Source organism: Mustelus asterias, chromosome 8 (assembly GCF_964213995.1).
Source record: "Mustelus asterias chromosome 8, sMusAst1.hap1.1, whole genome shotgun sequence".
Classification (NCBI taxonomy): domain Eukaryota; kingdom Metazoa; phylum Chordata; class Chondrichthyes; order Carcharhiniformes; family Triakidae; genus Mustelus; species Mustelus asterias.
Window position 1 is genome coordinate 97,337,510 of NC_135808.1, and position 144,179 is coordinate 97,481,688.

At 42.1% G+C, this 144,179-nt stretch overlaps 1 protein-coding gene and 1 pseudogene across 6 annotated transcripts; one reads left to right on the plus strand and one right to left on the minus strand.

Annotated features, from left to right (window-relative positions):
• Positions 1 to 15,319: 15,319 nt before the first annotated feature.
• On the plus strand, positions 15,320 to 90,840 carry elavl4 (ELAV like neuron-specific RNA binding protein 4). Of its 6 annotated transcripts, XM_078219393.1 has the most exons (8): positions 15,320 to 15,367; positions 24,037 to 24,277; positions 57,676 to 57,779; positions 59,107 to 59,260; positions 64,693 to 64,695; positions 66,210 to 66,435; positions 89,410 to 89,448; positions 90,513 to 90,840. In XM_078219393.1, exons 1-8 carry the CDS (start codon positions 15,320 to 15,322, stop codon positions 90,838 to 90,840), a joined length of 1,143 nt encoding a protein of 380 aa, XP_078075519.1. The 6 variants fall into 6 exon arrangements, with proteins under 6 accessions (XP_078075519.1, XP_078075517.1, XP_078075521.1 ...); XM_078219391.1 differs by lacking the exon at positions 64,693 to 64,695; XM_078219395.1 differs by lacking the exons at positions 15,320 to 15,367; positions 64,693 to 64,695 and adding an exon at positions 17,216 to 17,224.
• Positions 90,841 to 108,860: 18,020 nt separating this feature from the next.
• Positions 108,861 to 109,080, minus strand: LOC144498113 (U2 spliceosomal RNA; annotated as a pseudogene).
• Positions 109,081 to 144,179: the final 35,099 nt, after the last annotated feature.

Here is a 144,179-nt window from a genome sequence, read left to right on the forward strand (position 1 = left end):
TCTGGTCACCACATTATCAGAAGGATGTGATTGCACTGGACGGGGTGCAGAGAAGGTTCACCAGGATGCTGCCTGGGATGGAACATTTAACAAAACAAACAAAGAACAATACAGCACAGGAACAGGCCGTTCGGCCCTCCAAGCCCGCGCCGCTCCCTGGTCCAAACTAGACCATTCTTTTGAATCCCTCCATTCCCACTCCGTTCATGTGGCTATTGAGATAAGTCTTAAACGTTCCCAGTGTGTCTGTCTCCACCACCTTGCCCGGCAGCGCATTCCAGGCCCCCACCACCCTCTGTGTAAAATACGTCCTTGTGATATCCGTGTTAAACCTCCCCCCCCCCCCCCTCACCTTGAACCTATGACCCCTCGTGAACGTCACCACCGACCTGGGAAAAAGCTTCCCACCGTTCACCCTATCTATGCCTTTCATAATTTTATACACCTCTATTAGGTCACCCCTCATCCTCCGTCTTTCCAGTGAGAACAACCCCAGTTTACCCAATCTCTCCTCATAACTAAGCCCTTCCATACCAGGCAACATCCTGGTAAACCTCCTCTGCACTCTCTCTAAAGCCTCCACGTCCTTCTGGTAGTGTGGCGACCAGAACTGGGCACAGTATTCCAAATGCGGCCAAACCAACCTTCTATACAACTGCAACATCAGACCCCAACTTTTATACTCTATGCCCCATCCTATAAAGGCAAGCATGCCATATGCCTTCTTCACTACCTTCTCCACCTGTGCCGTCACCTTCAAGGATCTGTGGACTTGCACACCCAGGTCCCTCTGCGTATCTACACCCTTTATGGTTCTGTCATTTATCGTATGGCTCCCCCCCCCCCTACGTTAGTTCTGCCAAAATGCATCACTTCGCATTTATCTGGATTGAACTCCATCTGCCATTTCTTTGCCCAAATTTCCAGCCTATCTGTATCCTTCTGTAGCCTCTGACAATGTTCCGCACTATCTGCAAGTCCAGCCATTTTCGTGTCATCCGCAAACTTACTGATCACCCCAGTTACACCTTCTTCCAGATCGTTTATATAAATCACAAACAGCAGAGGTCCCAATACAGAGCCCTGCAGAACACCACTAGTCACAGGCATCCAGCCGGAAAAAGACCCTTCCAGTACCACCCTCTGTCTTCTGTGACCAAGCCAGTTCTCCACCCATCTAGCCACCTCCCCCTTTATCCCATGAGATCCAACCTTTTGCACCAACCTACCATGAGGGACTTTGTCAAACGCTTTACTAAAGTCCATTTAAGTTATGAAGAAAGGTTACGTAGGCTTGGGTTGTTTTCATTGGAGCAGAGAAGACTGAGGGGGGACCTGATCGAGGTGTACAAGATTATGAGAGACATGGACAGTGTGAATAAGGAACAACTGTTCCTCTTAGTTGAAGGGTCAGTCACGAGGGGACATAGGTCCAAGGTGAGTGGCAGGAGGTTTAGAGGGGGTGCGAGGAAAAACCTTTTACCCAGAGGGTGGTGACGGCCTGGAAAGCGCTGCCTGGGAGAGTAGTAGAGACTGGTTGCCTCACATCCTTTAAAAAGTATCTGGATGAGCACTTGATAAATCATAGCATTCAGGGTTATGGGCCAAGTGCTGGCAGATGGGATTAGGTGGGAGTTTAGGTGTTTTTAATGTGTCGATGTGGACTCAATGAGCTGAATGGCTTCTTCTGCACTCTATGATTCTAACTCACCAAAGCTTCTTAGGCAGCATCTTCTAAACCCACAACCACTACTATCTAGAAGGACAAGTGCACTGGATATCTGGGCATACCACCAACTAAGGTTCCCCTTCCAAGTCACCATCCTGACTTGGCAATATATCACCATTCCTTCACTGTCACTAGCTCAAAATCCTGGAACTCCCTCCCTAACAGCATAGTGGCTGTGTCTGCACCTCAGAGACTGCAGCGGTTCAAGAAAGCAGCTCACCACAACCTTCTCAAGGGCAACTAGAGATGGGCAGTAAATGCTGGCTTAGCCAGTTACGCACCCATCCATCCCATTAACGAATTTGAAAAAACTTCTTCAAGAGTACATTTCTCTCCCAACCACTCTTATGCCTTATTTTCCAATAATTTTTCCACACTGCCTTGACCACCTCCACACTTGCCATGATAATTCAATTTTGGGTATTATAACTATTTTATAACAGTGCTGGCTCTAATTAGGCATACAAGGGCAGCAATTCTTGCATCATAGTGTTTTAATTTGTTGCCAGTGGAAAAATAAAACACACCATCAGAAGATAATGTCCACCCCTCAAATTTACTATCCTAATGAACTCTTCATTTATTCTAATAAACACATTTTTTGTTAGTGCAGTTGCGATGCAAAATGGAATTGAAAAAGAGACAATTGCTTCACAGTTCTTCAGGGTAATGTCATTTCTTATTTGTTTGCAAAGTATCAAAATTCATCTTTTGAAACATCTGCGTTACGTGGAACACCAAAAAGTATAACAATCTTCTGAGTTTCATAAACTATTATTGAAAAAGTATTAATGGCCTGAAAAGACTTGGGGAAATGCTATCTGAGCTATAATGCTCATAATTCAGAAAGACACCATTGAACTATTGTTCTGAAGAAAAATCAACGAGCAAATAAAATTCCAAACATTTTGAAAATAGTTTGTATATTTACTGTAGGGTCCCAAGTATCTAAAAGTTTGCATTGTAATCTACTTTTACGCAGTCTCTCAAAACAGTAATGACACAGAGATTGGATGGGTGGTTATCAGTGAGGTGGACTGTCTTGGGTTACACGAAGATATAGACGGAATGGTCAAATGGGCAGATAAGTGTCCGATTAAATTTAAATTGGGCTACGCGAAGATATAGAAGGACTGTCATGAATAATTTTCACACTCAAGTAGAGTGTGAAAATAATGTTTAAGGATTCTAATATGCATTGAGAAAATTATTTGTACAGTATTTAAACTTCACCTGCTTTTATAAGCTACTATCAAAATGGCATCAGCTGCTGATGGCCTTGAACTCCACTGCGTGTTTGGATATTGTCTGTTTTTTTTACAATTAACAATTGTCTTCTAGTTGCACTCTATTTTTGAGGGCATAAAAGGGTGAAGAATCCACTCTAGTGGATTCTTCACCCCTTCAGAAACTGAAGTGCGTCGTCATGCCCAGAGTAGGCAGGGAGGAAGTCACTACTCATGTCTTCCCGTATCAAATGTTTTACTTTCTATATTGTTGGTTAGCCCTCAGTGTGAGGGAGTTGGGAGTCAGTGTCAGCTTCCTTAAGGGAGCATGATTGATCCTGATGTTCAGCTTGATGAAAGGAAGACCCAGAAGTGTGACACTCTTGTCTTGTGGGAGCAAGATTTGAAGATGTTCATCAGAAAGGACAGTTGGGCATTTTCTACCTGCCATCATTCCCACTTGGCATAGCCCGCACCTGGGTATGCATGATAGTGCTAATCTGGACGGATGCCCTGAGTGAGAAATGTCATCAAGCAATGTCAGTAACTGTGCCGATAAAAGTACTGGATCGTCATACAAATCCATTGCTAATCCTTTAGGAAGGAAATTTACCTCCTTACCTAGTTTGACCTATATACTGTGAGTCTGGAGTCAATGTGAACTGGCCTTGTAAAAAACTCTGTTGTGCGGTGAGGGATGGACAATAAATGTTGTCAGCAATGCCCACTTCCCATAAAAGAGTGAGGAAAATAGGTGGAAATTGCTAGCAGGGCACCGAAAGAGCTCCACCACTTCCCATGCTACCATTCAGAAACTATGGCAAAGTTTCTGCACGTACAGAATAGCTGAAGTTCTGGTCTCTGGCAGTAGCATTCCCTTTATAAGCACCAATTTTCAGACCTTCATGCTTTCCAATGAAATCAAACATTAGGACAGCACCCTATCGCCTGTTATCGAATGGCTTGCCTGAACTGGCAGTGCAGACTTTTAAGCTCGGCAAGAAGAAGAATCCACAGTGTCCATTGAGATCAAACTGGAGCAATTTTTATTCAAAAATAGGACTGCCCCTCATGCAATGACAGGAATTGCCCCAGCGGAATTGTTAAAGGGATGGAGGCTTCAGACAAGATTAAGCCATCTGGTTCACTCATGCTCTTCAGGGAAGGAAATCTGCTATCCTTATCTGGTCTGGCCGACATATGAATCCAGAGCAACAGCAATGTGGTTAACTCTCAACTGCTCTCTGAACAAGGGCAACTAGGGATGGGAAATAAATTCTGGCCAGCCAGCGATGCCCATGTCCCACGAATGAATAAAAAAACATTCTACTATTCCCAGCAATAGTTTATGATCAGTTACTATGATGGCGTGTCTTCCGTAGACGTACTGAAGAAATATTTTAACGCTGAAGACAACTGTCAACCCCTCTTTTCTCAATTGGTGAATACCTCCGGTCAGCGCCCAAGAGATTCCCTGATGTTCCATCTGTCCAGTGATGTGACAGTACCGCCCCAATCTCGTAAAGAGAGGTATCGCATGTCAGGTGTAGATCCTTTTTGGAGTCAAAATGGGTCAATAAATGAGAGGGAAAAAGTTACTGTTTAATGTTGTTGAAAGCCTCCAGCTGTGGTGCCTCGCAAGACAACCTTTGATGTTTCCATAGTAGGGCATGCAAAGGGGCCAATAAAGAAGCAAAATTCAGAATAAACTTCTCATAGTAAGCTTTCAATTCTGCGGGGTTCTTTGGAGTTGGCATCTCCTCAATGGCCCTCACCTTGTTCTCCACCAGATGAAGGCCCTTGCCATCCACTCAATAGCCCTAATAGGTCATGGCACTTGCTTGGAAGCCACATTTTCCCTGTTCAGGTGCACGCTGACCTCCAAGAATCACCATAAGACCTCTTCCACGTTTGCTAGGTGTTTGCATTCTAAAGTTCTTGGCGGGGAGGGTGGAGTCCCAACAAAATAACCAGAAGAAGAACTATGATTCTGCAAGGACAGAAAGAATATTAAAAACCGGTGACCCAGTCCACATGAGGAACTTTGGGGACCGCCTCACTTTGAGGTCCGTGTCTTATAAGGTCCAAGTGCAGGGCAAATTGTCAGGAAGCACTTGGGCCATCTCCGGAGGAGGGAGCCCGTGCCAGTGCAGGCCGCATTACCAGCCATGGGGACCACCACTGCCTGTATCGAGCCATGTCTAGAAGTCAACTCTGTACCTGCCCCCCCGGGTGCTGAGGACACGGATTCTGAGATAGAAGCAGAAGAGATCAGCACCCAACTGATACAAGAGCACAGGAAGAACCAGTGGTCAGTGTTTTTACATTTCCTTTGGAGGCGAAGATCTCAGATCCATTTCATACCCCTTATACGGTTCTGCCGCCAATCAACCCCAGGTCGATTGCTAAGTGGTGAAAAAGGCCCTCCCATGACGGGAGTATTGGGGAGAGATGGACTTGTGGAAGGAGGAATTTTATGATGGGGTTCATCAATAGCTCTGACCTCCTGTGGGCCTCGTAGAATACAAGCTCCTCTATTAGGCAAGTGGAGGCTTGCTCAATAGGAAAGGAACAACGGGGGATTTAAAACCAGCTGGCGTCACTCAGGTTGATAGTCAAAAGACTCTGGAGTTGCCCTGCTCACCGTAGCCACTGAATGGCACTTTGAGCACGTTGTAAATAAGTTTAAGTTTATTTATTAGTGTCACAAGTCGGCTTACATTAACATTGCAATGAAGTTACTGTGAAAATTCCCTAGTCACCACACTCCGGCACCTGTTCGGGTACACTGAGGGAGAATTTAGCATGGCCAATGCTCCTAACCAGCACGTCTTTTGGACTGTGGGAGGAAACCGGAGGAAACCCATGCAGACATGGGGAGAACATGCAGACTCCGCACAGACAGTGACCCAAGCCAGGAATTGAACCTGGGTCCTTGATGCTGTGAGGCAGTAGTGCTAACCACTGTGCAACCATGCTGCCCATAAAGGGTGATGGTGACAGAAAACTGACCTCGGTAAGATTAGTACAGGTACAACAGTAACCAATTTAGTTGGGCAGAAGCCTGTGTATGATCTACATAGGTGTTAAGGCTGTTTTTGTGGGTGGATCTTGTAACACCCTGCAGGCTCCTGTGTTCATTTCAGACCAGACTCCTAAAGTTGTTTTGTCATACATACCCATTTAGTATTCCTTAAGTTTTGAGCAGCTGAAACTGTTGGAGATCACTCAAAAATAGCCCCAAAACTTCCATAAGTTTCTTTTTCTGGAAACTGAAGGATCAGGAGTGCTGCTCCTTCCTGATTCCACAAAATAATTGTAGCCGCTACTGATCTGCTGTTGCCTCTGTACAACCTCCTGCTTGACTTTGGACCCCAGCATGAGCCAAAATTCATAAGGCCATTGCATGCAGGATGTGATTGGGTGCCTAATTTCCATTTGCAACTCAGCTGATTTATGCGGATGAGAACAAAGATTTAAGTTACTTCATTCTTCCAGCCTCTCTCTTCCAGTGTATGTGATTCTGAAATTACAGCTGGTATGGGACAATATGGAATTTAAACTCAACAGTTTCATCATTTAAGTTATATCAGAGCTGAGCAGAAACTGAGCAATGTTATGAAGCCCAACTGGACCCCAACAGTTTTTTTATTTTGGCATTAGTGTGAGGACAAGGTGTTTCACTCCAGGTGTGATTCTATTGACACACAAGGAAGCTTTTATCAAAACAAATTTTATTTATAATACAGTTTAAATATCATGGATGAATTAGCTTAACTTTTACCAATTGAAATACTTAAACATGACAAGATACAATTCTTAACTGCTAAGCTATCTCTATTAGCTCCAATTTAAGCAATATTCCTCATAAACTTAAATTTCTCTTCAAAATCAGCTAGCAAACAACACAGGCTTACGCTTTTTTTACTTCTACACAGTCCTACAACACTTCTAAAGAGTGACAGGGAGAGACCTATTTTTCATAAGCAGGTCCCAAACAGCAGTCTCCAGAGAGGCAGATACACCTCCTGCTTCTTTCAGTAGCAAGCAGAAACTGCTTGTGTTTCCCTGGAAGCTTAGCTGCTCCCCTTCATGTGTCTTTGTAGCTGAGTTGCCGTTTGGATAACTAGTGCAGCAGCATCAGTGTAGACAGTTCCCTGATCAGAACCTAATGTGTTTTGTCTTCACCTTCAGTCTTGATTGATTGTAGAGCTTGTTGTCTGACCTAGTATGCAAGTAAACTTCTTCTGTATCTACAGGGAAGGCAAAGACCAGGAGCATGAAAAATAAGATACTAAACACAATTGAGGCTAAGCCTTTTTCACTACATTCTTCATTTTGAAACTGGAATCAAAAAACTGTACAGTATAGTGCATGTTGTTATGGAAGGAGATTGACGTACATTCGCCCCATGTCTGCATGGGTTTCCTCCGCGTACTCCGGTTTTTCCCACAGTCCAAAGATGTTAGGTTAAGTTGATTGGCCATGCTAAATTGCCCCTTAGTGCCCAAGATGTGGTTTTTTTATTCATTCATGGAACATAGGCATTGCTGGCTGGCCAGCATTTATTGTCAGAGGGCAATTGAGAATCAATGTGGCTCTGGAGTCACATATAGGCCAGACTAGCTAAGGACAATAGATTTCCTTCCTTAAAGGACATTAGTGAACTAGATGGGTTGTTTCGACAATAGTTTCATGGTCATCAGATTCTTAATTCCATTTTTTTTATTGAATTCAAATTCCATCATCTGCCATGGTGAGATTCGAACTGAGGTCCCCAGAACATTAACTGAGTTTCTGGATTAATAGTCTAGCAATAATACCACTAGGCCATTGCCTCTCCCATTAGGGGAATTGGCGGGTGAATGCGGGGGTTACGGGGATAGAACCTGGGTGGGATTGTTGTCAGAGAGTCGTACAGGCTCACTGGGCCAAATGGCCTCCTTCTGCACTGGAGGGATTCTATGATATTAAGACATGATTAGGCCAGGTAAATCCAAATCTTGCGTCTAAATTTGCGTATAAATTACTACTTAAATTGGATTCACCCACAAATAACTGACTCATAACTATTAACGCACTGACATTACTGCTGCGCAGCTGCAGTTTTATGCCTAGGTGGACAGTAGTCACATGGCTTTAGGTGTCGGTTAAAGCAACTCAGCCCTATTTCTAATTAAAGCTACAAAGACAATGAATAGCTACCTCATCTGTCTACATAATTGGGCATTGTAGCACTCGTAGTTTCAGTGTTACAGATGCTGCCTTAGTTCCAAAATGGCATCTATGCAGCATGCACAATGCCAATCTGGTGAGGGCATAGCACATACTTTAGGAGCGTGTGCTGAAGAATGCAGAGTGGGCAAATCATGATGCCGGTCAGCATGTAAAGATGATTTGACACTAACAATGCCACTTTTGACTTTGTCTTGCTAACAAGAAGGTAGTGGTGAGCCACTGCAGTACATGTGTTGTTGGAATGCCCAGACTACAACAGTTCAAGTACGAAGCTCACCACCATTTCTCAAAGGTGATTCGGGATGGGCAATAAATGCTGGTCTAACCAGTGACGCTGACATCCCATGAATAAATACATTTTTTAAAAGTTGAGAAACTGGGGATGGCCTTCTGGGATGCCTTTGGACAGCACTGGGTCTAAAAGACCTGGCTTTGTACTGGAGCACTTCAGCATGGGCAACAGTAGTCTGGTCTGGCCGACAGCCAACAACCGGAGCCTGAGCAGAATGGCAGCAATGGGTGCATGAATGCCGTCATCCTGACGGTGACAGTAGTTTTTCTAACAGGCCTGCCAAAGCATTAGGCTTTGAACAGTTGGACAATGATTTCAGGAGTCCTCTCCAAAAAAAGACAAACGTTTGATAAGGATTGGAACCAGTGGAAGGTACTGCAAAGATGTATGCCAAATTGCAGCAGTGTGCACTTCCACGATTAGAGAGAACGTCTGTATAATCCAGTGGCTCTTGAAGTGGGTGGAACCTTTGCAGTTGTTGCAGGGCCATCATCTCACCACTGTAGAAATTCCTCAGGGCAGCATCCTAATCCGGACTTACTCAGTGAACTTTCAAATGGGATTGTTGGTTGATGATTGCACAGTGATCAGCTCCATTCGCAGTTCTTCAGATAATGAAATCCATGCCCATATGCATCAGATCCTGGACGACAGTCAAACTTGGGTTGATAATTGTCAAGAAACATTTGTGCCACGAATAACAACAGTGAGTGTAACAATCTCCCTTCACATTCAATGGTATTGCCATCACCAATTTCCTCAGTATCATCTACCTTAGGGTTACCTTTAATCAGAATTGAACTGGCCCAGCTAGACAAATGCCAGTGCTACTGGACACACTGTGATTTCTAGGATTTGTCGGCTTCTGTGGCGAGTGACTTACTTCCTAATTCTTAAAAGCCCCTCTGTCACCCGCAACAGAGAAGTCAGGAGTGTGTTGAATACTCTCCAGCTGCCTGGATGGATGCAGCTCCAACAACACTCATCTCAGTGCTATTCAGCTTAAAGCAATCTGACTGATTGGCACCCCATTCACTAGTTTAAATATCTATCATTGGTGAACTGAGCTGCATGGAAACCATCACCAATTCAATAATTCTAATTCTGCAATCTCCACCACCTCGAAGGGCAAGGGAAACAAGGACACCATCAGCTCTAAGTCACACACCATGCTGAGTTGGACATGTATCAGAATGCCTTCATGGTAGCTGGGTCAAAATCCTGGATTTTCCTATCTAGCATTATGTTCAGACCACATTCATCACATGAGCTGCAAAGTTTCAGGAAGAAGGTCCACCAACACAACCTCAGTAGGAACTAGATATGGCCAATAAACATTGATGATCTCAGAATCCCAAGAATTAAATTTTAAATATTTCCCTGTGGAATATAGATCACCTAACACATAATTCTCTGGATTATATTGAAGAATGATTTTTTGGGGGCTGTTCGCCTACAGGCTGGCTATTTGTAGGAGAATAGCAATCTCTCATGGCTGTGCCTTATGATCCTGACTTCACATGTTGTCTGCTGTTGCTCTCTTCCAACAAATATACCTTAACAAGGGGAATGTCCAAGCAAATAACCATTCTGCAGTTTTCCCTGCATTGTAGCTAAACCCCACTTGCATGAAATAATCTCAAGAGAAACTTCTAAATGAAATCAGCAGTTTAAATTGATGCACAATAATTTTCCAAAAACATTGCTTTATGGTAAAATAATGATATTCTTTATAACATCACAGTGAAACATAGCAATTTCCCTTATAAGATTCTATCATCATCCTTGTTCATTTGCTGTTCCAACTTGCCACTGTCTCATAGAGGTATAAATTAGATTGATAAATCCAAGGACGGAAATGATGGAGTGAGGACTCTCTATTAAACCCATCACTTGCATGGCTGCATTCTTGCTAGGGCAGATGCGCCTACACCATCTCTCACTTTTGCTGCAAGTTGCAGTGGAATCGAAATGAAACATAAAACTGTTGAGTCTTCTTTCCATCCCCGATATAACCTCTGACTTTACAACTTACCAGTCCATCAGAACTTCAGGGCTGTATATGTACTTGCATAGAGGGAAATGTCAAGAAGGGAGCTGTCAGGAATTGCAGATCATGGTTAAAGAAGAGAGAAGCTAAAACTATTGATCACTTTCTTTACAGAATGTTTGCTTGCTTTGCTGAGCATGAAATAGGAAATGCAGCACCGTTAAGAAACTAGTATGAAGACTGTTTTAGGGGGATTTCATAACACACCCTTGCACATGAAAGCTCTAGTGATTCTCTAATATACTGCAAATAACACTACCACTACTACTGTTTACTATACTATGCTAAGCATTGTTCAACGGCACAGCAGATAGTGATGCACCAATAGGTCAGCATTGATTGGATAAATTTGCTTCAGGACAGCACCACATTAGGTAGGCGTTTTAACTACTTTTTTCTGTTTTCCATTTCCCCATAAATAAGATAAAACACTGACTGAATTCTTGTATCTGATTCTAAACAGAACATTTCAGGATTTTCTTTTACTCACATAAATAACTTAATATTTGTTTTGTAATGTACTGTACTTTTACTTCAGTACAATAGTATACAAATTTGAAGACCAATCTTTTCTATTAGATATTCTTTGACCAATATTTGTTTAGCACTGTACATTTCTCAAGGCAAAAATGTTGAAATGGTTATGTGGGCTGTAGATTGAAATTAAGGCTCTATTCCAACGATTTATTACTCTCTGAAGTTCAGTCTCTAGAGCTGACAGAACATAAATTCTGGGCTGCAATTTGGTGTGCAAGCAAAATTAGAATTTCTACTGCAAATAATCAATTTATTCTATTAAATTAGCAAAATAAATTAAAACTGTTACTGAACAAATTTGTGACCCTCGGGTTTCAATGCTCTAAGTTGCAGCTTTTTACTTTAACCTCACTTTGAGTTCATTCTTTTCAAAAGGTAGTTTTATTTGTTTTCAGTCACTGTGAATCAAGTCCTATTCTATGTACTAGGACTGGAACATGTACTTCATATTTTGATTTTGAGTCAGGTATCGGGCAAAAGGGTCAATACATTTGAACATCATTACTGGGTTTGAGGCCAGATGCTGCAGCCACCCAATATGTTCCTTCAATCCAACCACCACCACCCATCCCCCAAAGCTGGAAGTCCGGCAGTTGCCTATTTTTCCTGGTCCTGATAATCGGGGACCAGATACCATGGACTCCGAGATGGGAGGCAAGGAAGTAAGTAAGTACTGCCTCTAATTGTACCCATAGGCTCTTCTGATTCTGTCAGGTGGCATAAGGGGGACTTCATGGAACCTGGGTATTAGGGGTGTCAGGCTGGAGTGAAGGGGTTGACTTCGGGGCTCCCATGCTGGACTTCTCCTTGTTGCCCTAAATGATTTCAGACATTGTTTGCAAAAAATTATCATCTGTATTCTATAAAATCTTTGAAGTGGCCTTGTGATGATACTGTGCCTTTAAGGAATATATTTGTGTCATGTTTCTTGTAAAGGGACTGTTTTAAACTTGAGCTCTGATTACTGTGCTGCTTTGTCTGCTCCAGGCAGCCCACCTACTGAGAATGCAGAAGAATAGTTGCTCCTAGTTATTGGGGTGTTTATTTTAGTCTGAGTTAATGCAGTTTTGCTATTTTATGGGTTGTTCTCTGGTTTCGGAGTAGGGTTTAATTAGGTTGATGAATAAGAGAGCATCATGTGCTAATGGTAGGAGCTAGGCTTACAGAGAGACAAGCAGGCAGTTGTCTGTTCAGATTTGCAAGGAGCAGCAGCTCTTTCCTCTCCCTCTCTGGAGATTGATGTCTGGGACCTGCTGGAAATTAGGTATCTCTCTCCAGAGATGTTGAAAGGCTTGAAGGCTGGCAACCCATGTAAGCCTGTATGTTTTGCCCACTGATTCTGACAAGGAATTTAAGGCTATGAGGAATATTGATTAAGTTGGAACTAACAAAGATAGCCTAGCAGTTAAGAGTTGTATTTTCTCATGTTTAAGTCTTTTAATTGGTAAAAGTTACACTAGTTATTTTTGTTATAGTTAATTGTTTTGTTTAAAAAGGTTTGTTTTAATAAAAGCTTCGTAGTGGGTCAGTAAAATCACACCTGGAGTGAAACATCTTATGCTCACACTAATGCCAAAATCAAAAACAGTTGGAGTCCAGTCTAACTTCATAATATACCTTTGAGTTCCTGATCTGGTCCTTAACAGCCTGGTTTCATTTGAATCTATGCATGCCCCCAAGCACTGGAAGCCTTCAAAATCAAAAGAGCATGCTATTCTGCGGTCAGGATTGCCCTTGGTTGATTTCAGAAGCCCAATGTGTGACCAGACCTCTTTGAAGTGCTTTGAGTTTCAGAGGTTGTCAGTTTTACCAGAGAGATTCTCTTGCTTTCTCTCATAAGCCCCAGCTGCTCTCAAACCTCTTTGAAGTGCTTTGATTGATAGAAACATTCAATTTCACCAGGGAAATCCCCCTTTCTAGCTTGAATGAGCCCCAGGAGCTCTGAAAGCTCTTCTGAATGCTTTGATTGGCAGCGCCAGAGCAGATCAAAGGGATCAGTCAGGTTTGTTTACAAAAGGAACTGATGGTCCTTTAGCTGCTAAAAGCTTTTCTGACCTACAGCTCCAGGGCAGATCAAATAGTTCATTCTGGGTACAATCAGTTCATGCTCCATTAAGCCTGAAGTACTTCCTCTTTTCACACCTGTTCTGTCTGGCCCCATTTTTTTAACTGCATTTTTTTCCAAGTCTCTGACCCTTCCTAGAAAGCAGAAATGCTTTCTAATACTTTTTTCTTGCATTGGCTTTTTTTCTTGCCTGCAAAACTTCTCACTGAACCCTTAAACTTCATATTATTGCTATTTTCTCTTACTTTTTACTAAACTGTGCCAAGCTTCAAGATTCAATAGGCTGGGCTTTTATCTTTGAGGTGAAAGAGGCTGAGGGAAGATTTAATTGAAGTACATAAAATATGGAGGGGGGCTTGACGGAATGGAAATGGAAGACCTATTTGAAAAAGCAGAGGAATCACCAGGAACATAAATTATAAGTGATAGACTGAAGGATTAAAGGGCTGGTTGAGGAGAAATGAGTGACAGGGGAGTAGAGGCAGAAAACTTCTAAAACATACAGCACATGGTTATCCATTAGAAGTACTGAATAAGATGCTCCATCAGAGATTCAGTGGTTCTATGATAAGGTGCAATGCAAGAATGCAAGTCTTTTTTCATGGTTTTTTCATCATATTCACCATCTATGAATAAGATAGTGGGCAGCTAGTCAATAGGAGATATGCAAGGGCTGCTATTGGGGTAACTCTCCTTCCCTGTGTGCGGAGTGTTCGCCTTCCAAGAGTAAACTAAGATTGGTAACTCATGAAGCATTAGATGTGCTAATCTATATCTCTCTGCTTTATTGTATACAAACTCAAACCCTAGTTCATTGTGCCTCGTGCCTGCTCCTGTACTAGGTACAATTTTAGAACTACTCCTCATTTTAATATCATGGGTCTGTGTGAAAGAGAATAATTGAGAAACAATTCTGATGGGGAAAACGACATGTTTGATTCAGTGATATCACATATTTTAAATGTACATTGTGTATAATAGCTACTTAGTCTTCTCATGAACTAAATGTTTGGGGTGTAGTTAATTCAGTTACAGGTTTCAATTAGTTTTTTTGGGCGCTTGCTGCAGTTGAGACTGTTAGAAGTAATTCCATAGTACAAATCACAAAAATTGGTTTCATAAAAGGTCTAAGATCAAATGCTTGCCCCATTAATGTGAAATTGTCACCGAAAATCTCCATCTGCATTCGCGGCTGGGATTCTCCAGTACTGCTGATAGTAAATGAAGTTTTGACTAGAACGCCAAATTCTCCATTCTCACTTGCAGCAGGGCGGTCACAGACGAGATCCCACCTGTGTTATTTCTCCATCAGTTATTCTTAAAGACGGAAGAGATGCAACTGTTCTTGAATGTCAGCTCTGAACAGCTGATTGCTGATTCAGGAACCTCACATGCCTGGTGAGTTTGGCCTGGCATGATTCATGTGGGGGCAGGTTTTTCACTTTTAAAGTGGTTGAATCCCACCTCTGCCAGCACCAGCAGGAAACACACCAATTTTCCTGCTGGCGACAGAACTTAGATTCAGGAGAATCGCAGCCAAACTCTTTACTTTCATTTCACCTAATGAAAGGGGATAAAATTACACAACGATTTGTGATATTACTGCTTTTATCAGGTTTTTGAGAATTTTTGAATATTGTTAACTGTTACTATTACATTGGTCTGAACCTTCAATTTCAGTATCTGCATTTCTTGGTACCTTTGTTTTTCAAGTTTCATGTTAAAAATTAGTGTATGGTATTGCTATAACTGTAGAAATTTATGAAATCTTTAATGAAGCTCTAAATGTTCAAGTTGCTTTTTTGTATCGTGACTCTAAGTACATGTATTTGAAAAGAGTTTGCTTTCGAAAATGCAGAAAAAAGAAATAAACTTTAGTTTGTGCACACTGCCCACCTTGTGGTAATTCAGAGAACTGTAACTAGAGAGGAACACTTGCTCATCAGCCATGTTGGAGTAACATAATCTGCCTGAGCAATACGTCTAACACAGTCTTAATGTGAATTTGATAAGGGAAAAATTGTATTGCTGTCTGTTGGAGTAGTGCAGATTAGGACAAGGAAGACTTGACCAATCTATCGCATGGTATAATCTGGAAAAAAGAAAAGCCCCTTGTGTAATATTTTGCTAAACGTGCATCAAAAGAATTATTTTGATTGCGTAATACTGAACTATCAGTAAAATGTTTGAAATTAGCAGGACAGTAAATGCTGATTTATTGAATAATGAGGTAAGGTGTTTGTTTTTTTGGCAAGCATTTTAACATATTGTACATAGCTCTTTTGAATTAAAGAAAATTGTTATACTGTTTGGATAATATAGTTAAGAAGCCTCAGATTAATCTGATACTTTACATTTTTGTTCAATAGATTCAATACAGTTGTCGTATTCTATAGGCTGGTGTTGGAAGATTTTGTTTAAGGCTTTAAAATGCTATGAATCGGTGGTACTTAATGCTGAATTAGCTGAAATGAGGTTCATGTGAGCTTGATGGCAATTGATGCCGAGATACTTAGGGACAAATTTCATGTTGATCAGAACTGCTAAAAGATCATGCTGATCGCAGATAACTCAACTGCGGGATCTCTGTATAGTTTATCATTAACTGATCACTTTTTTAAGAAAATGGGCCGTTGCAACTTCATATGTGGAGATGTAATCTGGCTGATCATAAAAATTATTGTTTTGCAAAGGTAGAGAAAAGCTTATAATGGAAAAACAATGTTCCATCAACTGCTGTAAAGTACCAAAAGAATATTGACAAGAAATGCACTCGACACAAACTAAAATTGTTCTTTGCTTCTCTGTATTGTTGCAAAACATTTGGCTCGTACTCCTGGAACTGTTTCACTGGGTTGACTTCTTGAATTATGGCATGCTGGTGCACAGGATCATGAATTTGTCACAGGGTTCTGCTCCTTACTTAACAGCTGAAAAGATATTATTTTGATTTCAGGAATTTATGCCAAGTATTTATTTGTATCCAGTAAGTGCTTTTTTTTAATTGTATCTTCAACTGTTAAGCTATTAGACATACATCCCGCATTGCTGGTATGATTGTTAAATTTATTTGTATTCTTATAAGCAGTAGCTGCTACTGATTTACGTTAATTCTAATTTATTTTGTATTGGCTTTTCTTGAGAAGATTTGTTGTCGACTGTTAGCAGTTCATCTGGCTATTGTTTTGAAGGATAGAGTTAACATGCTGTTTTGCATGTATGATAAATAACCAATGTAAGTTGACATAATAGGATTTGAAAGATACTACAGTATAGAAATGTGTTTCAAGTTGGACATAAGCATCATGTGGGGACAGTTTTGAATAGCATATCAAACATGTTCAGTTTGGAAAAATAAAGACTACAAAATAATAGTTTAAGGGAAAAGAGTTACCGATACCAGAAATAAATTTGGTTTCTTTCTGTAATTCTTTTTATATACAAAGTAGTCTGTGAACCCCAAGGCTTTGCATTAATTATGTACGTCTTGAGAAAGCAACTGTCAGAGTAGATAAGGTAGTTGAAACATTTTAATTTTAAAGCTCAGTTTGCTTGACAATGGATGTGAGATGCAAGCATTGATGCATGGCTGAGATATGACATCTTGTCTTCTGCAGATTGCATATTGAAGATGTGACTTGCAAATTTATAGTAAACAAAATTCAGTGAAAATTTGTGTGTGTGTTGGTTTCTTAATCTCGGTCTAATTACCAGGGACATGGTGCGGTTCAAAAGCTTTTCTCTGTTGTGGATAGAGGTCACCGCATCATTAACATCGTCAATCTGGTAAAAGCTAATTTCAATAGTGGTTGATGTCATGACAGCCTTTTATTTTTCCAGCCAATCAGAAACAAGCAGTAGTGACAGATGGTCCCATAAATGGGAGTAAAAGGGTAAAGCAGCCAGCCAATTCTCTGAGCTGATTTGTTGTTTCCTGTAGCATAGACTCAGTACTGCTTTATTCTTTTGTTTTACACAAACACTTTCACTGTGCTTTTGGATCTTAACAGAGGAATTGAAATATTATAAGTCTTCTGGAGATTTCAAGTACGATAAGATCTAATCCTGTGCAATAAGAATGGTTATGGTATGTACTAGGACTTGGTATATTTTAATCTACTTGGGAAATGTACCAAAATGGTTCAGTTTATTGTACATTTTATTGGTGCATTAATGAAAGTCTATTTGTGAGGAAACAAACAAAATTAAAAACCGATTTAATATTCAGGCTTCAGAGTGAGAGGGCCAAAAATACTGTTCAGTGGTTGATTTCAAGGATGTGATTTATGTAAGCACCCATACAAACACATATTGTATTTCAAAGAGTTTTCAATCGTGACCTCATCAGAGAGGAGGAGGCTTGTGTGCTGTACTATGTAGAATATGTTGAATTGTTGTAACTCGAAAGATCAGTGTTGTAGAGAAGGCATGCCTGCTTTTTACATAACGCCCTTTCGGTTTTGATTCACTGAAGACTACAGATTTCTTGCTAATCAAAAATGGAGTGGGGTGGTTTAAAAATGGTAGGTGTTTAAAAGATTTGCTATTTGCCTCAGCATCGGTAACATTTTCTTTGTTTTGTACAGTATTTGAAAACAGAGACTCTGTGTTAGTAGAGGAATGTAGTTTATCTGTTTAAGCATATTTATTTTGCAGATACATGAACATCAAGCCTGTCGTGTTCGCGAGCATTTATAGGGAGGTGAACAGAATAGAATTATTCATATTTTTCTCTCCATTCAGTGTGTTCTGTGGGCTTTTTCCATCAGATACTTGTTTTGATGGGTGTAATATAAATAAGATTAGACTGAACAGCTGAAATGAAAGTGATAGCTAGAAAGAAAAGCCTGTGAAAGGTTGCCAGGGAAACAAGCTAAAGGAAGCTGAACTGAGAGCAGGTGGCAGTCATATGGGAATACCATGAAGCGAAAGTAGAACAGGCACTGTGATTGTCTCGCCCATTCTGAGAGTCACAACTTTAATTGTTTCAAAAGGTGTTAATTATATTCCAGACTGGAGGCTAGCTCAGTTAAAGCTATTATTTGACATCTGTGTCTTAAGAGTGAATGCCATTTCATTGGATTTTCTTTCTATATGGATGTACCTGTCACTGTGGAAGAAATTGTATAAGCCAATAAGAGAAAATTGGTCAAATAAAACCTGTATCAGTAAATGGTGAGCACTACACTGCTGGTGGTTGTTACAGTCATCACTGCAATTTTTCACCAGGCTATCCTGTTATGTCTGCTAATAGGATTATTTGAACCTGGTGAAGATACTAATGTTGAGACCAATTTTACCACTGTAGTGGGTGGGTTTTGCTTTAGCAAAGAGGAATAATTAATTCTTCAGTTGAAATGAATATGTATGAAGCATTTGATCTGAGGGATTGGGGAAAGCAAAAATGACCAATTACAATTAAAGCAGGGCGACACTGCAAACTCGTTTTAGAATGTTTGTGGAATTAGTTATTTTTATCCTTGTTAAATTTGGAGATTGGTTTTAAAAATGACTTTGTGTCCTGAAAAGAATATGGGACGTGCATTATAGTGTTAGCGTAGATTGTGGAAAATTTCTTCAGGCCTAAAGATTAGAAAGCATGTCAAACAACAAATCTTGTTTGTGTAGAACATTACTCTAAGATAAATAATACACCAAATAAAGATAGGCATTGATTTTTCTCATGTATTTATTCTCCTTTGAAATAATGGCAAGATTATTTCTGCATCTATTATGAAGAGCATTTTTTACAGTATGTTCTTGATTAAATAGCAAGTTTAATTAAAAAATTCAATGCTAGTTAATTTCTAGTTAAGCCATCCTAAATAAACAAATAATCCTGAGATCTGGAGAAATATTTTATTGCTCAATGAAAAAGGTTTCAAAAAGCCATGAAGAACAGTTGGAATTGGTGTTAATTTCAGTTTCAAAAATCGCTGACTTGGTCTAGTAACCATCAAGATCTAATGGTGATCTTGTTTCAAAAATACTATTCAAAGCATATAAGTTTTATTTTAACATTTTTCCATTAATTAGTTTTTTTGCATTGAGAACTTAAAATCAATCAGCCATAGTTTAAAATCTATTAAATTTGTAAGGTTACTGGCAAATTTAATGTATTAATTAAAAGTGTAGCTATGATATTTTGTAAATGTTTGATAGAATTAATACTGTTGTGAAAGGAAATTACAGGAAATGGATCACGAAGCTAAACGAGACACTACATTTATAATTTATTTCCAATGAAGTTGTTTGTTGCAAATGTAATCTAATAGCCATTTTATAACTACTATATGAGCATAGCACAAAATATTATTTCCTTCAGAAATAAGTAAGTTAAAGAGTATTAGAGCCCGTTCGTCATCAACTCAAATCAACCTTCTTCCTGCAATTCTAGATATTGCTGAACTTTACTTTTTAATGCCAAATAAATTAAATAAATTCAACTGGTTCTTAAACTTTATTACTCCCTTTCTTTAAATCAGTTGTTCTATGTGGTAATGTAAAGAAGAATTTTTCAAATTGATGTGACGATTTTGAAACATATTTTGGGTATTCATTGCAACATGATAGCGAATTGTGATTTTTTTCATTGCTATTAAACAATAAATTATAACTCACTTTTGAATTTTATTTAACTGTGCTTAATCCAAAGTTGTTTGATTTTATTCATTTCAATCTCTGTTTCCTCTGACGGAATTTATGTTCAATTGATGCAATTCTTACTGTGACAGATTTACTGTGATAGATCACACCATGTTTCAATTATGAGAGCAGTATTTGATGTTGATGGCAGTATCACAACTCTAGAAAAAGGTAAAATTAGAAATACAGATTTGATATATTTCTGACCTCTGAGAATGCTGTCTTTGGCTATGTTAAATATATGACATTTCTGTTTAGTGACCAAAGATAATTGTGTGTCCGAATTAACTTCTCTTTTGAGATAACTGATGGGGTAAAAATATATTTCTCAAAATTATTGAAATGCCACACTGTTCTACACATTGTAAACCAAATTTGTGGATCACTTTTCCATATTCCTCTCTAACCCAACGTTCTTTATGCTGGGGGAGGAAAAGAGCAATTTTAAGCACCACATTTTTGACCAGATCATCCATAGCAACTGTTTTTTTTATATTTTTCTTCCCTTCCACCATTTTTCCTCTGGAGAACTCTGATAGCTCTTGATTCTACACTATACAAGTATTATGCTTTACACTGAAATAGAAACTTGTTTTTAAGGAGAGAGGTTAGTGTGTTTCATCATACATTAACCATTCCTAATTAAGCTGGTTTGAGTAGCTAAATTTACACCATAATTTTTCACAAACTCAAAATATACATGACGTGCAACAAATGATAATTAACGCCATCAGAAGGTTTAGCCTCATTAACAGTTGTGTACTTTTGTTATCAAGAAGGCCTTTTTCGTTAATGCTTTAAACTAACATACATCATATGAAAATAATACCTATTTAAAAATGAGATATACAAGATTATTTATAAACAACAGAAATTTTACTAGATCATTATTTAATGTTTTGGAAATTTTATTTGTTTCGCTTTTTTCTAAAAAGAGGAGAATGAAATGAATGGAAACGAAAGCATTATTTCAAGGCAGTTCCTGATAAGCTGAAAAAAATGACACCAAGGAAGATTTTACTTCAACTATTAACACTAATAGAATATATTCTATTCAGTGATTTAAATTGTCTTTTTTGGCATAAAATGCAGAAATGTTGGAGGGAGAGCTGTAGACTCTGAGCCATAACCTGCTTCACCGATAATCAGATTAAAAAGCAGTGCTGTGTTTGTGATCAACTGAACAGTGATAGCTTTGCAGTGTGTGCTACTGATGCCACAGTCCGCAGCTGCACAATGGTAATTACATCTTGTCTTGGGTTTCATGGAGAAATTATCGAGTTAATTTGAGTGTGTGAGAAAGGGTAGTTAAAAGTGAATCTAAATGAGGACATATTGTAATTTTGGGTGCAATTTTGATGTACAGCCTAAAAAGAAAACGGCAGGTTATTTTTTGACAAATTTGGATTACTGCTGTAGTTTGTTGTCTACTAATTCACTTTAATGTATGTATATGCACAGTCGTCCTAATTAATTGTTGGTACATATATCCTTTCATTTACATTTGAAATCTGTTTATCCAAATGAAAAATGTTAGTTATGAACCTGCATTGAACACATAAGATTTCCCAGTGATGTTTAACATACACTTTTGCAGCAAAATTTCTTTCACTTTGCAAAACTAATGAAAAAATCAAGCAAAGTAATATGAAAAAGACTATAATGAAAATATGTTGCACAGGTTAGCTTATGATGCGTAGCTACTGAGATTTATTATGATCACTGCAGTTTAAGCTGAATTTTTATTATGACAAAACTGAGTATTGGGTTTTTATTTGTTCATTTTTACTAAGATCTTTCATAATGTGTCATTATAATGTTTATGTACCGCTATGTAACAATCTTAATCTCTGATCTCTAACTGAGCAGTTGCAATTTTAGCCAGCATTTCAAATCCAGACTTCATTAAACAAAAACAGTTTTTCATCACCAAAAGTTTGCAAGATGGTAACACTAAGAAAGCTATTCAGATCAGAAGACTCAATCGAAGCAATTTTAATTCCAAGTGATGCTGTAAGTCAGGCACCGTTGGATCATGTGCCCACAGTACAGATCATCCTTTCCACAATAGACAGCAGATCCAAGATCACTTGTTTTACACCATCTCCCAAAGTTAAAATTATTCCCAATGATCTAAAAGACAAATGGACTTACCTTGTGTAGAACTGTGAAGGTTCACAGCACATAGTGAGGCACATTCAGCCCATACTTGCTCTTTGCTAGAACAATTCAGTGCTTAACCTACTGCTCTCATCCCACAATCCTATACCTTTTTGTTTCAAATATTTATTCAATTCTTTTGTAAAACATACAATGTTCTCAACCTAACCATTCAAAGCATTCCTTGTTACAACAACTCTCTGAGCAAAGAAATATTTCCTAACCCCTCTCCTCACTCTCATGGCAACAGTTTTATAATTGATGGCCTACGGTCAGTGACGTTTTTTTGTTTGCTCTTGATATATGGGTGATGCTGGCAAGGCAGTATTTAATTCCAACTCTAGTTGTCCTAAGGGCATTAAGATTCAACCATATGGTGTGGAACTGGAAACAACTGTGGCCTGGACCATGCAGGGGTAGCTTGTTTCACCTTCTAAAGGGCATTAGTCCGTAACTTCCCAACCAGAGGAAATACTTTTTCATTGTTCAACCTATCAAAGCTCTGCATAATTTTGCTTTTAAACTATTGATTTCCTCTTAGTCATCAATGATGCAAAGGTAATAGTGCCAATTCTTCAAGTCTCTTCTCATATCTGTTGTTTCCCATCTCATGCATTATTTTCGTGAATCTAAGTTGTACAATTGCAATGTTCCGAATGTTTTTTTCTATAATGGGATGCTCAAAACTGCATACCATACTGCAATTGTGACCCAACCATTTTGCTTTTGTATACACACTATGTGTGGAATTTTCTTTTGACTATGTGTCAATTCAGGTAGGGAAAATGGTGTGTAACCTGCTGGCTGCACTGCCGGCTTTTCCTGCTACATTTTTTGACAGATAGTCGCAATGGCAGGGCAGGCTCTGAATGAGCCTGCCCCACCAGCAACCTTAAAAGGTGCCCTAATTTGAAAGAGCTACAGATTGAAAACAGACACAGTGAGGGGGGGTGTTCCTTATGTGCTGGGGATGATACAGGGGAGACCAGCTAATTACATTTAAATGTAAACCGTTCATGGCGATAACCCCATTATGTCACTGGCGTGGGGCAGGGACTGGGACTATCTCAACGGGAAATCCCACTAGCATAAATGCCGTATTAGAACTGTTGGATCCTCCGCTCCCTCCAACTTTCCCATCCGTCAAAAATGGGGGCGGAAAGTTCCTCCATGCCTTTATTTAAACCAAGAATGTTGTTGACTTTTTAAGGCTTTGTTTATCTGCACTCGCTCTTGCTAGGAATTATCACTGGGAGTTGCTTCAGGGATTCCAAAACAGTTGTCATAACTTCAGTGGATGGTGCATGTAGATACGTCATTTAATTGAGGATACTGCTTCCTTTTTTTTCCTCATAAAATGCAGAACCCTACACTTAAACATTTGACTAACCTATCTATTTGATTAATTTGGATCTTCCTAAAGTATTTACAATCCTCACTATTTGGTTAATCCTTTACTTCTGTGCTAGCAACAAGTTTAGAAATTCCTGTTCCTTGTGCCCAAATTCATACCATGAGCAAACAACATTGATCGCAGTTTATTGCACTGAACATACAATGTTGCTAACCCTTTTCCAATCTGAGAAACACCCATTTACCCTACCCCTTGGATTCCTGTCCATCAACTAACATTGTGTGTCGCTACGCTTCTTGTACTATGTGCCTAATTTCTTATTTTAAGGGAAATTTGTTTTATATGGCACTCTGTTGAACATCTGAGAATCTACATATAACATATCTGCTTTATCAATCCCACACCCTTCTTCGAAAACAAATTCTTAAATTTGCCAAACACAACTTACATTTAACAAATACATGTTGGTCTTCTTTGGTTCACCCCTGAATTTCCACAGGCACAGTACGTTTACCTCAAATCACAGATTCTAAACTGACAGAATATATAATTGACTATAATTTAAGCAGTGTGACATCTCACATACTCAAATGGAATTACAGTTAGTATCTTTGTAATTTTTAAAGGGGTTGAATCAAAGTTGCATATCTTGTACTGACAGACATATCTGACGATTGGAGGGGTATTTATTCTCTTGTAATTATACATGGAATTCTAACCCCGACTTTGTATTCTCTTAGATAATCAGCACCATGGAACCTCAGGTGTCAAATGGCCCTACGTCCAACACACCCAATGGTCCATCAAGCAACAGTAGAAACTGTCCATCACCTATGCAGACAGGAGTACCTACAGATGACAGCAAAACCAACCTCATCGTCAACTATCTTCCCCAAAACATGACACAGGAAGAATTCAGAAGTTTATTTGGGAGCATCGGTGAAATAGAATCATGCAAACTTGTTCGAGATAAAATAACAGGTTAGTTTGGACTTGAGAATAAAGTGTAAAGATGCAGCAATTCTGTTGAGGCAGATCCAAGCAACATTTTCAACTTGTAAAGTTCAATATGATAGATTGTATAGTTTTGATTTTATTTGTCTGTTTTAAGTTCTAAATGGAAAGGCTTTGAATTTCTCCCAGTCTGCTGTTGTGACTATGGTGGAAGTTATAGTAATGGCATAAATAGCCATTTTTAGCCATTTACATCACTTCACTGAAGATAACAACTGATTTCTCACAATTAAATGTGTGTCAAAATTACAGGCACAAATGTTTAGGTAATGGAAACATATTTAAATATAATGTTATTTATATATATTGTGACTACTGCTATGATGAAAGTGCAAAGATAATAGAATAATTTTCACTTTCAAGGGGGGCAGTAAACTCAATAGTAATAGATCAATTGTCTACACCTGTCAACCTAATCTACCTTTCCTTGAAGTAATTGGAAAGGAAAATTGGCTGCCAAGCATAGCGAGGCAACTGATTCAGTACTACTGATTTTCAACCTCAACTAAAGATCAGAATTTTCCCAAATATGTTCTGGAATTGGAAATTTATATTTGACGTCAATTTCACAATTTGGGGGAGGTTTTATGAAGCCAATAATGTGGCGCTGAGAGACTCACTTTGGCTCCTTTGGCGAAGACCAAAATATGAGCCAATTAGGTACTTAAAGGCCATTGGTGGGCCTTCCAGAGGATCAGGGACCCCAGGGGTGGGACAGCTCTTTTGCTCAGCAGCGCCATTGGGAAGCTGGAGGTTGCTGCTGGAATGGCATCCACCAGAGGCCCAAGATTGTGGAGCAACTCAGGCCAGAGGTAAGTGATGGAGGGAGGGATTTCATGGGATGGGGGTTAGAGAGAGTGAAGTGTAAGGGGTTTGGCAACAAAGGTAGGGAGGTGGCTCTCAGTGCCATCCTCTACCTTCCCATGTTGGGTCCCCCAATTGGACAGAGTGCCTTTGAACGAGGGATCCCCGGAAAACCACAAGCAACTTGCACAAGTTTCCTGCGTGGCGTGTTGTTGTGCCTGCCACTAGGTTAATACCTGTGGTGGCTGGATGAGACTTCAAGTGGGCATTAATAGGCCACCTAAGGGCCTCAATTGATAGCAGGATGGGAAAGGCCATCCATGGATCAGAAAATTAATCATGATGGAGACAGAAAGGTGGTGGGTCTCCATTTGTCACCGTCTCACATGATTAAATGCCCTCCACACTTCCAAACATGGGGACAATATATAAGACCACCCTTTGTTTTGTTTCAAATGACCATTTATTTACTTTAGGCTCCATTCCCACCTACTTTGCCAAGGGATGTCAACAAAAAGTCCTCAATGAAAAATCTGATAAATCTGCATCCTCCGTTAGGGCGCAAGATGCTAATTCACCAACCTGAGACATTACCTCCAACAAAGAATATGCCATTAGAATAGTGACATTACCTCCAACAAAGAGTGTGCAATGAGAAATGGTCAGTTTTTCCATCAAGCTATAAATCATGTACATTCCCCTTCATCATGCATTGATCTGACTGAAGGATCATTCTGCTTAAATATTCCTTATCTCCAAAAGTAATGAAGTATTACCAAAATATTCTTTTGTGTGCACTTCTCTTGCCAACCCTTCATCAGTTCCTCCTTCATACTGTCAGATGAACCACCAGGAAACATTAGACTTCTCAGCAACTGTTCATTATTTCCTGCACACTTTTTTGATCCAGTACAAATTTAGCTTGGCTTTTATGAGTTCTGAACCATTGCATCTTTGCTGATTTGCTAAAACTTTCTGGGGGTGACATTTCGATCCATAGTGCTCTAAGGAAGCTGGAGACCCTACAAGTGGGGCGTGCAATGTCTCCACCATGACCCATATGGCGTCACATGCTGGGAAGGAGACTCGTCCCCTGCATGTACCGGAACCAACCGCCCACCCCTGACTGATGGTATCCTGACATCGAACAAGCCGTACCAGCTGATTTGACACTCAATTTACAAACTTGGACCACACAGGCCCATCAGCATACTCGCTTGTCACTCACCAAAGAATATGTGTTCAGTTGCAAGAGGGGCCGAGCACTAGCAGCATTTAAAGGGTCAGACACTTGCAGGTAAGGTAATGTAGAATAACGTCAGCCAATGCAAAGTCTTTCAAAGTACTGTAAATTGTTTTTCAAGGTGTTGTGGTGAGTTCCTGGATTTGGAGTGTTGCTGCAAGAGTTATGGGGCTGCAGTTGCAGTGCAACACAACAGAGGCTGCAGAAAGGGCAAGCCCTAGATTCCTCCTTGCTCCTTGGCAGGGTCAGGAAGCAACCTGCCAGGTCAGCCAATGCACCGAGCATTATGGTGTGCACCCTCATCAACTTTCTCCTGCAGGCTGCCCTATTGAGGACCTCAACTGAGTTCCCTATAGAAGATTTGTCCGTGACCTCCCCTTCTGATGAACATGCATATCAACTACACTTTTTGCCCCTGACTTGCCTGCGACCCATTTGTTTCCAGTGACTCCCAAGTGCAGATACTAACTCTATACTAGCCCTTAAAGTATGTGCAGTGCTGGCATCTGAGCTGTGGCTGAGCGTAAGATTAAGTGATGGGGCCTCTTTAACAGTGCTGTGCTGCTATTCTAACTCCTTCACCTGGCAGTGCTGTGGTTGAGCAGGCACCTGTTTTCACTGTCTGAAAGAAGGAACTCAGAAAGGAGAAGGCTGAGGTGAGGAAAGAGGATATTGGCTTGGAAATCAAGAAATCCATAATCACACCTCCCACAGTTTGCTCATCATGCCAGATAGCAGGATGAGGGTGAGCTTTCTAGTTAATTACCAGAAACAATAGCATGATGGGCTGGGTTTTATGCATGACATGTTGGGCTATGTTTTGAGCCCCCAACTTTCTGCCAGGCATATTCTTTGTAGGGAGGGCATGTTAAATATGTTGGGTGGCTAACTCAGTGTTTTCCTGCCCACCCCCGATTCGATCCCCGCAAAAGGATAGGCAAGTGGACGTCTAAATTGGTAGCATGCCTGTAATTTCTTTTTAAATAATTAAAATGCAGTTGAGCTTCTTAACAAGCCTATTGATTCGAATATTACATTGTCCACACCACAATATGATTGGTATGGGTGAACTGGCAGGATTGGGAAGGTAAAAGCAAAATACTGTGGATGCTGGAATCTGAAACAAATACCAGCTCTGATGAAGAGTCAACTAGACTGGAAACGTTGGCTCTATTCTCTCCCCATAGATGCTGTCAGACCTGCTGAGATTTTCCAGCTTTTCCAGTGATTTTTTTTAACTCAACTTGTTATAAGGTAGGAAGGAAGTTAGGGGTACATCCTTCAGGGGTGCCCTTTACCCCCATGATGTTACCCCTACTTTGTCGCTTCCCAGCTAACAGCCAAAATTCACGACACAGCCGCCTGTCCCATCCCATCCCTAAAGCTTCCCAACCCCTCCCCATCCAAACCCCAGGCGTACCTGAGTCTGGGTCCTGCAGGATCTATTGATGTCCTCTTCCTGGTCTGCTTGGAGTTCCAGCAGAGCTCACTACTGAGTTCTGATGCTGCTGCAACTGCTAGATCAGCCAGCCAACCTGATTGGCTGGCAACTTTTGAGGTTGGGACTTCCTCCTACTGGGGGGAGGGGGGGGGGCGGAAATCCCACCCTCACAAGTGGCCTGAGGGAGGTGTTATGGCTGCAGGGTGAACTTGTTTAATGTGATTCGTTTTGACAGACATTTCTTCCAGGCTGGACGAGCAATATGCCTCTCCACATAACCCACGGAAAATTCAGCCTATTACATTACAGAGCTCCAGAGACCTGGCTAATGCTCTAGAGATGAGAGTTCACATCCCACCATGGCAGTTTTGCAATTTGAACCAATTAATTAGATATATCTGGAATGGTGACCATGAAACTACTAATATGTCATAAAAACCCATTTGGTTCACGAATGTCATTTAGAGAAGGAAATCTGTTGTCCTTACCTGGTTTGGTATACACGTCATACCATACCCACAGTAATGTGATTGACTCTTAATTGCTCTCTGAAATAGCCTAGCAAGCCACTCGGTTATATTAAACTGCTACAATAAAAGGCGAGAAAGAATAAAACCACAGCAACCTAGGTGCTGGATACACAAAGCCAGCCCATTCAACCTTGCAAAGTTCTCCTTGCTAACGCCTAGGGACATGCCAAAATTGGGAGAGCTGTCCCACAGGCAACAACAGCCTGACATCGGTCATACTCACAGAATCATGCCTTTGAGCCAATGTTCCAGACTCCTCCATCAACATCCCTGGGATGCCATAAACCCATCAGCAGGTCAGACCCACCAGAGTTGGCAGTACAGTGGTATACAATGAGGAGAATGTGGACCTGGGAGTTCTCAGCACTATCTCCAGGCACCATGCTACAGGGACTGATCCCTGTAGCATCAGTCAAAAATGGGCAAGGAAACCTCTTCCTGGTTCGCACTTATCACCATCCCTCAACTTATGAATCATTCTCCTCCATTATGACACCATGTGGAAGAAACAATGAGGATTGCGAGGGAAGTCAATGTATGTCAGTGAAGTCAGGGTTGATGGGTGAACAGGACTTGCTGTGAGAAGAGTTTTGGATGATCTCAAGTTTACAGAGGACAGAATGTGGGAAACTAGCCAGGAGTTCATTAGAACAGTCAGGTATAGAAGTAACAAGCATGAATGAGGGTTTCAGCAGCACATGAACTGAGATGGGTAAAGTTGGGCAACATTACGGTGGTAGAAATAGGTGGTCCTCGAGATGGCATGAATTAGAAGCAGGTGTAGGCCACTCAGACCTTTGAGACTGCACTGCCATTCAGTAAGATAATGGCTTATTTGATTTTAACCTCAACTCCATATTCTTGCCTACCCCCAGTATCTTTAATCCCCCAGCTTACCAGAATCTTTTATCCCCTTGCTTACCAGAATCAATTAACCTCTGCCTTAAAAATGTTCAAGCACTCTGCCTCCACGGCCTTTTCAGGAAGAAAGTTCCAAAGGCTGTCAACTTTGTGAGAGAAAAATATACCCTCATCTCTGTCTTAAATGGGCGACCACTTATTTTTACACAGTGACCCCCTAGTTCTATATTCTCCCTTCCACAACCATCCTGTCAAGTCCCTGCAGGATTTTATATGTTTAGATCAAGTCACACCTTACTCTTCTGAATTCCAGCAGATATACAAGCCTAACCTGTCCAACCTTTCCTCATAAGACAACCCACCTGTTCCATTTACTGGTCAAGTAAACCTTCTCTGAACTGCTTCCAATACATTTACATCCTCCCTTAAATAACGAGACCAAAACTGTACACAGTACTTCAGATGTGGTCGCACCACTGCCCTCTATAACTGAAGTGTAACCTCCCTACACTTGTATTCAATTCCCCTTGCAATAAACAATAACATTTTATTAGTTTGCTAATTACTTGCTGTACCTGCATACTAACTTTTGGTGATTCATGCACTCGGACACCTAGATCCCTCTGCATCTCAGAGCTCTGTATTCTCTCGCTTTTGGACAATATGCTTTTATTATTCTTCCTACCAAAATGGATAATTTCACATTTTCCCACATTATACTCCATTTGCCTGATCTTTGCCTACTCACTTAACCTATCTAAACCCTTTTGTATCTTCCTTATGTCCTCTTCACAACTTCTTTCCTACCTATCTTTGTATCATCAGCAAATTTCACAAACATAACATCAGTCCCTTCATTCAAATTATTGATATAAATTGTAGAGTTGAAGCCCAGCACTGATCCCTGTAGCACAGTCTAATAGCTCAGGAAGCCCAACTGTAAAGAAATGGTATTTATTGTTAAACACAAAATAAAGCCACTACTCCGTTGTGTACATACATTCTCTCTCCCACCTTCTTCCTTCGGGAAAAAGATACAAAAGTCTCAGGTCACGTATCAACCGACACAAGAACAGCTTCTTCCCTTTTGAATTGACCTACCTTGCAGTAAGTAGATCTTTCTCGACACCCTAACTGTAACTGTAACACTACATTCTGCCTCTCTTGTTTCCTTCTCTATGAACGGTATGCTTTGTATAGCATGCAAGAAACAATACTTTTCACTGTATGCTAATACATGTGACAATAATAAATCAAATCGAATCAAAACATACCCAAGTCCGAACCAGGACAACAGTTCTGCAGACACTTCCCGGTGTCTGTATTCAATGAGCCCCACGGAGAGATCAATTCGAGATTCGTCATGGAACTCATGGGAGTTACCACACTCCTCCCACTCCGAGTTCAAGGGTTCCTCCTCGCTCCTATGGTGATGGGGCTCTTTTTGTCATTTGACCCTCATTTCTATTGTTTGCACGATCTGGTGGGGACATATACTGAGTGGGCGAATGCTTCTTCATTGTGGAACAATGAAGGACCATTGCAGGGGGTCAGTCCTCGATGGCAATCTCTGACTGCAATTCTGCTGCCTCCACCTCCATTTGTGAGGCTGCGTCCTTGTAGACCTCTCTTGGGCTATTGCTGGAGTTTCCCATCCGCAAGCCGACGTATAAGGTGCCAATGGTGGCTTGTCCGGTGCAGTAGCTGTCCCTGTGGAGGGTCCCCGACGGCAGAGGTAATCGACATGTTTTCTGTAGTCTTCTCCCCAGTCTTTATCATGTAGACACTGGTCCTGTTTTTGAGAAGACAGCTCCTGAGATCCATAGGGAGCCATCTCCAAAATTCCATATATGGACGGTGTCTCCCAACTTGAAGGTCCTCTCAGGCTTATGTCTATCATGGTCCTTTTTTTTTGGGCTTCTTGTTTTTCTTCAATTTTGGGAAAGTGAGGCTAAGCCTGGTCACGTAGCTCTGCCAGGGCTACTCCCATCGTCACTTGCAGTGTTGTCCTGTAATTGAAAAGGAAATGAGCAAGCTTCATTCCCAAAGAGCCTGTCTTTGATTTGTTGATGTTGTTTTTCAATACTTGGTCTGCTCGCTCAACCAGACCGTTTGAAGACGAGTGATAGGGTGCTGTGCGGATGTGCCTCACTCCATTTGTGTTCACAAAGGTTTAAACATCCCCGCTGGTAACTTGTGTCCTGTTGTCCGTTATGAGAACTTCAGGTATACCTTGTGTGCAGAAAGATTGCCGGGGTTTTTCGATGGTTTTGTAAGCGGTAGTGGAGGTCATCTGGTGCACATCGTCCCAGAACATAGAGCCCATAAGTGGCCCAGCAAAGTCTGCATGTGCTCGCAATCAGGGTTTCCCTGACCATTTCCAGGGGTGCAGTGAGGCTGTTGGTGAGACCTTCTGGTTTTCCTTGCAGGTTTTGCACTGCTTGAGCAAGTTTTCATTGTCCTTGTCTATACCAGATCACTAGACGTAGCTTCTTGCAAACATTTTAATTCTAGAAATCCCTGGGTGGCCGTTATGCAATTCATGCAGTATTGCTTGCTGGCCTGAATGTGGAACAACCACCCGGCTTCCCACAAGATGATACCATCCTCAATGCTCAGTTCTTGATATTTGAAAGTATAAGGTTTTAGATTCTTTGTAGTACACCTTGTGGTCCACCACCTAGGATGATATGACATAGCTTTGCCAACGTGGGGTCATTTTGGGTCCAAGCCTGAATTTGTTTGGTGAAGACTGGTAGAGTGTCCACGAAATTAAAAGTCACGATGACTTTATCCATCTTCGGATGTGAGGGGTGGGTGGTGGGTAGTGGCAGGTGGCTCAAGGCATCTGAGTTGGCGATCTGTCTCCCTGAACGATGTTCTAGGTTGTATTCATAGGCATCAAACAGCAGTGCTCAGTGTTAAATCTGAGCTGATACTATGCGAAGAAGCGCCTTGATTTCTGCAAAGAGACCCAACAGAGGTTTGTGGTGCATCACTCTGGTGAAATACTGACCATAGACATATTGGTGGAATTTTTTCACCGCAAATACCATTGCCAAACCTTCTTTCTCAATTTGAGCGTACCTCCTTTCTGCTTGCACCAGAGTTCATGAAGCATACGCAATTGGACGTTCTGTCCCATCGTCCCAATGGTGTGATCATACTGCTCCTATCCCATTGGGAGAGGCATCGTAGGTTACGATGAATGGTATCAGTGGATCGTAATGGGCCATTATGTTTGTCAACAGCATTTACTGTTTGACACTTGGAAAGGCTTTCTTCAGTGGCTTTTGCCACAACCATTTCTGATTTTTTTTTAGCAGGACATGGAGGAGTGCCAGTAGGGTCTCCAGGTTCAGTACAAATTTCCCATAGTAGTTTATGAGACCAAGGAAAGATTTCAACTCCATTGCTTTCCTGGGAGTCGGAGCTCCTTTTATGGCCTTCACCTTCTCTTCGACAGGGTGTAGTCCATCCTTCTCGAATCTGTACCTCAGGTAAGTTACTTTGTTTACCTGGAACACACTTCCTTTTTTTTAGCCCGACACCAGCCTCAGAGAAAGGCCTGTTCCAAATGCTCCAAATGTTCCTTTACTGCAGCTGCTGAGATTAAAACATCATCCAGGTAGACTGCAACTCTGGGCATCCTTTGAAGGATGTTCTTCAATATCCTTTGAAAAATGATACAAGCTAAAGACACCCCAAAAGGCAAGCAAGTGTATTCATACAGTCCTTTCTGAGTATGTGTAGTGACCTATTTCCTGGATGACACCTCAAGCTCCATTTGGAGGTAGGCATGGCTCATATCCAATTTGGAAAATATATGACCCCCCCCCCCCAGCTAGTTTCACATACAAGTCTTCTTTGTGCGACATAGGGTATCTTTCTAAGCAGGAAGCTCTATTGATCATCAACTTATAGCCCCCACAGAGACAGACCGAGTTTAAAACTGGGGCTACTGGCGCAGCCCATTTGGCAAATTGTACTTGGCGCATAATTCCAAATTTCTCTCGATGTTCCAATTCGGCTTCTACTTTGGCACGCAGGGTATAGTGGTACGGTCATGCCTTGAAGTATTTAGGATGGACCTCTGGGTCTACGTAGATCTTGGTCCTGGCACCTTTATTCTTCCCAAGGCCTTCTTGAAACACTTTGGGGTACTTCCCAATGACTTTGTACAGGTTGCCAGTACCCATTTTAAAGATGTGTTGCTAATCCAGGCAGATTTTCTGTGGCCAGTCCCTTCCCAAGAGGCTGGTCCTGGTCCTTACACTATTATTATGGGGAGTCAGACTGTCTGTTGCCCATATATAATTGGGGTTACAGTGACCCAATAGTGCGTAAGGGCTCCCCGTATTTGTGGTCAATCTAGCCTTGTTGTCTCGCAGGCTTAAAGGCCAGATGCCCAATCGGAGTCGCCGAAAGGTCTGCTCCTCAATGATAGATACTGCGGCACCTGTGCCTGCCTCCATTTCTAGAGATGGCCATTTACCTGGAGTTACATTCCTTACATTTACCTGAAGTTACATTCCTTACATTCTGAAATGTTCCCTTAAATGTCGGTTACTACATCTCAATTGACCTATCCCTTAACCTAAATTGCCAGTTCACTTTCACTTTTCCTGACCTCATACCTGTCCTTATTTAAATTTAAAATATTAATTTTAGACCCACTCTTATCTTGTTCAAACTGAATGTAAAATTCAATTTTATTATGATTACTGCTACCTAGGAGCGCCTTTATTATGAGGTCATTAACTAATCCTATCTTGTTGCTCAATACTGGGTCTAATATAGCCTGCTCTCTGATTGGCTCCAAAGCCATTCGAAGGAACTTTCTTGAAATCATTCAAAGAATTCCTCATCTGGTCTACTTTTTGCTATCCTGTCTCGATACAAATTAACATTCCCCATGATAATTGCCGTACCTTTCTGATGCTCCCATTATTTTTTCTTTGATACCCCGTCCTACCATGTGGTTACTGTTAGGGGGGCTGTACACCACTCTGACAAGTGACTTTTTGGCTTTTATCATTCCTACGCAAAGTGCTTTTACATCCTATTTTCCAGAATTTAGGTTACCCGTCTCCATTGTGCTAATATAATTTTTAATCAACAGAGCCTCCCCTCCACCTTAGCTTCCTATCTTTCCTAAATGTCACATAACCGTCAATATTCAAGTCCTAATCTCTGCGATCTGCAGCCATGTCTCTGTATTTATTGTTAGATTGTACTTGCTTATCTCTATTTGCACTATCAGTTCATCTTTTGTTTCAAGTGTTATGTGCATTCATATACAGAGCCTTAACTTTTGTCCTTTTATTATTTTTGTAACCTTGGGCCTTATTTGTTGATTTACTCTTCGATTTGTACTCTGTCCCTTCCTGTCAGTATCCGTTTATCATTTCCCAGATTAATACCTTCCTCCCTTGCCTTGTCTCTGTTCATTGATGCATCACATCTTCCCAAATTTGATCCCTTGTCCCTGCTATTTAGTTTAAAATTATTTCTACTGTCCTGTTTAAATTGGTTATGTGGTTTGCAAGAACACTGGTCCCATTTTGTTTCATGTACAGACTGTCCCAACGGTACAGCCCCCACATCCCCCAGTACAGTGTCAGTGTTCCATGAATCAGAACCCACTTTTTCCACACAAGTCTTTGAACTACACATTCATCTCTCTAATCTTATTTGCCCTATGCCAATTTACCTTTGAGGTTCTGCTTCTTAATTTGGTGCCTAGCTCCTCATATTGACTTTTCAGAACTTCTTTCCTTGTCCTGCCTTTGTCCTACATAGGCCATGACTACTGATCCTTCCGTCATACTATAAGTTCCTCTCCCGCCCTAAGCAGATACCCTGAACCCTGACACCAGGCAGACAACATAGTCTCTGTATTCTCAAAATAGATGTCCTTACTCTAAGAGATGTGACTGTCTTCTGGAACAAACTGCACCCCCCCTCCCCCAACCACCCTCCATGTTACACAATGTCTGCAATTCGGTTTCCAGATCAATAATCCTGGTCTGGAATTCCTCTAGCTGCTTACACTTTCTGAAGACATATTTATTTTGAATCGCCTTGGCATCCAAAAGCCCCCACATTCCACAGTTGCAACATAACACTTGTCCTGTGACCGTTGCTTATGTTAGTTTGTTAATTACTTTCTTAAATAGCTTAGAATAATTCTTACAAATATGATAATTTACCGTGTTTATTAAATGCTCCTACTACCTACAACTAAAAGTTATATGTTTCTTAATTACACAGGTATATATTTTTTGTATTTAATTATTGTATTTTGTTTTCATTTAGTACATTGTAAAGTTTTAGTTTTTTTTATAGATTTAATTTAACTCTGGCATCCAAAGCTAACTATTAACACTCTCTCTTATACCAATAGTGTCTTAATTAAGAAATTAGTTAATTCTATGATTAAGTAAATTAATGTCTCTTCTCACTGGCATTTACTATACTAACTAAACCCTATAATCCAATGAACTTTACCAGGTGAGAAAATAAATAATGAAATTGCTGTTGTTTTACTTCTACTGGAGCCTCTCAAATAATTATCAGGTTGATCATTAGAGGCTATTTTTTAAAATTGCATTTTTAAAATTTCCACACTTGAAACAGTCTCTAAAAGCAGTTATTCACCAACCAGTCAATTCACAACTTTCCTGTGATGTCACAGTTTTTTTCTCTTAACTCCTAGGTAAGATTCCAGGCTCCCTTCTTGCTGTTTAAAACAATGAAACTCCTGGTTCCATCTTCACTGGTAAAAAAAATGAAACTCACCCTCCGCCGTTTTAAACAATGAAACTCACAACTCCCTCCTCAATGATTTAAACATTGAAACTTCCGGTTCCCACTCATTGTTTTAAATAATGAGCTCCCTCCTCGCTGTCTTAAACAATGAAACTCCCAGCTCCATCCTCGTTGTTTAAAACAAGGAAAAATCCAGCTCCCTCCCTCACTGATTTAAACGATGAAAAACACAGCTCCCTCCTCCATTGCCTAAATGAAAACTCCAGTTCTCTCCTCACTGTTCTAAACTATGAAACACCTGATTCCCTCCTCATTGTCTCAATGAAAAGACCAGCTCCTTCCTCACTGTTTTAAACAATGAAACTCCCGACTCCTTCCTCATTGTTAACGTTGTTTTAAACAATGAAACTCCTGGCTCCCTCCTCGCTGTACTAAACAATGAAAAATCCAGCTCCCTCCTCGCTGTTTTAAACAATGAAAAATCCAGCTCCCTCCCCGCTGTCCTAAACAATGAAAAATCCAGCTCTCTCCTCACTGTTTTAAATAATGAAACTCCCAACTCCCTCATCATTAACATTGTTTTAAATAATGAACGTCCTGACTCCTTACTCACTGTTTTAAACAGTGTAACTCCCGTCTCCCTCCTCACTGTTTAAACAATGAAAAATCCAGCTCCCTCCCCGCTGTCCTAAACAATGAAACTCCTGGCTCCCTCCTCGCTTTTTAAGCAATGTAATCTCGACTCTCTCCTCAAAGTTTTAAACAATGAAACTCCCAACTCCCTCATCATTAACATTTCTTAAACAATGAAACTCCTGACTCCTTACTCATCGTTTTAAACAGTGTAACTCCCAGCTCCATCCTCATTGTCTTAATGAAAAGCCCAACTTCATCGTTGCTGTTTGAAACGATGAAAAACCCAGCTCCCTCCTTACTGTTTTAAACAATGAAACTCCCAACTCCTCATCATTAACATTGTTTTAAACAATGAAACTCCTGACACTCTCCTCACTGTTTTAAACAAGGAAATTCCCGATTCTCTCCTCACAGTTTAAACAATAAAATTCTTGACTCTTTCCTTGTTGTTCTAAACAATGAAAGTCATGACCTTATCTTCACTGTTTTAAACAATGAAACTCCCTACTTTCTCCTCCCTGTTTTAAGCAGTGCAATTCCTGCCTCTCTGCTCACTCTCTCCTTGCTGCTTAAACAATGAAATTTCTGACTCTTTCCTTGCTGATAGAAACAATGAAACTCTGACTCTCTCCTCGCTGTTTTAAACAATGAAATCCTGGTTCTCTCTTTGCTGTTTTAGGAAGGTCAATATGACGAGGCCTAATTTTCACACAGACAGAGCGGCTATTAATCGTAGCAAAGATGGCTTTGGAGTTACAAATCCAGAAGTCCCATCCCTCTCATTTTCATGGAGGGGGGAGGGGGAGGTAGGGAACAGATTCTGAATTATGCATTATTGGTTCACAGAGACAACTATACAAGTTCAAGTGCTTCAGTAAGGTTTGATTTTCACTCATGGAATGTCCAACACACAACCTGTGCATTTTGGACCTGGTGGAAGAAGGTCTAAACTTGCCAGAACTCTTTCGAAAGTCAGGGTACTCCTTTGGAGATGACCCCTGGACTCTGTCGAAGACATCAAGTCCCCTTTGGGAGAAGTTAAATTCCCTTTGGGGTTGTTAAATAGGCATGAATGTGTGTAAAAAGTGCATAAACTCCATAGAATTGTCAAGTGAGTTCTCAAAGGGAGCTGTCAAAAGGGACCTTTCAAGCCGTCAAGGGATATAAATGACCTGTCCTTTAAATATTTGCAAAAATAGCCTGCAGTATTAGTACAATCAGTGCTTGCTATTTCACTCTGTATGTTGACATAAGCCTGAGAGTTACCATTATAGTACTAGTACTGTATGACTGATTTCACAACTGATCATCCCAGTGGGGTGTCTTGTCAGTTTACAGTCTGATGGCTCCAGATGGTTATACATGGTTTAATGTGGGGCTGTGAATACAAATGCTTGTTGTTAAAAGGAAATGAAGGAAATTAAATATTGAGAATGTTTTTAATTAATAAGAGTGATTTTAAATAGTAAATTCAGCAATAGACATTTAAGAACTTTATTTAACCTCAGCAAGGTCCTGAGAAAAGCCAACGGAGGGGCATGGAGGGTGTATTGGCAAAGGGTGGTTGGTGAGAGGAGCATGAGTTGATACTATGTTGGAATAAGGACTATAAAGGCCAATAGTGATGAGATGGGGGTACAGATTGGCATGAGGGGTGGGTTGAGGGACATAGAGTGGCATGTATATGAGGGGGTCATGATTTTTTAACATTTTATTCATGGGATCATTATTGGGCATCATTGACTGGGCCAGCATTTATTGCCCATCCCTGAGGGCATTTAGGAGTAACCAGATTGCTGTGGATCTGGAGTCACATGTAGGCCAGACCAGGTAAGGACGACAGATTTCTTTCCCTAAAGCATATGAGTCAACGAGATGAGTTTATAATGACAATCGACAATGGTTTCATAGTCATCATTAGACTTTTAATTCCAGATTTTTATTCAATTCAAATCTCACCATCTGCCATGGTGAGATTCGAACCAAGGCCCCCAGAAAATTACCCTGGATTACTAGTCCAGCGACAATACCACCACACCACTGTTCATGGAACAAAAACCTGAATTTCTGGACACTTTCTCCCAGGTTTGTGGAGCATGGAATTGTCCCAACTGCACTTCTGATCCAGGAGCAAAAATTCAGGCCCACGGATGCAAACAGTCTCAGAGTGATGAGAGGATGAAGTTAGCCACCTTGGAATGAAGCTTGGAATGGGGACCAAAAACAATGACTTCAGTCTATTCAATATTTAATTGGAGGAACCTTTTCCTTGCTCAGTACTAGACGTCAGATAATTAGTCTGATAAGTTGGCAACAGTGCATAAGTCAAGGTGATGGTGAGGTTGAGTTGGGTGTCATCAACGTACATGAGAGAACTAATTTTGGTATTGATGCTGCATGTCGATGAGAAATAGGAAGCCAAAGAATGGGACTCCAGAGGTAACAGTGTGGGAGCATGAAGAGAAATAATTACAAATGATACTCTGGATATGATTAGAGAGATAAAAATGGAATTTCCTTATCTATTTTGACAGACGATGTGACAAAATGACGGCAATTGAGAGCACATGTCGAGTTTTCAAAGAAGCAAGCTGAAGAGATTATATGCTGTATCCTGTCAGAATAATGGTCTTTCATGCAACAGACTGTGTATCACCAAATGCAGAACAATTCTTCAAAATAAATTGAGATAAGAGGCATGCCTTGCATGGCATAATGGGACAAAAAAGGATGTATAAGGAGGGAATTAACCTAAATAAAATATAATATTTGCAATAAAAAAGTAGGGCATCCCAAAGTACTTTAAAATCAGTGGATTGCTTTTCAAATGTTGTCGTGGTTATATAAACAAACACAGCAAAGTATTTTTGAACATGGTTCCACAAAAAAAAATCAGATAATCTGATTTTGATGGAGTTGATTGAAGTAGAATTGTTGCTAGAACACCAGAGTAAGATGCAATCAAAGCTAAGGGAAGGAAAGCTAAATACTCTAAATGATAGGGATGACGGGAACACCAACAAAGGACAAGAATTAGTTAGGAAAAACTGCCCAAAAAGTGCTGAGAACCTTTTGTTCTAATAGACTGCAGAGTTTTGGACCTGATAATAGGGAAATATGTTTCAATGCTTGTGCCAGTTTTAAGATTTATTACAAAAATGCAGACTTGAGTACCAAAGGATTATAAATATTTTTATTGTAATAGTAAATAATTAGATTCAGGGACTACAATAATTTCAAAAGTCCTGAATAATAGTCCTGAATAGAGCGTTGCAAAAATGCTTTTCATTCCAATATCATCCAAATATTTTGTCTTTCTGAAACAAGAATGAACATACACTCTGAAGGATACCATTGACTCAGCACAGTTCTGGAAGATCTCGAGAGTTCTACTCTAACGACTGCCCAAAAATCAAATAATCATGCTTAAATCATTACATGAAAGATTTTTTTGTAATGCTTCCATCTGCAGTAACCATCTTACATAGCTTCTCTATACAAATATGCAAATTAGGAGCAGGAGTAGACCACTCATCCCTTCGAGCCTACTCTGTCATTCAATAATAAGACTATCGCTCAGATGATTGTAACCTCAACCCACATTCCTGCTGATAACCTGTCACCCCTTATTAATCAAGTATCTATCTGGTTCTGCCTTAAAAGTATGTAAACACATTACCGTTTGAGGAAGAGAATTCCAAAGACTTCCGACCCTCTGAGTAAAATATTTTCACCTCATCTCTATCATAAATGAGCAACCCCTTATTTTTAAACAGTGAGCTCCAGTTCGAGATTCTCACACAGAGGAAACAGTCTGTCCACACCCACCCTGTTCGGACCCCTCAGGATCTTAAAGATTCCAATCAAGTCACCTCTTACTCTTCTAAACTCCAGTGGATACAAGCCTAACTTGTCCAATCCTTCCTCGTAAGACAACCTGCCCATTCCAGGTAGTAGTCAAGTAAACCTTCTCTGATCTGCTTCCAATGTTTCAACATATTTCCTTAAATAAGGAGATCAATATTGTACACAATATTCCAGATGTGATCTCACCAGTGCCCTATACAAACGAAGCACAATTTATCTACTTTTATAATCAATTCCCCTCATAATAAGCGATTACGTTCTATTAACTTTCCTAATTACTTACTGTACCTGCATAGTACCCTTTTCTGATTAATGCTGTAAGACCCCTTGATCTCTCTGAATCTCAGAGCTCTGCAGCTCTCCAGAAAAAGATCCATTTATGCAAACTTTCTGTTAACTAGCCTATCTTCTATCCATGCCAATATGTTATCCCCTTCAGTTGCCCCCCCCCCCTCCTCACCCCACCCCCGAGGGCTTGCACCATGAGTTTTTATTTTCCACAATAACTTTTGATGTGGCACCTTATCAAATGCCTTCTGGAAATCTAAGTACAGTGCATCCCATCAGTTCCCCCATATCCATAGCACATGTGACTCCTTCAAAGAACTCCAATAAGTTGATTAAGCATGATTTCCCTTTCAAAAAACCATGCTGACTCTCTCTGATTACCTTGAGCTTATCCAAGTGCCCTGCAATAACATCATTGATAATAGTTTCTAACATTTTCCCAATGAGAGGTGCTAGGCCTGTAGTTTCCCGCTTTCTGGCTACCTCCCCTTTTGAATTAAGGAGTTACATTTGCTATTTTTCAATCTAATGGAACATTCCTTGAATCTAGGAAATTTTGGAAAATTAAAACCAATACTTCAACTATCTCCCTAGCCACTTCTTCAAAGATCATAGGATGAAATCATCCAGACCCTGGGATTTTTCAGCCCACAGCCCCAACAATTTTTGCAATACCATTTCCCTGATGAGTGTAATTTTCCTGAGTCCTGCCTTCCTTTCCACTTTCTGATTTATAGCTGTTTCTGGGGTGTTACTTGTATCCTCTATAGTGAAGACTGATTCAAAATACCTGTTCAATTCATCTACCATCACCCTACTTTCTATTTTCAATTCCTCAGACGCACACTCTTTCTGAACAATGCTCTTTTATTTAAATATCTATAGAAACTCTTACATACAGACCGCGATTCTCCCACAATAGCATTAACAGCATCTAACTGGTGGGATTCTCCCACCTGATAGATGCTAATTTACTCATAGCAGTCAACCCGCTGGCCAGCCCCACTTTTCTGAGACCAGGCCACCATTTTTTAAAGGTTCGCAAACTTTGATGCCATGTGCAAAACTGATTTTCCGTCTGCACGCTATTTTTCCGGGTCAGCATGATCCGTACCAGGCATGGCGAGGTCCTCCAGGATTTCTCATTCAAAGGGCTCAACATGGGTCTGAAAGCTTTAAATGGACTTCCGTTCATGAGGCAGCAGTAACCACAGAAACGGGGAGGAGACCAAGCAAGACTGCCCCCAACCTGTCCCCAGTAGGTGTCTTTCATTCATTTCAAATTCCCCTCCAAGCCACACACCATCCTTTTACTTGGAACTGTATTGCTGTTCCTTCAGTGGCGCTGGAAAAATCCTGGAAGAGCTTTCCTACAGTATTCTGGATTTATTTGCACCACACGGACAGCAGTGATTCAAGAAGGCTGCTCACCAACACCTTCTCAAGGGCAATTCAGAATGGGCAATAAAAATGCTGGCCTAACCAGTGACGCCCATGTTCTGGGAAAGAAATTTTAAAAATTCAGTTTCTGCTGAAGATCTGCAGGAAGGCGATCTTCCCCCAAGGACAGGAGAAAGAGGCCAGCCTCTCAAACCAAGCAGGCGTGCATGGAAAAGACCAGGAATTCAGCAGCAGAAATGTGGTCCTTCCAACATGGATGCAGTGCATCAAGCAAATCAAAGTCCTTCGAGGCTAGAGAATGTGAGCCGCACAAAACTGTTAGGTGCCAAGCCCCATACATTGACTTTCCCAGCATTCTCCTGCACAACACCCCGAAGAGCAATACAACTTGCTGATCCACTCATTGCTCTCCACATCCTCATCTAGATTTTAAAAATCTTGTATTCACACGTCTCCCAGACACCTCCACAAATGTTGTCCTTCTCTCCTGTCCATACAGACATTTCTAATGTACATAATTCTTTCCTTTCAAGAGAAATGTGTGCACAACATTGGGGAAAGGGTAGGCAGGAATGTGGGCTACAGCTGACACACAAACCTGCTGTGAAAGCCTGAGGGACTAGTGCTCAGAATGTTGGGAGAGTTGGTCCACTCTGCCTGTAGCCTCTGTGTTGAGGGCCTTGCCACCTTTGAGCTGCATCTAACATGGGCAAGGAAACCAGCTGATTGCCAGTTACCATCACCCTTCCTCTGCTCACAAATGTTGAATACCACTTGGAAGGGAAACCTGAGGGTAGCAAGTTCACAGAATGTATTCTAAGTGGGGGATTTCAATGTCCATCACCAAAAGTTGGTGGTGCCACTACTGAAAGACTGACCCAGTCTTGAAGGACGTATTTGGCAGACATGGGCTGAAATTTTCCAGCCTTTCACGTCCCGCCACTGCTGCAAACGAGGACAGAGAATTTGGCATTCAGCCAAATCTCCATTCACTGCAACTGGACCTACTGGCATGAATGGCTGGAAAATTCTCGCCATGCCCTGCGAAAGTGGTAAAAGAACCAATACGAGAAAAAAACAACTTTACCTCATCAATCATCATTAATGAGCTTAAAAAAGGGCTTCGGAGAGCAATGAGCTAAAAAAGGGCTTAGGAGAGCTAGGAGGGGGCATGAGAAGTCCTTGGCGGGTCGGATCAAGGAAAACCCCAAAGCTTTTTACTCATATGTGAGAAACAAAAGAATGACCAGGGTGAGGTTAGGGCCGGTCAAGGACAGTAGTGGGAACTTGTGCATGGAATCAGAAGAGATAGGAGAGGCGATGAATGAATACTTTTCTTCAGTGTTCACCAAGGAAAGGGGCCATGTTTTTGAGGATGAGAGTGTGATACAGGCTGATAGGCTGGAGGAGGTAGATGTTCTGAGGGAAGATGTATTAGCAATTTTGAAAAACCTGAGGGTCGACAAGTCCCCTAGGATTCTTTGGGAGGCAAGGGATGAGATTGAAGAGCCTTTGTCTTTGATCTTTGGGTCCTCATTGTCCACGGGGATAGTGCCAGAGAACTGGAGAGTGGCGAATGTTGTTCCTCTGTTCAAGAAAGGAAATAGGAATGACCCTAATAATTATAGGCCGGTTAGTCTTACTTCGGTGGTCGCTAAGTTAATGGAAAAGGTCCTGAGGGATAGGATTCATGACCATTTGGAAAGATGCAGCTTAATCCGGGATAGTCAACACAGATTCGTGAAGGGTAAGTCTTGCATCACAAATTTGATTGAATTCTTTGAGGAGATAACTAAGTGTGTAGCTGAAGATAGAGCAGTTGATGTCGTATACATAGATTTTAGTAAGGCGTTTGATAAGGTCCCCCATGGTCGGCTCATGAAGAAAGTAAGGAGGTGTGGGATAGAGGGAAATTTGGCCGATTCGATAAGTAACTGGCTTTCTCATAGAAGTGATGTGGAGATGCAGGCATTGGACTGGGGTGAACACAGTAAGAAGTCTCACAACGCCAGGTTAAAGTCCAACAGGTTTATTTGGTAGCAACAGGTTTATTTGTTATTGCTACCAAATAAACCTGTTGGACTTTAACCTGGTGTTGTGAGACTTCTTACCTTCTCATAGAAGACAGAGGGTGGTGATGGATGGAAAATTTTCAGACTGGAGACCAGTTACCAGCGGTGTACCACAGGGATCAGTGCTGGGTCCTCTGCTATTTGTGATTTTTATCAATGACTTGGAGGAGGGGGCTGAAGGGTTCGTCAGTAAATTTGCTGGTGACACCAAGATTGGTGGAGTAGTGGATGAGGTGGAGGGCTGTTGTAGGCTGCAAAGAGACATTGATAGGATGCAGAACTGGGCCGAAAAATGGCAGATGGAGTTTAACCCTGATAAGTGCGAGGTGATTCATTTCGGTAGGACAAATTTGAATACGGATTACAGGGTCAACGGCAGGGTTCTGAGGAATGTGGAGGAACAGAGAGATCTTGGGGTTCATGTCCACAGATCTCTGAAGGTTGCCACTCAAGTGGATAGAGCAGTGAAGAAGGCCAAAAGTGTGTTAACGTTTATTAACAGGGGGTTTGAGTTTAAGAGCCGTGGGGTAATGCAATTGTACAGGACCTTGGTGAGACCACATTTGGAATATTGTGTGCAGTTCTGGTCACCTCACTATAAGAAGGATGTAGAAGCATTGGAAAGAGTGCAAAGGAGATTTACCAGGATGCTGCCTGGTTTGGAAGGTAGGTCTTATGAGGAAAGGTTGAGGGAGCTAGGGCTTTTCTCTTTCGAGCGGAGGAGGATGAGAGGCGACTTAATAGAGGTTTATAAGATGATGAAGTGGATAGATAGAGTGGACGTTCAGAGACTATTTCCTCGGGTGGATGTAGCTGTTACTAGGGGGCATAATTATAAGGTTCATGGTAGGAGATATAGGAAGGATGTCTGAGGTAGGTTCTTTACACAGAGAGTGTTGGGGTGTGGAATGGACTGCCTGCAGTGATAGTGGAGTCGGATACTTTAGGAACTTTCAAGCGGTTATTGGATAGGCACATGGAGCACACCAGAATGATAGGGAGTGGGATAGCTTGATCTTGGTTTCGGACAAAGTTCGGCACAACATCGAGGGCCGAAGGGCCTGTACTGTGCTGTAATGTTCTATGTTCTTAATCCATCAATTGTAGATGCATCTGTCCATGAGAGTATTTGTAGGAGTTACCATCACACAGAGACTAAATTCCATCTTCACACTGAGGATATCCTCCATTGCATTGTGTGGCACTAATACTGCTTTTAATGGGATCTGTTGAAATCTGATATTGCAGCTCAAAACTGATCATTCATGAGGCTCTCTGGGCCACCAGTAGCGGCAGAATTGTATTCAGCCTCATGGTACAGCATATCCCTCACTTTACCATTACTATCAAGCCAGAAGACCTGGTTCAATGAGGCGTGCAAGAAAACATGCCAAGAGCAGCACATGACACATCTGAAAGTGAGATGTCAACCTGGTGAAGCTACAACACAGGACTGCATGCCTGATAAACAGCGGAAATAGCATACAATACACTGAGCAAAGCAATCCCACAACCAGTGAATCAGATTAAAGCTCTGAGGTTCTGCCACAGCCAGTCATGAATGATGGTGGACAATTAAGCAGTTAACCAGACGAGAATGCTCCATTGATATATCTGTCCTCAATGATGGGGGAGCCCAGCATGTAAGTGCAAAAGACAGGCTGAAACATTTACGACCATCTTCAGCCAGAAGTTCTACGTGGATGATCTATCTTGGTCTCTTCCTGAGGACCTCAGCATCACATACAACCAATTTGATTCACTGTACATAATATCAAGAAATGGTGGAAGACACTGAACAGAGCAAAGGCTATGTGCCCTGACAATATTTGGCTGTAGTACTGAAGACTTGTGCTCTAGAACTAGCCACGTCCTTTGCCAAGCTTTACCATTAAGCTACAATACTGGCATCTGTCTGACAATGTGGAAAATAACCAAATATGCCATGTTCACAAAATGCAGAACAAATCCAATCCAACCAATTACCACCCCATCAGTCAACTCTCAATCATCAACAAAGTGATGAAAGGTGAGATTGACAGTGCTATCAAGTGGCATTTACTCATCATAATGGCAAATTATGTTGCAGCTATATAAAACCTTGGTTGGGCTGCATTTGGAGTATTGCCTGCAATTCTGGTCACCATACTACAAGAAGGACGTGGAAGCTTTGGAAGGAATGCAAAGCAAGTTCACCAGCATGTTGCCTGGTCTCGAGGGCATTGGCTATGAGGAGAGGTTGAATAAACTAGGATTGTTTTCACTGGAAAGAGGCTGAGGGGAGACCTGACAGAGGTCTACAAAAGTATGAGAGGCATAAACAGGGTGGATAGTCAGAGGCTTTTACCCAGGGTGGAAGTGTCAATTACAAGGAGGCACAGGTTCAGGGTGAAAGGGGGAAAGTTTATGGGAGATGTGCAGGGGAAGTTTTTCATGCAGAGAGTGTTGGATGACTGGAACGCGCTCCCAGAGGAGGTGGTGGAAGCAGGTACATTAGCAACATTTAAGAGGCATCGGATGGGTACATGAATAGGGAGGGAATAAAGGGATACGGAACAAATAAGGGCAGAAGGTTTTTTTTAGTTAGGGCATCATGATCGGCACAGGCTTGGAGGGTTGAAGGGCCTGTTCCTGTGCTGCACTTTTCTTTGTTCTAACATGCTCACCAATGCACAGTTTGGGTTCTGCCAGGGTCACTCAACTTCAAATCTCTTTACAGTCTTGTCCAAATATGGGCGAAAGAGCTGAATTCCAGAGGTGACGGCTCTTGATGGTAATGCAGCATTTGACTATGTGCACTGTCAAGGAGCCTTGACAAAATTTAAGTCATTAGAAATCAGTGGGAGAACTCTCTACTCATTGGAGTCATACCAAACACAAAGGAAATTGTTGGTTGTTGGAGGCTGTTCATCTCAACCCCAGGATAATGCTGCAGAAATGCCTCAGCAGGGTAATGTCCTCAGCCCAACCATCTTCAGCTTCATCAGTGACCTTCCATCTATCATTAGTTCAGAAGTGGGAATGTTTGCTGATGATTGAACAGTGTTCAGCACCATTTTCAACTCCTCAGATACTGAAACACTCAATATTTGCATGCAACAAGACCTAGATGACATTCGGGCTTAGGCTGATAAATAGCATGTAACATTCGTGCCACACAAATAATGGGCGCAATCTTACCGGAGCCGGGAAGATTCATGCCAGGCACAAATTGGTTTGCTATCCTCCCGGCCCTATTTTGCTAGCGAGATCGGCAAAGTCAATCAGCGAGAGTTAAAAGGACTTACCTTGCTCCCACACGGCATCAACCGACCTTCTGGAATCTTCCCCCTTGCCGGTGTGAAATCACACCAGCGAAAATCACTGCTGGCCTCTCTCAGCGAAGACCAGGCGCCAGGTTCATGCCAGGAGGATCAGAGACCATTGAAGCCCTGGGGTAGTCAGGGCATGGCTGGGCAGTGCTCAATAGCAATGCCAGCCTGGCACCATAAGTTTGCCAGGGGCAGTGCCATGGGTGTAGAACCTGAGTGGGGGGGGGGACTATGATGGGGGTATGCATGATGACAGGGGGCTTATGCAGGGAGGAGCTCTGCAAGAGGAGTGGTCAGCAGGGGGGGCTATGCAAGGGCAAAGGAGAGTATGCAAGAGAAACAGATCTGATTAGCTCATTATGTCTAAACCATTTATCTGTATCTACTTAATATGTTTCAAATCTTAACAATCTTTGTTGCATAAAAGAAAGTAAAGATTTTGCATCCTAGTCGGTTACAGAATAACTCTTGATAATGTACTTTATTTTAAATCATGGGCCATGTAGTGTCAAATAATATAAGTTTCCAATTTTAACAGACTGAGTATTTCTTAGCAGTATTGAATTGTGTGATGCGAGTAAGCATTTCTTCCACCGTGCATGCATATATACCATTCTGAAATACTATAGAGACTTGTACAAGAGAAGGTACTCTATATATATAACAGCTCCCCCCCTCTCTCCCCAATTCCACCTGGATTATGGAGCTAAAGGGTTTGGAAGGTGCTGTTGAAGAAGCCTTGTAGAGTGTACACACTGCAGCCATGGAATGTCATGCAGCCCATCATGCCAGTTGAAAGCTCTCCAATTTGTTCTACTTTATTACTCTTTCCCCATAACCCTACATTTTTGTTGCAAATGTATATATCCAATTTCCTGTTGAAAATTTCTGTTGAATCTGCTTCCGTTAAGACAATATATTCCTTTCATGAGATCTCATTGTAAAAATAAAATTCTCATTCCCCCCTCTGGTTCTGCTGCCAATGATGGAGGGAATCGATGTTTAAGTTCAATGAACTAGTCATCAAGGAGACTTCCTTGTCTTTGATGGTGTTGAGCTTTTTGAAAGTTGCAGCTGCAAGCAGGCAAGTGTGGACATTTCATCATATTGACTTGTGCCTTGGTGTTGGGAAGCTTTAGGAACTCGAGTTGAACCACTTGTCACAGGATACCCAACCTCTGATCTACTCTTGGAGCCTTGCATTTATGCGGCTGTTACTGTTGAAATTCTGGTCACCACTGGATATAATTGATGTTGGACTCAGTTATTTATGATCATTATTTGGCAGTAATGTGGCATGACTGTTGTTACTTGCCACTTATCAGCCCAGTTCTTACTGTGCATTGACATGGATTGCTTAATTGGGCAGAATGTTCCCAGCCCCTTGGTGGTGAGCTTGGAAGGAGGGGTGGAAGCTGAGCAAATAAGGGGATAGAAGCATCAGTTATTCAGGTTTGAACTAATAAGTGACAAGTAACATTCACACCACGGAAGTGCTGGGCAATGACCATCTCCAGCAAGAGAGAATCTAAATATCTTTCCTTGACATTCAGTGGTGTTACCATCATTGAATGCCCCACTATCAACATCCAAATGGTTACCAATGACCAGAAACCAAGCTGGACCAGCCACATAACTACATGGCTACAATAGCAGGTCAAAACCTGGGAACTCTGTGGCAAATAACTCACCTTCCTGATTCCCCAAAGTCCATCAACCATTTTCAAGGCACAAGTCAGGAGTGTGATGGAATATTCTTCACTTGGCTGAATGACTGCAGCTCCAACAACACTTGAGAAGCTCAACCCTGTGCAGTAACTTACCAAGGCTCCTTCAACAGCATCTTCCAAATCCACGAACTTTTCCACCCGGAAGGACAAGGGCAGCAAAGACATGGGAACACCACCACCTGCAATTCCCCTCCAAGCCACACATTACTGCACGATATGGACTGCAGTGGTTCCACCACTAATTAGGAACGGGCAACAAATTCTCGCCCAAGCAACGATGCCCACATCCTGTGAAAAAAAAAGGAAAGGTCGACAATCCACCACTGGAGAGGTTTCAGATTCGAAGGATTGCAGATTGGCTGCCTGCATCACAGAGGTGCGCAACCAGTTTACATAATTAAGACAGTTTTAATTAGGGTAATTTTACTGCCATGCTGGCATTTTGTGAAATGCCATAGCTCCAACAATTCATGCAGAGGTGTTTCCCCTCCAATTTGCCATCTCCCTCTAATATAGTTATCGAATTTGAAGACACCTTCATGTTGAGGTACCCCTGCTGTCCCTGACCTGCTGAGGTTCTACAGCTAGCAGCATTGGGAGCTTGCCCACTGTCCTTAGTATGCATGGAGGTGACCTTCCAGGAAAGTGGATCCAGTGGTCTGACTCCTAGCCATTTGGTCCTGCGGCAGGGTCCTGAAGCCAGTGGGAAAATCCTGCCTATTTTCTGAGGAATTGAATCAAATGCAAGAGGAAACACCTCAAACTATTCCTGCCGCACACACAATTTTTAACTCATTACACAAATATAAAATCATAATCTTATAAACAAATACATGAAGTAGGTGAATAATCAAAATAACTAGATAGCAAAAAGACCGCACTGAACTCTGAGTCCTTAAAATTAAGAAAACAGCCCTGTTTCTATATGTGCATTATTTTTGCACTCTTTTACCACACCATTGGCAATGAAATTCTCATTCTTAATGTTAATTTTAGTGCCTTATAAGAAATATTCATTTCAGGAATTTTCCAGCTAAACAAACTTTGTTCCACTGCTATTAGAGTATAACAAATGTCTTAAAAGCGAATGCACATTTAATTATAATGCGGAAGGTTGTAAACGCTATTTAGAAAGAGTAAGACAATATATTATCATCTGCTGCTGTGGTACAAGAGAACATCAGATCAATTAAGCCTTATGGCTATGGCACTGAACCAAAATCCTAAGTACAAATCCAGCAAGCACAAGTTACGAAATTTATTTCAATAATCTGATCATTTGTAGGCTAGCACCGGGATAAAATGAGTGTGAAGGCTGCTAGATTATTGTAAAACAACTCAGAATGGGCAATCAATACAGCCTTTTCAGCAGATAACAAAGACAGTTTTTTTTAAATTTCCCAGGCCATTGAGTTCACAAACTCAATCTTGCATCCTGAGGGAAACACTGAACAGAAATCAGAAAGAGAACATGTACCAGGCATCTCAATCTCAAATTCCTCTGAGCAGCTAGTTTAGATTGACTTTAAGACTGGCTGCAGAAAATAAGTAGCTCAGGGGACCAGAGAGAAAAATGCAATTTACAAAAAATATTTCACAATTATTTTGATATGATGTTGATATTTAGATATGCATGCTGAAGTTATCTTTTTGAAAATTGTACATGAAAAATTGTTAAACCTAAGTTGGACCATGGAATATTGCATCTTATTATTCAGCTTCACATCCTTTAATTGCAAATGGCCACACATCAAATTTCACTTTTTTTTTGTTAGAAACGACCAGTTCCTCTGGTATGTGATTCTGCAACTTTGGATACTATTGAATTTGGCTGCTGAATAAATGATGCTCAACATAATATACATGTGTTGAAGTTCTGTGACTAGGAAGAAATAAAATGAGAGTTTAATATGTAATTCTTTTTTGGGTAGTACTTAATTAATTTCTCTAATATATTAAAATATTGTGGAACACTTTGAACACTGATAAGTTCAATCAAAAAGCTCAACTTAAAATTACATTTGATTCTTGATTTTTTTTTTAAGTTTAAACATAGCTCTTATAAGTACCGGTAAATTTGCCCTGTTTTACTTCCTGTTTCCTGTCTCCATGCATTTCAATGGTACTGACTACAGCTGATATAAAAAATACTGGTAGGTATGGAAAATGTATTTTAAAAATCAAAACTATTTACAATCTGAGATTACCAATGATTGTTTTTGAATTCTCAAAATGAGCTCTCACATAATCAGTCTGTGCGTAATAACCAGTTGTGTGTTTCTAATATCCATTTGACTATAAATAACTAAAATTGGTTTGTTGAAAATCCATACAACAATCTTCAATAATTAGTACTGCATTAATAAATCCAACTGCACAACAGTGGGTGGCAACTCCCAGTTAGCATCTGGCTATTTTCTTCTCATGGTGCTTAATTCATGACTCATCAGCCTTCTGATAAGCAGTGAAATAACCTTAACAACATAATATGCTTGAAGCATTAGTTAAAATCATTTTGAATCAAGAAAAATACTGATTATAGTTTGTATGTATGTGTATATATATTAATCTAATTGTATTTTATATCAAATTTATTCTTAAGTCACACAAACACAGAACTTAACATATTATATGTTAGGAAACAAATTAAAAGAGAACTGTTGAATTTCCAAAATACGTTTCAATTCTGGCTTCCAGTTTACAGATATGCAAAACATTTCTTAAATATATAGTGCAGTGATTCAGTTTTATTTAAGTAGCATGATCTGATTCACGTAGCAGAGGATGTTTGTATTGTATTGGTCATTCATGTAATTGTATTATTGTGGTTTTGGTCTTTGAATCATTGAGCCATGAAAACTTGTTACAAACTGTTTCACCCAGTCAGAAACTTGAAAAGAGAGCACACACAGCATTGTTAAATAAGATATTTATACAGCATGCAAGGCTGATGTGACAATAGGTGAATTCACTCATGTAAGATTTGTGTAGATATGTTCTTTATATTTTCTCCTTTGAGCAGAGTAAGGGAAGATTTAATGGAGGGTTGGCAAGATCTGGAATGCACTTCCTATAAAAGATAAACTCATAATTTTCAAAAGGAAACTGTCAATATACTTGAACAGAAAAGGTTTGCATGGCTATGGAGAAAGGGCAGGGGTAGGAACTAAGTGGCTTGCTCTTTCAAAGACCAATGCAACATAGGCACAATTGGCCAAATAGCCTCCTTTTGTGCTGTATTATTCTATGATTTTTGCAATAAATGCAGTTATTATGTTGTACTTCATCGCTAGATTGCAAGGAATGAATTGCAGAAAGGGTACAATTTACACTGATAAAACATTCAGATTAAAAAGTAATTTCTATTAAATGGAAACAGGAATTTCACAAGTATCCCTATTTAAATTTGGAATTAATTAATATCCTGTTACTTGTTACAGTGGAAAATAGCTCTCGAAATCTTCAAAAAACACATCAGCTGGACTTTAAATGTTAGTATAATGTGAGACATACCATCCCACTTAATGAGGTTGATCTTAACTCCAGGCAGTACCATGTTACCAGCATGAGCACCAGACTCTAAAGATATGTCGTACTGCCGGTTCAATATTAGGCAGCCTAGAAGTCGGGCAAGCTGACGAGTATTCCTGTTTCTCTTGGCCCCATAAAATCTAACAGTTCATGGAATTATGGGTAGTATATTATGATGGAGTAAGTATAGGTTAACTGATAGAAGAATCAATGGGTCATTTTGGGGATGGCAGGTTGTAACTTGTGGAATGCCTCAAGGATCAGTGCTGGAGCCTCAGCTATTTACAATCTATATGATGATTTAGATAGGACATTGAGCATAATGTATCCAAATTTGTTGATGATACATGCTAGGAAGAAAAGTAACCAGTGAGGATTCTGCAAAAGGATTTAGACCAGTTAAATGATTGGGCAAAATGGTGGCAGAAAAGGAGATGGGGGAGCATTGTTAATAAAGGATGAGATCGATACCTCAATGAGAGAGAATCTTAGATCAGAAGATCAAGATGCAGAATCAATTTGAGTGGAATTAAGAAACAGCAAAGAGCAACAAACATTGGTAGGAGACCACCAAACCATAGTGGTAATGAAGGGCACAGTATAAATGAGGAAATTAGAGGTGAAAATGACAGGGACTTCAATCCACATATAGACTGGGTAACCTTAGTTGGTGCTAATGCTGTGGAGGACAAATTCTTGCAAAGTATGCAAGATTTTTTTTTAGAACAGTATGTTACCGGGAAAGGTAGTGAAAGCAGATACGGTAGTGACTTTTAAGGGGCATCTTGGCAAGTACATGAATAGGATGGGAATAGAGGGATATGGTCCCCAGAAGGGTAGGGGTTTTAGTTAAGTCGGGCAGCCTGGTTGGTGCAGGCTTGGAGGGCCGAAGGGCCTGTTCCTGTGCTGTAATTTTCTTTGTGCTTTGTTCTTTGTTAAGGAACCAATCAGAGAATGGGCTACTTAGGTCTGGTGTTGTGCAATAGGAAAGAACAAAGAACAGTACAGCACAGGAAACAGGCCCTTCGGCCCTCCAAAAAGAACTAATAAATAATCTTGTTGCCACGTAATCTCTCGGGAAGAGTTACCATAATATGATAGAATTTTACTTTAAATTTGAAAGTAATGTGTTTCAATCCAAAACTAGGGTCTTAAATCTAAACAGAGGAAACTACAAAGGTATGAGGGGCAGGTTGACTGAGGTAGGCTGGAGAACTACATTAAAAGATATAATGGAAGACAGACAATGGCAGTATTTAAAGAATTAATACATAGTTTACAACAAATTTAAGCACAAAAACTCAGCTGGAAAGGTGATCCAACCATGATTAACAAGGGGAAAGACATTTTGTCAAAGCTTTTGTCTGCATTCATCAGAAAAATCGCAAGAATACCATTGTTAGGGGAAGACATTGGTATTCTTGCTATTGTCCACTGTCCAAGTTGTTGGTGAAGGCAGAGACCCCAAACTATTTTACAAAGTACCTGGAGAAGTGCTGTAAGATACAGGGCTATGGGCTGGGTGTAGGAAGGTCCTGAAAGAAAGGGCACCTGGGAGTCCTCTGGCTGGCATGGACAAGATGGGCTGACTGGCTCTCTGGTTTCTATGGTTCTGCATAACCTAATGACTATTATCAAGAAAAATTAAAAGATTGTGTTCGATCAAAGGAAAAGGCTTATAAAGTTACCAAAAAAGTAGTAAGCCTGAGGATTGAGAGCATTTTAGAATTAAACAAAGGAGACCAAGAAATTCAAAGAAAGAGAAAATAGAATGTGAAAGTAAACTGGTGAGAAATATACAAACGGAATGTAAAAACATCTATAGAGAAGTAAAAGGAGAACATTATCAAAGACAATTGTGGACCCACGACAGCAGAGACAGGAGAATTTACAATGGGAAATAGCAAGGAAACCAAAAAAATACTTTAGGGGTGATCTTACCAAAAATATTCCAAGTGCTGAACGAGTGTGAAAACGGGACAGAATCACACTCATTTTTTCGGCGAGAGAAAAATTCAAATCTTATGCCACTTAGAGAAAGAAATGAGGCAAAGTGTGATTCATGCCAGTAGGGGGAATGGACTGAGTCTATTCACGCCAGGAAGCTGGCTGCTGACAGCTAGAGGGTGCCATTGCGCATGTGCATGATCTCCCAGTGCAGTGTAAAGTGTACACAGTTAGTGCACTGGGAGATATCTCACTCCCCCACCCCCCAGTCAATCACTGTGCTGGTGATCCCCGATTGCAGGAGTGCGCAGCTCCCCATGTGCAGCTTCCCCTCAGGTCCTGCCCCCTCTCCTTCGGCCCCTGCCCAGTGTCTGGTGGGCAGTGCCAGGGTGCCTGATGGGCAGTGCCCAAGGAACACTGCCCCCCGCACCCGACCACACGGGGGCCTCAATGACCTCTGGTCCCCCCGGCAAGCCCATCACGTCAGGTCACCCCCGTTGGTGGGGACCATATGTGATCCTCGCCGGTGAGGACCTCCACCAGTGAGGCCATTAAGGCAAATTAGATCAGGACAGAATGATATTAAAATTCAGGTTTAAATATTTAAAAAACCTCACAGCCAGTTGGTCACGCTGGCAATCCAGTGCTGGTATCATCACAAGAGTTTAGCAGAATGAGGATAATCTCATTTAAGTATACAAGCATTCTTACAGGACTCGACAGAATAGATCCGAGAAGGTTTTTTTCTCTGGCTGTGTTTCTAGAACCAGCAGACACAGTTTCAAAATAAGAGACAGGCTATTTAGGATCAAGATGAAGAGGACTTCCTTCACTCAGAGGGTAACCATAAGATGTAGGAGCAGAGTAGGCAATTGGGCTCATTGAATCTGCCCTGCCATTCAATGAGATCATGACTGATCTGATATGATAATCCTCAACACCACTTTCCTGCCTTATCACCACTACCTTTGATTCCCTTACTGATTAAAAATTTGCTTATCTCATTCTTGAATATACTTAACAACTCAGCTTCGACAGCCCTTTTTTGTAAAGAATTCCGTAGTTTCAATACCCTTTGAGAGAAGAAATTCCTCCTCATCTTTGTTCTAAATGAGCAACCCTTTACTCTGAGATTATGCCCTCTGATCTTAGACTGTCCCACAAAGGGAAACAACCTCTCAGAATCTACCCTGTCAGGCCCCCTGAGCGTCCTATATTTGATTTGATTTATTGTCGCATGTATTGGTATACTGTGAAGTCTCAATGTCTCAATAAGACTCCTACCGTTCTCCTAAACTCCAATGAGTACAGGCCCAGCCTATTCAACCTCTCCCCATAACAAAATCCCTCCATACACAGGATCAACCTAGTGGCCGGAATTTTACCGGGGTGGGCAAGGCTCGGAGAATGGCATTCTGTGTTGGCCTCGGACGAAACTCGGGCGGACATGCCGGTAAAATTCCACCCAGTGAACCTTCTCTGGACTGCCTCCAATGCCAGTTTATCTTTCCTTAGATAAGGGGGCCAAGACAGTTCACAGTATTCCAAGTATGCTCTAACTAGTGCCTTGTATACTTTTAGACAAGATTTCCCCATTTTTATACTTTACTCCCTTTGAAATAAAGGCCAATATTGCATTTGCTTTCTCTATTACCTACTGAACTTGCATGCTAACTTTTTGTGATTTATGCTGCAGCTTTCTGCAGTCTTTCTCCATTTAATTAACATTCATAATAAAGTGAATAACTTCACATTTTCCTACATTATATTCCATCTGCCAAGTTTTTGCCCACTCACTTAACCTGTCTGTAGGCTCTCTGGATGGGATTTTCCGACCACGCTCGCGCCAAAACCAGAAAATGCTGCCTGAGATCAACCTACCTTTGCACGGTTCCCCCCCCCCCCCCCCCCCCCCCCCCCCCCGCCTCCCCGCCCGCTACGATTCCCATGGCAGGCAGGACGGGAAATTTCCCCTGTTTATGTCATCCTCACCCTTGCCTTCCCACCTATTTTTGTGTCAACCACAAACCGAGCAATAGTTTATCCACTTACCTAATCAAGTCTATGAATGGCGGAGCAGGTTCAAGGATCCAGATGGCCTACTCTTGCTCCTAGTTCTTATGTTCTTATAATGGAGCAAGCTCGAGGGCCATATAACCTACTCTTGCTACTATTTCTTGTGTTCCTAAAACTGGTTCTATACTTAACTTTTAGGCCCTTTATGATTCAACATCTTTATGCTTCATCCATAACTGAAGGAATGCACATGCACCAATCAGTTGTCCCATGCATATCAAAAGAACCCGATTTGCATGTCGTAATTAATAGGCCTCCGGAAACGTGGTGGGCAAGACCTGAGTCGGAGCAGGGCAGAAAGTGCAGCACAGCTTCTTTAGGGCTAGTCCCATCCCATTTCCACTGGAATTATTAAGATTTGAGCCTATTAATTATATTTCAATCGCCTCTCATGATATTATCGAAACTCATTTATGCAAACATGTATTTTTAAAATACAGAAATTAAATAAAAGTTATATCTAAACATAGGTATTCGTAATGTTTTGAAATTTAAAGGGAGTATTGATAGTTATATTTTAATGTTAATTAATTTTGATATGTTGCATTGAAAGATTTCAGAAAATCATGTCCAACTTCATTTTGGTTTTGTGAAATAATCTATGCTACAAAGAAAAGCTTAGACTTATTTATTTTACATTAGTATTATCCTACATTATGAAGTTAGACATGATTTGATCTCAAGAGTTGAGAGGAAGTGAAATGGAGAGTGAGAGAGGGAGTGCATTACGTTTTTGAAAAACAACCTAAATAAGGATTACAACACTCCAGCTGTTCCTTGTGAGTTGCAGTGTGGCGATACTGTGCTCTACTTTTAAGAAACTAAAGGTTGGCCATCTATAATTCCTCTTAAACAGGGCAGAGTTTGGGATACGGTTTTGTGAACTATGTCGATCCAAAGGATGCAGAAAAAGCAATTAATACTTTAAATGGACTTAGACTTCAAACCAAAACCATAAAGGTAAGAGGCATCCTATTTGTTTTTGAGCATTGGTTTTTGAGGTACATATCAAAGTGTTTTCTTACATAAAAAGAAAATATCTGCCTTGTGTAAACGTTAAGTCACACAAGATAGTTTTGACCTTGGATGATTACATAAAATGGTTGACATCAATTCAGCTACCTGTTACACATTTCAATGGGCATGGAAATTCAGAAATGTATAACAGGCTGTTGAATCATTTGTCCATCTAGTCAAAATTCCCCCTACTGCAGATAGTTTACAGATACAGCTGTTGTTGACTGCAGCCTTTAACATTAAAAGATGCTTCCTAATACCTGATGCAACAAATTTGAATCATGCAGCCTCCAAGAGGAAAACAAGAAAAACGTTAAATCTTTTGAAATGAATATATAGTTAGATACTAAAGTATTGCTACTTTTTACTTTTTCATCTTGTTAATATGTCTAATAAAGCTTTAGAAAATAAGGCAATTTTCTTTAATATATTCTTCACCTCAGCTTTTACTTTAGCTTTTGATAACATAAGTTGAACTTGATATCTCAAACTTGTGTGTTTTATAGCCAATTAAAGCTCAGTGGGTTAAAAATTAGTCCTCACTGTATCCATTTTACAGGCATAAAATGTGCTTAAGAGAGACCAATATAAGGACGCAATAACCCAAAGCTGATTTTGTGTTGGGATACAGATGTTGTTAAATACATAGACATACAAGGACCTTAACTCCTTTAAGGACCCCCTAAAAATTCCTTGGTGCTGAGCAAGACATGTTCCAAGGTTTGCTATGGCCTAACAACTGGCCATCAACAAAAACATTCTGATGATTTTACTAACCTTCATGTGGAAGGATGGTCCCCTAAGCTCCACAGCGCACCTGCGAGCTGCTGCATTTGCCCTCTTCTCATTCTCCACCACCAGTTAAAATCAGGGGTTTAAATTTGCTTGTCAGGTTTTGGCTACCAAAAATTCTGTCTGTTTATAGCATAAATTCCTCACTTCATTCAATTTCATTACAATTAATACACATACATAGATAACATTAATACAGTAGCTCAGCAAACTTTAAATGTAGATTATATTTCACCTTACAAAAATTAGGTTCTTATTTGTTTTCTTGTCCATACAAATGAATTATCACAGGCAGATTGCTTATAAAATATCTGACAGTATGAATTTACCAATTTCTTCATAAATTGATATAGGCAGAACGTATTTTGGCAAGCCAAAAATAGTTCAGACTATTCCAACGTTACTATTCATGACTCAATACCTTCTATTTTCATAAAAGCTTACTTAGCAGAATTTCTTGTTTTCATCTTTTCTCTAGGTTTCTTATGCTCGTCCAAGCTCTGCATCAATTCGTGATGCTAATTTGTACGTTAGTGGCCTTCCTAAATCTATGACTCAGAAAGAATTAGAGCAGATGTTTTCACAATATGGCCGAATCATCACTTCCAGAATTTTAGTTGACCAAGTCACTGGTAGGTGCCACTGATATACTTCTTCCAGATAACCATTTACAATCTTTTAACAACACTAATATTTCAAGGAACAAAATTATTACCAATAAATATCTTTAATTTTTGAGAACGATAGGAATCTTTGATTTTGTTTTATTTTATAAATAGCCACATGAACTGACATGGCTTTTCATTCATTAAGTTTTGCAGCTTATTTGGAATTCATTCTGCTTTGTGAGAACTGTATTTTATCTGATCTTGCAAAGCAACATAAGGCTGATTGTTTTTGCACAATGTTGACGAGATAATAAAAAGAAACAAGAAGTTATGTAAAATATATTGCATTCAACTCTCAAGCTTGCAGGTTTTTCAAAAATAATTCATGTAATTGTTTTGTAAGGTGATGGCATGATCTTTCTTCCCCTCTCTCTCTTTATTGAAACATGTCTCCAGGTTCTTGAGGAGTGGGAGAGATTTCTGTCCATCACAAAGATGTGTCTCTGACAGGCTGATTTTCCAGCCTTGGGTCTATTTTCACATTGGCGACAGGCTCCTGGGCCTAAAAAAAAGAGGATGGTGTTTTGATACAGTAACAGTGTTGGGATGTAGGCAGCCCCAATGCTGACTGCAAAACTGCATGTTTAAATCAATACATTTTTAAACCTTCCCCAGAGCCTTTGTATGTCAGTACTGCCTGAGCATTATTTATACTCTGATTTCTTGGCCCACCTATCATCAACCACTGAATACTAGGTTCAACATTCAAATGGTGGGTATCACAGCAGAGGCTGTTCCCCTCATTTACATCTAGTTAATATATTTCATCCAACTATGGATGGGTGGTGTATCATGCTTTGTTGGAGCCAGCACCCAGCGATGCAAGGATACAGTGATTGTGAGCTTGAGTAGCTCTATGCAGCTTTGCCAACCATAGATCCAGTGAAATATCAACAGACAAGAGCTGAAAATCTAAGCTTATATCTTGAACTCAGGGTAATTCATACATGGCAATGATGTCAGGCGTACAATTAAAACAATTATTTTTATATTTCAGCATCATTTATCTTGGCACAAAGAACTAATAGACTGTGACAAAGGTAAACTTTCCCTCCTCCTGTCTGCAGCCTTTGACATGCTTGCCACATCATCCTCCTCCAACATCTCTCCACTATTATCCACTGGGTGGGACTGCTCTCACCTCCATTCTTAACTATCTAATTGTAGTCAGAGAATAACTTGTGATGGCTTTCTTTCCTGTTCCCACATTATCATCTCTGGTGTTCCCCAAGGATCTATCCTTGGCCCCTTCCTATTTCTCATCTACATGCTGCCGCTCAGTGATTTCATCCGAAATCACAGAGTTAGTTTGTGGTGATACCCAGTTCTACCTCACCATCATCTCTCTCAATTCCCCAGTTGGTAAGTTATCAAATGCTTATCCGACATTGAGTACTGGATGAACAGAGATTTCCTCCAGTTAAATATTGGGAAGGCTGAAGCAACTGTTTTCAGTCCTCACTCCATACTCCATTTCTAATTATCAATTCCATCCAGCTCCCTGGCAGCAGCCTAAGATTAAGACAGTCTGTTTGCAGTCTCGGAAGCATATTCAACCCTGAGATAAGCTTCCGCCCACATATGTGTGCCATCATTAAAACCTCCAACCTTGCCCCTCATCTAAAACACTCATTCATGCCTTCATTACCTCTCGACTTTATTATTCCAATGCAGGCCTGGCTGACCTCTCACATTCTGTCCTCTAAGTTTAAGATCATCCAAAACTCTGCTGCCCGTGTCTTAAATTGCACCATGTCCTTATTTACACTGACCTACGTTGCCTCCCAATTAAGGACATCTTGATTTTAAAATTATCATTTCAAATCCCTCCATGGTCTTACCCTCCCTATCTCAGTAATCTGCAGCCTCACAAACCTCCAATGTATACGCACTCCTCTATTTCTAGTCTCCCTGATTTTAATCGCTCCACCACTGGTGACCACACCTTCGGCTGCCTATGCCTAAAGCTATGGTATACCCTCCCTACACCTTTCCACCTTTCTACCTTGCTTTTCTCCTTTAAGACATTCCTTAAAACCTCTCTTTTTGACCATGCTTTCGGTAATTTAACCGAGTATCTCCTTATATGACTCCGTGTCATACTTCGTTTTATAATACTCCTGTGAAGTGCCTTGGGACATTTTATTACTTTAATAATGTTATATCAATATAAGTTGTTGTTATTGTTGCCACAGGAATAGGTTGAATGTAACTGAATGCTATTTGTTCAAGATACATGTGCTAAAGTTCCTACAGCATAATAACCAGAAATATTGCGATGTGAACATACAGGGACAGAGTTTATCATGTGAGCTGATGCACAGATCCCTTCCTCTTTTTCCACCCAGAAAAAGTTGCACAGGAGTTGAGGTGGTCACAAAATGCATACAGGAAGGCATATTGTGCCAAAATGCAAATGAGAAAATTTCAGTATATAGCATTTGTGTTGTCAGTTTACATTCCAGCAGGATTGGGCTCAATGTTTCCTTGCATCAATCAATGTCAAAGGCTAGGGCAGGATCTTCCCTCAGTCAAGTGCAAATCAGTAGGGGCAAACAGGCCAAAACTGTTTCCAGCTCCTAAACCTAGGGTGACACAGTGGCCCAGTGGTTAGCACTGCTGCCTCACAACCCTAGGGACCTGGGTTCGATGCTCGGGCCACTGTCTGTGTGGAGTCTGCACGTTCTCCCTGTGTCTGCATGAGTTTCCTCCGGGTGCTCCAGTTTCTTCCCACAGTCCAAAAGACGTGCTGGTTAGGTACATTGGCCATGCTGAATTCTCCCTCAATGTACTCAAATTGGCGCCGGAGTGTGGCAACTGGGGGATTTTTCACAGTAACTTCATTGCAGTGTTAATGTAAGCCTACTTGCAACACTAATAAAATACACTTTAAACTTGAAGTGAGAACAACTTTGCCCCACAAGGAATTTCTATATAGTTGGCATAGTACTATTTCTTAGCATTAAATGAAATAGAATTCCAAAGTTTCGATAGGATTATAAGGATCTGTGACGTTATAAATCCTATAAATATGTGATTTCTGGCGAAACAACTTGACCAAGATTAGGAGGTCAAAATAGATTTTTGGGATATTAGAAACATGTTTTAGAACCAGCAATATGACATTACAGATAGTTTGTTCCAAACATGGGCGTGGTGATGATAATGGTGGGTGGACTCTCAGAGGCTTTTTCCCAGGGTGAAAATGGCTGCTACGAGAGGACACAGGTTTAAGGTGCTGGGGGGTAGGTACAGGGGAAATGTTAGGGGGAGGTTTTTCATACAGAGGGTGGTGGGCGAGTGGAATCGGCTGCCGTCAGTGATGGTGGAGGCAAACTCAATAGGGTCTTTTAAGAGACTCCTGGATGAGTACATGGGACTTAATAGGATGGAGGGTTATAGGTAGGCCTAAAAGGTAGGGATATGTTCGGCACAACTTGTGGGGCCGAAGGGCCTGTTTTGTGCTGTAGTTTTTCTATGTTTTTATAATAAATGGCTATTCACTTTGGTGTTGATAAGCATTTTGAAGAATTTATAGCACTGATAAAACCTGCCATTTTATTTAAGACTTTTTCAACAACCAGCATATCTCACCTGGTTCACAGATAGTCTGAAGCACAGTTGAAGTTTTAAACTACTAAAATGAATGTTGATTACTGCTGTAGCAACAAACTTGGTGTTGTTGTCTCAGTGCAGGAATGGAAATTCTAGATGCAGAGTTTTCAGTCGTAGGTTTATTTGAGGAAATGATACTGACGATCCAGACAGTGAAGGGAAGGCTGAAAGGGACTGGATGTTAAGGTTGTTGAACTTAGTTCCAGCATGATTAGTCTATGGATTGTCAGTGGTCCCATTTTTATCCTCAGCCATAATGTCATTAAATCATTGCATTGTGCTAGTCTTAATAATACTGATCTGGGCTTATCTACAGGATGTTAAAATACACTAACAGGTAATAACCCATAAGGCTAAGGCTTAATCCATAAGGCTACGGCTTAATGTCTAAACTGATTTTGGACATCATGATGTGTATTCTATGACATTTACAATTGGCTTACACTAACATACGTTCCAAAGAGGTATAAACTTCTGTGGTGCCAAGTTTCATGATGTTACTTATCAATCTTTATGGTGGCTTTAAGATAAACTTATTCACAAGGGTGTTCAAACTACATGAGGACAGGTATAATTGTTATAAATCTATCTGTACCAGTCATAGAGAGCTTGAATGTCTAAGCTGAGTCTGGACATTTTCCAGAATGTTGTTGTCAGTCAAAACTTGTAAAGCTATCTGTTACAAAATAGCGCCTTTAACATAAAAGGATCTTTTAAATAGTCTTTCCTGCTAGCATTCCTAACAATTCCCTCCTCAGAACTTATAGGGTGACCTGTACAAAGTATTAGGAATGTACCAAGCAAATACTCAGAAGGAAATAGCTGAATCGATTAAATATTAGCTGGACAACATGGATAATATTTCAGAGGTGGAGGAGGGATTTAATAGATATGGTAAACATATTGATGCATTGCAGGAAATAATTTAAAAGGAATATTGTACATCATTTATTGGTTGGTAAGGTACCTCTGAGTGTAATGTGTAAATTAACTGACAAGATCTAACTTGGACTGAACAAGGGATTGATGGTATAACGTAGATCATGGATAACGCTGGTTAATTTTATGATAACTCAAACTGAGGGGGTCAAGGAAAAACAATTTAAGTAAACCCCTTATGCTCAAGTGCCCCTCTTCACCCCAGATGCCTTTGGCAGTCTTGCCCCACTTTTCTTGTGGCCCGTGATGCCTTGAGGATGATAACCCCCTGCACTGTCTGGAATGCTTACTGCTCACTCACCCTGCCCCACTACGATGAGCCACTGGCATCTGTCCCCCAATGGCTGAGTCCCCTCTGCTCTGTCAGCCCCTTCACGGGGTCCAGCTAACACCCTGGAGCAGCGATGACTAGCTTCCCGCTTTGTGGGCCCTTATTCAGCTAGTGTGCTCCAGACAGCATGTGCAATGATTGTGCATCTGTGAAATTAAGATTATCCTTTGCAAGCTCTTTAACAATCCTAATTGGTCCTCGTAATGGATCGTGCAGGATCACAGGGCCACTCTCCCTCTGTATGGCAAAAAATTGGCTGGTGCCAGGAATGGCATCAGAAAACTGATATTTTTGACCGCCACCCGCCCTTGTTCCCACCCCCACCAAGACCTGAAAATTCATCCCATGATGTTAACAAATTAGTGTACGTTAATCTTGAACTCTATTCCAGTACAAGAAGGGAGATGTTCGAGAAGTTATGTTGGAAGAAAGTGTATTTGGATTAAATCTTGTGTTAAAGATTTCATTTTGTGGTTTAAAAGAAGAGTTTTATCTGCATTTGCTGAAGCAGCTGGTTTATCAATAAGACATCCACCAGCAAATCTGGCATTGGCTTATCATACAAGATAGATTCAGGTCTCTTCTGTAAGCTCTCAGCTTCTGTTGGATACATCTATCTGTTTAACAACTAGGGGCTGGATTTTCCTATAGGCTGCAGGACCCTGACGTTGGGACCAACTGGGATCCTGAGTCCACACATGCCAGTAGTGAGACTGGTGACACAATCATCTGTGAGGCACCTTCCTAATTAGCTACTTCTTCACTCGCTGACCTATTGACGACATTGCGCAGGCGTGCTACCTCTGCTGCTCAGAGAGAGCCAGCAATTCTGCACCTCTGCAGCATGCCCCACCCACACGGTGGGGTAGATGCTACTGAGGGAGATCATGATGAAGCACCATTGGGGACATGGATATGAATAAAACTTTGTGAGAGCCAAAGCTGATAGGACTCTCAGAGCGGAAGAGAAACCCCTCTGGTGGAATTGTTTAGGCTGCGGGACCTTTCCTGCCCATGGTCCTGGCATTGGGGCATTAAATCTCTGGCACTAAGCTGGCTCCATATGTGCATGCCAGCAAGACTACAAAAATCATCCATAATTGGGCTGTAACAATGTTAATTTGCGGCCCACCTCCAGGCCTACCACCACAGGGCTAGAAAACTTCAGCTCTGTATATCTCCAGTATATGTAAGATATGTCCTGATTCTTTGCTGTAAAGTTTTCACCTATGATACCTCGGGACAAGTGAGTCTTTTGAATGTTGAACAAATGAACCTAATACAAACCAGGAGTAAGGAAAATGTATGTGATGGCATCTAATAAATCTTGGCAAAGAGATTGAGGGGAATAAGCACGCCCTGTTTTCTTCAATCCTATCAATGAGAAATACTGTGCAGAGCCTCCAGGAAACTGATGTAGTCTGCATTGCCTCATTGCTGTGTGATGTTTTTCCCATTTAATATCTAGAACTCTCATTCCTCAGCATAGAGCCAAAGCTCCAACTTTCCTCCATAGTATATTGTTCACCAATGAAACTTTTTAGCCTGTTCTGTCCCTTTAATGTTCAAGCATATTGAGGAAATTATGGCTTCTGTTAAGCTCCTGAGATCAATTAGACAGCAATTATACTGCTAGTTTCTGGTTCCTGTCAGAAGAACCCAACAAGAAATGGCTGTTTTTCTTTTTTTTGCATCTGGAATACCACAATCTGGAAGTTCTCCTCCAAACTACTCATTGTCCCAAATATGTCGTTGGCTCTTCACTGTCACTGGGTCAATATCCTGGAACTCCCTCCCAAACAGATCTATGGGTTTACCTGTACCACATGGACCGCAGTGGTTCAAGATGACAGCTCACCAACACTTTCTCAAGGGCAACCAAGGATAAATGCTGGTCTAGCCAGCGATGCCCACATGCCAAGAATAAATTATGAAATAAACAAAGTGCGAAGGGCACACATTCATTTCAATATTAGAAACGGATAAAAAAAATAAGGGAATGATCTTTTCTTCTCAACTATCTTTCAGGTGTTTCCAGAGGAGTTGGATTTATTCGTTTTGATAAAAGGATAGAAGCAGAGGAAGCGATCAAGGGACTGAATGGACAGAAACCTTCCAGTGCTACAGAACCAATTACTGTGAAATTTGCCAATAATCCCAGTCAGAAAACAAGCCAAGCATTGCTTTCACAGTTGTACCAGTCACCTAGCAGACGATATCCTGGGCCACTGCATCACCAGGCTCAGAGGTTCAGGTAATAACAAAGTACATATCTTAATCTCAGCAACATTTAGGTATCTTATATTATAGAATGTTTTACAAATAAAATTAACATCTAAAACTGAATCATTCACGTTAGTGACATTTTTGTTCATTTAATCATCATTTCCAAGTAAAATTGCTTGTGTGAAATATGAAGCTGAAATATTTATGATTGAATTTGAGCTTCTTACCATGATATGGCTTCCAGTATAGACTACAGTTTTATAATAGCCTTTATCTTGGTTCATAATTCTCATAAGGGTTAATTAAAATGTGTACTTTTACCAGAAAGTGGTACTTTAGGCACACCAGTCTGAAATTGAGAAGGTGGAAATGTAAAGAAAAAGGATACAACATCATACAAGTTTTAAAGTAGGAAATCAAAGTTCAAAACACTGAATGTAAACATCTTTAATTCAGCAGGAGAGGCAAAGACTTAGCTTTTGTATAGTCTTTTTGACTCATCTCATTGTTTTACTGGATTGTAGCCAGAGCATCTCCAGCAATGGCTTCCCTCCGCACTGTTACCTTTAGAATCCTGCAAGAATCTGTCCTTGGGCCTCTCTGTGGTGACACTGAGTGGAACCTTTTGCTCTCAGACAATGAGCATGAGTGAGGACCATTTCCAGGTTCCAAATCTAGTCTGACAATCAGGGCGTCCATCTGCAAGATTTTCCTGGAGGCAGGAAGTTAAGGGGCCTCTCCTCATCCCTGGGTCCACTATCCAATTAAGGATGCAGTCAGGTCTCGGAGGATGCAGGCCCAATAAGAGGACCTGCAACCTCGGAAGAACGGAAACCCCAATGCCATGGTGCTGCCACTTTTGGAAGGAGAACAAAAGGGTGCCCCTGAAGAGAGTAGAACTCATAAATGGTGACCAACGGTGTGAAGCCATCTCTGTAGATGGAAACCCCTCCACAGGATGGCTAGTGGCTACATTTACGGCCAAATGATGGTCACAGCTCCGATGGATGGTTAAAAAAGGCTTTGTGTGCTTTCCCAGGCCAACTGCCAGAAAATCACATCCAGGCCTGATCCTCAGAGTGGGAGGGGGGCTTCATCTGCCATATAGAAGATCTCGGCTGGGTGCCCAATCTGTCCATAATTGGGCACTTCATAGAAACATAGAAAAACTACAGCACAAACAGGCCCTTTGGCCCACAAGTTGTGCCGAACACATCCCTACCTTCTAGACCTACCTATAACCCTCCATCCTATTAAGCTCCATGTACTCATCCAGGAATCTCTTAAAAGACCCTATTGAGTTCGCCTCCACCACCACTGACGGCAGCCGATTCCACTCGCCCACCACCCTCTGTGTGAAAAACTTACCCCTAACATCTCCCCTGTACCTACCCCCCAGCACCTTAAACCTGTGTCCTCTCGTAGCAGACATTTCCACCCTGGGAAAAAGCCTCTGAGAGTCCACCCGATCTATGCCTCTCAACATCTTATACACCTCTATTAGGTCTCCTCTCATCCTTCGTCTCTCCAAGGAGAAAAGACCGAGCTCCCTCAGCCTATCCTCATAAGGCATGCCACTCAATCCAGGCAACATCCTTGTAAATCTCCTCTGCACCCTTTCAATCTTTTCCACATCCTTCCTATAGTGAGGCGACCAGAACTGAGCACAGTACTCCAAGTGGGATCTGACGAGGGTCTTGTATAGCTGCATCATTATCCCCGGACTTCTAAACTCAATCCCTCGATTGATAAAGGCCAGCACACCTTACGCCTTCTTAACCACCTCCTCCACCTGCGGGGCCGATTTTAGAGTCCTATGGACCCGGACCCCAAGGTCCTTCTGATCCTCGACAGTACTAAGAGTCTTTCCCTTTATAATGTACTCCTTCATCCCATTTGACCTACCAAAATGGACCACGACACATTTATCTGGGTTGAAGTCCATCTGCCACTTGTCCGCCCAGTCTTGCATCCTATCTATGTCCCTATGTGCAGATTGGCTGCCCATTGCTGTCAGGTTGGAAGTAGACTCTGCCGACACCGACCCATCTCCAGGAAGTTAATCTGAAAATGGAAATCTGCTTGATTCACAATGCATATTTCACTGAAATTTCTCCCAATCCCACCTTGAACCCTGTGCCACATGGGACTGGGAGGATTCCAACCATCAGCTGCAGCTATGAGACTGGATTGTACATATACATTGATAACACCAATTCCCGAAACAGCCCCCACTGCCTCTGTGCTTTCAGACCGTTTGCCTCATTTTCAATCATGGATGTACTTTCCCCCTGTTAAATAGTGGGAAAACTGAACCTACCATCTTTGGCCCTGTGACAGAATCTATATCCTTATCATCAGTCCCATCCCTCCTCATTTATCTCAGGTTGAACTAGACTCATGTTGAGCTGAATTTTGATGTGGAAGAAGAAGCAGAGATCAAATCACTAATCTTAGGATCATAATGTGTAAAGTCCAAGAATACCAGCAGTTAATATACATGTGCTTCATTGATTTTGAGAAGGCATTGAGAATTTGATCTCACACGAGAAACTCTGACAATGTTAGACATGGGATATCCATCACATTATATTGACTTGCTAGCCAACTTTATCATAAGCAACGAGCTGGGGTCAGAGTTGCCGGCACCCTCGCAGAATGGTTCACAATCAAAAAGGGCTTATTCAATAGCCGAACAGAAATGATTGAGAGAGACACTTATTGGATACAAGGATGATGTATTGGCCGGTGCAAGTTTCACATTTTCCAGATGCTAATCAAATTATTCTACTCCCTAACTCAGTGGAGAAGCTACAAGAGATGGTGGATCATCCTGATCAAGTTAAGTAGAAATTCAGTCTCCCGATCAATGTCAACATTAAAGAGGTGATGGGGATGAGTGAAAAGACCTGCAAGATCCTGATTAACCAAGTTCAATTTGAACAGCTTGACCTTCCACTATCTTGAGTCATTCGTTATGGAAGACAAGAGTCTACCAAAGAAGTTTGGGCTAGACTTAAGGGTCATGGCATTGTGAACTCACTTAAAAGACTATAGAGTAGCCACAGCATCTTGATTGCAATGAAAATTGACCTTCTGAAAGCCCTATGTGACCATTGACAATGTACGGCTATGAAAACTGGACTAACAAGGCTTGAATAAGAGCATTTGAAATGAAAGGACTTGGGCAGATATTACGTGTACCAAGCGACAAACGAGTGGGTGCTCAAGAAAGAAGGTGTTAAAAGGAACTTGTCTGAGGCAATGATATCAAGGAAGCTAACATTTTTGGACATGTGATGCGAACAGGAGGGGAGAGTTTGGAAAAAGAGGTAATGCAAGGCAAAACCATTGCACAAGAAAGACCCAAGATGACATGGATGGATATCAGAATGTGACCTGGCCTCTCTATGGAACAAGCAATGAAGGCAGCAGAGAATAGGAATCAGTGGAGAACAATTGTTCATTCTGCAGCCAACCCTTGGAACGAGGCTGGATGAAAGACAAGACAAGAACTAGACTTAGCGTCCTGTTCGACCATGAGTTGAATTTTGAACCCATGTACTCTATATCGACTGTTGACTTACAATTCAATAAGATCACCCGCCTCCAATTCTCTCTCAGTTCATCTTCCACTGAAACTCATATTGTCTTTTGGTCCACCTGAACAGAGTCGGGACCAATGTCCTTGCAAGGTGATTTACCATTGCTTTTGGGGAGGTTTAAACAAACTTGGCAGGGGTATGGAAACCTGGATGTAACATTATTGAGGCAAAACAAGGCACAAAAAACTGAGGGAGAAGAACAGCACTAAATCAAGAAATAGTAAGTTATTAGACAGGGTCAGAGTAAGAGAGAATGTAGTATGGTTTAAATTAGGTTCACTGTGTATGTGTGTGAACATACAAGAATGTGATAAGGTTGGTGAGCTACTGGCGCAGATAGCCACATGGAAGATGGTGTCAAAGTGATAACAGAGAACAGAAAAGGGCAAGTTTAGATACTAAATATTTCTGGCTACAAGGTATTCAGGAAATGTAGGGAAGGAAAGAAAGGAAGAAGGGCAGTTATATCATTAAGAAGAATGTTACACTGCTGGAAAAGGAGAATTTCTTTGAGGGGTCTAAGACTGAATCTATTTGTTTAAAGTTAAGAAATAAAAGAGGCACTGTTCCACAACTGGGTGCATTCTATCGGGCTGTCAACTCATGGGGAAGAGGGACAAATTTACAAGAAAAATACAGAGATGTAAGAATTATGGAGCAGCTATTGTTGGTCACTTTAATTATCCTAATATTCAGAGGGATAGTAATAGTCTAAGGGGAAAAAGAGGCAATAATTTATGAATTGTGTTTAGGGTAATTTTTTAGACCTGATGTTACGGTCCAACAAGAGAGGGGGCCTTGCTGGATATGGTTCTGGGAAATAAGATGGATCAACTGAATCAATTGTTAGTATAGGAACAGTTAGAGGACAGTGATCGTTATATCAAAAGATTTAGGTTGGTCATGGAAAAGGATAAGAAACGATAAAGTGTAAAAATAATTGGGGGAGGGCCAACTTCAATGGAGTGAGAACGGATTTGTCTCGGGTAAATTGAATTCAAAGATTGGCAAGCGAAACGCGAGAGAACAATAGGCTGCCTTTAAAGATCATGTAGTTTGGATTCTACGGCAGTGTAGGCGGAGGACCTAAGATCTCTGAAGACACAGCGAACTGCTGCAATAGAGGATTATCTGGGAAGAGCATTTCTGTTCCCTTCAAACACATGTGAGGAAGGCACTGAGAAACCACCTCATGCTTCCCTTTTCCCTAATCAAATATGGTCAGTACAAACAATTCTTACCAAGACAACAGCACCATTCATGTCAATATCTCACTCCATACGGATGTCCATGGGGGACTAGACCACACAACATTGAAGATTCACTTAATCAGAACTCCAACAACAACCATTGTTGCAATGATTGGATAGTTTGGAAGACCATTCGACATGGCTCTTAGATAACAACAACTAGTTTGGATACAATCAAGGTACATTCCCACAAGGAGGAATTGTAGAACAAACAGATTGAGAGATCTCTGCATGACGAAAGCAAGTGATATGACACACACAAAAGGATTCATATGACAGGTGTGAGATTGATAATATAAGTGAGAACCAAGCTGAATATGGAAAGTTCAGGGGGAAAGTGAAAAAAGAAATAGGAAAAGCAAAGAGAAAGGATGAGAAGCGTCAGAGAGCTACCGTAAAAGGAAATCCTAAAGCCTTCTACAGGTATATAAATAGTAAAAGAAGCACAGGCCCAATTAGGGACCAAAAAGGGAAATTTACACATAGAACCAGAGGCAGAAGTAATAAATGAGTACTTTGCATCTGTTTTTACCAAAGAAGATGTTCCCCAAGTCATAATGAAAGAGAAGGTAGTAGCAACATTGGATGGGCTAAAATTTGATAAAGAGGTGAAAGATAGGCTGGCTGCACTTATAGTTGATAAGTCATCAGCACTGAATCAGATGCATCTGAGAATAATGGGGGGGCAAGTAAGGAGGAAATTGTGGAGGCGCTGGCCATGATCTTCAGATCTTTCTTAGACACAAGGATAATGCCAGAGGATTGGTGATTTGCAAATGTTGCACCCTTTTGTGAACAAGGGTGCAAGATCAACTCTGTAACTACAAGCAAGTCAGTTTAACCTCAGTGTTGGGAAACGTTTTAGAAACAATAACTTGGAACAAAATTAACAATCATTTGGACATTTGTGGATTAATTAATGAATTATCTCATCCTGCATGGATTTACAAATGGCAAATCATGTTTAACTAACTTAATTACATTTTTAATAAGATAACAGAGAGGGTTGAGGGTTGATGTGGATAATACATTTGATATTGCATACATGGACTTTCAAAAGACATTTGATAAAGTGCCATATAACAGGCTCGTCGACAAAGTTAAAGCCCACAGCTTAAAAGGGACAGTGGCTGCATGGATACAAAGTTGGCTGAATGACAGGAAACAGAGGGTGGAATTCTTAAATATTTTTCTAAATGCGGTGGCATGCAGTTCCAATGGCACTGTTCTAGCTGGTCAGAATGGTGTGCACTCGCACCCAATTCAGCACCTTGAGTCTCATTAATCATGCACACATGAACATCTGTCTGAATCATCTGACGGGTCAGGAGCTGATTCGTCCTACCCACCATCAACTAGCAGGTTCTGAAGTCTAGACGCCACATGTAAATGCCAGTCTAACATACTCAGGTCAGTCTCTCCAGCCTACCTGGGCCCAATTTTACCATTTTCATTTTAAGTGCTGAATCTGGGCACAATTCAGATCCGACTTGGAAACCTGTTCTCAGACGCCCCCATACTCACTTAGCCTGGAAACAAAATCACGAGTCTGAATTGTGCTGTGGGCAGGGCTTATCCTGCCCGAAACGCTGCAGCTCCAATCGGAGCTTTGAACTGCGCATACACAGTGAGAAAGAAAATTGAAAAACGTGCCCCTGTCAGCGGCCCGGGAGCGAAAAGCAGGAGCGATGGTCCACACAGATATTGCCCCACCCCCATAACATAACTTTCCCTCTTATCCACCTATCCCCCCACTATCCAGACCAGTCACAATCCTCTGCTCCCCACCGATCACCCGCAGAGTGGCAGCGGACCCCCCTGCCCCCACCAGAGATACATCTGGCCTCCCTGCCTGCCCTGCGCGCCCCCCCCCCCCCCCCCCCCCAGAGAATGATCGGGCCTCCCCCTTCCCCCACCAACCAGAGAATGATCTGGCCTCCCACCAACCCCCCCCCCCCCGCCCCCCCCCCCGCAACCAGAGATACATCTGACCTTCCTCCCTCCCCCCAACCAGAGAATGACCGGGCCACCCTCCTCCTGCCCCTCCACCACCAGAGAATGATCTGTCCCACCTCCCTCTTCGCTCCCTCCCTTCCGCCCCCCGCCCCCGACCACTGATCTGAGTTAGAGAGCTGTTGGAAGCTCTGACCTTACCTCTTCAGAAGCTGGAGCGCTCGAAACAGACCTTTGCGGAGCATGTCTGTTTTGCGCCGAATCTGGATGCGCGAACACGATGGTAAAGGGGGAAGTGCTGGTAAAGTTGGGCGGACAGCCCATTAATTCAATTTAAATGCATGCAAATGCATTTAAATCGCCGTTGCGCCCGTTTCGGGCGCGATTCAGATTGCAGCCATTTTCAGGCCTTGGTAAAGTGGGCATCTGCGCAGACGCGGGCACGGATCGCATTAATGGCCTCACACCCGACTTTACCAAGTTTTCAAGATCGTGCAGATTGTCTGGAACCCAGATGCAATAGACAAGCAACCTCAATAAGAGGTCTGCACACCGATTCAACCATCATGTCCTTGAAATGCCTCGATTCAAGAAATTTGAGTGCAGAGGCATGTTCTCCGCCCAAAGCATGGCTCCAGGAAGCACACCAATCTCACCTCTCTGGCCTGGGAGGCCATTTCCCAGGAGGTCAGCATGGGCAACCGCACCAGAAACACCACGTAGTGCAGGAAGCAGATGAATGATCTCATCCGCTGCAGCAGAGAGCTCTCTCAGCTTCCTCCACTATCATATTCTCAGCATGGCATCATGTACTCAAACGGCAACTCTCTTCACAGATCTCACACATCCATTAGTGACTGATACATGTCAACAGTCATTCTCTCACGACCATAGATTGTGGATGAATACAATTATGGTGCAGCTATTGGCCCGCAGTGCCTCCTGGATGCTCACTTTTGAGCTACAAAATCTTCATAGAAGAAATCTGTTTGAAATCTATCCCTTTCATGGGTGGCACAATGGTTAGCACTGCTGCCTTACAGCGCCAGGGACGGGTCACTGTCTTTTTGGAGTTTGCACATTCCCCCCGTGTCTGCGTGGGTTTCCTCCAGTTTCCTCCCACAGTCCAAAGATGTGTGGGTTAGGTTGATGTCTATGCTAAATTGACCCTGGTGTCAGGGGACTGATTAGCAGAGTAAATATGTGGGGTCACGGGAATAGAGCCTGGGTGGGATTGTGGTCGGTGCAGACTCGATGGGCCGAATGGCCTCCTTCTGCACTCTAGGGATTCTATGATTCTTTTAGCATGGTGGCAGTGCAACATAACACAATGGAGGGTATCCTTGATGTGGAAGTGGAACTTTGTCTCTGCAAGGGCTTTGCTATGGTTATTCCTGGTTATTGGGCGGCACGGTAGCACAGTGGTTAGCACAGCTGCTTCACAGCTCCAGGATCCCGGGTTCGATTCCCGGCTCGGGTCACTGTCTGTGTGGAGTTTGCACATTCTCCTCGTGTCTGCGTGGGTTTCCTCCGGGTGCTCCGGTTTCCTCCCACAGTCCAAAGATGTGCGGGTTAGGTTGATTGGCCAGGTTAAAAATTGTCCCTTAGAGTCCTGGGATGCGTAGGTTAGCGGGATTAGCGGGTAAAATATGTGGGCGTGGGGCCTGGGTGGGATTGTGGTCGGTGCAGACTCGATGGGCCGAATGGCCTCCTTCTGCACTGTAGGGTTTCTATGTTTCCTACCAACATTGTCTTGAACAAATGCATCTGCGACAGATCAATTGGTGGCAATAAGGTCAAGGTTTATCACTCTTGTTTACCTCAGATCCAGTGTAGCAGCTACATCCTTTAGGGCTTGTACAGCTCAATTAATGTTGATGCTACCGAGCCAATTTTGGTGATGAACATTGAAATAGCCCACCCCCCCCCCCCCCACCGCAGCAGAGTACCTTCTGTGCTCCCTGCAATTGATGTTCAATATGATTCACCAGCTGAGGCGATTGGAAAGTGGTAATCAACAGAAGGATTCCTTTCCCATGTTTGACCTGATGCAATGAGACTCATGGGGTCCAGAGTCAATACAGAGTTGGTATGGAGGGCAACTCCCTCATGATTGTATATAACCGTGCCTTCACCTCAGTTGGGTGTGTCCCGAGAGGGCTGAGTTTTCCATTGTCATTTTCAGTGCCTCGATCGATGCCAATTTCATTCCTTTTAGACTTGGCAGCAAATAGAAGGTTATTTGATCATTTATTTCAGAGTCAACCACATTGCCATATGTCTGGAGTTACATATAGACCAGACCAGATAGACCAGAAATAAGCAGATTTCCTTCCCTAAAGGACATTATTGAACCAGGTGGATTTTTACTACAATAGTTTCAAGGTCATAATTATTGAATGTAGTTTTTTTTAAATTGTAGCTTTAGTAAATGGATTTAAATTTCATCGGCTGCCATGGTGGATTTGAACCGGTGTGCCCAGAGTACTAGCAAGGGCTTCTGGTTTACTATCCCAGTGATATTACCATCAAGCTACCATCCTCCACCCCATTAACCATATCCTCCTTTATTCCTCAAACTCTGGCCTTTTGTGTGCACTTTCTCCAATTGAGCCTCGGCCTTAAGTCACTTATGCCACACAATCTGAATATCTCCTCTCATCCTTACCTTTGGTCATCCCTCCTAGTATTTCCTTCTTCGGCTTAACATTTATTTTTGACTGATTACCACTCCATGAAATGCCTCAAAATGTTTATGTTAAAGGGAATGTATAAATGCAAGCAATTATTGTTACTGAAAACCCTTGATCACATTTCATATTCCACAAGTGATTGATCTAACAACCTCCAGAAGCAACAAATTCAAGCAACATAGCCATGGTCAATGCCTCACATGGAATACAGTTCCTATTCTACAACTCTTATTCATTCTGCTTATAGCTACATTAAGTAACTTAAAAATAAATTTAGCTGTCTTACTTAAGACTTAAATTGATGCATTTAGAATTTTATTACCAAGATACTACCTCATCCAAACTTTAAGGAGATTGTATAAAATGTGCTATAGATCAAACTGGAAGTAAAAAATTGAAGGTTTCCTTTGATTCAAGGCCTTGCATTATAAAATATGTCGACATAAAAATAATGTCATAGCTATAATAAATAAGCTACACACAAGAACCTGTTTATGATGTAGTGTCACCAGGGCTGTGTGCTGGACAGTATTTCCCTCAATATATCCTCCAGTTTCTGGATAAGAACGTTCCCTACCAAGTAGCCACAGGAAGTCATGTGGCAGATTGATGAGGAATTGATGCATTGAGGATCAGCTCTGCAGCTTTATCACACCAGAGAAACAGAGTATTGAACCCTGATAGGCAAAAAAAGAAGGCCACTTGTAGAGCGAGGAGAGAGAGGGCTGCCTTGGAGAGGGAAGAAGTTACAGTGGGCAAAACTGTGTGTAAAGTTAGGCTCAAATAGAATTGGGTATTTATTTCCTTTTCTTTGTTTTGATGAGTATCTGAAGACCTGTAAATAGATATTCACCTTTATATTGTATCTGGACAACTGTGAGTTATTGAACTAAGAGAATTCCACCCCATTTATTGCAATCCCCAGCCCCTAGCAACCTCACAATGACGTCAAATTTAAACATGGGGAATGAATCACAAATGTTACACAATTATGTTTGATGTTAAAACATTTTTAACTCAAAGGCAGAGGGCAGATGCCTATGACATCACCAGCTTGAAACCCAGATGACTTTTCATATGTGGGGCTCATTTCAATGTGACCAATTTGGAAGTTTGTTAAATGATAATACAAGACTAACAGAGGGAAGGATGACTGGTAATGTAGTCTGGAAGACTTTGTGTACATTTTTAGGACAGGGGAATGAGCAGATAAACCAGTATCACAGCAATTAACTGATCCCTTGAATCTCATGCTGCAGGGTAATGTCCTCCTTAAGGTTACTTGCCCTCACCCTGATCTTCTTTGTGCAAAGTGGAATGCTGCTCTTGATCTGCTTCCTTCAAATGCAACTTTTCTGTAGAGTACCATGCAACTTACAACCATGATATGAGAAAATCTTTTGGGGGACATATTGGCGATGAGCCCCAAACTTGTTCAGACTCCTAATTCTTTGTTTTGGTAGCCCTGCTGTATGCTTGGTAATCATCCAGATGGTCTCCTCATTTTGATCAAACTTTTGATACTTAAGTATAGTGAGGTAACAGATGGGTGTCATGAGCCAGTTTTATAGGATGTAACCCTGGTTCCCAAGCACCTGTAATGTTAATTGATGAAAGGGTCAAATATTGGGAATGTTGAGTTTCAAGGGATAAAAATGTTATGACAGCTGCATATGGGAACTTGTTTCTGTGGTCAGAGACCAGCTATGTATTAATGGAGTAGTTACCTTTCCTATTCTAGAAAGCTGCTGGCTGATGCTACATGGACACAGGAAATAACATACTTGAAATAAAGAGAACCAGCCACTGCTGCAAATCTCTGAAGTCACTTGTGTTGTCTACTGACATTGGGGACCTTTTTGAGCCAGAGTAGGCATTCAGTCCGTCAAGCCTGCTCCACCATTCAAATAGATCATGGCTGATCATCTGCCACTACGCCATTTTCCCCATTATCCCCATATCCCTAGATGTCATTGGCATCCAGAAGTCTAGTGATTTTTGCCTTGAACGTGCTTAGTGATTGAGCTTCCACAGCCCTCTGGAATAAAGAATTCCAAAAATTCACCACCCCCGTCATCTTAGTCCTAAATGGCCTCCCCCTTATTTTGAGACAGTGCCCCCTGGTTCTAGACTCATCAGCCATGGGAAACAACCTATCTACGTCTGCCCTGCCATGCCCTATAAGAATTTTGCGAGTTTCAATGCGATCACCTCACTCTCCAAAACTCTAGGCAATACAGGCCTAGTTTCCTTAATCTCTCCTCTTAAGGCAATCCCACCATTCAAGCCATTAGTCTGGTAAACATAGAAACTATAAGCAGGAGTTGTCTATTCGGCCTTTCGAGCCTGCTCCGCCATTCATTATGATCATGGCTGATCAGCAAATTCAATATCCTGACCCACCCTCCCCCCATATCCCTTGATCCCTTTAGCCCCAAGATCTAGATCTAATTTCTTCTTGAAATCAGACAACGTTTTGGCCTGAACTACTTTTTGTGGTAGTGAATTCCAGACATTCACCATTCTCTGGGTGAAGAATTTTCTCCACCTCAGTTCTAAAAGGTTTACCCTTTAACTTCAAACTGTGACCCCCTAATTCTGAATTCCCCCACCATCGGGAACATTCTTTCTCAATCTACCCTGTCTAACCCTGTTAGAATTTCATAAGTTTCTATGAGTTCCCATCTCACTCTTCTAAACTCACAGTGGGTGCAGTGGTTAGCACTGCTGCCTCACAGCGCCAGAGACCCAGACTCAATTCCGTACTCGGGTGACTATTTGCATGGAGTTTGCATGTTCTCCCTGTGTCTGCATGAGTTTCCTCCAGGTGCTCTGGTTTCCTCCCACAGTCCAAAGATGTGCGGATTAGGTTGATTGGCCATATTAAATTGCCCCTTAGTGTTAGGGGGATTAGCAGACTAAATACGTGGGGCTACGGGGATAGAGACTGGGTGAGATTATAGTCGGTGCAGGCTCAATAAAGTTTAAAGTTTATTTATTAGTGTCACAAGTAGGCTTACATTAACACTTCAATGAAGTTACTGTGAAAATCCACTAGTTGCCACACTCCGGTGCCTGTTCAGGTACACTGAGGGAGAATTTAGCATGGCCAATTCACCTAATCAGCACGTCTTTCAGACTCTGGGAGGAAACCGGAACACCCGGAGGAGACCCACAGAGACACAGGAAGAACGTGCAGACCCTGCACAGGCAATGACCCAAGCCAGGAATCGAACATGGGTCCCTGGCGCTATCAGGCAGCAGTGCTGACCACTGTGCCACCGTGCCAAATGGCCTCCTTTTGCATTGTAATATAATTCAATGAACTCCAGTGAATATAATCCTAATCAACTTAGCCTCTCCTCATTAGACAGATCACAGATATCAGCCTGGTAAACTTTCGCTGTACTCTATAGCAGGATATTGGTTAGCAGGTTGGCTAAGGCTACTGGAGAGACTTTAAACTAGAAAGGTTGGGGGGAGGGAATCGAAATGAGGGGACTGAGAGCGAGGAGGTTAGCTCGCAAATAGATAAGGAATGTAAACAGGGTAAGAGGGAGGTTAGACGAGTGATGGAGAAGGGAAGTGCTCAGGCTGAAGGTCTGAGATGTGTCTATTTTAATGCCAGGAGTGTAGTGAATAAAGTGGATGAGCTTAGAGCGTGGATTGCTGCTTCGAATTGTGATGTGGTGGCCATTACGGAGACTTGGATGTCTCAGGGACAGGACTGGGTGCTTCAGGTGCCGGGTTTTAGATGTTTCAGGAAGGACAGGGAGGGAGGCAAGAGAGGGGGGGGAGTGGCACTGTTGATCAGGGATAGTGTCACGGCTGTAGAGAAGGTGGACGCCGTGGAGGGATTGACTACGGAGTCTCTGTGGGTGGAGGTTAGGAACAGGAAGGGGTCGGTAACGTTGCTGGGTGTTTTCTATAGGCCGCCCAATAGTAACAGAGATGTTGAGGAGCAGATGGGGAAACAGATCCTGGAGAGATGTAGGAATAACAGAGTTGTCATGATGGGAGATTTTAATTTCCCAAGCATAGATTGGAATATCCCTAGGGCTAGGGGTTTGGATGGAGAGGAGTTTGTTAGGTGTGTCCAGGAGAGTTTCCTGACACAGTATGTGGATAAGCCTACTAGAGGAGAGGCTGTACTTGATCTGGTGCTGGCTAATGAACCTGGACAGGTGGAGGATCTCTCGGTGGGTGAGCATCTTGGGGATAGCGATCATAATTCTATCTCCTTCACGATAGCATTGGAAAGAGATAGGATCAGGCAGGCTAGGAAAGTGTTTCTCTGGAGTAAAGGGAAATACAGTGTCATCAGGGAGGAAATTAGACGGGTAAATTGGAAGGAGGCATTCTTGGGGAAAAGTACCGAAGGAAAGTGGAGGATTTTCAAGGAATGTTTGTCTGGAGCTCTGCATGACAACGTTCCGATGAGACAGGGGGGTGTTGGTAGGGTACGGGAACCGTGGTGCACGAAGGTTGTGATGAACCTGGTGAATAAGAAAAGAGAGGCGTACAGAAGGTTCAGAGAGCTAGGAGGTGTTAAGGATTTAGAGGAGTATACGGGATGTAGGAAGGAGCTTAAGAAGGAAATTAGGAGAGCGAGAAGGGGTCATGAGAAGGCCTTGGCGGGTAAGATTAAGGAGAATCCCAAGGCTTTCTACAAATATGTCAAGAGTAAAAGGATGAGATGTGAAGGCATAGGACCCTTAAAAGGTGAAGGGAGAAAAGTTTGTGCGGAACCGTTAGAAATGGCGGAGCTGCTTAATGAATACTTTACCTCGGTATTCACGGTGGAAAGGGATCTGGGTGGTTGTACTGCTGGTTTGCGGTGGACAGAAAGGATCGAGCATGTGGACATAAAGAAAGAGGATGTGTTGGAACTATTGAATGGCATCAAGGTTGGTAAGTCGCCTGGACCGGATGGGATGTACCCCAGGTTACTGTGGGAGGCGAGGGAGGAGATTGCGGAGCCTTTGGCGATGATCTTTGCATCGTCGATGGAGACGGGAGAGGTTCCGGAGGATTGGAGGATTGCAGATGTGGTCCCTATATTCAAGAAAGGGAACAGGGACAGCCCGGGAAATTACCGACCGGTGAGTCTAACCTCAGTGGTTGGTAAGTTGATGGAGAGGATCCTGAGAGACAGGATTTATGATCATCTAGAGAAGTTTAGTATGATCAAAAGTAGTCAGCACGGCTCTGTCAAGGGCAAGTCGTGCCTTACGAGCCTGGTTGAGTTCTTTGAAAATGTGACCAAACACATTGACGAAGGAGGAGCGGTGGATGTGGTCTATATGGACTTCAGCAAGGCGTTCGATAAGGTCCCCCATGCAAGACTTCTTGAGAAAGTGAGAGGGCATGGGATCCAAGGGGCTGTTGCCTTGTGGATCCAGAACTGGCTTGCCTGCAGAAGGCAGAGAGTGGCTGTGGAGGGGTCTTTCTCTGCATGGAGGTCAGTGACCAGTGGAGTGCCCCAGGGATCTGTTCTGGGACCCTTGCTGTTTGTCATTTTCATAAATGACCTGGATGAGGAAGTGGAGGGATGGGTTGGTAAGTTTGCTGACGACACCAAGGTAGGTGGTGTTGTGGATAGTTTGGAGGGATGTCAGAAGTTGCAGCGAGACATAGATAGAATGCAAGACTGGGCGGAGAAGTGGCAGATGGACTTCAACCCGGATAAGTGTGTGGTGATCCATTTTGGCAGATCCAATGGGATGAAGCAGCAGTATAATATGAAGGGTACCATTCTTAGCAGTGTAGAGGATCAGAAGGACCTTGGGGTCCGGGTCCATAGGACTCTTAAATCGGCCTCGCAGGTGGAGGATGCGGTCAAGAAGGCGTACTGGCCTTCATTAATCGAGGGATTGAGTTTAGGAGTCGGGAGATAATGCTGCAGCTTTATAGGACCCTGGTTAGACCCCACTTGGAGTACTGCGCGCAGTTCTGGTCACCTCATTACAGGAAAGATGTTGAAGCCATTGAAAGGGTGCAGAGGAGATTTACAAGGATGTTGCCTGGATTGGGGGGCATGCCTTATGAGGATAGGTTGAGGGAGCTTGGTCTCTTCTCCCTGGAGAGACGAAGGATGAGAGGTGACCTGATAGAGGTTTACAAGATGTTGAGAGGTCTGGATAGGGTAGACTCTCAGAGGCTATTTCCAAGGGCTGAAATGGTTGCTACGAGAGGACACAGGTTTAAGGTGCTGGGGGGTAGGTACAGAGGAGATGTCAGGGGTAAGTTTTTCACTCAGAGGGTGGTGGGTGAGTGGAATCGGCTGACGTCGGTGGTGGTGGAGGCAAACTCGTTGGGGTCTTTTAAGAGACTTCTGGATGAGTACATGGGATTTAATGGGATTGAGGGCTATAGATAGGCCTAGAGGTGGGGATGTGATCGGCGCAACTTGTGGGCCGAAGGGCCTGTTTGTGCTGTGGCTTTCTATGTTCTATATGTTCTATGATATTCTTCCTCAGATAAGGACACCGAAACTGTACACAGTACTCCAGCTGTGACCTCACAACGCACCATACAATTGCAGTAAAACATCCCTATTCCTATACTCGCATCCTCTCACTATGAAGGCCAACATATCATTTGCCTTCTTTACTGCCTGCTGTACCTGCACTCTCTCTCTGGCAAGTATATCCTTAGATAAGGAGCCCATAATATGCATAATACTCCAAATGTGGTCTCATCAAGGCTCTATATAATTGCAGCAAGACATCTTTACTCCTGTACCCAAATCCCTTTACATTGAAGGCCAACATACCATTTGCCATCCTAATTTCTTACTGCACCTGCATGCTAGCTATTAGTGACTTTTAGGACACCAAAAACCCATTTGACATCAAGGATGGAATTTTCCCATCCCACCCGCCACAGGAATCATTGTGGAGGGGACAGAAAATTTGACATTAAAAGTTTGTTGACCTCGGGCAGGAATTTCTGGTCTTGGGGCACACACGGCCGGAAAATCCCGCCCCAACACTTATCATCTTTTCCCCATTTAATAAAACTCTGTATTTCTGATTTTTCTACTAAAGTGGATAACTTGATACACATTCACATTATACTGCATCTGCCATGTTCTTGCCCACTTGCTTAGTCTGTCCAAATCTCCTTGAAAACTCCTTGCATCTGCCTCATTAATTACATTCCCACCTAGTTTTGTGTCATCAGCAAATTTGGAAATATTTTGTTTGCCCCCTCCATCCATATTATTTCTATAGATTTGAACACCTGTAACCCCAACACCGATCCCTGTAGTACTCTACTAATCACAACCTACCATCCTGAGAATGACCTATTTGTTCCGACTTGCCATTTTCTGTCTGTCAACCAATTCTCAATCCATAGCAGTATATTACTTCCAATCCCATGCACTCCACTTTTGTTTATTCATGTCCTGCGTGGTACCTTTTCAAAAGCCTTCATGAAATCCAAATGCACCATGTCTACAGGTTCTCCTTTATCTATGTTTCAAGTAACATCCTCAAAAAATTCCAACAGGTTTCTCAAACACAATTTCCTTTTCATACGTTCGTGTTGACTCGGCCCAGTCATATCATTAGTTCCTAAATGTTCAAATAGATTAGAGTCAGAGAGGTTTACAGCATGGAAACAGGCCCTTCGGCCCAACTTGTCCATGCCACCCTTTTTTAAAACCCCTAAGCTAATCCCAAATGCCTGCATTTGGCCCATATCCCTCTAAACCCATCGTACCCATGTAACTACCTAAATGCTTTTTAAAAGATAAAATTGTACCCGCCTCTACTACTACCTCTGGCAGCTTGTTCCAGACACTCACGACCCTCTGTGTGAAAAAATTGCCCCTCTGGACACTTTTGTATCTCTCCCCTCTCACCTTAAACCTATGCCCTCTAGTTTTAGACTCCCCTACCTTTGGGAAAAGATATTGACTATCTAGCTGATCTGTGCCCCTCATTGTTTTATAGACCTCTATCAGATCACCCCTCAGCCTCCTACGCTCCAGAGAAAAAAGTCCCAGTCTATCCAGCCTCTTCTTATAACTCAATCCATCATGTCCCGGTAGCATCCTAATAAATCTTTTCTGCACTCTTTCTACTTGAATATCCTTTCTATAATAGAGTGACCAGAATTGCACACAGTATTCCAAGTGTGGCCTTACCAATATTTTGTACAACTTCAACAAGACATTCCAACTCCTGTATTCAATGTTCTGACCGATGAAACCAAGCATGCCAAATGCCTTCTTCACCACTCTGTCCACCTGTGACTCCACTTTCAAGGAGCTATGAACATATACCCCTAGATCTCTTTGTTCTGTAACTCTCCCCAATGCCCTACCATTAACTGAGTAAGTCCTGCCCTGGTTCAATCTACCAAAATGCATCACCTCACATTTGTCTAAATTAAACTCCATCTGCCATTTGTCAGCCCACTGGCCCAATTGATCAAGATCCCGTTGCAATTGGAGATAACTTTCTTCACTGTCCACTATGCCACCAATCTTAGTGTCATCTGCAAACTTACTAACCATGCCTCCTATATTCTCATCCAAATCATTAATATAAATGACAAATAACAGTGGACCCAGCACTGATCCCTGAGGCACACCGCTGGTCACAGGCCTTCAGTTTGAAAAACAACTCTCTACAACCACACAGAAGCCAATTTTGTATCTATTTAGATACCTCACCCTGGATCCCGTGAGACTTAACCTTATGCAACAACCTACCATGCGGTACTTTGTCAAAGGCCTTGCTAAAGTCCATGTAGACAACATCAACTGCACTGCCCTCATCTACCTTCTTGGTTACCCCTTCAAAAAACTCAATCAAATTTGCGAGACATGATTTTCCACTCACAAAGCCATGCTGACTGTCCCTAATCAGTCCTTGCATCTTTAAATGCCTGTAGATCCTGTCTCTCAAAATACCTTCCAACAATTTACCCACCACAGATGTGAGGCTCACTGGCCTGTAGTTCCCAGGCTTTTCCTTGCAGCCTTTTTTAAACAAAGGCACAACATTTGCCACTCTCCAATCTTCAGACACCTCACCTGTGACTATCGATGATTCAAATATCTCGGCTAGGGGACCTGCAATTTCCTCCCTGGTCTCCTACAATGTCCTGGGATACACTTCATCAGGTCCCGGGGATTCATCTACCTTGATGCGCTTAAAGACTTCCAGCACCTCCTTCTCTGTAATATGTACACTCCTCAAGACATCACTATTTATTTCCCCAAGTTCCCGAACACACATGCTTTTCTCAACAGTAAATACTGATGCGAAATATTCATTTAGGATCTCACCCATCTCTTGTGGATCCGCACATAGATGACCTTGTTGATCCTTAAGAGGCCCTACTCTCTCCCTTGTTACTCTTTTGCCCTCTATGTATTTGTAGAAGCTCTTTGGATTCTCCTTTGCCTTATCTGCCAAAACAATCTCGTGTCCCCTTTTTGCCCTCCTGATTTCTCTCAACTCTACTCCTACACCCCCTATACTCTTCAAGGGATTCACTTGATCCCAGTTGCCTGTGCATGTCATGTGCCTCTTTCTTCTTCTTGACCAGGGCCTCAATATCCCGAGTCATCCTGGGTTCCCTACTTCTGCCAGCCTTAAGATTCTAACATTTCCCTACCACTGACATCAAACTAACAGATCTTTAATTTTCTGTTTTCTTTCTCCCTTCTTAAATAATGGGGTTACATTTTCTACTTTCTAACCTCCAGAAACCTTTCCAGAGTCTATAGAATTTCAAAATATAACAACCAATGTATCCATTCAACACTCTGGGATGTAGCTCATCTGGTCCAGGTGATTTATCAACCTCAAATCCAATTATTTTTTAGAGTATTGCCTTTTTATGAATGCTAATTTATTTCATCACTTTCACAAGGCCCTTGGTTCCCTAATATTTCTGCTAAATTTTCTTTACCTTCTTCCATGAAGACAGACACAAAGTAATTTTTCTGCCATTTCCAAATTAATTATAAATTTTCCTGTCTCTGCCTATAATGGACCCCTATTTGTGCTTGCTAATCCTTTCCTTTCACATACCTAAAGAAACTTTTACAGTCTGCCTTTATGTTTTTCACTAGTTTACATTCATTTTCCCTTTATCAGTTTCCTGCACCTCCTTTGCTGGATTCCAAATTGTCCCCAATCTTTGGCTTACCACTTTTTATGGCAGCTTTATAAGCTACTTCCTCTGACCTAATGCAATCTTCAACTTATTTTCTTAGCCACAGTTGATTCACCATTCCTATTGGATTTTTGTGTCTTAGAGGAGCATAGGTTTGTTGTAGGCCATGTAATACTTATTAAAATACTATACATTGCCTGTCTATCATCAAATCTTTTAATGTATTTTCTTAATTCGCCATAGCCAACTTGTCCTTCAAACCTTAATGGTTCCCCTTGTTCAGATTTAAGACCTTAGTTTCAGAACGAACAATATCACTTTTAAATTTAATGTAAAATTCTATCATATTATGGTCACTATTTCCTAAAGGCTTCTTTACAACAAGGTTATTAATTAGCCCTTTCTCATTACATAACATGGGGGTGGCACGGTAGCACAGTGATTAGCACTGCTGCCACACAGCGCCAAGGACCCGGGTTCAATTCCTGGCTTGGGTCACTGTCTGTGCGGAGTCTGCACGTTCTCCCCTTGTCTGCGCGAGTTTCCTCCAGGTGCTCGGGTTTCCCCCAGTCCAAAAGACGTGCTGGTTAGGTGCATTGGCCATGCTAAATTCTCCCTCAGTACCCAAACAGGTGCCAGAATGTGGCGACTAGGGGATTTTCACAGTAACTTCAATGCAGTGTTAATGTAAGCCTACTTGTGACACTAAAAAATCAACAGCTAACATTAAATCTAAAATAGCCCAATCCCAATTCTCCTATTCCTATGCTCACGAGCATGAGGCACTGAGAGTAATCCTGATATTACTGCTTTTAAAATCTTGCTTTTTAATTTCTTTCCTAACACTCTAAAATTTGCTTTCAGCACCTTATTTCTACCTCAGTCATTGTGGACCACAGGCTATGGCTGTTCACCCTCCCCTAGAAAAAAGTCCTGCAGCCATGCTGTGACATCCTTGACCCTGGCACAGGGGAGGCAGTATAGCATTCTGGAGTCACATCTATGGCCTCAAAACCACCTGCCTGTTCCCATAACTAACACAGACTTGGTTCTTGCTGCACTCATCTGGGGCACATTGCCTTCACCAGTATCCTGAATGGAAGACCAGTTATCAAGTGAGATTGACTCAGGAGACTCCTGCATTAACTGTCTGGTCTTCCTAGACTGCCCGACGGTCTCCCATTCCCTCTCTGCCTGCATGTCCTAACTTGCAGTGTGACCACCTCCCTAAATGTGCTATCCACATAATTCTCAGCCTAGCGGATGCACCGCAGTGACTCCAGCTGCTGATTAAATTCTGAAACCCAGAGCTCAAGTTTCTGTAGCGGTGACACTTCATCCATATGGTGCATCCAAGACTTCTCACATGCACAAGATGCACCTTCCACTTAGCTGAGCAGCTCTGCCATACCTTAACTTTACAAACTAATTACTATAAATAGAATTACCAGGTTTTCGCCAATAGCTTCTTCTGTACTGAACTAAGAACCAAATACTGGAGGCTGAAAAGGGTAGAAAAAGAAAGGAGAATCTCTTTCACCAATCTCCCCCATTTACCAAACTCCCAGCTTCTCGCTCGGTGCAAGCCATAATCCATGAATTGTATACTGAAGACTGATGGAAGTCCCCTGTAGCAGTTGGGAAAGAGCCAATGGCAGAGAAGTTAATGGCTGTGGTGACTTTGAGCACCATTGGCTACGCAGTGGCCAGGAACACCAGACAGACGATCTGCTTGGAGAAGTGCAATCTGCTGATTCAGTACTCCAGATGAATCTCAGAAACTTACTTTTGGCTTATGTATACTTTGTGCTGTGAATGGCCACCCACGAATAGTACTCCAATACTACTTGTGCTGGACGCTGAGGTGGCGGCTGTTATTTCTCTTCTTCCAACTGTTGATTCTAATGAAACTGGCAATAAGCACACCCGTGATAAGGAGATAAAATTTACTAAGTAAGGGAAAAAGAAAATCATAAAGATGCAAACTGGATACTGGAATTTCCAAGCAACACAATGGCACCCAGATCCTCTGATTCAGTTACCTGGATCTAAGCATCTCTTCAAATGCAGCTATGACGTTCTGGAAGAGCAACCCTTCAGGCTATACCTGCAAGTCGGGTGGGACTTTACTGACTTGGCATTAAAAAGATTTTGGGACCTTAATTTGGGACCTGGGGCGGCACGGTAGCACAGTGGTTAGCACTGCTGCTTCACAGCTCCAGGGACCTGGGTTCGATTCCCGGCTTAGGTCACTGTCTGTATGGAGTTTGCACGTTCTCCTCGTGTCTGCGTGGGTTTCCTCTGGGTGCTCCGGTTTCCTCCCACATTCCAAAGATGTGTGGGTTAGGTTGATTGGCCATGCTTAAATTGCCCCTTAGTGGCCTGAAATGTGTAGGTTAGAGGGATTAGTGGGTAAAATATGTAGGGATGTGGGGATAGGGCCTGGGTGGGATTGTAGTCGGTGCAGACTCGATGGGCCGAATGGCCTCTTTCTGTACTATAGGGTTTCTATGATTTCTATGATAATTATGTCATAAGACCCTTTTTCATGTCTTCATAAAAATGCCACTTTCATCTGGCAAGCGCCTCAGTCAACAGCTGTGTGATTAAAATGGCAGCTGTAAAGAATGGAACGGTAAGCCCTCTGTCACAATCAAAATGTCCTCTTACCTGTCTCATCTGGTAGGCAGAATTAAAATCATCCCTTTAGTTATTATAAAGTACAGGCTTTTTACACCAACCATTTATCAATGAAAAACTGGATCTGCATTTAATGAAAAAAGTGCCTTATTGTGTAGTAGACAGGCCTATTTAATATTTGTTGCATTAATGCGAAGTATAAAAATAAAAAGGCCAGATCAAAATGAAAGTCTGACTGGGGAAGTACTGGTTACTAGATTACATCTTTTGGAAATTCTAGATCTATGGGCGGCATGGTAGCACAGTGGCTAGCACTGCTGCTTCACAGCTCCAGGGACCTGGGTTCGATTCCCGGCTTAGGTCACTGTGGAGTTTGCACATTCTCCTCGTGTCTGCGTGGGTTTCCTCCGGGTGCGCTGGTTTCCTCCCACATTCCAAAGATGCGCGGGTTAGGTTGATTGGCCATGCTTAAATTGCCTCTTAGTGTCCTGAGATGTGTAGGTTAGAGGGATTAGTGGGTAAAATATGTAGGGATATGGGGGTAGGGCCTGAGTGGGATTGTGGTCGGTGCAGACCCGATGGGCCGAATGGCCGCTTTCTGTACTGTAGGGTTTCTATGATTTCTATGATCTCTTGCTCAAAATGGACCATTTAGCAGGAGTTCCACTGAATGAGTTACCATCTGTGAAACATTAACCCAAGGACCTCCTTCTCTTTTCAGGCTGGACAATTTGCTTAATATGGCCTATGGCGTAAAGAGGTAATTAGAACTCCACGGACTGCCAGATGTCCATGTTGGCACAGATTGTTAATTTATTTTGACTAACTTTTTTAATTTCTTTCACCAGCATGTCAGACTTTTGTTTCAGACTTCAGTTCTTTTGGTTCTGTTAAAAAATGACCCATAACTCTTTTGTTTACACACTTCTTTAATTTGCAGGTTGTTCTATTTAGTTGATTCAGGTGCAACAGCTACAAATGATATTGTACCAAAAATGCTGGAGGGCAAGTACATTGGCTATTGCTGCTGATTGAGCTTAAAGGGAAAGATGCCTCCAGTAACTCCATGTCTCATGATCAATGAGAAGCAATCTACCATGTGTACACCCTGAATGAAGTATATTACTTGAGAATTTTTCATAAACTTTTCAGTTGAATAAAGAAAACTGTGTGCACCTTTATCACAATGTTTGGAGTTTTTACAGTTCTGTTCTTTTCCCAATGTTTTCTGCTTTATTCATAAACCCAAGTTACATTATGATTTATTAGAGCTTCAAATGCAGTTTGAATTTTACTTTAAGGCTAGGCTGAGGCCTATTTTTGAAAAGAACTATACAAAAAATGGGAAGGAATATCAGAACAGAAGTAATCAACCATTGTTTATTTTAAATCGGGTTTAAACTGTTGTATTTATCACATTTGCCGTTATTCTGCAATATATATGAATTATACAAAATTCAGTATTAAATTTTGTATGTGAATAAAGCTGAATTTGAAGCCCCAACAAAGTAAAAAAAAAAAATTTCTCAGTGACAGCTGATTTTCAAATTTTCTTGAAAAAATATTTCAAATAGAAAAGCATAAAAATGAAATTCTGATTATGAACTGTTTAGATACATGTAAGAAAAATATGCACATGATAAGCTGTAACAAACAGGTTAATAAAATATTCTATAAAAATTTCAAAACATATTTATTATATTAAATGTTAACCTTAGTTTATTAAATTTTATGTTAGATGTTTATCCAAAATACCAAATTCATCAATTATGAATTGATCTAATCTCTCAAATATCCGAAGTAGCAGTTTTCTTTGTTTGACAGATTCTCACCAATCACAATTGACGGCATGACCAGCCTTGTTGGAATGAATATTCCTGGACACACTGGAACAGGCTGGTGTATCTTCGTCTACAACCTTTCCCCTGACTCAGATGAAAGTGTTCTCTGGCAGCTGTTTGGACCATTTGGAGCTGTAAACAATGTCAAGGTCATTCGTGATTTTAGCACAAACAAATGCAAGGGATTTGGGTTTGTCACCATGACAAACTATGATGAGGCAGCCATGGCAATTGCAAGCCTAAATGGATACCGCTTGGGTGATAGAGTTCTGCAAGTATCATTTAAAACCAACAAAACCCACAAATCCTGAAGTGCAGATATAAGTGTTACATTCAAGAACAAATTGAACTTTAAAAGGCTTATACTAAAAATGGACTTCATAAGCCAGTGTTGCCTAAGTATTAACATAGGATATCCTGTGATGAAGCAGGAAATGATTTTATAATGCTAGAAGATTTGATGCATTGAATGTTCTTTCATAGCTGTTATTGTTCAAAATATACATAGATAAAATGTGCAGGAATTTTTACCCAGCCTGCTACTTTTTCTACCTTCTTTGAAGGTGGACCTTTTTAAGTCACCCATTCACATTTAAAAGATGAAGAAAAAAATTGACGTTTTTAAAGAAAACTTCTCAAATATACACCTAAAATTGATTTCTTAAAACAGCCACCCTCCCCCACCCCGTCCCCCCACTCCCTGTTCAAAGAAACAGATCTGCTGAAGCGCTTTTGCAGATGTTTTAGTTATTCCCTTTACTTTTTATCATGTAAACATGAAATAATTTCCTGGTTGGGAAGGGGAAAGGGGGGACACCTGATGACATGACTTAACTTAAACAATGTTGCCAAAGAGATGGTCTCTTTGCTGAAAATGGGTTTCAAAAGATCTATTTTTATAAAAAAAAGGAGAATTTTTACAGGATCTGGATTTGAAAAAAAGTATTTTGACTGGCGAATATGGGGGATAAAGGACAACTTTGTCATGTTCATACTGTTCTGGTACTTTTTAGGATCAAGATGTATGTTTTAAATTGGGATATAGATTGTTTTTTGAACGATGGGAAAAAACAGATGATGTTCATATCTTTCATAAAGTAATAATCGGGAGTGATCTCCCCAGGCACACAGTTCCCCACAGTCAAAACCCAAAAGCAAGGAGATTAGTTGCTAGAGTTTTTTTTAAGTCATCAGTAACAGCCGGGCAATATCATTAAAATTGCTGAATTCTTTTTTCCTAAAATAAATGTCAGAACTTCCTTAGTTGAAGCAGTAGGTAGGTGCTAATGAAATTACATATCTTGTACTCTAAATAAGAACTTGTTTTTTCTGAACTGATGTTACTTGTTTGTGTTGAATTTGTTGAAGACTTTGAATCCATTTTAGCCCTTGATATTCCATTTTGGCAAACAGAACACTATTGGCATTGTTTCATCCAATCATTTATTTATTTTATTGCTGATCTGATGCATATTGCCAAACTGAATTTAGCTAGTTAGTTATTTGTTTATTTTATCTATGGAAATATGTTTCTTAAGTTTGTGTCTTGTATATAAAAATTGATTTGTTTTTATTTATGAGTTGTAAGAACTTGGTTTAATTGTTAATAGGACAATGGTTCCAGATGATACTAAGTGAAACTTAAGTATCTAAATATTTACTTGTGCAGAAATAACAAAATATTGTTTAATATATTGTCATGTTGGTTGTGAATATTTTTTTTCATATTAGGGATGGACAAATTGCTTTTATTTTCCATTACGCAGAGAGGAAAATTGAGCTACGGGAACAAAATGGCTGAGGGAGGGCTCTCCTTAGTCCAGTGCACTGATAACTTTAGTATGTTGTGCTTTGTAAGAGTAAAGAGGTCATGCTCTTCCCTGGGTACTAGAAAAGTAACTCGCTATGCATAATATAGTTGATAGTTAAATTTGCTATTGCTTTTGTCTTGTTAACCTTTTCAATAAAGTTGTCTTAATAGTACCGTTGTTATGGTTAATGTGCTTATTTTGTGCATTTTCCATGCTAAACCCACTAACTGCATGTAAAAGAAATAGTTTTAAATTGAAGGTGGATTATAGTGAGCAAGTGTGTAAGAATGCATCATATAATTTATCACTAAAAATGCTAAACTAAAATTTAACAGAACCCTCATGCAATGTTCAGGGATTATATATTACCATCTGCTGTGAATGAGCTGAATTGCTGGGAGAGTTTGCTGCATTTACTAAGCATTAGTGGGGAAGGCATGTAAAATTTTCTCTACAATGTGTTTGTTTAATTGGAATATTTCTAGGACCAGGCAGTAAAATATACACTTCAATAATTATGAATGACTTAATGTTAGCATAGCTAATTTAGATTATTTCTGAAAACAGCTGTAAATGTTTTTTTCATAAAACTGTTGTGTTGAATTATTTGTACTTTTAATGTCAAACAATAAACTGAAGTGTGCAGAATCTTGTGTTCTCGATGCCATGTTTCTGTGTTCTCACATTGTTTCAGCACTAGATTTGTAGATAACCTTACCTTAACTGAACCTAAATAACAGCTGTCCTGCTGGGAGCTTCAAGGAATTCTCCATGCTCTTTTCTGAGAAGATTTAGCCTACAATGTAAAGTTTACTACTACATTGCCTCATTCTCCTCCCTCCCGTATTACAGTATTATCACGCATTAGGAGTGGAGTCAAATTTGAATTTTGGCTGGCAGAGCGCACCAGATCGATGACACTGAAGAGGTTGCTGTAATTTTGAAGTCTCATTTCTGGTCCTTTCCTGATTGGAATGTCAGGACACATGGGCAGATAATGCATGGTGCAGGCTCCATCCATGTGTCATTAAAATCAGCGACCAGTACCATCAGAATTTCCATTGGAGTGAATAGAAAGTTTCCTGTTAGCCACAGAATTTCCCTGTGCTGCTGTGTTGAACCCCTATCTGAAGAAATTGCATTGGAGTGGAGATGAGTGGAAGTCCTGCCCCATCAGAACTCCACTTTGAAGAGTATCCCAGCCATTAACTCCTAAATGAAAGTTCAAAGCAAATCCAACATCCCCGAAGTCTAATTTTGTTATTGTAGTAAGCACAGTATGAAGGAAAAGGCAATCAAAGTAAGGCATCTGTTACTTTAAGATTGAAGCAGCAACAATCTCCCTGGATGACGTATTTATTCCTCACATGATAGAAATTGGGTTGCCCTGAGTAGACCTTGGAAGCCTCCTTTGTTGCTTCTTTCCATATAGTTTTGAAGCAATCCATTCAGGTGTTTTCTGTAACTACCTTCAATAAGGTATTTGATACAATTTTCTTCAACATTTATGTGTTTCTGAAAATATTTTAAAGCTTTCATCACTATCCACTGTCATAATCACTAAGATGTCCATTCTCGCCCTGACTCAGAATTTGCAGGACAGAAACAAGCCACGCAGCCCAATTGGTTCATGCCAGTGTTTATGCTCAAAAAAGCTTCATGTAAACCAATGAGTATATTACAGTCATAGAGGTTTACAGCATGGAAACAGGCCCTTCAGCCCAACTTGCCAATGTCGCCCAGTTTTTACCACTAAGCTAGTCCCAATTGCCCGCATTTGGCCCATATCCCTCTATATCCATCTTACCCATGACCCATGTCTAAATGCTTTTTAAAGGTCAAAATTGTACCCGCCTCCACTACCGTCTCTGGCAGCTCATTCCAGACACTCACCACCCTCAGTGAAAAAATTGCCCCTCTGTTCCCTTTTGTATCTCTCACCTTAAACTTAAGCCCTCTAGTTTTAGACTTCCCTACCTTTGGGAAAAGATGTTGACTATCTACCTTAGCTATGCCCCTCATCATTTTATAGACCTCTATAAGATCACCTCTAAGCCTCCTACACTCCAGGGAAAAAAGTCCCAGTCTATCCAGCCTCTCCTTATAACTCAAACCATCAAGTAGCATCCTAGTAAATTTTTTCTGCACTCTTTCTAGTTTAATAGTATCCTTTCTATAATAGAGTGACCAGAAGTGTACACAGTATTCCAAGTGTGGCCTTACTAATGTCTTGTAATGTCTTGTACAACTTCAACAAAACGTCCCAACTCCTGTATTCAATGTTCTGACCAATGAAACTAAGCATGCTGAATGCCTTCTTCACCACCCTGTCCATCTGTGACTCCACTTTCAAGGAACTACGAATGTGTACTCTTAGATCTCCTTGTTCTATAACTCTCCCCAGTGCCCTACCATTAACTGAGTAGGTCCTGCCCCCGATTCGATCTATCAAAATGTATCACCTCACACTTATGTAAATTAAACGACTGCCATTCATTGGCCCACTGACCCAATTGATCAAGATCCCATTGCAATCCCAGATAACCTTCTTCACTGTCCACTATGCCACCAATCTTGGTGTCATAGAATCATAGAATCCCTACAGTACAGAAAGAGGCCATTCGGCCCATCGAGTCTGCACCGACCACAATCCCACCCAGGCCCCACCCCCATATCCCTAAATATTTTACCCACTAATCCCTCTAACCTACACATCTCAGGACACTAAGGGGCAATATTAGCATGGCCAATCAACCTAACCCGCACATCTTTGGACTGTGGGAGGAAACCGGAGCACCCGGAGGAAACCCACGCAGACACGAGGAGAATGTGCAAACTCCACACAGACAGTGACCCAAGCTGGGAATCAAACCCAGGTCCCTGGAGCTGTGAAGCAGCAGTGCTAACCACTGTGCTACCGTGCCGCCCATAACATCTGCAAACTTACTAACCATGCCCCATAAATTCTCATCCAAATCATTAATATAAATAACAGTGGACCCAGCACCGATCCCTGAAGCACACCTTTGGTCATAGGCCTCCAGTTTGAAAAACAACTCTCGACAACCACTCTCTGTCTTCTATCGTCAAGCCAATTTTGTATCCAATTGGCTATCTTACCCTGGATCCCGTGAGATTTAATCTTATGCAACACCCTACCATGCAATACTTAACAAAGGCCTTGCTAAAGTCCATGTGGACAACGTCGACTGCACTTCCCTCATCTACCTTCGAGGTTATCCCTTCAAAAAACAATTTGTGAGACATGATTTTCCATTCACGAAGCCATGCTAACTGTCCCTAATCAGTCCTTGCCTCTCTAAATGCCTGTAGATCCTGTCTCTCAGAATACCTTCTAACAACTTACCACTACAGATGTTAGGCTCACCAGTCTGTAGTTCCCAAGCTTTTCCCTGCAGCCCTTAAACAAAGGCACAACATTTGCTACCCTCCAATCTTCAGGCACCTCACCTGTGGCTGTCAATTATTCAAATATCTCTGTTAGGGGACCCGCAATTTCCTCCCTAGCCTCCCACCAAGTCCCGGGATACATTTCATCAGGTCCTGGGGATTTACGGGGCGGCATGGTAGCACAGTAGTTAGCTCTGCTGCCTGACAGTGCCAGGGACCTGGGTTCGATTCCCAACTTGGGTCACTGTCTGTGTGGAGTTTGCATGTTCTCTCCATCTTCCTCTGGGTGTTCCGGTTTCCTCCCACATTCTGAAAGGCATGCTGGTTAGGTGCATTGACCCGAACAGGCACCAGACTGTGGAAGCTAGGGGAATTTCACAGTAACTTCATTGCAGCGTTAATGTAAGCCTTACTTGTGATTAATAAATAAACTTTACCTACCTAGATGTGCTTTAAGACTTCCAGCACCTCCTTCTCTGTAATATGTACACTCCTCAAGACATTACTATTTATTTCTTCAAGTTCCCTAGCATCCATGCCTTTCTCAACAGTAAATACCGATGAGAAATATTAATTTAGGATCTCACCCATCTCTTGTGGATCCGCACATAGATGACCTTGTTAATCCTTAAGAGGGCCTACTCTCTCCCCAGTTACTCTTTTCCCCTTTATGTATTTGTGGAAGCTCTTTGGATTCTCCTTTGTCTTATCTGCCAAAGCAATCTCATGTCCCCATTTTGCCCTCCTGATTTCTCTCCACTCCAACAGCCTCTGTACTCTTCAAGGGATCCACATGATTCCACCTGCCTATGCATGTCATATGCCTCCTTTTTGACCAGGGCCTCGCTATCCTGAGTCATCCAGGGTTCCCTACTTCTACCAGCCTTGTTCTTCACTCTAATAGGAATGTGCTTCCCTGAACCCTAGTTAACACACTTTTGAAAGCCTCCCACTTACCAGCCGTCCCTTTGCCTGCCAACAGACTCCCCCAATCAACTTTTGAAAGTTCCTGTCTAATATCGTGAAAATTGACCTTATCCCAATTTAGAATTTTAACTTTTGGGCCAGACCTATCATTCTCCATGGCTATCTTAAAACTAATGGAATTATGGTCACTGGTCCCAAAGTGATCCCTCACTAACACTTCTGTCACCTGCCCTTCCTTATTTCCCAAGAGAAGGTCAAGCTTTGCCCCCTCTCTAGTTGGGCCATCCACATACTGGATGAGAAATTCCTCCTGAATACACTCAACAAATTTCTCTCCATTCAAGCCCCTAATGCTATGGCTGTTCCAGTCAATGTTGGGAAAGTTAAAGTCCTCTACTATTACCACCCTATTTTTCTTGGCGCTATCTGTAATCTCCTTACATATTTGCTCTTCAATTTCCCGCTGACTATTTGGGGCCTTATAGTACAATCCTATCAAGGTGATCTCTCCCTTATTTTTCAGTTCTACCCATATAGACTCAATGGGCGAACCTTCAGATATATCCCCTCTCAGTACTGCCGTGAGTTCTCCCTAATCAACAACGCAGAACCGGTTCCATTGTCCCAGGAATTTGAATCCCTCCCTCTTGCACCATCTCTCAAGCCACCTATTCATCTTAGCTATCCTGACATTCCTACTCTGACTAGCACATGGCACTGGTAGCAATCCTGAGATTAGTACCTTTGAAGGCCTCCTTTTTAGTTTAACTCCAAACTCCCTAAATTCAGCTTGTACAACCTAATCCCGTTTTTTACCGATATTGTTGGTGCCTATATGCACCATGACAGCTGGCTGTTTATCCTCCCCCTCCAAAATGTCCTGCAGCTCCAAGACACCCTTGACCCTTGCACCAGAGAGGCAACATACCATCCTGGAGTCTTGTTTGCATCTGCAGAAACGCCTCTCTATTCCCCTTACAACTGAGTCCCCTATCACTATAGCTTTGCCACTTTTTTCATGCCCTCGTGCACAGCAGAGCCAGCCACAGTGCCATGAACCTGGCTGATGCCACCTTCCCCTAGTGAGCCATCTTCCCCAACAGTATCCAAGGGTATATCTGTTTTGGAGGGAGATGACCACAGGGGACCCCTGCATTGCCTTCCTACTCTTCCTTTGTCTGGAGGTCACCCATTCCCTATCTCCCTCAGTAATTTTTATCTGCGGTGTGACCAACTCACAAACGTGCTATCCATGACTTCCTCAGCATTGTGGATGCTCCGAAGTGAGTCCATCCGCAGCTCCAGAGCCATCAAGCAGTCTAGCAGGAGCTGCAATTGGACACAATCCTTGCACATGAAGGAGCCAGGGACACCGGAAGGGTCCCTGAATTCCCACATCACGCAAGAGGAGAATGACACAGGTCTGGGATCTCCTGCCATGACTTAACCCTTAAGTTAACTTACAAAACAGCTACAATGCCAAGAGAGAAAAAAGACAAACTATTTAGCAGTCACCAGCCAATCACTTACCTGCTGGCTGAGATGTCACAGTTCGATTTCTTTTTACCTCTCACTTGCCCTCAAGTCTCCCTCGCAGGTCCGCCTCTGCGCTCCTCCCAAAGATGAGCACCTCTTTCGTTTTCTATTCCTTTCTCCTTCATGCATTTATTTACTTTTCCCTTGAATACACCTAAACTAGTCAGCTGAAATACTCCATGTGAAAGCAAGTCTCACATTCTGACCACTCTGGCTAAAGAGATTTTCACTTAATTATTTATTAGATTTATTTGTGGTAATCTTATATTTAAAACCCCAAGTGTTAGACATTCCCACAATGAGAAACGTCACGACATCTATCCTATCAATTCCCTTCTTAACAGCTCAACCCCCTCAGTCTTTTATAGAGAAAAGTGCTTCAGCCTGATCAAATTATTATAATATTGAGGTTCTGATAGCATCCCTGTAAATCATTTCTGCATCTTCTTCAATGCCACTACATCCTTTAATATGGAGACTAGAGCAATGGAAAGTACCTTCAATTTTGCTAAAGGAAGATTCCCAATAAATTGAACATAGTCTTTCTGCTTGAAATGTATTCCCCTCCCTCCACCACACTACAATTTTTAGTGGCCTTGTTAAACTGCATTGCTACTTTTAATGATTTATGAATCCAAATCTCTGGCATCCTTTGTTTGTCTACTCTGATTTAAACACTTTTTTCCAAAGCATAAGCACCCTCCTTATTCCTCCAAACAAAATGCAACACATAAGGCTTACCTATATTGACATTTTCCACTTACATACCAATTCTACAAGCTAATACCATCTTAAATATATTTATCTAAAAGGGAATAAATTGCAGGCCATGGGGAAAGAAGAGGGGACTAAATGCATGGCTCTTTCAAAGAGCCGGCCCATTTGACTTTATGATATCTCTTTCCTGTAAGATTCTACAATTATGGATTTTGCCTTTAATAGACTAACTGATCTATAATTATCTGGTCTAACCTCACCCATCTTGGATCATTTAATGATGTTAGGTCACGGTGCATAGGACGGTCTAGTATGAATGAGTGTTGGCATTTGCTCCTGTATCTATCTTGTTTGGAAATACAGATATCATTGAGGTTGCTTCATTTAGGAATAAAAGTTTCTGTGACCTTTACACAATGAACCTTCAGTGCACTGAAGTCAGAAAGGTGACAACTGCACACCTGGCTACAATTTTTCAAGACTCCTTCAATATGCAAATTGTGCTGTTGGGAAGGAAGGTAGCTGATGTAATGCCTCAAAAACAGCTCCTTGTAAACTCTTCTTGAGGGACAAGAATCCCAGTTCCTCTGGTCTTGACATCGCTGAGGCGCCTCATTGTTAGTCTCCTGGTAAATCTCCTCTGAACCCTCTCCAAGGTGTTCTTTATTGTGTGGTGCTCAGAATTGGACACAATTCTGCTGCCATATCTCCTTCAGTCCCATGAGTTTGGATTCTGTTGACAAGCCAATTATATGGTACTTTAGCAAACTTCTTTTTAAAGTCCATAAATATGACATCAACTGTAGCTTATAATAGAAATTCTACAAGCAAGAATCTTGCCAGTAGAAGTTAAGGGCCACCCAGCTGAGATCAAACACACAGAGGAACCAACAGTTTAGACAAACAATAACGTAAAAGCAAAATACTACGGATGCTGAAAACTGAAGGGTCATCTAGACTCAAAACATTGGCTCTATTCTCTCCCCACAGATGCTGTCAGACCTGTTGAGATTTTTCAGCATTTTCTGACTTTTGACATACAAATGCCTGAAACTTGCATGGGTCGGGTTAACTGCAGCATTTCAAAGAGATAATGAAAGCAGTCATGCAAGGCCTCTACAACCTGGAAGAACCCCACCCCCAGGTCAAACCCTTCCATCAAAACTCAATCCCTTCCATCAAAACTCAAAACCCAGTTCCCCATTGAGTTGGACCTGCCCCACAGCAAGACAAAAACATTGAAAAGTGAACACTTACCTCCTAGCTCCCCCACCTTATCACAAGGTGCCTGTTTTTTAAGAGTAACACCAAACTGCCTGCATGAATTCCAGCAGCAAGGGTGGGTGAATATCATGTGGCCGCTGCATCTGGGTTCAGTCCCGCTATTGAAAGTATTTGCATAATGATTGGGTTGCCACCCGCTCTGGGCAGAAACCCAATCGGGACCAACGGGTTGGGTGAATCCTGAGAGCCCTCACATCCATTAGGCGGCATGGTGGCACAGTGGTTAGCACTGCTGCCCCACAGCATCAGGGACCCGGGTTCGATTCTCAGCTTGGATCACTGTCTGTGCGGAGTATGCACATTCTCCCCGTGTCTGCGTGGGTTTCCTCTGGGTGTTCCAGTTGCCTCCACAGTCCAAAGATGTGCAGGTTAGGTGCATTGGCCATGCTAAATTCTCCCTCAGTGTATCCAACAGGCGACAAAGTGTGGCGACTAGGGGATTTTCACAGTGACTTCATTGCAGTGTGAATGTAAGCCTACTTGTGACTAATAAGTAAATAAATAAAGAATCCTGATTTTCCACTGATGCCCCATTCACCAGGGCATTGGGATTCCCACGGACCGTCTGAAGAGTTTGGAGAAACGCCCCTTTTATGTCACCTGCAAACTTTGAAACTGTCGTCTGTATACAAAGATGTAGATCATTAATATAAATCAGGAAAAGCAAGAATCCAATATCAAACCCCAGAGAACACCACTACAAAACCTGTAAAGGTCATTTTACTCTCCACACACAGACTGGTCTCAGATGCCACTGATAACTGTGGGTGTCTCCCTCATGCCGGTGTTCAACTCACAACCCGGAAGTGTCACGCTAGGACAGCTTCGCAAGAGAAAGAGAGAAAGACTCACTGTTTATTCCTGACCAATGAGCTCACCCTTATGCCACATGAGTTACCCTGGCTGCCACCTACGACCGTGTGTCTCTCTTTCCTGTAGGTAGTAAAATACAACCCAGAAGTGCCACACTGGGACAGCTTCACGAGAGAGAGAGAGAGGGACCACTGTTTATTTCTGACCAGTAGACCCCCTTGAATGAGCAGTTTCGAAGTGCTTGGTCTCTTTACGGTTCTGTACCCCGGAATTATGTTCTGGCTTTTTAGTGACTCACCAAGATGGACGATGAGAAAGAGAGAGACTAGTCAAAGTTAATTTAAAAATAATTCAAGAATAACCCCAACCAAACTCAGTCAATAAAACACAGACACTACAGTACTATGCTATGGAAAGAAAACTAATAGCATAACGTAAATTCTTAGCATTACACAATTTACACGGAGAATCCTAGACCCTTCCTCAACCTTTACCTAATTGGGGGATTTCTGAAGGCTGAGAGAATATACTCACCACTCCTCGGATCGATTTAAAAACAAAAGGTCCTTGCTACTGGATCTTCCTTGTTCTTTCTTCTGCCACAAAGTAGTTGTCTGGCTGGACACCTGAATTCACTCCTTCCCGACTTCACAACTCTCCTGCCTCAAACTTCACACAACTCCTTTCCGAGTTAACTGCTGAAAGGTCAATCACCTCTCCTTCTTGTGTGTCCTCTTGGCCAGAGTTCGATATTATTTTAAAAGGCAGTTCCTTAATCAAATTGGCTGACTCCTCCCATCGGTCAGCTTCAAAACAATGGAGGTATCTGGTGCACTGCTAAGTGTCCCAAGGTGGTTTCCGGGAACTGCTAAATGTTTTCCCATTAGTGGAGGCATTATTCTATATAGCTGGGGTAAAACTCGTTACCATTGTCTCTCCTGTAGTTGGTCAGGGCTATCAACACCCCTCTGCATAATCTTGTCAGCTAGCTAGCTTTGCCACGACTCATGGTCCCTTTTGTTCACTCCTTGGATGGTCTGGTGGTGTTGTATGTTCCGATGTCTGGTCTGCAGCCATTTTGCTTGAACGTTAGCCTTTTAAAATAATACTGTCTTTAAAATGGCCATTGTTCCACTTGAAATTGGCCATGTTGTATCAGGTTTAACATAATGTCCGTGTGTCCTATGGAGTTCATCCAAATGATGGATTTGCTCCATCTTACAAACCATCCCCCAGCCCAAAATATCCATTGAGCATAACTCTGCTTCCTATTATTCAACCAATTTTATATCCATATTGCTGTTGTACCTTTAATTCCATGAGTTAAAACATTTCCCACAAGTCTGTTGTATGTGACTATATCAGATGCCTTTTGAAAGTCCGTGTACTCATCATCAATAGGATTACCCTCATCAACTCTTTCTGTTACCTCTTCAAAAAACTCCAGCAAGTTTGTTAAATACAATTTCCCCTTTAGAAATCCAAGCTGGCCCTTCCTAATCACACACATTTTTTCATGTCACTACTAATTCTATCCCGAATAATTGTTTCTAGAAGCTTGCCCACAACTGATGTTAAACCGACTGGTCTGTAATTGCTGGGGCTATCCTCACAACCTTTTTTGAACAAGGGAGTAACAATTGCAATTCTCCAGTTCCCTGGTGCCCCCACCACCCCCAAACCCCCTGAATCCAGAGAAGACTATAAGATTGTGGCCAGAGTCCCTGCAATTTCCATTCCCACTTCCTTCAATATGCTTGCATGTATCTCATCCGATCCCGGTGTCTTATCAACTCTCAGAACCGACAATCTATTCAACACTTCCTCCTTATCAATTTTGAATGCTTCTACGGACAGTTTCCTCGTCTGTCACCAAGGGCCGTGTAGCATCTACCTTCTTGGTAAAGATGGATGCAAAGTATTCATTTAATACCTCAGCCATGCCCCCATATGCAAATTCCCTTTTTGTCCCTAATCAGCCCTACACTATCCTTCTACCTTTTACTATTTATATGCCTCTAAAAAACTTTCGTATTCCCCTTTAAGTTGGTTGCCAGTTTTTTCTCAAAGTCCATTTTTGCTTCTCTCATCTGCTTTATCACCTCTCTCTGAACCTATTGTATTCCTCTTGATTCTCAGCTGCATTTTCTACCTGACATCATCATAAACACACTTTTTCTTCCTCAACTTAATCTTTATCTCCTTTTTCATCCGGGGAGCTCTGGATCTCTTTGCCCTATCTTTCTCTTTTCAGAAAATATACCTTGATTGCTCAGACCATTTCTTTTTTGAAGGTAGCCCATTGTTCAATTACAATTTTCCCCAACAACTCTTGTTTCATCTGGCCCAGCTCTGTTCTTGCCCCATTGAAGTCAGCTCTCCCCCAGTTAATTATTTTTACTGTGGATTGCCAATTTTCTTTTTTATTATCATCCTAAACCTCTCCTGAATGGCCTGGCCCTAATGTTTAGACAATGCCCCTAGTTCTGGAGTCTACAACCAGTGGAAATAGTTTATCAACCCTGTCTTTTCCTGTTAATATCTTGAAGGCTTTGATCAGATCAACCCTTAACCTTACAAATTCTAGAGAAAACAGGCCTAATTTGTATAATCTCTCCTCATAATTAAACCCCTGAAATCCTGTTTTTAACCTGCTTTGAAAGAAGAAAATTCCGAACAATATTCACATCATCGGGAAACTGATCTTTGGATTCACACCAAACTAAGCCCATCACAATTCCTGCTCTTAACTTCGCTACTGGCAAGAATGGAAGTGTCTCCCTTTGAGTGGAAAAATTGGAATTTGGGAGATTGTGACGAAGAAAAAATATACTAAAGAACAGAAATGTGATGCCTATTCTCCTTTGATCTGTTAAGAATCGTTAAGTGTAATTGTATCTCTGTTTAACACTCATAGTCCTCCCCTAGGCTTGTTAGTTACTAAATTACAGAACACTACCTGGCCAATGAAATATTTTTTTGAAAATAAGTCGCCATTGTGAAAGGAGACAGTCAATTTGAACACAGGATCTCACAAGAACAAGGGCTGTTTTAGTGGTTTTTGTTGAGGAAAGAATGATGGCCAGAACACTGGGAGGACCCAGTTGCGCATCTTCGGATAGTGCTATGGAATCTTTCACTTTCACAGGCTGGATCTTGGTTTAATATATCAACTGAAAAATGACACCTCCAATGATGCAGTATTCCCTCAGTACTGCTGCAGTGTCAACTGAGATGTGCTCAAGTCTCTGGAGCAGGGCTTGAACATTCTATCTGAGAGATGAGAGTGCTATCACTGAGTGCTATTACTGGGACTAGTAGGGAAGCATGTGCAAGTTGTTGTCTGCACAGATGGTTTGTCAGATGTCCTGGTGAGTGTACTGACTTTGGTTTCAAAGCATGTAATTTTTTTGAGACAGCTCCGAACTGAAAGAGAAGCTAAAACTTCAGGTTTTTAGGTAAAGGGGTTGTGACTTTAGGGCCAGGATTTTCCAATCCCAAATGCCCACCGAAAGCCAATGGACTTTCGGCTGCCTCTCCAAATTTTCCATCCCACCCTTGATGTTGTTATGAGTGATGGAAAATCCCAGCCTAGGCTTCTGGCTCTCGACATCAGATTTCTGGGAATTCAGACTGTAACCATAGGTTGCTAGGGAAATGGAAGTTGATTGAAACCAAAAGAAAAACACAGAGTCCTCAGAGATCAGATTTTAGCAGCAGAGGAGTACAGGCAAGCTGAGGAGAGGGTATGTGGGGGTCAGCTGAAAAGAAGGAAACCTGACGGCTGGACTTAACAGCAGGGATAAGAAATTGAATATTAGCGTTGCTGCTCCAGTTATTTTGAAGGGACTGATTAACCAGAGCTGTTCATTTTGGTGGAGGGGACCATGTCTGTGGCTGGGAGTGGCTGCTGGAGGAGAATCAGGTGGTTAAAGCCCGCGCCAAGTTAAGAGCTGGAACTCTATCTGATGAAAACAGACTTTTGAAGGACTTTCTGACTGAACATTGTGCTATCTGCTGTGCTAAGGGGACTATCAGTAAATCGTGAGATTTATCTTTATTGTATTAGTTATTTAAAATGCAATTTATAATTTCTATTGAATACAATCAGCATGTTAATTCATCTTTAACTTAAGTTGATTTTGTTTTTATTGTTAAAGTAAAAGTTAGACTCAATCAAATCTTATCCATCAGTTGCTTCCATTGGATCATTTGATAAGTTTGGTATTCTTTTAGTTTATTGGACTCCATGGGGATCATAACAACTGTGACTTCTCAGTTAACATGAGCTCTCCAATCTAATCCCATTCTCCTGTTCCTTACTGTATCCTTGTATTTTGAAGCATTGGATTATTTTATAAGATCCCTTTTGGACTCTGTTCAAAAGCGAGTCAGAGCCTTTCAAATTCTAACCATCTTCTTAATAAAGAGTTTTTTCTTTCTAACCTCCTCTTAAGTTCATTTTGCTATTTTGTGTCATTCCTACGCGATGAGTATGCCAAATGAAGATATCGAGAAATCACTCAGGAAGATATATCTAAAATGCACGTCAATAACAGCCCTTTCCATTAGCATGGAATTCAGCAAGTAGCAAGATAACAGATCAATGTGCAAAAGGTGTTAAAGAAATTAGATATTGAAAACTATTCAAAATTTCCCTCAATTACTTCAGGTTTGAAGCAAATCAATGAGATAAAACAAGTTATTTATTATGTGGGAACCTTCTCAGAGAGAGCTGCTAAAATTGTTTAATTTGGAAACCTGAGCCGCGATTCTCCCGAATGGGGACTAATTGCCCAATGCCAGCTGGAAACCCTCCAGGATTCTCCCACCCGATAGATGCTAAATTATTCATATTAGGCAGCTCTGCTGTTCCGAGAAAGGGCCAGCGTTTTTAAATGGTGCCCAGATCTCCGCCCTTGGAGACAGCTCTGCCCCCACAAAAGAAAATGAAATGGTGCCCCCCACCTCCCCTGATCAGGGGAGCACCACCAACCCCTCACCAAAGAAAGGCATCCTCCCCCCATGCAGAAGTAAGGGGTAACCCCCCCCCATACTACATAGGCGTGAGGGTGACCCAACCTGAACCCCCCCCCTCCCCGCAACTCAGGCCCCCTTGCCCTTGTACCATCAGCTAATGGGAACAGTTTTCTTTGACTATCTTGTCTAAACCTGTCATAATCTTGTGCACCTCTATCAGATCTATCCTCAATCTCCATTGCTCCAAGGAGAACAACCCCAGCATCTACAATCTAACAATGTAGATGAATTCCCTCAACCCTGGAACCAGTCTGGTAAATCTCCTATGCAGCTCCTCAAGGATTTTCACATTCTTCCTGAAGTATGGTAACCAGCATTGAGTGCAATATTTCAGACCCCCACTCAGCCTCCCTTGAGGCCAAGCACCTTGGCAGTGCCAACAGTGCACTACCCCTGGCACCCCCTGGCTCATTGAGGTAGTTCCAGTGGCCATTTCCCCCTCTGCTGCTTCCAGGCTGCAGAGGAAGGGTCCCTCAAAGGTCCTGGGGGTTGGGTGAGCTAAAGCTTGGGGCAAGCTTGCTACTCTCTGTCCAGATGGGGTTGTCATGGCTGGACTGCCCCTTCTAGCCCTGGCAGAACTGAAGATCACCCCAGGCATGGTGATTTCAGGTAGCCCTGTGATCAATATCTGCATTCCTGCCTGTCAGCTAAGCAAGCTCTGAAGAGGCGAGGTAACTTAAACCTTCATGCCCCCCTGGAAACCTAGCAGGATTTCAAATCATTGCAGCACTCCATTCTGCAGCAGAGATTTTCCTTTCTCCCTGTCAGAAGCTGCAGATGAGAACAAACCCCTTTGAAGTCCTCTGATAGAGAGGGGATGTTCATTTCACCTGGGGCCAGGGGACGGCAGGCTTGCAGTCTACCCAGCTGTGCACTCAGCCATCATATATGCGTACAGCAGTAGCTGCAGCTTCCCAGCAAGCAGAAATAATTGAAAGCCTCCCCATTGCACTTGAAGTCTTTGATCTGTAGCAAGTGCAATGTTTAGTGCCTCGTGAAAAATTCAACTGTTAGATCAAAGGATTTCTATCATTTTCCAGCCACCTGTGTTTATTTTAGAAACATAGAAAACTACAGCACAAAACAGGCCCTTCGGCCCCACAAGTTGTGCCGAACATATCCCTACCTTTTAGGCCTACCTATAACCCTCCATCCTATTAAGTCCCATGTACTCATCCAGGAGTCTCTTAAAAGACCCTATTGAGTTTGCCTCCACCACCACTGACAGCAGCCGATGCCACTCGCCCACCACCCTCTGTGTGAAAAACTTCCCCCTGTACCTACACCCCAGCACCTTAAACCTGTGTCCTCTCGTAGCAGCCATTTCCACCCTGGGAAAAAGCCTCTGAGAGTCCACCCGATCTATGCCTCTCAACATCTTATATACCTCTATTAGGTCTCCTCTCATCCTACGTCTCTCCAAGGAGAAAAGACCGAGCTCCCTCAGCCTATCCTCATAAGGCATGCCACTCAATCCAGGCAACATCCTTGTAAATCACCTCTGCACCCTTTCAATCTTTTCCACATCCTTCCTGTAATGAGGCGACCAGAACTTTTGATTTCCCTTCATGGCTAACTGTACCTCAAGTACCCCATTGATCCTGAACGCAATGTAGACAGAGTCTAATCCTGATTGACAGCCTGTGGTTTCACTCCCGCTATGGGGAGGCGGGTGAATAGCGAGGGCCATTTGACTCGGACTGCAAGCCTGCTAGCTACATTTAAATATGTGGGTTTGAATATGCTTCGGGTTCCCACCCACTCTGGCAGTGCAGCCTGGGAGGGTCACAGCAAGTTTGGCATTCGGTGCAAAACATGCTCTCCCGCCAACTCTCAATTCTCCGGGCCACCGCGATCAGGGCTAGCGAGCCCGGAGAATCCCACCTGGTGTAACTGTACCAATTGTAATTGAGACAGTGATATTTAATTTTCTCATAATGCTTATGGTTCATTAACAGAACCCGAACAGAACGAATTATGTTATTTTGCATGGGGATTTTTTTCAGTAATTCTCTACAGTAGGTGGTGATAATGCACGCAAAATCCAAAACTAATCCTTGAAAATAAGTGTTGAAATAAGTGTTAAGGCACTCAGTGAAAAGGGCTTGCTTAAACCTGCAAACAAGCACATACAATACTGTCATCATTTGTTAAACACTGATCAAAATGAATTTTTATGCCCAAATCCAAAACTGTGAATTAAAAAATTACATGTTACATATTTTGGGCTTTTGGCATCAAACGTTCTTTCTAAAAGTGACTGTCAAGCTCAAGGTTCAGAAAACCTGTGAACAGAGGGAGGCCAGATGGGATCATGTATTATAGCGCTGCACCATAAATGGAGCAACTCAGTTGCAGCTGTCATTTGCACTCATCCTTCTCCGAAATGTCAGATTGCTGATCTCATTTCAGTTGTTGAAAGATAAGACCTAACAAAGGTGTGGTGGCTATCCAAACACTGAACACATTGATAGGATTTTCCTTTTGGACTATTCTGTCCAGTACTTCCAACGGCTGGTCACAGAGCAGCAATGTCATAACCCAGGCCAAGAAATACTGATTCTCTTAAAAGGAGTGCCATGTGGGAGGCTACACGGCAAAATAGTAGAGATGAACATTATTTAAAAAGTAATTGACCAAATCAGCAGATTTGAATTATGTCAGCACAGTTTTTTTTTATACTTTTCCAATTCAATCAAATCCAATCCAATTCAGAGTCTCAACAAGTTGAGACATTTCCGATCCAGGCTGACAAGACAGGGCGAGCGACCAAACCACCCTGTCCTGGGCCTGATCTACATGAGCCAAGCTGATTGGAGAAGGGGGAGGTTCCTCCTCCAAAACTTGAGCTCATTTGCATCTTAGCCAAAAGGCCGAGATGCCGCTTTAAAAAATTGCTTCATATGAAACATATGAAGCCTCAGCGCAACCTAATGACCTCAACCAAGTGCGGCCGACCATGGGCTGCCGATCATACTACACTTGATCTTAGCCAAAAGGCCGAGAAGCAAGCTCAAGAAAGAAATAAAGCAAAATTAAGCGGTTATCAGATTACTAAATAAAAAGGTCACATGCCATAGATTGTGGCGGAATCTTTTCACTGAGGGTTGTGATTCTTTGAAACTCTCTTCCTGAAAAGGTGGTGGAAACAGAGTCTTTGGATATTTTTAAGGCAGAGGTGGATAGATTCTTAGTTAGAAAGGGGGTGATAGGTTAACAGGGGTAGGTGGCTGAGCGATGCACCATGATCTTATGTAAAATAGTGGAGCAGGCTCGAGAGGCTGAATGGTCTACTCCTGGTCCTTCTTCGTATGTTCGTATTCAGAGGGGTCTGGGAGTTCAATGTGCATTAACAGTTGAAGGTGACAGGACACATTGACAGATTAGTCACCAAAACATATGGAATCTTTGGCTCTATAAGTGGAAGTATTGACGAGAAAGGGAGAGAGGTTATGCTGAATCTTTATAAAGGCGTGGTTGGTCACAACTAAAGTATTGTACTCAATTCTGGTCACCATACTTCAGGAAGAATGTGAAAATCCTTGAGAAGCTGGGTTGAGCGAATTCATCTACATTGTTAGATTGTAGATGCTGAGGTTGTTCTCCCTGGAGCAACGGAGATTGAGGATAGATCTGATAGAGATGTACAAGATTATGACAGGTTTTAGGCAGGGTAGTCAAAGAAAACTGTTCCCATTAGCTGATGGTACAAGGGCAAGATTTAAAGTTTTAGGTAAGAGATACAAATGAACTGTGAGGAAGAACTTTTTCATTCAGCAAGAGGTACTGATCTGCAACTTGCTGCTTATGCAGGTGGTAGAATCGGAGGTGATCAATGATTTCAAAAATAATTTGGATGGGTACTTAAGGAAGTAAACTTGCAGGTCTGTTGGGATAATATGCGGAAATGGGACTTATTGGATTTATTGACAGTGAGCCCAGAATGGCCTCCTTCAATGAGTCTATAGGCAGGATTTTCTCCTCCATGGACTAAGTGCAATGACGGGCAGGAAAAGCAGTTTTTTCCCTGTCGATTGCAATGGGACATTTTTGCACCCGATTGTCCACCTCTCATCTCATTAAATATGCATCAGCTGGAAACCCACCATTCTGTCAGTAGACAGCTTGTGATTCACTTGCCCCACCATGACCTAAGGAGATCCTCACTCCGGATGCCATATTTAAGCCATGGCTGCAGCCCAGGAGTGCTCCCTGAGACAAATGGTTACATACGATGCTCAAAACAACCTCCCAGCAGGTGTGGCAGTAACCTTGTTTGATAGACCCCACAAAAAATATATATTAATAAGGCTGCCTGTAAACCCTGTAAATCAGGAATGCTATCCTGCAATTTGCACTATTCTGCTGACACTCCGTCTCATACCAGGCTGCAGATTTATGAGAAGCAGGGTATTGCTGCTCCTGCCGCTGCTGGTCAGCTTGGGCCTCATCTGAGGTCCAAAGTAACACAATATAAGCAACACCCACGTCAATCTATAGGTTAGAGCTTCAAAGTGCAAACTGGACTCCAAAACTGTCAAAGTAACCTCCCAACAAAGCTTTTCACACCGGCAAGTGAGAAAGCAGCTGTGAGGTTTCAGTATTTATTGGTGTATTTACCTGTCAAATCTTCATCCCGCTTAACTGCCGCTGTGTTCTCGCCTTGCTTTCACTGGCAAGGTTTGTTAGAATGTAATCAATGATAACATTGGATCTGTTATAATGTGACTAATGGTAACATGCTCTGAGGGTCAGCTGACTAGCTGACCCAGTCGACTATGTAACCAATAACAAAATGATGCGGTGGTCAGTTGACCAGCTGGCTCAGTATAAATAAGAAGCAGTTGGGAATTGTGGGGAGCTTGGATGGCCCAGGGTGTGGCCTCAAATGTTGGAGTAATGAAGTTTCTTTATTAAACCTTTTTGATTTGACTTACTTGTTGGAGTAAGTTTTTGTTTTATTTTATTTCTTGCAACTGAAGAGTTCCTTCTGCTGGATGAACAAGGTTCAGGAAGCCCAGAAAACCCATGGACCCACATTTAAATTGCAAAAGCCACGTTAACAGCACTGTAATTGACCAATTATCATGCTCAAATTGACAATCCGCCTCTCCCGAGGGGGTTGCACGCATGCAGCCTAAAGTAGTACAATTAAATACAGAAGTCAGCGGGTTGGAGCTCGCTTCCTGCTGTGCTGTCAATTTCCCCAGTTTTAAGCCCTCACCTGCTCCCAAACCCACAGGATTCCTGCACATTAGAATTCAGCCCTATGTGACAGAGACCAAGTCAATGCAGAACAGTGGCCAGGAAAGTGTCAAATTCATTGTGAAAAAACATTAAGTGAGATTAATGGTCATTGTCAGAGCTTGTTACTTCAGGACTGCTGTCATCATTGTATTTCAGCCACATGTACCTTTTACCATATTTCTCATTACGTTTGTGATGGCTCATTATCTCAAAACTGTTTTTTTCTTCTCGCAGTCATAATACCAAGGGCTAGATTTTATGCCACCAACCTCCCACTCCTCCTGGGCGTGTTTTAGAAACTATGATGTGTAACATACTGCCTTCCTGCCCACCCCAACCTGGTTCCCATAATACAGGAAGTGGGTCAGGTGCTCACTAGTCCACCCATCCTCAGGCCTAATGTAGTCTTTAAGGAACTCAATAGATCTCTGCTGCCATAATACACTGGGCAGTGGAAGGTGGAAAGGCTGTTTTTTTTATCAAAGTTGGTTAAAGGGAGGGAAGGAAGGAACCTTACATCCTTTAGGTGGGTTTGCATGGGTGAGATGTCCTGTGTGCATCAAAGTCATTCCTCCCTTAGATCATTTCTGATCTTCATGTCAGCCCACCTAGCCTCAAAATCTTGTCCATCCCCCCCCCTCCCTATAGTGTCTGATCCCTCCCCCCCAATAAAAGCCTGCATGAATATCTCTATGTAACTTGCTATGCCTATAAACATATGTCAAAAACAACACATTAAAATGCCGATTGAAAAGATGGTAAAGCAGTAAATGTGTGAAAAAGTCTTTATTCAATTTATTCACACCATACAATGAATTGACCTCGTAAAAGGTCCGAACTTTGCATTGAAAAATGTCAGGAGTTAGCTCCAGAAAATTTCTGCAAACCTTTTCTGCTCAGTGTACTGTTTGCAAACATGCATGATAAAGTCCACCATGTTGTCAAACATGCTTTCAGTGGTTTCATGCTGCAGTGTGGAATCCAGGAACTTGTCTATGGCCTTTGCTACATTGGCTAGGGAAACAGGTGGGCAAGGGGCAAGCATTCATTGGTCTCTTGACGTTCACCGGCCACCTCAGTCTCATCGTTTGAAGAATACTTCTACGATTATGTCATCTGTCAGTTCCATTGTGCATTACACGCATTGCTCATCTCCGCGTAAGTTTCCATGGTTGTTCACCTCCCTACTTTTGTATTCAATGCCCCTCGCCATAAATTATAGCATTCTATTAGCTTTCCTGATTACTTGCTGTGCCTGTATATTAGCCTTTTGTGATTCTGCACCAGGGCACCAGATCCTTCTGCACCTCAAAGCTCTGCAATCTCTCACCGTTTAGATAATACATTTCTTTTTATTCTTCCTGCCAAAATTGACCATTATGTATTTTCCCACATTATATTCCATTTGCCAGAACTTTGTCCACTCATTTAACCTACCTATATATTTTTGTAGACTCCTTAGGTCCTCTTCACAAATTACATTCTACCTACCTATGTATCATCAGCAAACTTGACAACTATCATTCATCCAAGTCATTTATATCAATTGTATATAGTTGAGGTCCCAGCACTGACCCTGTGGCACACCACTTGTTACACCTTGACAACCTGAAAAAGACACATTGATGCCTGCTCTCTGTTCCCTGTTAGCCAACCAATCTTCTGTCTTTGCCAATATGTTACCCCCTATAACATAGAAACACAGAAACATAGAAGATAGGAGCAGGAGGCGGCATTTGGCCCTTCGAGCCTGCTCCACCATTCATTATGATCATGGCTGATTATCAACTCAATAGCCTAATCCTGCTTTTACCTCATAACCTTTGATCCCATTCACCCCAAGTGCTATATCCAGCCGCCTCTTGAATACATTTGATGTTTTGGCATCAATTACTTCCTGTGGTAATGAATTCCACAGGCTTACCACTCTTTGGGTGAAGAAATGTCTCCTTACCTCCATCCTAAATGGTCTAACCTGAATCCTCAGGCTGTGACCCCTGGTTCTGGACTCCCCCATCATTGGGAATATCCTCCCTGCATCTACCCTGTCTAGTCCTGTTAGAATTTTATAAGTCTCGATGAGATCCCCCTCATTTGTCCAAACTCCAGCAAAAACAATCCGAACCAAGTCAATCTCTCCTCATATATCAGTCCCGCCATCCCCGGAATCAGCCTGGTCAACCTTCGCTGCACTGCCTCGAGAGCAAGAACATCCTTCCTCAGAAAATGAGATCAAAACTGCACACAATACTCTAGGTATGGCCTCATCAAGGCTCTGTATAATTGTAACAACACATCCCTGCTCCTGTACTCGAACCCCTCGCATTGAAGGCCAACATGCCATTTGCCTTCTTTACCGCCTGCTGCACCTGCATGGTTACCTTCAGTGACTGGTGCACAAGGACACCTAGGTCCCACTGCACACTCCCCTCTCCTAATTCAGGTAGTAATCTGCCTTCTTGATTTTGCTTCCAAAGTGAATAACCTCACACATGAGCTTTTATTTTCCAGACTAACGTCTGATGTGGCACTTCATCAAATGCCTTCTGCAAATGTAAGGATAGTACATCCACCAGTTCCCCTTAATCTACAGCACATGTTACTTCCTCAAACTACGCCAATAAGTTGGTTAAACATGATTTCCCTTCCAAAAAAACTATTTTGGGCCTGATTTTGCCATTTTGAATCTAAGTGCTGAATCTGGGCGTCAAATAGATCCGAGCCTGGAATCCTCTTTCCAGTGCGCCCATACACGTTTTGCCGGCTGCAGTCCAAACCATGCTGTGGGCGGGGCTTAGCACTGCCAGACCGATCAAAGCTCTGAACTGCGCATGCGCAGTTCAAAAAAAATCCGAAGCAGCGCGCCCGGGCGCGAAAGAAAAAAACAGCAGAGAGAGCAGAGAGGGGGGGAGGATGGACTTGGGAGAATCTTGCAAACTGCAAATAATGTAGCATCTTCTTTGTGCTGCCTAATTATCTATGGGAAAGGTAATTAAACTACAGTGTCCTAGTGAGCAATTAGTGACCTGTATAATACATTTGTGATCTGTAACTGGATTGTTGATGCTCAAATGTTCAGATTTCCTGTGGTGAACTTGGAAGAATTGTCCCCGTGGTGGAACTTGGTTGGAAATAAGATTCAAGGAGATTACTAAATCTTGTTTTCATCTGAACATTGCACAGAATTAGAGGAATTCCCTTTGGAAGATAATGTCAAAATTATAATCGCAGGAACTAAAAACCTGACAGTCCACAATTTGGGAAAATATTTCAAAATATGGGCGGGGGGATATATATCCTGGCCTTCCGCTGGCGTTCCAGCGGAAGGCCAGGAAGGTGCTGCAGGCTCTCGAAGGACTGCAGGTTGGAAGGATGGTGGAGGGAGACCAGCGATTGAGGTAGGTTGGGGGTGTGCTCTGACGAGGAGGGCCTGCCTCCCAGGGGTGTCCGATCCCGGGGGGGAGTCTACCGAGGGGGGCTTGCCTTCCAGGTGGGCCTGATCCTGGGGGGGGGGGGTCTGCCGAGGGGGGCCTGCCTCCCAGGGGGGCCTGATCCTGGAGGGGGGGGTCTGCCGAGGGGGGCCTGCCTCCCAGGGGTGCCCAATCCCAGGGGGGGGGGTCTGCCGGGGTGGTTAGCAGGGGCGTCCGCGAAGGAGGGTCGGGGAGGATGGGCTTCGGAGATTCCCCTGCAGAATAGAAATCCGCTTCGGACTTTTATTCTGCAGGTTGCTAAAAACGCGGATCCGGATTGGGCCGCACGGTGGTAAAGTGGGATTTGGTGGTAGATTTGGGTGTGCGGTTCATTAAGTCGATTTAAATGCACGCTAATGCATTTAAATCGTCGGGCCGCCCGATTCGGGCGCGGGCTGGACCCATGCCCGAATCGGGTGTCGGTAAAGCAGCGATCTGCTCGGATACGGGTGCAGATCACATTAAAAGCCCGACGCCCAACTTTACCGCGATTTCGCGCCCGAAAACGGGCGTGAAATTTTGGTAAAATCGGGCCTGGTGACTCTGCCTGATTATCTTGAGCTTATCCAAGTGCCCTGCTATAACTTCTTTAATAATAGCTTCTAACATTTTCCCTGTGTCAGATGTTACACTACCTGGCCTGCAGCTTGGGGTAGCACAATGGCACAGTGGTTAGCACTGCTGCCTCACAGTGCCAGGGACCCAGGTACAATTTTGGCCTCAGGTCACTGTGTGGAGTTTACACATTCTCCCCATGTCTGCGTGGGTTTCCTCCGGGTGCTCCGGTTTCCTCCCACAGTCCAAAGATGTGTGGGTTAGGTTGCTTGACCATGCTAAAATTGACCCAAGCGTCAGGGGATTAGCAGGGTAAATATGTGGGGTTACGGGAGTGGGGCCTGGGTGGGATTGCAGTTGGTGCAGACTCGATGGGACGAATGGCCTCCTTCTGCACTGTAGGGATTCTATGATTTCCACTTTCTGTCTCCTTCCCTTTTTGAATAATTGAGTTACATTTGTTACATTCCAAACAAGTGGGACCTTCCCCGAATCTTTTGGGGGTTTTGGAAAATTAAAAGCAGTACATCAACTATATCACTAGAAATTTCTTTTTAGACCCAAGGATGAAGTCCATTTGGATGCAGGCACCTGTCAGCCTACTGCTTGAACAATTTACTCAGTACCACTTCTCAGTACTTTTCCGGGATTCATCAGCAGCATAAATCAGAAATTTAGATTTTCTGCCTGAAACACCTGACCAGCGACTGGTAAATCATTGTCAGGGTTCCTCACACACAACACTGATTCAGAAAATTACCCCAAATATCTGTTGTCACTCTGGTGCACAATTTATATGTTACTTAATCAGTAAAATGTGGAAACCATTTTATAGAGCTATTCGTCTGAGGTAATGATGCGTAATTAGTGTTTTCCTGGCACTTAAGCCGACACGATGTTTTGTTTCCTCTTTTAATTACTCTGCATTCTACCCGGAAATCAATTCATAATTTACTTTTTTATTACCAAGTTCGCATGCTGCTCCGAGCATTGCACTAATATAAAAATTGACATTTTGTTCCTGCTAGTGGGGTTCAATCTTTTATTTGAAGCCATACACCACCGTCACTGTAACTTGGTGTTATTTTACAGAAAAGGGATAACACATATGCATCATCTCACTAATTGTGCACGATAATGCAAGAATTTTACTCAAACTTGAACATTTATTTTGGAACAGTTGAAGATAAAGTTACTGCTCCATGCCCCTGGAATTTCTACTGCTTATTTCAGGGAAATAATGAACTATTGCAAAAGCACTCGTATCTTCAAAGCTAATTTATTCACAAGGCTTTAAAATAATAAAAGTCACATTAATTACAGATTGATTCTGGCAGAATACAAAAATTGCATAATATTAAGAAGTGATTGAGAAGGAGAGAATTTTCAGATCAAAGATCACACAGTTTTTCATTAATAAATTCGGAAAGAGTTTCAACTTTAATGAAGAACCAGCAAAGGAAGTTCGTTCAAGTCTGATACCACTAGCCTAATTCAGTGCTCTTAAAAAAACAGCCTCATGCATTGTATCTACAAGCAAACTATTCAAAATTGCATCATATTAATGTGTGTAGATGTTCTACAGCTTTAGAGAAATCCAATTTCTCAGATAAGCAAACACAACTATATAATTTGCGTAGATTTAATGAGGGACATATATAGATAAGTGAAAGTTATGTATGCATGCATCGCCAGCCAAGAGCAAACTGCATACCAGTTTGTAAGCTCAGAGAAAAGTACTGTTATAGATTAAACCACTGATATTTTCTTCAGCAAACAATACTACAAACTAAACAGAGCACTTACGACAGTATTGTAAATACAGGACTCAACTTAACAACCTGGTGCATACAAAGGATGTAACTTCTCAAGGTTTAATTGATTAAGCCTCATTCTTAGATCTCTCCTAATTCAAAACATTACTCATACTGATATCCATTCATATTGATATCCACTTTGATAACTTTTTAAAATTCCATAAATTCCAGATCATAAATTATTTTTACCCTAGCTAGTCAACTTGCAAAAAATCATTTGGATGAGTGCTAAAGTCACCCTTTCAACTTTGGAGGTCAATAAAACAACATCTAAATGCAACATACATATTAGTTTGATTACATTTGATATAAAAACGAACATAAATCAATTTACTCCAAAATGTATTAACTCCTCACAACTTTCATCAAGAAAGTGAATTATAGCCTTAGCAGGACAAAGCAAGACTATGCGGCAGCGCATTTCCACACATTTTACCACCAGCATTATTGTTACAGAATTTATTGTAGCAGGATATCTAATAGCATCAGTCATTAGACTTGAGCTTGCCCCCTTGAGCTCCAGCAGATTTCCACAAAGTTTCCTGAAAGTGTGAGCTGATGCGATGGGCTAAGTGGCATCTTTCTGCACCATAATTTTTCAACGGTTCTATGGCTGTATAACAGCACCAAAAGGTTATTGTCTTAGAGTTTTAATGGTTAGGAAATAAACAAAAGAAGGACTGAGTAGGATCATGAGTTCACTGTCAAATAAGGTACAGGTAAATAAATGAAGAGAAGAGAAGAAAGGATGGACTGAGAGGGTGGAGAGAGAGAGAGTGAGAGACTGACCGAAGAAAGAAAAAGGAAGGTTTTTAAAAACTTGACATTTTTAAACTCTTCAAGAAAAATACAAAACCTGAAGGAATGAAACTCCATACTTGTAATAGATTGTTTGCAGTGCCAGAGAGATTAATTGGCACTAGTAAGGATAAGGATAATGATACTGATAATGAGAAATTTAACTTTCTGTGGTGAGCTTAATGGGCAAACAAAACAAGGGAGGCTAAGAGCGAGATGCCCTTTTCAGCAAGAAGCGCAATTTGCACTGTAGCTTTTAGATATTCACATTGTGTGATTTCAAGAAGAAATTAGATATAACTCTTGGGACTAAAAGGATTAAGGGATATTGGGGGAAGGCGGGATCAGAATATTGAATTTGATGATCAGCCATGGTCAAATTGAATGGCTGAGCAGGCTCGAAGGGCTGAATGGCCTCCTCCTGTTTCTATTTTCTATGTTTCTATGTTTAACAATGTGCGGAATTTTACCGGCACGTCCACCCGAGGCCAACAGAGAATGTCATTCTCCGAGTCTCGTCCGCCACCGGAATCAGGGCGGGCGTGCCATTAAATTTCCGGCACGTATCCATTCTTCACTTGAAGTTGCTTTGTCACTTACCCACAGATAACAGCAAATGGCTGTTAACCTTGCCATTATTTTGACAGCAAATTCTGGCCCAAATTTGAGATTCAACCAATAAAAACAAAAAAAAGGAATGCAGTTGTATTTAGCTGCCTTCATAGCTAAGTTTCATAAAAGGAATAAATAAAACTAGTGGGAATTAACAATGATAACTTTCTTATATTGATATACTGAACAAGAAATAGGTTCATCCTAATGATTGAAACTAAATCAAATTACATAAAATAATATTGATTACCCGCATCCAACTATACCATTTATTTCTCAAAACAGGTGAATAATATTGAATAATTGGAGTTTTTTTATTAAATATTTTAAAAAGACTTGCTTAACAGTTTTGTTTAGAAATCAAATTATAGATTGCTGTTTGGTTAACATTGTATGGAAGGGGTTTGAAAGTAATATTCCCTTGAACAGCTAATGTGATCAGACTTTATTTAATATTTTCCTTCGTTGCAATAAGTGAGTACCGGCTGATGGTAATTGTGATCATTAAATGTTTTATTTCATTACTTTCAGGATAATTAAAGCCAAACTCTAAAGCCTTGAGTTTAACTGCCTGCATCTAACAAGAGTGTGCAAGGCTTAAAATTGGGTATAATTCCTCCATCCACCCACTGGCTTTGTACTTTCTTCAGTCGCAATTTTTCCTCCTAGATTTCAGGAGAGCCCGAACATGTTTTAAAATATGGGCCTAATGATGTCCTTTGGACCTGCACATAACCTTAACCCAAGGTTGCCCATCTTTCTGTCATTGAGTGTTGGACCTGCCCAAGTAAGTGGGTGTCAGGCAGTATTGATTCCAGCAGAGAATGAGGAAGGTAAGGTCTAAACATTTTGTAATGTTTCCTTGTGGCCCAGAATCAGGAATGCTTCATACATGCCATACAAGTAAACCCTGAGCTTCGCTGTTCTTTCCCCAATTAAAAAACGTCTGAAACACCCATTGTCCTACTTATCAAATGCCGAGGACTGTTCCAACAAGTGACCAGCAGCGGCCTCCTCTCACCCAAAATTCCTCTTTCCCTTGTCGGATAGGTGATGATTCTGGCCAGGATTAGGTGGAGGCCTCACTTAAAAAAGGAAAATGAGACCATGGGCTTAAAACAGTCCAGCAAGCTTGACATTCACCCCATCGACTTACCCTCGATTCGAGGATGAGATACGCCCATGCCCGCAGGTTTCTTATATGGTCTTCATGTGACAGAATGCGCTTGACCAGGAGCGGGAGGTGTGCAACATGCAAAACACTGGGGATCGGGGCTAGAGGAGGCCTGGTGTTCTAAACACAGTTCTTGTTGTTGTCCAAGCCAAGCAGCCAGCACTACAGACCTGAAGGGTTGTTTTTTTAAAAATCAGAACTGTCAGCTTGACAGTTCCATTTTTTATAAAGCTGGTCTTTCAGGTCAGGTTTACTGATGCTGTGCTGCTGTTTTCAACATTCAGGTAGATTTATAGTTCTATTTTTTTTAAACCAACCAGAAAAACACAAAAGTCAGCAGCTGCAATTTCATATTTTTAAGAATTTTTTATTGAATGTTTTCAATTTTACATTTAACCCAAAATGCAACAAATCCCAGAAATCTACTACAGCACAGAGTAATCATTATTCCACATAAACATACAGAAAAGATCAGTGAATATTCACACAAATTATCAAATGATTGATCATTTCAGTTGTAGCCAGCGTCTCCTCGCGTATGGATAAAAAAGTACCAGAAAAGGTAGGGATCTCAAGATAACAGGATAAAGCCATGAGCACTTGGCACTATGGTACACAACCCCCTCCATATGATAACAGGAACAGAGTTACACATTACACAGGATCCCTCATGGGGTAATATGCAACCAATCGAGGACTAACTCAGCATTCCAGGACCTCCAAGCAATGAAAAGATAATTCAGAAAAAGGGGAAAACCAGACTACTACCTTCAGTACAAGACATGGTGTGACAACGTACACTGTCATATACAGGAACCAGTAAGCCAAGGATTCATACACCTCGCCAAGGCAAACCTTTCTCCTCTCCAGCCATATCAGAGGCACTGATCAGGTTCCCCATCACCAGAAAACTTAAAAACCATTTTCCACCAAGGAAACCCGAGTGACAAGGAGAAGAAGAATCATTAAGACACCCATCCACAGGGTATGTTGGGGAGAGATGTGACTCTCCTCCTCCTGACAAGATAAGGGAAACCTTCTAGGATTACCTATAACAAGACAGAGCCTCTATCAACACCCCACCTACCCAGATAAAGAAAGGAGGCTCCAAGGGTAGAGCAGCATCAGGATTATCCAGTGGACAGCATGGTCTTTCAGCATACATTTCTGAAGGAAGGATACCAGGTACAGAACAGCACAACCTGAATAGAAACAGGACACTGAACACCTCCCCCCACCAACCTCCACCACCACCACCCCCCCCCCCCCCCCCCCCCACCCCACCCCACCCCCCACCAGCCTGGAGAGTCCAAACCTCAAGAAGGTGGACCGACTGGAAATCTCCATATAACACCACTGGGGGAGGCAACCTACTCCTCCAACCACCCTCATCTCCAATCAAAGGAAGACTCCAACCATGCTGAACCGAAGCACTCAGACTTGCACTCTCGCCCTGCAACCAACAGGACACTACATCCCCAGGGGAACCAAGTCTCAGGAAAGAGAGCAGTCCAGAGGCCCCCAAAGGCAGCGTTTCATGGGAGGGCAAACCATTCCCCCACCCAACATACCCTCCACCTGACCCAGATAAACATAGCTACTGCTGCCTTAACCTATTCAATCACACACCACAATAAGAACCAATAAGGCAAAAATCCTCACCACACTCTTACACTTTGAACAAAGTAAACAACCACAGCTCTAGGCACCCCAGATATGCCGTTTAGACCACACCATAAACAAGATCTCCCCTCATCAGGGAAGCCTTAACAATAGGATGATAAGGCCTTCCATGAGCCAAGTAATCAAGTAACTACTGTCCGTGCCCACACAGCCAAGTCAAAATGATGCATAAGGATTAAAAAAAACAGATTAAAAGATGAGTAGCACCAGAACTCGCAAAAACGCTGCTGCTCCTGTGCCTACATCACATGACCCCAGCAGTTTCTATTCAGAGTATTCTTGGTTGAAAATCTGGTCACAAAATGTGGTGAAGTCCCTGAAATCATTTTAGAGGCAATTGAATGCTGTGAGGGAGGGGATCATTTAATCTCATTCCAGATGGATTAGATTGCCATCCATAATTACCTTATGAACAGAGGCTGGAATTGTGGCTGGAGATCTGTTTATGTTATCACTAATGGAAGTTTACTGCGAGCAGGCTTTGCAGAGTGAAATTCCTAGAAGCGCATAATGGGCTCATAGTGAATCAGGAACCTGTTTTACACTGCACATGATTCTCAAGAATCATGATTATCAATCTTGCCCTATTTGTCTGCTTTACCTATTATCCCACTCTATCTTGGTGCTTTTATGAGTTTCTTTAGGTGTTAAAATATCATGATAATGTTATGTCACGTCATAGATATCATGTAGTGAGAAGCATTAATCAGCAGGATCTTTATAATTTCTGATCAAGAAAATACAGTTACAGATGTGAACCATTCAGTCTCATCCCACAGAGTATCACACAGAGACACCTGAAGGCTCCAATGCTTCTCACTTGCAATGAAGACCTATGTTATTCAATCATTTTGTTCTGTTGCTCAGGGGTCATTTGATCATTTAATCCTGTTAAATTACTTATAAAATAGAATACAATTACACGTCCTGTATCAAATATTTATATTGAATAACATCATGCACCCGGGCAGGAGAAAATCTTCTACTTCTTTTAAAATGGAAAAGATCTTGTGCAATTTAAGTAGTTTTCATAACCACAGGACATCTCAAAGTACTTCGCAGCTAATAACATATGCTTGAAGTGGACCCACTGCAGTAAAACTGATAGTTCTGATTTTTTTGTGGTAGATAATTCCACAGGTTCACCACCCTCTAAGTGAAAATGTTTCTCCTCATCTCAGCCCTAAATGGCCTATCCTGTATCCTGAGACTGTGACCTCCCCCAACTGGAGGAAAATAAAAAATGGAATAAACATAATGGATGGTTCGATCTGTCTGTGGGAGTATACTGCCAAGGGCTTTCTTTTGAAACTCAAATGTTAATTTCCCCTGAAGTTCCTAAGACCAGTTAAATATTAAAAGGACTTAAGGGTCTTTAGGAGCCCTCAAACTGAGGCTAAACACCTCAGTTGAGTAGTTGTTGGAAATATTCTTTCCAGTCTTGACAGATGACAGAAGAGAGACAGCATCCTGAGAGCGAAAATAGTTTTCTCCATTTTACCTTGGTCTCCAGATGGCCCTCGTGACTTCAGAAATGTTTTGCATGCACTGCTGGATCTCTTAGGCTTTCTCCTCCCACCACTTGTCTTTTGTCTTCTGGATTTGTCTTTGTGTGTCAAGCTTGAGCAGTTGGAATGCTGCCTTCTTGACTTATGACCTTGGGTGGTTCTGCCAGGTAAGAAGGTTGCTTGTTTTAGTTCCAGGGGATAACACATTTCAGCATTGTTTTAATCAAACCAGCCCAGGTGGCGACAATGCGTGAACCCAATCATTTGGACTCATCTATTTCACACATACGGAACTCACACACCAAGCTACAATTTAGATGGAAGCCAGGTGAGGTGTGGTTAAAATAGAGCAGGACACTTACCTGCCAGCCTACCACCCTGATTCTGATGACTGCAATTTTAAATTACAAGTGTCTAGGACAACAAACCAAATCTGTCAGGATACTGACTAAATGTGAAAATCCGATCCCATTGACTGCAATCTTAACTACAGGTTTTGTGGCTTCCCTGCTAAGACATACCTTCTGGAACAGGAGCCAGGGGTAGAAATGGCTTAGCAAGCTTCCTTAGGCACAATAAGGAGGCCTTACTGCTCAGTTAGCTTAGGCTTCCCTCCATATGGCCCAACCAAAATATCCTCCAGCCCTCCCACATTGCCACTGCTCCCTAACTACTGATGTCAGGGTCATTACCTTGAGAACTCAGAGGAGACCTTATAATTTTCACCAGGTTCATGTGGAAGTCCAATCTGAAGAATGGCCAGGATTTTGTTGACCCACCCAGCCAGCAGGATATTACAAGGCCTCCCAACTGAATGGAGATTTAAAAATAGTTTGCTGCATCGTCCGGGGGTGGTGGCACAACACAGTGGGATCATAAACTCCTGACCAATGTCAATGGAGCCTTTTGGGGCTCCTGCTGTTGTTGCTGGATGGGCGAGATGCATTGCATGACATGTACCCATCCAAGGGTTAAAATCAATCTCCACACTTTCCTGATAATCTCTCAACCATGAAACTTCAATGCTGATTTCATCAGAATTTGGATCTCACGTTTATTTGGGAGCAGTTCACTCCTTTTAGTGATCAAAGTCATCAGGAAGATCTGGATTAGCTCCTCAAGAGATGCACTTCAATTACTTATATACTATTTTCTTATTTTATTTTAATTTTGAGTAAAAGTAAAATATTCTTATTTATTCTATAAAGTAAAAACACCCGGATATTCAGGAAACAAAAGGCCCTTTTTGATATGATTTGATTTATTATTGTCACATGTATTAGTATACAGTGAAAAGTTTTGTTTCTTGAGCGCGATGCAAACAAAGCATACTGTTCATAGAGAAGGAAACGAGAGAGTGCAGAAAGTAGTGTTACAGTTATAGCTAGGATGCAGAGAAAGATCAACTTAATGCAAGGTAGATCCACTCAAAAGTCGAATGGCAGCAGGGAAGAAGCTGTTCTTGAGTCAGTTGGTATGTGACCTCAGACTTTTTTCCGATGGAAGAAGGTGGAAGAGAGAATGTCTGGGGTGCGTGGGATCCTTAATTATGCTGGCTGCTTTGCCGAGGCAGCAGGAAGTGTGGACAGAGTCAATGCTTTGCTACAGCCAACATTATTCTAAACACAATTACCTAAGTATGGTCAGATGTACTTGTTCACAGAGATGACTATGGTTTGAATTGCTCAGATATTGAATTTCAAAGCAATCCAAAGAAAATTATTCTACTTGCTTGAGGCTGAACATTTACAGAGGATTAATTTTGCAGCGATTCTCACAATGAATTGAACTATTTGGTTAAAGTTAGCTATGAAAATAGAAGTTTGAAGTAGCTATATTTTTTCTCTTTGAGCTTTCATTGCACTTCAATGACCGCCTCAAAAGGTTATTTCACTGTCTGTAAAGGATTTGGTCTTTCTCACAGGATAAATGTGCAGCTAAAAAACTTATTGCATTGAATTGTTGTTTTATCAAGAATCAGCTACTTTTTCTAACAGGATGGCAACAAATATGTGCCCTTGTCACAGATAATCATTTCTGTCAAATTTTACCATAAATCATATTTATTAGACAGCAACTAACGTGACTATGCAATTTAAATGTGAGCAGCTGTTTAGAAAATCTGGTGCTTAGTGCTGCCTCAGGCAAACCGAAAGCTACCAAACAAACAACAGAGTCTGGAAAAATAATATGACGCTTCGTTTGATTGGATGGCTGTCAGTCAAAATGGCAAATGCAATAAGCACAAGTAAACTTTAGAGCTGTGGATTTAAAATTAAGCCCCAAAATAAATAAAATTCAGCAAAATTTAATTTTTTTAATGACCAATGATGAATGCGGCTGTGTACATAAATCCCTCAAAATTATTCCATTGTACTTAGGCCTGCTGGGTAATTTCAAATGACTTAAGTATACAATGTGGATTACCTTTTGAGGGGGTGGTGGGCAGTTACAAATAAATACATATTCAGATTTCACTGAATTTGACAAGAGAGATACTGACTGTATTGCATCTGTTTGAACTTTGCCAACAGGTTCTTTCGCCCTTACATTTTATTGTATTGAATTTGTTGTCTTCCAGCTCAGCCGAGGAATGTTATGTTCTGCCCAATGGTTAAAATAAAAACAACTGTATTAAATTCCAAAATTATAAAAAATAGCAATTGCATTACATATCTAGATCCAGAACGACTCAAATACAATTTTATCTTAGCCCTGAAGAAGAGTCATACGGATTCTATTAACTTTATTTCTCTCTCCACAGATGCTGCCAGACCTGCTGAGTTTTTTCCAGCATTTTCGGTTTTGGATCAGATTTCCAACATCCGCAGTGTCTTGCTTTTATTTCGCTTTTTCTTTGTTGTGGGAATCCTACATGGGCTGAACTTCAGCAGCCTCAACCTTTCTTTATTGGATACACAAAGCGTTGGCCCGAAACATCCCGAATCCCGACTTAAGTCGATTGTGCGCCACGCATGCGCGTCGGGACAATATGGAAGCGTGCCAAGTTTGAACTTCCGATTCTGCTTTCTGAAAATACCAGTATTGAAGCGCTGCGCTGCAGTCTCTCCCCAACCTCCGTCACATGTGCTGATGATAGGTGAGTATTTGCACCCTTATTGTTTGGCCTAGTTGCAGCGAGTAGAGGCAGCAAAAATTCTTTGTGTGGTTTTGTAAATGTTTATAAAAAATGCTTGAGATGTATGTAATACACAGAAAGTGAAAGAATTTTTAGTGACTGGAGTAAGTTTCAGCTGAAGTCCACTTGGATTTTGCTCTATGTTTTAAACAGTGTCTATCTCAATTTTAAGAGTCTGCTTGATGCAGCGTTCATCCTTAGAAGCCTACATTTACCCATGGGAAGTATGCAATTTGCCTATTTTAAATGCTTTAGGAAAGTATATTCCTTAAGATGACATATGCAGGCCTCTTGTAAACTGATGTGAATTCTCTATCTGATAGGTATTGCAGAATCCTGCACAGATTGAAAATCTAGAGTCACGTTCCACCATTGGTACATTGCATTTAGCTTGGCTTCTTAACTGAAGTTTTTTCTGAGACTTTGACATAGGCGCAGAAGGGTCAGGCTACATGTAAAATGTACAGTTTTTATGTCCAAACCCTTTCCCCTCCCATTTCTTCCTCCCCACCCCCTTCCCCCATCCCCTTTTCCCTTTTCCCCCTTCCCTCCCACCCTCCCACTTCCTCCCTCCCCTACCCCTCCTCATATCCCTCCCTCACCTCCTCATTTAGAGACAACAGGACTGTTGTGTTAATGTATAAAATATTTTATTGATTGTTGTGTTAGAGAAAAAATATATTTTGTAAGGTATTTGAAAAGATGAGGCAATTAAACAAGATGTCACAATGCAGCTTCTGCTGCTCTGCTTGCATCATTACTATGTTTGGACTCAAAGAATGATGCAGCTTGATGGACATGTTGTACAATCTTGAATGTTTAGATGCAAGCTCCTCCCAGTCATTGATGTCAATGCTCCGTGTTTCAAGGAGAGCTTCACACTGGATTGTGGTCAGTGCAGACTCGATGGGCCAAATGGCCTCCTTCTGCACTGTAGGATTTTATGATTCTACTGTCGTTGTGAGACGATACTGTGCCTTTAAGAAATATATTTTAGGCATGCTTCTCGTGCAGGATCCGTTCTATGCACTTGGAGCCACTTTGTCTGGATCCAGCAGCACTGTATTCTTACTGCAACAGCAAAATTGATCTTAATTGATACAATGTTTGTTTTAATCTGAACAAATGCAGGGTTCTGTTGTTCTGTATTTTCCCTTGGGGAATTGCAGAGTAGGGTGGTGGTGGTGCTGGGGGAATGGGGGTGATGGAGGCTGCCAGGGAGGCCAGCGATCAGGGGTGCTGGGGGGGGGTCGCAAGGCCAGCAATGCGGGATTGCTGTGCTGACCAGCAATCGAGCTGGCCAGCAATCAGGAGGCCGGCAGTGCGGGCTACTGTGCATGAACTGATTTTCACTCTGACAGATTTGCGCAGTGGCCCGCTCAGCACTATGCTGCTGGCCTCTCCAGTGAGAATAGGTCCCACTCCCAGATTTGCATCATGCTTCACGCTAGGGCTCTCTGTGATGCATAGAGTGTGGGAGATTCATTTTGAAAGTCCTGCAGAAAAAAGCAGCGGGATTTACTTCAGTTCTAACGCGAGTTCAGCACTTAGAATTTTGGGACGAGAATCCCACCCCTGGCCCTTGACACTTTGCAACATTTTTTAGTCTACCCCTGGAATGCTGGCCATCTGAGAGTTGGGAAAACAAGACCTGGAAGGGGAGACACTTTTTGATTATCCAAAAACAGTGTCTAAGACTTCATAGTTGGTTTTCCAGGAACTTTGGCTGAATGCAATGAATCTGGCATCAAGAAGGGCACTGGCATTTGTTTGTTGGTTATCCCAGTTATCCAATATGTTATTGATCGTTGTGTTAGGGAAAAAATATATTTTGTAAGAAATTTGAAAAGATGAGGCAATTGAACAAAATGCCAGAATACAACTGCTAAAGTAAATGTTTAGTTAAATGTTAGCATGGTATCAAACTTTTGTATTTATAAAATTATTTTTGTTAATAAATGTTTTACATTAAACTTTACAAAATTATACAAATGCTTTATTGAAACATCAAAACAGAACAGTTAAATATGAGAATTATAAATGAAAAGTTAATTTATTAGTGTCACAAGTAGGCTTACATTAACACTACAATGAAGTTACTGTGAAAATGCCTTAGTTACCACACTCTGTTTGGGCACACTGAGGGAGAATTTAGCATGGCCAATGTGCCTAACCTGCATGTCTTTCGGACTTTGGGAGGAAACTGGAGCCCATGAGGGAAATCCACACAGAAACGGGGAGCACATGCAGACTCCGCATAGACAGTGACTCAAGCCAGGAATTGAGCCTGTGTCTCTAGCGCTGTGAGGCAGCAGTGCTAACCACTGTGCCACCGTGCTGCCATAAGCAAGACAAAAGAATACTAATGATAAACACATTTAGGTTTTCCACTGCCCAAAATGTGAACTCTCCTTTGCTCAACCTCGTGCAATAAGGCATTCAAATCATGGTCCGAGAAGTTCTGACCTCTCATCTTCCTAATTAATTTTCAGTTTCCATATTCTAAATTGAAACATACAAACACTTCTAAGCATGCCACATGTAAAGTTATATAATAATATAATGCAGATTTAAATAGTAGTTTCACAGATTTAGAAAAAATATCATAACTTCTGTTCATTTATACATTAAGTAATACCCATCTTCAATCAGAAAATAATAAAAATTAGTTTTCAAATGAGCTAATAACAGTAGGATTAACTACTTAAAATAAATAGCAAAAAAATTTAAAATCTTCAACATACTTCAGTTAGGCCTTTGACAAGGTCCCTCATGGCAGACTGGTGCAGAAGGTGAAGTCGCATGGGATCATAGTTGAACTGGCAAGGTGGATACAGAACTGGCTCAGTCATAGAAGACAGAGGATAGCAGTGGAAGGGTACATTTCTGAATGGAGGGCTGTGACAAGTGGCATTCCTCAGGGATCAGTGCTGGGACCTTTGCTGTTTGTAATATATATAAATGATTTGGAGGAAAATGTAACTGGATTGATTAGTAAGTTTGAGGATGACACAAAGTTTGGTGGATTTGTGGATAGCAATGAGGACCATCAGAGGATACAGCAGAATATAGATCAGTTGGAGACTTGGGCGGAGAGATGGCAGATGTAGTTTAATCCGGACAAATGTGAGATAATGCATTTTGGAAGGTCTAATACAGATAGGAAATATACAGTAAATGGCAGAAACCTTAAGATTACTGATAGGCAGAGGGATCTGGGTGTACAGGTACACAGGTCACTGAAAGTGGCAACGCAGGTGGAGGTGGTAGTCAAGAAGGCATACGGCATGCTTGCCTTCATTGGCCGGGGCATTAAGTTTAAAAATTGGCAAGTCATGTTGCAGCTTTATTGAACCTCAGTTAGGCCACACTTGGAATATAGTTATCAATTCTGGTCGCCACACTACCAGAAGGATGTGGAGGCTTTGGAGAGGGTACAGAAAAGATTTAACAGGGTGTTGCCTGGTATGGAGGGCATTAGCTATGAGCAGATGGAGTTTAATTTAGACAAATGCGAGGTAATGCATTTTGGTCGATTGAACCGGGGCAGGACTTACTCAGTTAATGGTAGGGAGTTGGGGAGAGTTACAGAACAAAGAGATCTAGGGGTACATGTTCATAGCTCCTTGAAAGTGGAGTCACAGGTGGGCAGAGTGGTGAAGATGGCATTCGGCATGCTTGGTTTCATCGGTCAGAACATTGAATACAGGAATTGGGACATCTTGTTGAAGTTGTACAAGACATTGGTAAGGCCACACTTGGAATACTGTGTGCAATTCTGGTCACCCTATTATAGAAAGGATATTATTAAAGTAGAAAGAGTGCAGAAAAGATTTACTAGGATGCTACCGGGACTTGATGGGTTGAGTTATGAGGAGAGTCTGAATAGACTGGGACTTTTTTCTCTGGAGCGTAGGAGGCTGAGGGGTGACCTCATAGAGGTCTATAAAATAATGAGGGGCATAGACAAGGTAGATAGTCAATATCTTTTCCCAAAGGTAGGGGAGTCTAAAACTAGAGGGCATAGGTTTAAGGTGAGAGGGGAGGGATACAAAAGTGTCCAGAGGGGCAATTGTTTCACACAGAGGGTGGTGAGTGTCTGGAACAAGCTGCCACAGGGTAGTAGTAGAGGCAGGTACAATTTTATCTTTTAAAAAGCATTTAGATAGTTACTTGGGTACGATGGGTATAGAGGGATATGGGCCAAATGCGGGCAATTGGGATTAGCTTAGGGGTTTAAAAAAAAGTAAGGGCGGCATGGACAAGTTGGGCCAAAGGGCCTGTTTCCATGCTGTAAACCTCTATGACTCTATGACTCTATCTATGAGAGAATGGAGAAACGTGTTTTTTTCTCACTGGAATGACGGAGGTTGAGGGGCGATGTGATAGAAGTCTACAAGATTATGAGGAGCATGGACAGAGTGGACAGTCAGAAGCTTTTTCCCAGGGTTGAAGAGTCAATTACCAAGGGGCATAGGTTGAAGGTGCGAGGGGCAAGATTTAAAGGAGATGTACGAGGCAAGCTCTTTACCCAGAGGGTGGTGGGTGCCTGGAACTCGCTATCGGGAGAGATCATGGAAGCAGATTTGATAGAGACTTTTAAGGGGCGTCTTGACAAATACATGAATAGGATGGGAATGGAGGGATATGGTCCCTGGAAGGGTAGGGGGTTTTAGTTCAGTCGGGCAGCATGGTCGGTGCAGGCTTAGAAGGTTAAAGGGTCTGTTCCTGTACTGTAATTTTCTTTGTGCTTTGTTCTTTGTATACCTTTTACAATATCAGTAAAATCATTTTCAGTTTTCAATGCAAAATTGCTATTTCCAAGCTGGACCTCAATGGATGTCCCCAGTCTGGCAGTGTCATAGGGGGCATAGTTAGGGTCCTCCTGCAACATGCTTGGGCCTGCAGAGATGCATCGGCTGAAGGCCGAAGGCTGCTGCTCCCATCGGGAGTTCAGGTGTAATTTTTAAGCTTGGATAAGTGCACAAAAAAATATTTTATTTCTGGCAGCCCATAGCTTTCCGCCGCTGTTCAGAAGTTATGGGCCAATATGTTAGTCAGCAAAAATTGATTATTTCATTCAGAGAGGCTAGAAAAATGGGTGACTTGGTAAGTGGGAAATTGGAAAATGTAGAGTGGTCCAGCACGGATACTCTCTGGAGCTTGGCATGGCTACATCTAATTAAGAAATGCCTGACGATGGCACTGATTGTCAACAGTGAAAAGATGCCGTATCTGGAGGGATTCAAATTCTGCAACATAGTATTTGAGTGAAGTATTACTGATCCTCCCCACCCTCCCCAACCGACCACACTTTCCTGAAAGTCTACCTTACCATTCCCCACTGGCAGCTGAGAGCATAAGAATATCTCTCCTCACGATTAAATACCATCCATACCCATCCAATCTGAATCAGTGGTCAGTGCACAAATTGGTTCATGTTTCTGCTCAGAGCAGTTTTTCTGCCTACAATATACAATTATATGTGCAGGGACAGCTTCAAGGGGAGAGACAGGCCTTTAAGACAGACCTGTCAGAAGACCCAGGATAAATGAGACAAGAAAGAGAGAGAAAGAGAAGGGGTGGGAGATGGAGGTAAAGGAGCTGCACTGATCCTGGGGGTTAGCTGACACTTGGGCATGTGCAAATAGAGAATGTAAAATTATTCATTCTTGAAAGTTTTGTCCTCTACTTTTAAAAGGTTTTCAACCCTACATTGCAATGCATATATAATCTGTCATTAAGTTGACTGGATTGACTATTAAAACAGCCTTCCAGACGACACTAAAATGCAATGCCCTGCAAAATCTTTCTGATAATATCTCATTGTATATGCATTCAGTGATTGTATTTCATTTTAAAATGTTCACACTTGTACCCCACTGCCAAGAGTAATTTCTTATGCATGGCCACTTCGACATCAGCATCGGTTGTTGCCCAGCAACAAATGATCCCACACCATAGGGCCCTGACATTAGTAGAAGTAAATTGACCACGGGAGGACCAGTCTAGCATAAATACAATTGCTGTGCTGGGTTTCTCCGAAAAGAATTACCTAAGCAAGAAGGGCCTCTTCAAAACGTGAGCGGAATTGCTTGGTTTCATAGTTGTTCAGCTTAAAAGAATTATGTAGCAAAAAAATTACTCATTTAAAAATTGGGAAAAACAAAGAAAATAAAACTTACTCATTTGTTACTTCAAAGCGTTTGTCAAACAAATATGGAAATTCATCATTTGCTCAAATTTGATTCTCCAAATTCCTGAAATAACAAAAAGAAAACAGACCAGTTGCACCAATTGGTTTCAACGGTAACGATTTAGTAACTTTCCAAATTACAAAGTTCAATGTTATAAAATAGTATTAGGTATTTTATTGAAGTGCAGACATCAGACTTGAAATACTGTTTACTTCCTTTTAAACAATGTATCGGTGTTTCACTCAAATAAATCAATTACATTTCAAAATAAACCGCATGTGAGTGTGGTGTAGGGTTCAGATTACATCACAGGTTTTCAACAAAAATCTTGAAAATAAAAGGAGAACTCTTAGCACTTAAATCAATAATTTCCAGCAACTGACAAATAACCCATGAAAAATAAGTTGGGAGCAAAGAACACAATATCCCCAAACTTAAGGCAAATGAATGGAAAGCAGTGAGAAATGTGGCATTCTTGTTGTGAAATCAAAGTGCTGCATACAAATTGTACAGAGTAACTTGCAAAATAGTGTAACAAGCTCATTTTAATAAGTTAATGGAATTGTAACGATTCGTATTTTTATCCTTGTTCTCTCAGGTGTTACAATTTGCAAAGAGAATAATTTCAAATTTAGTTTGATCTATATTGCCAGAATGTGAAATAGGTTGGATTTGAGCAGATTTGAACTACGATTGATGCATTTATCCTGTATCTGTTCTGCTGGCATTAAAAATAAAACAGGATAGAAGCTCAATACTACGAATAATACAAGAAGACAACTTACAGGCATTGCTCCAAGCATAGGACCCCACTTGACAGAAGGAAGGAATGGAGAATTAATACGTTCATGCTGGCATTTATTTTCATTGTCATTCTGACTGCTGGCAAATTGGGAGTCTTGCAAAATTTGTCTTGTAATGCTTTCTGGAGCAGAAAAGACTGACTGTACATAGAATGTCGAACAACTGAAACATTTCTGTTTGCAATAAATCTGAGCAGATTTGCATCAGTAGAAAAAATGATTATAGTAACGCATATTCTCTCTACGGTTGCGATTCTGTGAATTGGTTCAAAGCAGTTATTAAGATTAATGGCTCTGTTAACAGATTATTGCACTTTGGGCTTTTAAAACAGTTTCCTTGTTTAATAGTTCCCGTAAGTGGACTGTCCTTTATGATATCATATCTGTTCCTTTCACCTTCTGCCCTTTATCCAAATGTGAAAAATTGTGCAGCAATTGTGGCACGGTGGCACAGTGGTTAACATGGCTGCCTCACAGCGCCAGGGACCCGGGTTTGATTCCCGGCTTGGGTCACTGTCTGTGCAGAGTCTGCATGTTCTCTCTGTGTCTGCCTGGGTTTCCTCTGGGTGCTGCAGTTTCCCTGTGCCCGATGGGCAATGCCAAGGTGCCCCCTGGGCATTGGCACCTTGCCCCTTGGGCAGTGCCAGGGGGCACAGGCTGGCACTGCCAGGGTGCCAATGCCCAAAGGGCATCCCCTCTGGGGGGCCCCGATTGCCCCAACCCCCTGAGGGGCCTCAATTGCCATCCCTTCACTCCAGCGGGATCAGGCCGCTAGCTTCCTGAAAGTTGGGAGCTACTCTGAACCCGCTGGAGTCAAACACTCTGGCGGGGGCGAGGGGTGGGGGCTGGAGAGGGGGGAATGCTAGGCGGCCCGGAGACTTCAGTCCCGGGCCTGCTAATCATACTTAAATAACATTAAAATCCACCCCCCCCCTCCCCCCCGCGTACCTAATACAGCTCCGCGCCTATTTCCAACATGGAGCTGACGGCACTTGGGGCCGGATGCCCAGTGCGGATCACACTAATCCGGTCCCGCTGAAATCTCCTAGCCTGCTGCACTATGGGAGAATCACCCTCACCATTTTTCTTTTGGACTTTAGTTGCTGTGATAACCCCCATGAGGTCCACGGGGAATCATTAATTGATCTCTCTGTGGGGTTTGTTGAATATGAGTTCCCCTGGTAACAGGCAATGGCCTGTCCAGGATGAACTCATCACCTGAGCCCTTTATAAGGCAGACACCGGGAAGGGGCTGTAGAACTATTGTCCCCATTGGGACTTGTGTGAGAAATGTTGTCCCAGTTGGGATTTGTGTGAAAACTGTTGTTCCGGTTGGGGCACGTGTCCTAGAAGGAACCCCGAAAGGTAAAACCCCAGAAGGCGAAGCTCCAGGAGGTGACAGATAACTTAACTTACAAAGGATTCCATTTTCATTGGAAGGGAGGTTGTTGCTGCTGTATTAAGGAAGGTATATTTGCTGCTATGATTATATCAGCTTGCTGTTTTAATCATTCATCATTTTGAAATTATAATCTTTTTGGATTGTAATGTATTTCGATGAATTTTTTAAATAGAAAGAAAGCTGTGCCTTATGTATATACACCACAGAGTAGTGGCTTAATTTTGTGTTTGACAATAATACCATTCCTTTCTAATCGGGCCTCCGAGTTATTACGTTGGTGATGAGGAACAAGGAAGGTTTCATATAACCTTGCCTTTCAACAAACCCAGTGAGACAATAATGGGAATATTTGAAATTGCTGCTGTTTGGTAAATTGGAACCGTGTAATACGGGTGTGGAGGATTGGCCTCAGTACAGCAAATCAATGAAATACTTCTTCCAAACAAATGGGATTCAAAATCCTTCAATGAACTGATAGATTTGGTCGCAAACCACTATGACCCCAAACCATTTGTCATATTGCAATGCTACAGGTTTAACATTGCAATTAGACTTTCTGGGGAATCAGTAAACGAAATTCATGATGAAACTGCGTAAATTGGTGGAACACTGAGTACAGGCCAGCACTTCCAGAAATGTTACGGGACCACTTGGTATGCGGAATAAATAACATGACGACCCAAAGGAAGCTACTGACTGAGCCAAATCTGAACCTTAAGAAAGCCATAGACCTGGCTCTTCCACATGGAAATGCAGAGAAAAGGGCCCAGGAGCTTCAGGAGTCCATGGAAGGAACCATCCTCAGCTTGGGGCAACACCCATACTACAGAAACAAGTCCCCAGTGGATAATACTTGCGTCTCCCTTTTATTGCCAAGGAAGGACAATTGGATGAGGAGGCCATGAGATTCCAGAATTGGATGGGATGTTTTTCCACAGTATAGTGAGGACCAAGAACAACTACGCTGTACTTTTAGCTATAGGGTTTGCCCTAGACAAGACTACGGAAACAGGTAAAATGCATATCATTCAAGCCAAATGTCAAAGCCACCTCAAGACAGGGTTTTGCAAATAAACCAATCTGAGGATGAGGAATTGATGCAATTAAATTGCATTACTGCACTCAAAGTGGCCTCAATCAAGATTAAACTCCAGATAAATGGCCACCCCCAGACATGGAGGTAGATAAAGGTGCCGCAGTATCTAACACTGGGGAATACACCTTTGCCAAATTCCGATTGGGCATCTTGCCTTTAAGCCCACAAGACACTAAGGCCAGATTGGCCACGTATAGTGGGGAGGCCTTTCATATTATTGGAACCACTGTGACCCCAGTTACACATGGGCAACAGCTAATCCAACTCCCCCTAATAGTGGAGCCCTTTTGGGAAGGGACTGGCTACAGAAACTCTGTCTGGATTGGCAACAGAGCTTTAAAATGCATATTGGCAATTTATACAAAGTCATTGGGAAATAACCCAAAGTGTTTCAAGAAGGCCTCAGGAAGATGAAAGGTGCCAGGGCCAAGATCTATGTAGACCCAGAGTCCGAACCTAACACTTCAAGGCATGACTGGTCCCCTTTGCCGTGTGTGTCAGAAGCCGAATTGGAACGTCTGGAGGAACTTGGCATTACACGCCCAATACAGTTTGCTGAATGGACTGTGCCAGTAGTCCCAATTTTAAAATCCAACAACTTGGTCTCTGCGGAGTTATATGTTGATGGTCAACAGAGCTTTCCGCTTAGACAGATACCCTTTGCCACACATAAAAGACTTGTATGTGAAACTGGCTGTGGGTTATATATTTTCAAAATTGGGTATGAGACATGCCTCCCTTTAACTGGAGCTTGAGACGTCAACCTGGAAATAAGTCACTATAAATACCCACAAAGGACTGTATGAAAACACTCACTTTCCTTTTGGGGTGTCTTTGGCTTGTGTCATTTTTCAAAGGGTGATGGAGAACATTGTTCAAGGGGTGCCCAGAGTTGCAGTCTACCTGGATGACATTTTAATCTCAGGAGCTTCTGTAAAGGAATGTTTGGAGCATTTGAAGGAGCCCTGACAGCGTTTCTCTGAGGCTGGTGTCAGGGTATAAAGGGAAAAGTGTGTGTTCCAGGTAAATGAAGTAACTTACCTGAGGTACAGAGTTGACAAAAATGGACTACACCCTGTTGAGGAGAAGCTGAAGGCCATAAAAGGGGCCCTGACTCCAAGGAACACAACAGAGTTGAAATCTTTCCTGGATCTCATAAATTACTATGGGAAATTCGTACCAAACCTGGAAACCCTACTGGCACTCCTCCATGTCCTGATAAAAAAAATCAGAAATAGTTGCAGCAAACGCCACTGGAGAAAGCCTTTACAAGTGTCAAACAGCAATTGCTGCTGACAAACATATTGGCCCATTACAATCCACCAAGATCACTCAACCTAACCTACGATGCCTCACACTATGGGATATGAGTGGTATTGTCTCACCATTGGGACAATGGGACAGAACATCCAATCGCATATGCTTCACGAACCCTGGCAGATGCAGAAAGGAGGTACGCCCAAATTGAGAAACGTTTGGTCATGATATTCGTGGTGAAACAATCCCACCAATACGTGCAAGGTCGGCATTTCACTTTGTGATGGACCACATACCTCTGTTCAGCCTCTTCGCAGAAAGCAAGGCGATTCCTCCCATAGCATCAGCTCAGATTCAATGATGGGCACTGCTATTGTGTACGTACGAATACACCCTATATCATCGTTCAGGGAGCCAACGTGGATGCCTTGAGCCGTCTTCTGCTATCCACCAGCTTACCATCATCTCTGAAGATCGATGAAATCATTATGACTTTGAACTTCACGGACACTCTGCCAGTTTCCACCAAGCAAATTCAGGCTTGGACCAAAATGATCCCACGTTGGCAAAGCTACGTCACATCATCCTAAGTGGCGGAACACAAGGGAGTCCTACAAAGGATCTAAAACTTTATACTTTCGAATATCAAGAGCTGAGCATTGAGGATGGTAATCATCTTGTGGGGAGCCGGGTGGTTGTTCCACGACCAGGCCAGCAACCAATGCTGCATGAACTGCATAATGGCCACCCAGGGATTTCAAAAATGAAAATGTTTGCAGGAAGCTATATCTGGTGGCCTGGTACAGACGAGAACATTGAAAACCTGGTCAAGTGGCGCAAAACCTGCCAGGAAAACCAGAAGGCCCCAGCAGCAGCCTTGTTGCAGTCCTGGGAATGGTTGGGGAGACCCAGGGTGCGAGTATCGCAGACTTTGCAGGGCCATTTATGGACTTTATGTTCTTGATTCTGATTGATGCCCATTCAAAGTGAATCAACATGCACCAAATGGCCTCTACGACCTCCTGCAACATGGTAGAAAAACTCTGGCAATTGTTTTGCATGCATGGCATACCTGAGGTCCTTGTAATGATGGGACCCGCTTTACCATTGGGAAGTTTCAGACCTTCATGGATAAATATGGAGTGAGGCACATACTCACTGCACCCTATCATCCGTCTTCGAATGTCTGACTGATCGAGCAGCCCAGGTATTCAAAATCAACTTGTAAAAACAAATGGCGGGCTCTTTGGAAACAAAGCTTGCTCATTTCCTTTTCAATTATAGGATAGTGCCGCACATGACCATGGGAGTAGCCCCATGGAGATATTGATGGGCTGATGCCTTTGGACCAGCTTAGCCTGACTTTTCCAAATCTGGGTGGTAAAATCAAAAAAAGAAAAGACTCAGCCTCATAAATGGAGACAGAAGCGGTGGAATCGCCACTGAGGACGAGCCCCCAACAATTCAACATTCCACAAGGAAGAGGCGTTCACCCACTTGGTATATACCCTCTGACCAGACTGTGCAAATGGCAAAGATGGCCCCATCACCATAGGAGCGATGGAGAACCCTTGGATTTGGAGGGGGATGGGGTGTGATAACCCCCATGAGTTTCATGGGGAAACATCAATTGATCTTCCTGTGGGGCTCATTGAATATGAGTTCCCTTGGTAATGGGTAATGGCCTCCGCAAGTGGAACTCATCACCTGAGCCTGCTGTAAGGCAGACACCGGGAAGGGTTTGCAAAACTCCGTTGGGATTTATGAATGAACGCCACGGAGCAGTGCCTTAATTTTGCGTTTAACGGCAAATACCATTCCTTTCCAGCCGTGCCACCTGAGTCATTACTGTTGCTCATTCCTGATTGCTCTTGAGAAGAGGGTGGTGAGCCATTCTGAGCAGAAAGCTGCAGATAGTTTCCTGGCACATCAACCTAGAGTGTTCCTGACAGGTCAACCTAGCGTGCAAGAGAATGAGAGCCAGAAGAAGACCAAAAAGTTAAACTTTTTAAACTTTGAAATTTCATTTGTGTTCATTCTGAGGCCAGAAGGAGCAGAAGGTGCTTCTCAGGGCTCCACAAGAAATGGCCTACTGCATCACAGACCTGCTTCCATTGCCAATTCCAAAACCCTTGCAGAATGGTCCTGGCAGCCAATTCAGTCAACTGACAGGTCTCAGTGGCATCCTTCAGACCATCTGATTTTGTGCCACCTCCTGGTTGGATGAGTGAGAAGGTCAGCCAGCAGGATTCAAGTGATACCCACAAGTTTATATACTCCAGGTCTCATTACGGCACTTCAACTCGTGGTTAGAGTTCAAAACAGGCTGTTTATAGGGTTCAGAGTGCAGGATGAGTTAACATATCACATCCTAAACCAGAAACAACCCATGCAATTGTATTATTCATAATTGGATATTAGGCGCATCCTGTGGAGCAGAGGGAAAACGATACTTTAATATAATACACAGAACGTTTGTTAGAATAGTTTTCTCCGAGCTTCTTTTGTGCTGTAAAACAGCTCTTTGCTTTATTCTTCAGAGCTTTAAGTGAAGCCAAATTCTTATCATCTTTAAGTCCAGATTGTGTTCAAAAATGCAGCAGTACTAAAAAACAAAAAGGATCTACTTCTACCGTGTTTGATTATTTTGATGCAGAGGGGAATTTCAGTGAAGTAGAAATGCAGGCATCGCCCAATGATATAATAAGAAGGCATTTTAATTTGGAATCACAAATTGCCACAGGCGTCTATCACTCAAAGCACCAGAATTTAATACACCAAAGCAGTTGAAAATCAGATTTCCTGTTTGGCATAAGCATAAGCAATGCAGAAGCAAATTCTTCAAGGTAAACTTGTTAGTTGCAATAGGATATATGTTCTTATACCACATGCTACAGTCTTCTTCTTGTACCAGGCAGTCTTGTACCAGGGATTTCCAGGTGTCAGTGGGGGTGTTACACTTTTTCAAGGAGGCTTTGAGGGTATCCTTGGAGTGTTTCCTCTGCTTTCCTGGGGCTCACTTACCATGTCAAAGTTGTGAGTAGGTGCTTGTTTCAGGAACATAAGAACATAGGAACTCGGAGCAGGAGTAGGCCATCTAGCCCCTCGAGCCTGCTGCGCCATTCAATAAGATCATGGCTGATCTTTTCATGGACTCAGCTCTACTTACCCGCCTGCTCCCCATCACCCTTAATTCCTTTACTGTTCAAAAATTTATCTATCCTTGCCTTAAAAACATTCAATGAGGTAGCCTCAACTGCTTCACTGGGCAAGGAACTCTACAGATTCACAACCCTTTGTGTGAAGAAGTTCCTCCTCAACTCAGTCCCAAATCGGCTTCCTCTTATTTTGAGGCTATGCTCCCTCGTTCTAGTTTCACCTGCCAGTGGAAACAATTTCCCTGCTTCTATCCGATCTATTCCCTTCATCATCTTATATTTTTCTGTAAGATTTCCCCTCATTCTTCTGAATTCCAATGAGTATAGCCCCAGTCCACTCAGTCTCTCCTCATAAGCCAACCCTCAACTCCGGAATCAACCTAGTGAATCTCCTCTGCACCCCCTCCAGTGCCAGTATATCTTTTCTCAAGCAAGGAGACCAAAACAGTACACAGTACTCCAGGTGTGGCCTCACCAGCACCTTATACAGCTGCAACATAACCTCGCTGTTTTTAAACTCCATCCCTCTAGCAATGAAGGACAAAATTCCATTTGCCTTAACCTCCTGTCAGGCATGTGGACAATGTGAACCTCCCAGTGGAGCTGATCGAGCGTGGTCAATGCTTTGACGCTGGAGATGTTGGCCTGAGCGAGAACCCTGATGTTGGTGTGCCTATCCTGCCAACGGATTTGCAGAGGCAGCACTGGTTGTACTTCTCCAGGGTTTTGAGATGTCTGCTGTATATCATCCACATCTCTGAGCCTTATAGGATGGCAGGAATCACTAGTGCTCTGTAGACCATGAGCTTGGTGACTGGCCTGAGGTCCTGGTCTTCAAACATTCTCTTCCTCAGGTGACTCAAGGTTGCACAGGCACACTGAAGGCAGTGTTGATCCTTGCCATCAATGTTGACAGTAGGCCCCCAAGGTATGACAAGTGACTCACATTGTTCAAGGCCTCGTCTTGGATTTTGATAACTAGAGGGCAGTGCTGTGTGGCAGGGCAGGTTGGCAGAGGATGTTTGTTTTACAGATGTTTAGTGTAAGGCCCATGCTCTTGTACTCCTCGGTGAAGGTGCTGACGACGGCTTGGAGCTTGGCCTCCGATTGTGCACAGACACAAGCATCATTCATTATCATAGGAATTAGTTGATGCCAAAACATTGAATGTAGTCAAGAGGCAGCTAGATATAGCACTTGGGGCAAATAGGATCAAATGTTATGGGGAGAAAGCAGGATTAGTCTATTGAGTTGCACAATCAGCCATGATTGTAATGAATGGCGGAGCAGGCCCGAAGGGCCAAATGGCCTCCTCCTGCTCCGATCTTCTATGTTTCTATGTTTCTATCACCCACATATTGTAGTTCAGTAGGATGAGACAGCTTTGGATCTGGCCTGTAGGCTCAGAGGCTGAACAGATTCCTGTTTGTCCTGTAGTTTAGCTCCAGTCCAGCTGGGAGTTTGTGGAGGGTGAGATGGAGCATTGCAGCAAGGAAGATTGAGAACGCATTGGACCTCGGACCTTGGGGAGTTGGGGGGGGGGGGGCGGTTTCCGTTGCAGGAAAAAGTTCTGTGGGGTGCTCTTTTTTAATCTTTTTTTTATATCAAGACTCATTCAGAGCTCACCCTGCTAGCATGATGATGTAGGACATCATCATGCTACCAGGATGATGGGCGGCACGGTAGCACAGTGGTTAGCACTGCTGCTTCACAGCTCCAGAGACCTGGGTTCAATTCCCAACTTAGGTCACTGTCTGTGTGGAGTTTGCACATTCTCTTCATGTCTGCGTGGGTTTCCTCCGGGTGCTCCGGTTTCCTCCCACAGTCCAAAGATGTGCAGGTTAGGTTGATTGGCCGTGCTAAAATTGCTCCTTAGTGTCCTGTGATGCGCAGGTTAGAGGGATTAGCGGGTGAATATGGGGGTAGGGCCTGGATGGGATTGTGGTCGATACAGACTCGATGGGCCAAATGGCCTCTTTCTGCACTGTCGGGTTTCTATGATTCTATGACATACCCTTTCATGTTTATTTCCCGATGGCAGGAAAAGCCATCTACACTCCACTTTTCCCACAAAACAAAATTGGAAATCTCCGTCCAGTGTCTCCACTGAGGAAATTTTCAAAGTGCTCCTTCCAGCGGGTGCTGACTGTCCCTCTGTTCTTGATGAGCACCTCTCTGTTTTTGACCAGCAGTGGGAGGGTCCTTGCGTGTTCGGACCGTGCGTGGTATTAACTGCGCTAAATAAACCTCATTGCTTCATGGTTGTTGGCTGACTGCTGGACCCCCTGCACTTTCTCCACCCACAATCTGTTCTTTAGGTTGGCGGGATTTTGTTGGACCTTATGCACCAGTAGAGCTACTTTCCTGCTTTCGAGTTGAGTTGCTGTTTAAGGTTCAGAAAAACTTTGCGCTTGCGACTTATCAGCTCCTGGATCTTCTGGTTATCCTCATCGAAGCAGTCTTGGTGTTTACTGGTCAAGTGACCAAGTGTCTCTACGCGTATGTTGATTGCAGAGGTGTTGAAGGCAGACTAGGCGCTGTGGACACTCTGGGCCTGATTTTATCAAAACTTCCGGGCGCGAAATCACAGTAAAGTTGGGCGTCGAGCCTTTAACGCGATCTGCACCTGAATCCGAGCAGATCGCGCCTTTACCGACACCCGATTCGGGCGCAGGTCCGGTCCACGCCCGAATCAGGCGCCCGACGATTTAAATGCATTTGCATACATTTAAATTGACTTAGAGGAGGGGGCTGAAGGGTGGATCAGTAAATTTGCTGATGACACCAAGATTGGTGGAGTAGTGGATGAGGTGGAGGGCTGTTGTAGGCTGCAAAGAGACATAGATAGGATGCAAAGCTGGGCTGAAAAATGGCAAATGGAGTTTAACCCTGATAAATGTGAGGTGATTCATTTTGGTAGGACTAATTTAAATGTGGATTACAGGGTCAAAGGTAGGGTTCTGAAGACTGTGGAGGAACAGAGAGATCTTGGGGTTCATATCATATAGGACCCTGGTTAGACCCCACTTGGAGTACTGCGCGCAGTTCTGGTCACCTCATTACAGGAAAGATGTTGAAGCCATTGAAAGGGTGCAGAGGAGATTTACAAGGATGTTGCCTGGATTGGGGGGCATGCCTTATGAGGATAGGTTGAGGGAGCTTGGTCTCTTCTCCCTGGAGAGACGAAGGATGAAAGGTGACCTGATAGAGGTTTACAAGATGTTGATGGGTCTGGATAGGGTGGACTCTCAGAGGCTATTTCCAAGGGCTGAAATGGTTGCTACGAGAGGACACAGGTTTAAGGTGCTGGGGGGTAGGTACAGGGGGGATGTCAGGGGTAAGTTTTTCACTCAGAGGGTGGTGGGTGAGTGGAATCGGCTGACGTCGGTGGTGGTGGAGGCAAACTCGTTGGGGTCTTTTAAGAGACTTCTGGATGAGTACATGGGATTTAATGGGATTGAGGGCTATAGATAGGCCTAGAGGTGGGGATGTGATCGGCGCAACTTGTGGGCCGAAGGGCCTGTTTGTGCTGTGGCTTTCTATGTTCTATGTTCTATGTTCTATATCCACAGATCGCTAAAGGTTGCCACTCAAGTGGATAGAGCTGTGAAGAAGGCCTATAGTGTGTTAGCTTTTATTAACAGGGGGTTGGAGTTTAAGAGCCATGGGGTTATGCTGCAACTGTACAGGACCTTGGTGAGACCACATTTGGAATATTGTGTGCAGTTCTGGTCACCTCACTATAAGAAGGATGTGGAAGCGCTGGAAAGAGTGCAGAGGAGATTTACCAGGATGCTGCCTGGTTTGGAGGGTAGGTCTTATGAGGAAAGGTTGAGGGAGCTAGGGCTGTTCTCTCTGGAGCGGAGGAGGCTGAGGGGAGACTTAATAGAGGTTTATAAAATGATGAAGGGGATAGATAGAGTGAACGTTCAAAGACTATTTCCTCGGGTGGATGGAGTTATTACAAGGGGGTATAACTATAGGGTTGGTGGTGGGAGATACAGGAAGGATATCAGAGGTAGGTTCTTTACGCAGAGAGTGGTTGGGGTGTGGAATGGACTGCCTGCAGTGATAGTGGAGTCAAACACTTTAGGAACATTTAAGCGGTTATTGGATAGGCACATGGAGCACACCAGGATGATAGGGAGTGGGATAGCTTGATCTTGGTTTCAGATAAAGCTCGGCACAACATCGT

Coding starts and splice junctions, on each gene's coding strand:
- elavl4 (XM_078219393.1), top strand. CDS start 15,320: ATGTTTGAAATTAGCAGGACAGTAAATGCTGATTTATTGAATAATGAG. Junction 24,278..57,675: donor TGTTCGAGATAAAATAACAG/GTTAGTTTGGAC, acceptor CCTCTTAAACAG/GGCAGAGTTTGGGATACGGT. Junction 89,449..90,512: donor ATGGCCTATGGCGTAAAGAG/GTAATTAGAACT, acceptor TTTGTTTGACAG/ATTCTCACCAATCACAATTG.